Source organism: Mirounga leonina, unplaced genomic scaffold (assembly GCF_011800145.1).
Source record: "Mirounga leonina isolate KUSES-001 unplaced genomic scaffold, KU_Mleo_1.0 Mir_170, whole genome shotgun sequence".
NCBI classification, from domain to species: Eukaryota; Metazoa; Chordata; class Mammalia; order Carnivora; family Phocidae; genus Mirounga; species Mirounga leonina.
In genome coordinates this window covers 34,479,059-34,623,237 of record NW_023270433.1, presented here as the reverse complement: position 1 = coordinate 34,623,237, position 144,179 = coordinate 34,479,059, and the positions used below count along the sequence as shown (strand labels likewise).

At 40.3% G+C, this 144,179-nt stretch overlaps 1 protein-coding gene and 1 pseudogene across 1 annotated transcript; both read left to right on the top strand.

Annotated features, from left to right (window-relative positions):
• The first annotated feature begins 39,259 nt into the window (after positions 1–39,259).
• MELK (maternal embryonic leucine zipper kinase) lies at positions 39,260–126,393 on the top strand. The gene is made up of 18 exons (XM_035016299.1): positions 39,260–39,342; positions 46,689–46,784; positions 48,997–49,082; positions 51,533–51,649; positions 54,504–54,647; positions 56,519–56,587; positions 58,320–58,412; positions 65,102–65,200; positions 83,409–83,477; positions 84,926–85,024; positions 96,067–96,153; positions 103,174–103,305; positions 108,606–108,728; positions 110,905–111,136; positions 114,526–114,622; positions 115,637–115,805; positions 123,612–123,715; positions 125,865–126,393. The coding sequence occupies exons 2-18, from the start codon at positions 46,727–46,729 to the stop codon at positions 126,040–126,042; spliced, it is 1,956 nt and encodes a 651-aa protein (XP_034872190.1). The 5' UTR covers positions 39,260–39,342; positions 46,689–46,726; the 3' UTR covers positions 126,043–126,393.
• On the top strand, positions 55,470–56,191 carry LOC118018071 (annotated as a pseudogene).
• Positions 126,394–144,179: the final 17,786 nt, after the last annotated feature.

Sequence of the window (144,179 nt, the reverse complement as noted above, 5' to 3'; positions counted from 1 at the left end):
GATTCTCTCTCTCCTTCTCCCTCTGCCCCTCCCCCTCTCTAAAAAAAAGAAAAAAGAAAAGATACGGTGCCGTTGTGTCTGAGCAGTATGACTCTCCTCCCTTTTCTTGTACTGCATCTTAAAGACTCTCAGCAGGTACTCCATTCCCCATTCTCTCACATCAGAATAAAAATACAGAGAATTTGCAGAATTAGTACAGAATTATCATAATGAAAATGTCATGATTTTTTTGATAAACCATATTGTATAGTGGTTCAGGGCCTTAAGCTTAGAGCAGAATACACAGCTGATGCTCTGTAGAATGTACCCATCATCCCCATGAGCTTTGGCGCAAGGCTTCATGTGCCCAGAGGTAGAGACACTTGTTTTTAATTTACACAGGTGACATGTGGGATCGAAACTTGAGGGTTATAGAGACCTGGATTCTAGTTACTCCACTTTTCTAGCAGTGTGATTTGGGGCAAGTTAATTAACCCTCTGATCCCGAGTTTCCTCATTTCTAATATGAGAATAACTAACCTCCCTCCCAGGGAAGTGGTAAGGCTCAAGTAAAAAACACACAAAACAAACAGAAACATGTAAAACTCTGAGTACAGTACCACAACAAGCACTCAATGTATATATACATTTAAAAAAAAAAAACCAGCCCTAGTCTTTTTATTTTTCTTCCAGTCTTTTTTCAGATCTAAAAAGAGATCATTGACTAAATCTTCTCCTCAACATTCCAGTCTCTTCCCTTTCTATGGGAAACAATTCTGCTCAATCCCAATGTCTGGCTTCATGAAAACTTGCCCTGTGCTCTAACTAGATGACATTGCATAGTCACTTCCCTCCATGAGCTTGTTTCTCCATCTGTAAATGAAGGCAGGAGAGGAAGGAGTGTCTGCTTTCTATTTATAGCAATCTGTTACCACAAGTATATCTTAATTTTGTAATGCAAAGAAATAAAGGATTTATAAAATTTGGATTAGAATGCTATCTAAGGTCCCTCCCTACTCTGACATTATTTGAGCCTGAGAACCCAAACCTCCCTCCCTTGCCCTTCCTCCATTCTCACCCTTTCTTTGGCCTTAGAACACAGAACTCAGCAAGAGTGTACTCAGCAGGTGGAAGGATTTTAAGAAATAGCTTTCTCTCCTGGACCCCCAATAGGAACCAGTCCCAGAAATTGCTGTAGCTGGAAATGTAGGGAAGCCCAGAACAACTCTGGTTGCCTCACTCAGCTGGAACACAGCCTATCTTTTAAATTTGAGCACTTTTCTTTATGATTTCACTGTGTCATCCCCAGCCAGTACCCAATTTCCTTTAGGGAAATCCAGCAGCTGAGTTAGAGAACTATAGACCCAAAAGGATATAAACTGGGTAGTAAAGAAACTGAGTTTCTACAAAAGCTTTGCAACAAACCCTGTCCTTGCTCTGGTTTCCTTTTTTTTTTTTTTTTTCAAGAGCCAAGTAGCTTAAGCTTTTCTGATCAGATGACATTAATTTTATCTTTTCTTCTTTGGCCCATTTTAGTAGAGAGAGGCCACTAGGTAGTTATCCTACATATTTACATTTAAAAATTTTCAGAGAGGGGCTTCTGGGTGGCTCAGGTGGTTAAGCATCTTCCTTTGGCTCACGTTGTAATCTTGGGGTCCTGGGATCGAGTCCTGCATTAGGCTCCCTGCTTCAGCAGGGAGTCTGCTTCTCCCTCACCCTCCGTTCCTCTCCCCTGCTCATGCTCAGTCACTCTGTGTGTGTGTCAAATAAATAAATAAATAATCTTTTTTTTAAAAGTGCTTTAAAAATTTTTTTCAGGGCTCCTGGGTGGCTCAGTTGGTTAAGTGTCTGCCTTCAGCTCAAGTCATGATCTTAAGGTCCTGGGATCGAGCCCCACATCGGGCTCTCTGCTCAATGGAGAGCTTGCTTCTCCCTCTGCCTCTCCCTTTGCCCCTCCCCCTGCTTGTGCTCTCTCTCTGCATCAAATAAATAAATAAGATCTTTTAAAAAAGAGTAGTTGCTATTAGTTGTAGAAGTAAAATTATTATTATTATTATTTTTAAAGATTTTATTTATTTATTTGACAGAGAGATAGAGAGAGGGAACAAGTAGGCAGAGAGGAAGGCAGAGGGAGAGGGAGAAGCAGACTCCCCGCCGAGCAGGAAGCCTGACGCGGGGCTCGATCCCAGGACCCTGGGATCATGACCTGAGTTGAAGGCAGCTGCTTAACCGACTGAGCCACCCAGGCACCCCGAAGTAAAATTATTATTACTTAACTAAAATTTATCTTGCCACTTTGAGGGCAAAATTAGGTCAGTGGTGCATCTAGGAGAAATACAAATGGCACTCTACAAAAGCAGTAGAAATCTTTACTGAATGCCCTTGGAAACAAGTTGGGAATTATATCACAAAACATGCGATTATTTCATGAAAATTCTCATTACAAAGCTGTCTTCTCACAGCTCCACTCTTCAGGGGGATAGTTCATTTCATTTCCTCTATCTCTTCTTACCACCAACTTCTACCAATTTGCCTTCTCCCCTTTCCCTGCTTCTATTCTTTCTCCGGAAAAGCAGTCTGGCCTTCTCTCAGCTTCTGTTAAGCATTTGTTTCAAGGGTAAAGAGAGTGGGCAGAGTATTTGTAAATACTTACATTTAGTGTTGCCTTCTTTTGTCCTTATCTCAATTATTAATATTTACAGGGTAATTACTGAGAAACTGCAGAAATCCTTCGTTCCTTGTCACATACCCCAGAAAAGAGTTTATATAATTTATTTTTGAAGGATTTTATTTCTTTATTTGAGATAGACAGTGAGATCGAGAGAGAGAGAGAGAGAGAGAGCATGAGTGGGGGAGGGCGGGCAGAGGGAAAGGGAGAAGCAGGCTCTCCACTGAATAGTGAGCCCAATGTGGGGCTTGATCCCAGGACCCTGGATTCATGACCTGAGCCAAAGGCAGATGTTTAACTGACTGAATCACCCACCCAGGCACCCAAGTTTATACAGTTTAGACTGGGGTGGGTGGATGAGCCCTATGATAGAGGGCTGTATAAAGTACACTAGGAGTATGGAGATGGGGGCACAAATAGATGTATATCAGTGAAATACCAGACAATGCTCCACTCTCTCCCACTGCTCTGCTCCTTCAATGCATCAACCCCCAACACTCACAATGAGTTCAGAAAAAAGGAGTGGGAGTTTCAGGCGGGGAGGGATCATCCCTAGCTGGCTTCTGAAAAGAGGAGGAGCCTCAATGACGTTCAGCAGAATTCTGCAGTCCAGAAGCTTCTTCAGTCCTTCCCTTCCCTTTCATAAATCCCTGCTCAACCCCCTTCTCCAACCCCATCCCACCAAACATGCAGTTTGCTGGGATCTCTTTGCAAACAGACTGAAAGTGTTCTTAGCAGAAAAGCAACTACTCTTTTCACTTCCTTTCTTCTGCCTAGGAGTCTTTGGTGGGTACAGGCTTGGGCCAAGAGGAATACAAAACAATCTTTTGAGAAGTACATTAGAGAGTCTTGGAACAACTTTCTGGTTAGAAATTCAAGGATTACTTCCTTCCTGTGGACTTCAGGCAAGTTGCTTTCCTTCCCTGATTTTCAATTTTCTCTTCAACAAAATGAAGCTATTATACCAACTCTGAATGCTTCACAAGACTGTTGGAAAACATATGCTATAAAGCGAGGTACTCACAGGGCACCTGGGTGGCTCAGTCGGTTAAGCTTCTGCCTTCGGCTCAGGTCATGATCCTGGAGTCCCAGGATGGGGCCCCGCATCAGGGTCCCTGCTCAGCAGGAGGCCTGCTTCTCCCTCTCCCACTCCCCCTGCTTGTGTTCCCTCTCTCTCTCTCTCTTTCTCTCTCTCTGTGTTAAATAAATAAATAAAATCTTAAAAAAATAAATAAATAAAGTGAGGTACTCACAAGGGAGTTGTCTCCTTGCTCTAATCCTGCTTTGCCACCTGTGGTTACCAAAGTGACATCTCTTCTTTCTGTGATACTTGAAGATTCCTTCCCTGGGGCCCATTGTTTTGAGGGTTTGGCAGTCTTTCCTAGTATATGCAAAAGTAATCTCTCCCTTGCATGTTGCTATTGTGAGACCTAGGTCTAGTTTTCTCAGAAAGACCTGTAGATGAAGTCTGTGCCTTTTGACTTAAAGGACACTGGGAATATCTCCCTCCCTTCATTCATTCATTTGGTTAAAGGGCAATCATTGTTCTTCCAATACACTTTCATTGAGGCTTTAGTCTCCCTGTTGTGATGGGGACAGACTTAAATGAGCAAGTCCAAGTTTCAGGGTTCTAGGAGCTCAGAATCCATCAGGGAGACATCTGAGTAACCAGACAGTTTGCAAAGCATGGGCTATTGGTGACGAAGGGTCTCTCGTGAGCTTGCAGTTAAGATGTTGGCCTTAGACTGGTGGATCCATTTCCAAGGTGGACTCACACACCTAGCTGCTCAGGAGGCTTTAATTTCTTGCCATGTGGACCTCTCCGTAGTGCTGCTTGAGTGTCCTTACAACATGGCTGCTGGCTTCCTCCAGAACAAGTGATCCAAGAAAGAGCAAGGCAGAAGCCACTGTCTTTTATGATCTCGCCTTGGAAGTCACCCTACATCATTACTGTAATATTATAGGATATAATATGCATTCCTTCATTGTGGGAAGGAGTGAATACCAGGAGAGGAGAATCATTAGGTGCCAGGGGGAGCGGCAGGCAGAGGGAGAGGGAGAAGCAGGCTCCCTGCTGAGCCAGGAGTCTGATGTGGAACTTGATCCCAGGGCCCTGGGATCATGACTTGAGCTGAAGGCAGATGCTTAACTGATGGAGCCACCCAAGTACCCCTCCAACCTAGACTTTATTAATGATAAAAATGACATTTTTATCTCAATCAGCCAATTCCTCTGTCTACATATGAAATAGTTCTCAACTGAGCAGGGAAAAGGTGGGAGTCATTTATTGATCTCCTATTAGTGACGACATTTTGCTTGATTTTTGAAGACTGGATAGAAAGTCATCAGGTAAAGTTGTGGAAGAGGGCATTATAGGCAGAAAGAGTAGCATAATAGAAGTTATGCAAACATTAAGGAAAGAACCTGGTGCACCAGAGAAATGCGTAACTGCAGGATTTAAGGTGCATGTTGGAAAGTGGCAGGAAAAGAGGCTGTTAGGCCATAGCCTTGGGTCTAGATCCACATTAGACATACGTGTCTTGAAAGCAGGGGTCATGTCCATTATGTTCCCCACTGATTTCCTGGTGCTTAGAACAGTGCTTCCCTTAGGGAAAAAAAAATAAAGAACATTTCTCCTATGTTAAATGAATCTGAATGTTTCCCTGTGGGTGATGGGGGGTTTGGTTCTCTAGCCTTTCCTTTTCATCTATGAACTAGCCCATATATATTTTTAAAGTTAGCCAGAGCTGGTTTCTGTTGCTTGCAACCAAAGAACCCTGTCTGATTCAGTCTCCTCAATATCTCTGCCATGAAGTTTATCAAGGGCATCCAAGGTACTTTCAATAGTGGGCCACAAGTTCAGAAATCTCTGGCTGTGCAGCCATGGCCTTTAAACTAATAAACATGGAGAATAGAGAGGGTCCATGTGTGTACTAGATGGAAGTCAAGTGTGTGTATTTAAGTCAAGTGTGTGCAACATATGAATGAGCAGAAACATTAAACACAACCTTTAGGAAAAGACAACAGGCAAGTGCAAACAAAAAGAAAGCAGAATATACATTATTCATATTACAAAGTAAACTCGGGAAAGCAAACTCTATTTAGATATTTACCAAAGGGAGAGCACTATATAACAAAGTTCATAGGAATATGCCAAATCTCCACTTATAAGAAGATTAACAACCTCAAATTTCCTTATTATAGAAATAAGAATGAAAATACCTGAACTGAGCAGTCAAATTAAGAAACATGACAAAGAGAAGGGGGCAGACAGAATAAGAAGTGTTTGGCTGCTGGCAGGTCCATGGGTGTGGAGTAGGGAGAGGAAGAAGGACCTCTTGAATGCACAGATCATATGGTCAGAGAGGTTCAAGGACACCTAAAGAGGTGGGTGTCACAGAAGCAAGGGAAACAGGTTTCTGTTTCTTTTTTAAAGATTTTATTTATTTGTTTTGTTTGTTTGTCAGAGAGAGAGCACAAGCAGGGGGAGCGGCAGGCAGAGGGAGAGGGAGAAGCAGACTCTCCGCTGGGCAGGGAGCCTGATGCGGGGCTCGATCCCAGGACCCTGAGATCATGACCTGAGCCAAAGGCAGACACTTAACTGACTGAGCCACCCAGGCGTCCCACAAGGGAAACAGTTTTAATGAAGAAGTAATGAGTTGCAGATAAAAAGAATGATTAACGGTATCAAATGCAAAAGAGCGAGCCAATAAGAAAATTACTTAAATTACTATGGGATTTGCCAATTACTAGTACGAGGTCACTAGGGTTTCTTGTGTACTTCCCACAGAAAGAAAAGACTTTTGTGGAATTCAAAGAAAGGACCTTGAGGTAGTGGTCATATCTTACATTTGCCATTCAGCATCTCACTAGCTTTTTTATGATAAATGAGCTCCAATTTTTCTATGAAAGAGACATCCCTTCTTACTTCAGCCATGTGGTTTGGGTGAAGTGGCCGCATCTCCATGCCCAGGGGTTGATGTGGCCGACAATGGGCTGGATGACTTAACACCATTCACCCTCCCCCCTCTTCTCCCTTGCTTGCCTCACTTGTCTTCACTTTCCCAACCACCTGATGGCAAGCAGTGGCAATGTGATATAGGGCACAAAAGAGAAGTGGTATCTAGACAGACATGATAACTAGAACTGGAGCATCCATCTTTTGAAAAAAGTGAGACGATCAAGAGAATCACAGCTCCAACCAGCCCCGAATCATTGAAGCATGAGATGGACACCAGGAGCTATATGATTCCAGACATTTTGTGATGTGAGAAATATAGATCCCTGATGTAAATTCTGTCCTTGCAGCTGAAACAGTCTCTGTGGCAGAAGACCTGTGACTTCTGGTGATGCTGACTTTGCCCGTGGTTCCAGAGGTGGCCATGTGACTCAGGCCTAGTAGGGCAGTTCGTACAGTATATTTCCTTGATGTTGGCAGATTGCTCAGGGATGGACACAAGAGCAATGTCAGGACAATTAGAGCCCAAGAAACTCCCTTTCTAGGATGTTTGTGTGAACTGTCAGAGAAGCAGACTTCTCTTTTCCTGCAGTAATTGAGCAAGAGATGATGTGTAGGTGGAGCTGTGGCAACATCTTGCCACCACGAAGGGAGAATCTGTCCGAGACTCGAGCTAGCACAGAAGCAGCTGAGCCCGGAGATGAAGAAAAGAGAAACCGGGTGCTGGTGACAGAGCTTGAGATTTATTCAAGCCTTATTTGGAGTCACCCCTACCCCTGGAGTTTTCACATATGTGAGTCAATAAATCTCCTCTTAGTTTAAGCCAGTTAGTCTTCAGTTTGGTGTAACTTGAAACCGAAAGAGTCTGTAGCGGATTGTATTTTCCAGAGATGGCTACATCAATATATTTATCCCACTGCACATGCTCTTCTTGCAATATGACTGATACCCTTCCCAGACCCCGAAGTGGGGTGTGTGTTCCCATCCCTTGAGTCTGGCTGGGGCTTGTGACTGCCCTACCCAGTGGAGGATGGCACGGGGATGCTATGTGACTTCCGAAGCTAAGGCATAAAAAGGTACAGATTCCATCTCACTCCTCTCACTCAACACTTGCCTTTGTAACCCACCCACTGCCTTGTGAGGAAACCTAACCCACTTGGAGATGTCACGTGTAGCTATAACCCACAATCCCAGCTTAGGTGCCAGCCGAGAGCCAGAATCTCTCACTAGATGTGAGTGACTGAGCCTTCAGATGATTCCAGCCTCCAGTCTTCAGATCTTCCAGCTAAGATCTGAGACACTGCAGAGCAGAGACATTGCAGAGCCCTTCTGGTGGTGCCCTGTCTGATGTCCTGACCCACAAAGAACGTGAAAGATAATACATGATTATCATTGTTTTCATGCAGACTAAGTTTTAGTATAGTTTGTTCCACAGCAATAGATAAATGAATACAGGGTTCTTTTTTTTTTTTAAGATTTTATTTATTTATTTGAGAGAGAGAATGAGAGAGAGCACATGAGAGGGGTTAGGGTCAGAGGGAGAAGCAGACTCCCTGCCGAGCAGGGAGCCCAATGCGGGACTCGATCCAGGGACTCCAGGATCATGACCTGAGCCAAAGGCAGTCGCTTAACCAACTGAGCCACCCAGGCGCCCTGAATACAGGGCTCTAACCAATAGAATCAGTGTTCTATGTGACAGTGGTTTAAGAATAGTGGAATGAGAAATAAGATTGCAGAGAGTGTGAGGAGTGAATTGAAGATGAAGAACCAGGAGCTAGAAAGTCAGCTATTCTGGAAAATGTCCATGAAAGCATGTCCCTGGAATTAGGAAAGGATAAAACAAGTCTGAATCCAAAGCAAACAGCTGGCTTCATACTTCTGCTCATCATCAGAGGACTAAGATGATGAGTTTGATAGAATCCAGGACGAGGAACTTCTGCTAACAGGCTTTGTGCATTCCTCTGGATTCCACAAAGCATTAAAAAAGAATCACAGGTTTGGGTTTGGGGCACCTGGTGGCTTAGTCGGTTAAGTGTCTGACACTTCATTTCAGCTTAGGTGATGATCATGAGATCGAGCCCCACATTGCAGAGCCCACTTGATTTAAAAAAAAAAAGAATGAATCACACGTGGATCAGTGAAACCCTCAAAAAGAAGGCATTTGAGAAGAATTCCCTATTCAAAACCTCCAGTAGACTCCACTGCCTGCAACAGAGGTCAAGCTCTTCCCCCTGGCATTCAAGGGTTTCCTTGACATTTCTGTTGCCCAAACTCTCCTTCACATTCCCCACCCTCCAGCAGAACTACAGTGCTACCAAACATGACTACTCGATGTTCTCCAAAGTCTCCTTCACTTTGCCACCTCTGAACCTTTAGCCTAGAGGGGAGGAAGCGCTGGGCACTGGCTGTGGTCAGCATGCTCTTCAGAGCCTGTGTTCACTCTCACCTCAGCCAAAGTCAAGAAGCCTCCTGGAGAGAGGGATCAATCATGTGTGGTCACAGGTCCTCCATCCTTCTTCTCATAAGATTTTTAAATATCTTATTTATGGGAGTATGATTTATATAGAACAAAAGGCATAGATCTTAAGTGTATAGTTCTGAGTTTTGACAGTACTATTCACCTGATTCACCTAATTACCAATCCAACCAATCCAATGAAGTTTTAGAATATTTTTAGAATATTTCTATCACTCCAAAATGTTCTCTCATTCCCCTGCCCTTTTCTCATCAATCCTTGTGTACTTCCCCTCCCCATCCCCAGAAAACAACTACTCTGATTTCTATTACCATAGATTAGTTTTTCCTTTCTTTTTTCTAAGATTATTTATTTATTTAAGACTTATTTATTATTTTAGAGAGAGAACACAAGCACATGAGTGAGGGGAGGGGCCGAGGGAGAGAATCCTCAAGCAGGCTCCCCCTCATTCCACTATTCTTCTTAAACCTGGGAGGGGAGCGGTGGGTGTGGATCCCGCAACCCATGAGATCATGACCCGAGTCAAAACTAAGAGTCAGATGCTCAACCGACTGAGCCACCTAGGCACCCCAAGATTTTTTTTTTTTAAGATTTTTATTTATTTATTTGAGAGAGGGAGAATGAGAGACAGAGAGCATGAGAAGGAGGAAGGTCAGAGGGAGAAGCAGACTCCCTGCTGAGCAGGGAGCCCGATGCGGGACTCGATCCCGGGACTCCAGGATCATGACCTGAGCCGAAGGCAGTCGCTTAACCAACTGAGCCACCCAGGCGTCCCCCAAGATTTTTTAAGTAATCTCTACATCCACGTGGGGCTCAAACTCATAACCCTGAGATCAAGAGTTGCACACTACCAACTGAGTCAGCCGGGCGCCCCTAGTTTTGTCTCTCTTTGAGCCTCGTATAAATGGAATCACACCATGTGCATTCTGTGTCATACTTCTTTCACTCAACATAATGCTTCTGAGATTCATCTGTGTTTTTTTGTGCATGAATCATTCATTCCTTTTTCTTGCTGAGTAGCATTCCATTGTATGAACATAGCACAATTCATTTATTTATTTCCCTGTTGATGGATGGTGGAGTTATTTGCAGTTTTTAACTATGATGAATAAAGCTACTACAACATTCTTGAACATTTCTAGCGGACATTTGATTTTATTTCCTAGGAGTGGAACTGCTGGGTCATTGGACAAGGGAATATTTCACTTTGTAAGAAACTGCTAACCGTTTATTTAAGAAGTTGTGCCATTTCATGCTTCCACCAGCAGTGTATGAGAGTTCCAGTTGCTCTAGCCTTGCCAATATTTGGTATCGTTAGTCTTTTGGAGTTGTCAGTGGGTGTGAAATTGTATCTCATTATATGCTTTTAATATGCATTTCCCTGATGACTAAAGATGCCGAGAACCTTTCATGTCCTTATTCATATATTTTCTTTTGTGAAGTGTCTGTTCAAGCCTTTTGCTATTTTTTAAAAATCGATTTGTACCTGCAGCATTCTTTGTTGCCAATGTACAGATACATTAATGCAGAAGCCCACCTGGAATTCACCTGGCCCTGGCAGGTTCAAGGCAGGTGTCTATACTCAAAGCATCTGAATCTACTTAGGAATTAAGCTACACAGGATTATGCAAGTGTTGCAAATTGTGTCATTTGGCCCTGCATATTCCACGGTGAGCCTGGCCAAAGAGCAAAAGTTCTGAATATTATACTACAGTGGTGGTTCTCAATCATGGATACAAATTATAATCACCAAGGGAATTCTCATTCCCCAGAGATTCTGATTTAACTGGTAGAGGTGCAGTCTGGATATTGGAAGTTTTAAAAGCTTTCCAGATGATTCTAACATGCAGCCACAGTTGAGAATCACTTGTCTAAAAGGAAAGACATTCATTCATTACTGGGCATCTGCTACACTATTTTTGCTAAACCATCAAGCCGATTTACATGACATTTTAAGCCCCTTTTTCACATAGCTAAATTGTTTGGAGAAGCTGGTGATTTTAGTTTATTTATCAGTATCAAGTATCAAACTGCAGAATATGGACCATGATCAATTACTTTTCTTTACTGGCTTCGTGATTTTCTCAAGGCTTCGTCTCAACTATAATAATCATGTTTGAAATAAATGAGGATTTCACCTTCACAGTTCAAGACACATTCACCCAGCAGTTAAAATGAGATGTAAGAATCATCTTTATTTTTTGCCTTAAGCTGATGTGGAGACATCCCATGTATTTGTAACTAATTACCAAGTTCCATCCCCCAAAAAGCCATATTTCAAATTTGGAAAAGGTTATGCAGAAGTGATAATCTAGGGTAAGGGTCAGCAAATTCTGGCCCATAGGCCAAATCCTTCGCTAATTCCAGTCTACTGATTGTTTTGTAAACAATGTGAAAACTGTGAACATTTTTAAATGATTGAAAAAGTTAAAATCAGAATAAAAAGTATATGAAATTATAATGAAAAATTATATGAAAATCCAATTTCAGGTTCTATAAAGTTTTATTGGAACAATCATTTGTTGATTTGCATATTCATTTACATATCATTCCATTCATTTACATATTGTTTATAGCTGCTTTTGTACTCCAGTGTCAGAATTGAGTAGTTGCAACCGAAACTGTAAGACCACCAAAGCCTAAAACATCTACTATCTGGACTTTTACAGAAAAGATTAGCTGACCCCAGGACTAGAATAGTAGTACATAATAGAATTTATGATTTGTTTGGGCAATCTGAATGTAGGGGGTTGACCTCCTTCCTGGTTAGAGCTCCAGAGAGGGGATGTGTGGGAAGTCTACGTGGCAGGTTCTCCAAGCCTGGTCCTCAAACCTCTAGCATCAGCATCACCTCGGAGCTTGTTTGAAATGTACGTTCTCCAACCTTACCTCGACCCCCTGAATCCGAAGCTTTGGGAGTGGGGCCCAGCACTTGGTGTTTTAGCAATTCCTCCAGGTAGTGCTAAAGCACAGAGGGGTTGAGAAGTCAGGCAGGCAAGGCTTCAGACCACAGCTTGAAGTCCCTGTGACTCTGCCTGGCATTGGCGGTACTGAATGATCCCCATGCACCTAACGGGGGCACAGAAGTAGCTGGAAGAGAGCTGAGCTCAGAGTCACGTGATTGGCATCAAAGGAAGATGTGATAGCAAAGCTTGGAACAGTGCCTGAAGACCATCTGGGGAGAAGCATGTTTCAGTGATGCTAACACTTAGAAGCCACACAGATGAAAGAGGCAGGATCCCCAAATGAGTGAGATTGGTTTTTGCCATACTACAGAAATAACAGAAGTAAAGGTACAGGAAAAAATAAAGTTTAACTTCTTTTTTCCCCTCAAGCTTTATTGAGGCATAATTGACAAAAATTATATATATTCAAGGTGTACAATGGGATGATCTGATACATGTATACATTGTGAAATGATTACTACAATAAGCTAATGACTATATCCATCACCTCACATAGGTTCCTTATTTTATTATTATTATTTTATTTTATTTTTTTAGTGAGAACAGTTAAGATTTACTCTCAGAAAATTTCAAGTATACACTATAGTATTATTAACTGTAGTCGCCATGCTGCACATTAGATCCCCAGAATTTATTTATCTTACAATTTAAAGTCTGTACCCTTTGACCAACATCTCCCCATTTCCTGCCCTCCCCCCTCCCCGCCAGCCCCTGTCAACTAGCAGTATACTCTCTGCTTTGGTGAGTTGCACTTTTTAGATTCACATGGGAATGAGGTCATATAGTACTTGTTTTTCTGTGTCTGGCTTATTTCACTTAGCATAAAGTGTGCCAGGGTTATCCATGTTGTTGAAAATGGAAAGATTTCCTTTTTTATGGCTAAATAATATTCCATTATATATTTTATATAATTTATATATATATTATATAAAAGGAAGCATAGACTTCCTTTTATGCATGAGTAAAACCTCAGATTCTCCTCCACAAATCACCTTGTGGTCAGCAGTGGAGGAAGGGAAGATGAGACATTGCAACACTCTGTAGGGGACACATCTTATAGTCAAAAGTTAGCCAATTTAGGGGCATCTAGGAGGCTCAGTCAGTTAAGTGTCCAATTCTTGATCTCAGCTCAGATCTTGATCTCAGGGTTGTGAATTCAAGCCCCATGTTGAGCTCCATGCTGGGTGTAGAGCCTACTTAAAAAAAAAAAGCCAACTCAAGAAACACTATTTGAGGGGCACCTGGGTGGCTCAGTTGGTTAAATGTCTGCCTTTGGCTCGGGTCATGATCCCGGAGTCCTGGGATTGAGCCCCACATTGGGCTCCAGCCTGCTTCTCCGTCTCCCTCTTCTTCTCCCCCCGCTCATGCTCACTCTCTCAAATAAATGAATAAAATCTTTAAAAAAGAAAAAAAAAAGAATCTTACGCTCTCCTGATTTAACCACCAGGCACCTCCTGGGCTGGCCTTCTTAATAATATGAAACAGGAGGGAAGTAGGCCGATGTATCGATGAAACCAGACTGGCTGTAAGTTAGTAAGTGTTGTTACTTAGTGATGGTGTATGAACCCATACACTTCATTAGTATATTCTGTCCACTCTTGTATATGTTTCAATTTTTCCAATATAAAAAGTCTTGTTTTTTTTTCAAAAGACTTTTGAAAGAGTAATAACATTTATTTGAAAGAAGTCATGATTATTTGTCCAATAAAATACTTAGAATCCTCATAAAAGCATTTCGGTATTTTGTGGGTGAGTAAAATATTAAAGATATTTTTGATGACTGAGATTTTGCTTGCATGATATGTTGTAGTGTTTTATTATGGAGGGGCTGCTTTCCTTATTGTATTCTTCCTTTTTTTTTTTTTAGATTTTATTTATCTATTTATTTGACAGAGAGAAACATAGTGAGAGAGGGAACACGCTCAATGACTAAGCCACCCAGGCGCCCCTGTATTCTTCCTTCTTAGTATAGACATCCACATATTCATATCTATGCAGTCATTGGGCCATGAAAATGCCTTTCTAGGGATTCTAGCTGTTCATCATCACTGTATGATAGAGAAGGGGAGTGGGGGGGGGGGGCAGGAAGACCTTCTTGGTAGGCACCAGCAAACCACCATTGCAAGCCAAGTAAGGACTACAAGGAATCCTATAAGCAGGATTCGCGCTGTGGTCTTCCAGTTCACACAGTTAGTCCTGGCATTATCCATCCTGCATATCCACATAGTTCTCCAAGAATACTTCTCTGTGGGCATTTCTTAGTTATGGATGCCACTTCTCTTTCCAAGCTAAAGCCATCACAGAGCAGTGAAAACTTAGGGGTTCCCCTTCAGACTATTGTGGTCCTAAATGGTACCTGTGATTTGCAGGGGACTCAGGAGTATATTTAGTTTTTAGTGCTCTTGATGTGGCTGCAGCTTGTTTCCAGTCTCCAGGCAGGCTTGCAATGAGATGTGTTATGCCCATGGGTGGTCTGGTGCAAAGGACAGCCATGGGAGGGGTCAAAAGAATTTCATAAGCTGAATAAATGGGCTTGGCAGGTCTTTCTCCAGAATACCTTTTGTAGATCCAGTTTCTCCAGCTGGAATGGATGTGTTGATATGGAGTCCGATCTTGGCCTGGAGGCCTGCTGAGCCCCAGGGTCTTTTAAATTGCAGTTTGCATGTATATCATGGTCATTGGAAATGGCTCAGCTATTTAAGGCTGTCTTGTGGCAAAGTTTACTCAGTCCTTGCTTTGCAGCCTACTTGCCAGGGTTTTGGGGGTGGTACAGAATATGCTGTTGAAATTTGATGTTTAAGTTTTTATGTACATGTTGGAAAGTTAGTCCTGTAAAATAAGAATCTTGCTCTGAATTGCTGGGTCATGAGTTCTCAAACTAGACTACATACTGAGATTGCCTAGGGAACCCATGCCTGGGTCCCTCTCTCAGAGATTCTAGTTTAATTGGTCTGGGTTATGACCTGGCCATCAGGAATTTTAAAAGTTCCCCAAGTGATTTCTTTTTTGTTGTTGTTATTTTTTAAAAGATTTTATTTATTTATTTGATAGAGAGAGAGCATGAGCAGGGGGGAGCAGCAGAGAGAGAGGAAGCAGACTCCCTGCTGAGCAAGGAGCCTGATGTGGGGCTTGATCCCAGGACCCTGAGATCATGACCCCAGCCAAAGGCAGATGCTTAACTGACTGAGCCACCCAGGCGCCCCTCCCCAAGTGATTTCAAGGTAAAAAAAAAATTCATGAATCACTGATACCATTCTCATGAGTTAGTCATTTTAGTACTAAAGTTTCAAGATCTTGTAAATGAGATAAATTCAAGGGTTGAGATAATTTTCTTCTGAATAAAGTCAGATTTAAAAGCCAGAGCTGCATTGTTTTCCCAGAAGAAGGTCAGGAGAGCTCAGAGGGGGAAGTAGAAGTCAGCACGGCCTAACAGGCCCCATTATAAGAAGAAACTTCTTTTATAGACATATGAAAGACTAAAACCCAAACCGAATAAAATAAAAATAAACCACAAGTGTGTAGGCCACATATTATTTCCTAGAATTATGGTATAATGGTGGAGAGAGGATGGGTTTTGGAGTTAGAGGTCCAGGTTTAGAGTCTGGTTTTTCCACTTAAGAACTCTGGAATCTTAGACGAGTCATTTGGCCTCTTTGAACTTTGATTTACTCATCTGAAAACTGTAACAATGGTTACTCTGGTGGCTTTTTTTGCAAAGATTAAATATGTTGATATGTGCTATGCTTTTAATTATAATACAAGGCAATTATGATATAATTATGATCGATAAAAAATTAGAAATATCTGCCATCTGGGCAGCATCCAACTCCCCCCAACTGATATTTAATGAGCATCTTTGATATAATATTCCTATACATATCAATTTTATTTTCATAATTTCTTTGTTTTTATAATGGAAATTACAAATGTACACCAAAGCAGAAAGAATCATGTAATTTGGTGCTTCTCAAGCTGTAGTGTCTCTACGATTCACCTGGGGAGCTTGTTGAACTGCAGATTCTGACTCAGTAGATCTGCCGTGGGGCCTGAGACTCTGCATTTCTAAAAACGATTCCCTGTGACACTCAGGTCTGCTGACCACAAATACCATACATATGTGTTGCTATCACAAAGTACCTTAGACTGGGTGGCTTAAACAACAGTTGATTTCTCACGGTTCTGGAGGCTGGGAAGTCTGAGATCGGGGTCCAGAATGGTCAAGTTCTGGTGAGAGCCCTCGTACTGGCTTGCAGACTGTTGGTTTTTTTGTTTTGTTTTGTTTTTGTTTTTGCTGTATCCTAGTATGTCAGAGAGAGGAAGGTCTGGTGTCTCTTCTTTTGCTTGTAAGGGCACAAATCCCAACATGGGGGATTTAGCCTCATGAATTCCTCTAAACCTAATTCCCTCCCAAAGATTCCACCTCCTAATACTATGGCCTTAGGAGTTAGGGTTTCTTTTCTCTTCTCTTTTTTATTTTTTTTTAAAGATTTTATTTATTTATTTGAGACAGAGAGAATGAGATACAGAGAGCATGAGAGGGAGGAGGGTCAGAGGGAGAAGCAGACTCCCTGCCGAGCAGGGAGCCTGATGCGGGACTCGATCCCGGGACTCCAGGATCATGACCTGAGCCGAAGGCAGTCGCTTAACCAACTGAGCCACCCAGGCGCCCTCTCTTCTCTTTTTTAAAGATTTTATTTATTTATTTGACAGAGAGAGACACAGCGAGAGAGGGAACACAAACAGAGGGAGTGGGAGAGGGAGAAGCAGGCTTCCCACTGAGCAGGGAGCCAGACGTGGGGCTCGATCCCAGGACCCTGGGATCGTGACCTGAGCCGAAGGCAGACACTTAACAACTGAGCCACCCAGGCGCCCCAGGAGTTAGGGTTTCAATATAAGAATTTTAAGGAGGCACAAACATACAGTTCATAACACAAGGTACTTGTAAGCACTATTATTCAACTTCAATAGTAATTAATTCATAGCCAATTTTGTTTCTGCCTTCTCTTCATCCCCTCCCCACCCCAATTACTTTGAAGTAAATCTCAGGTTCCTATCATTCACTACACCTATATTTTAGTATGTATCTCTTTAAGAAGAGATACAATTGTACCTCAGAGATGTCGAGATTGGGTTCCATGTCACTGCAGTCCAGTGGATCTCACAATAAAATGAGTCAAATGAACTTTTTGGTTTCCCAGTGCATAAAAAAGTCATTTTTACACTACACTGTAGTCTATTAAGCGTGCAATAACATTATGACTAAAAACAATGTACATACCTTAATTAGAAAATATTGCTAAAAATTGCTAACCATCATCTGAGCTCAGTGAGACAAATACAATACTAATGAAAAAGATCAAAATACTGTGAGAATTATTAAAATGTGACACAGAGACACAAAGTGAGCATATGCTGTTGGAAAAATGATGCCAGTAGACATGTTCTGCCCAGGGTGGCTACAAACATCCAATTTGCAAAAAACCCAGTATCTGCAACGTGCAATAAAGCAAAGCACATTAAGACAAGGTATGCCTGTATCATTGAAAAATATAACCACAATATTAACACCACATCCCTAAAAAAAATTGACAGTGATTTGTGTGTGTGTGTGTGTGTGTGCAAAAAGGTGGTTTTTTTTTTTTAAGATTTTTTATTTATTTGAGAGAGAGAATGAGAGAGAGAGAGCATGAGAGGGGGGAGGGTCAGAGGGAGAAGCAGACGCCCTGCTGAGCAGGGAGCCCGATGCGGGACTCGATCCCAGAACTCCGGGATCATGACCCGAGCCGAAGGCAGACGCTTAACCGACTGAGCCACCCAGGCGCCCCAAAAAGGTGGTTTTATTAAAGCACAGGGACAGGGCCTGTGGGCATAAAAAGCTGCACGGGGTATCATGAGGAGTGGCCTATGATATACTTTCTTTTTATTATTATTATTATTAATATATAATGTATTATTTGTTTCAGGGGTACAGGTCTGTGATTCATCAGTCTTACACAATTCACAGAGCTCACCATAACACATATCCTCCCCAATGTCCATCACCAGCCACCCCATCCCTCCCACCCCACCTCCACTCTACCAACCCTCAGTTTGTTTCCTGAGATTAAGAGTCTCTTATGGTTTGTCTCCCTCTCTGGTTTCGTCTTTTTTCCCCTATGATCCGCTGCCTTGTTTCTCAAATTCCACACATCAGTGAGATCAGATGATAATTGTCTTTCTCTGATTGACTTATTTCGCTTAGCATAATACCCTCTAGTTCCATTCCCATTGTGGCAAATGGCAAGATTTCTTTTTTTTTTTTAAGATTTTATTTATTTATTTGACAGAGAGACAGCAAGAGAGGGAACACAAGCAGGGGTAGTGGGAGAGGGAGAAGCAAGCTTCCCGTGGAGCAGGGAGCCTGATGCGGGGCTCAATCCCAGGACCCTGTGATCATGACCTGAGCTGAAGGCAGACGCTTAACTGACTGAGCCACCCAGGCGCCCAAGATTTCATTTTTTGATGGCTGCATAATATTCCATTGTATATATATACCACATCTTCTTTATCCATTCATCTATTGATGGGCATCTTGGCTCTTTCCATAGTTTGGCTATTGTGGACATTGCTGCTATAAACATTGGGGTGCTTGTGTCCCTTCGGATCACTACATTTGTATCTTTGGGGTAAATACCCAGTAGTGCAATTGCTGGGTCATAGGGTAGCTCTATTTTCAACTTTTTGAGGAGCCTCCATACTGTCTTCCAGAGTGACTGCACCAGCTTGCATTCCCACCAACAGTGTAGGAAGGCTCCCCTTTCTCTGCATCCTTACCAACACCTGTTATTTCCTGATTTGTCAATTTTAGCCATTCTGACTGGTGTGAGGTGGTATCTTATTGTGGTTGTGATTTGTATTTCCCTGATGCTGAGTGATGTTGTTGAGCACTTTTTCATGTGTCTGTTGGCCATTTGGATGTCTTTGGAGGAATGTCTGTTTATGTCTTCTGCCCATTTCTTGATTGGATTTTTTGTTCTTTGGGTGTTGAGTTTGATGAGTTCTTTAGAGATTTTGGATAGTAGCCCTTTATCTGATACATCATTTGTAAATATCTTCTCCCATTCTGTCAGTTGTATTTTGTTTTTGTTGCTTGCTTCCTTTGTTGTGCAAAAGCTTTTTGTCTTGATGAAGTCCCAATAGTTCATTTTTGCCCTTGCTTCCCTTGTCTTTGGTGATGTGTCTAGGAAGAAGTGCTGCAGCTGAGGTTGAAGAAGTTGTTACCTGTGTTCTCCTCAAAGATTTTGATGGATTACTGTCTCACATTTAGTCTTTCATCCATTTGAGTCTATTTTTGTGTATGGTGTAAGGAAATGGACCAGTTTCATTCTTCTGCATGTGGCTGGCTGTCCAATTTTCCCAACACCATTTGTTGAAGAGACTGTCTTTTTTCCATTGGATATTCTTCCCAGCTTTGTCGAAGATTTGAGGGTCCATTTCTGGGCTCTCTATTCTGTTCCATTGATCTATGTGTCTGTTTTTGTGCCAGTACCATACTGTCTTAATGATAACAGCTTTGTAATAGAGCTTGAAGTCCGGAATTGTGATGCTGCCAGCTTTGCTTTTCTTTTTCAACATTCCTCTGGCTATGCGGGGTCTTTTCTGGTTCCATACAAATTTTAGGATTATTTGTTCCATTTCTTTGAAAAAAGTGGATGGTATTTTGATGGGGATTGCATTGAATGTGTAGATTGCTCTAGGTAGCATTGACATCTTCACAATATTTGTTCTTCCAATCCATGAGCATGGAACGTTTTTCCATTTCTTTGTGTCTTCCTCAATTTATTTCATGAGTATTCTATAGTTTTCTGGGCACAGATCTTTTGCCTCTTTGGTTAGATTTATTCCTAGGTATCTTATGGTTTTTGGTACAATTGTAAATGGGATCAACTCCTTAATTTCTCTTTCTTCTGTCTCATTGCTGGTGTATAGAAATGCAACTGATTTCTGTGCATTGATTTTATATCCTACCACTTTACTGAATTCTTGTATGAGTTCTAGCAATTTTGGGGTGGAGTCTTTTGGGTTTTCCACATAAAGTATCATATCATCTGGAAAGAATGAGAGTTTGACTTCTTCTTTCCCAGTTCGGGTGCCTTTTATTTCTTTTTGTTGTCTGATTGCTGAGGCTAGGACTTCTAGTACTATGTTGAATAGCAGTGGTGATAGTGGACATCCCTGCTGTGTTCCTAACCTTGGGGGAAAGTTCTCAGTTTTTCCCCATTGAGAATGATATTTGCTGTGGGTTTTTCATAGATGGTTTTTATGATATTGAGGTATGTACCCTCTATCCATACACTGTAAAAAGTTTTAATCAAGAAAGGATGCCGTGGGGCACTTGGGTGGCTCAGTTGGTTAAGTGTCTGCCTTCGGCTCAGGTCATGATCCTGGGGTCCTGGGATTGAGTCCCACATCGGGCTCCCTCTGCCTCTGCTTGCCACTCCTCCTGCTTGTGCTCTCTCTCTCTCCCACCCTCTGTCAAATAAATAAATAAATAAAATCTTAAAAAAAAAAAAGGATGCTGTACTTTGTCAAATGCTTTTTCTGCATCTATTGAGAGAATCATACGGTTCTTGTCCTTTCTTTTAATGTAGTGTATCACATTGATTTGTGGATGTTGAACCAAACTTGTAGCCCAGGAATAAATCCCACTTGTCGTGGTGAATAATCCTTTTAATGTACTGTTGGATCCTATTGGCCAGTATTTTGGTGAGAATTTTTACATCCATGTTCATCAGGGATATTGGTCTGTAATTCTCCTTTTTGATGGGGTCTTTGGTTTTGGGATCAAGGTAATGCTGGCCTCATAAAATGCGTTTGGAAGTTTTCCTTCCATTTCAATTTTCTGGAACAGTTTCAGAAGAATAGGTATCAATTCTTCTTAAATGTTTGGTAGAATACCCCTGGGAAGCCATCTGGCCCTGGGCTCTTGTTAGTTGGGAGATTTTTTATTACTGCTTTAATTTCCTTGCTGGCTATGGGTCTGTTCGGGTTTTCTATTTCTTCCTTTTTCAGTTTTGGTAGTTTATACATCTCTAGGAATGCATCCTTCCAGGTTGTCTAATTTGTTGGCATATAGTTGCTCATAATATGTTCTTATAATTGTTTGTATTTCTTCAGTGTTGATAGTGATCTCTCCTCTTTCATTCATGATTTTATTCATTTGGGTTATTTCTCTTTTCTTTTTGGGAAGTCTGGCCAGGGGCTTATCAATCTTATTAAATCTTTCAAAGAATCAGCTCCTAGTTTCATTGATCTGTTCTACTGTTCTTTTGGTTTCTATTTCATTAATTTCTGCTCTGATCTGTATTATTTCTCTTCTCCTGCTGGGTTTAGGCTTTATTTGCTCTTCTTTCTCCAGCTCCTTTAGGTGTAGGGTTAGGGTGTGTATTTGAGACCTTGCTTGTTTCTTGAGAAAGGCTTGTATTGCTACATACTTCCCTCTTAGGACCACCTTTGCTGCATCCCATAGGTTTTGAACAGTTGTGTTTTCATTTTCATTTGTTTCCATGAATTTTTAAAATTCTTCTTTAATTTTCTGGTTGACCCATTCATTCTTTAGTAGGATGCACTTTAGCATCCATGTATTTGAGTTCTTTCCAACTTTCCTCTTGTGACTGAGTTCTAGTTTCAAAGCATTGTGGTCTGAAAATATGCAGGGAATGATCCCAATCTTTTGGTACCAGTTGAGACCTGATTTGTGACCCAGGATGTGATCTATTCTGGAGAATGGTCCATGTGCACTAGAGAAGAACATGTATTCTGTTGCTTTGGGATGGAATGTTCTGAATATATCTGTGAAGTCCATCTGGTCCAGTGTGTCATTTAAATCCGTTATTTCCTTGTTGATCTTTTGCTTAGATGATCTGTCCATTTCAGTGAGGGGGGTGTTAAGGTCCCCAACTTTATTGTATTATTGTTGGCGTTTCTTTGATTTTGTTATTAATTGGCTTATATAATTAGCTGCTCCCATGTTAGGGGCATAGATATTTACAACTGTTAGATCTTCTTGTTGGATAGCCCCTTTAAGGATGATATAGTGTCCTTCCTCATCTCTTATTATAGTCTTTGGTTTAAAATCTAATTTGTCCTATTTAAGGATTGCCACCCCAGCTATCTTTTGATGTCCTTTAGCATGATAAATGATTTCCCACCCCCTCACTTCAAATCTGGAGGTGTCTTTGGGTCTAAAATGAGTCTCTTGCAGACAGTATATCAATGGGTCTTGCTTTTTTATCCAATCTGAAACCCTTTGTCTTTTGATTGGGGCATTTAGCTCATTTACATTCAGGGTAACTATTGAAAGATATGAATTTAGTGCCATTGTATTGCCTCTAAGGTGACTATTACTGTATATTGTCTCTGTTCCTTTCTGGTCTATGTTATTTTTTGGCTCTCTCTTTGCTTAGAGGACTCCTTTCAATATTTCTTGTAGGGCTGGTTTGGTGATCACAAATTCTTTTAGTTTCTGTTTGTTCTGGAAGCTTTTTATCTCTCCTTCTATTTTCAATGATAGCCTAGCTGGATAAAGTATTCTTGGCTGCATATTTCTCTCATTTAGTACCCCGAATGTATCATGCCAATCCTTTCTGGCCTGCCAGGTCTCTGTGGATTTGTCTGCGCTGCCAGTCTAATGTGTCTACCATTGTAGGTTACAGACCTCTTGTCCCGAGCTGCTTTCAGGATTTTCTCTTTTTCTCTGAGATTTGTAAGTTTTACTATTAGATGTTGGGGTGTTGACCTATTTTTATTGATTTTGAGGGGTGTTCTCTGTGCCTCCTGGATTTTGATGCCTGTTTCCTTCCCCAAAGTAGGGAAGTTCTCTGCTATAATTTGCTCCAATATACCTTCTGCCCCTCTTTCTCTTTCTTCTTCTTCTGGGATCCCAATTATTCTAATATTATTTCACTTTATGGTATCACTTATCTCTCGAATTCTCCCCTCGTGATCCAGTAGTTGTTTATCTCTTTTTCTCAGCTTCTTCATTTTTCATCATTTTGTCTTCTATATTACCAATTCTCTCTTCTGCCTCATTTATCCTAGCAGTTAGAGCCTCCATTTTTTATTGCACCTCATTAATAGCCTTTTTGATTTCGACTTGGTTAGATTTTAGTTCTTTTATTTCTCCAGAAAGTGATTCTCTAGTGTCTTCTATGCTTTTTTCAAGCCCAGCTAGTATCTTTATAATCGTCATTCTGAACTTTAGTTCTGACATCTTCGTAATGTCCGTATTGATTAGGTCCCTGGCAGTTGGTACTGCCTCTTGTTCTTTTTTTTTTTTTGAGTTTTCCTGTTTTGTCATTTTGTCCAGAGAAGAATAGATGAATGAGAGAACAAAATGCTAAAAGAGTAACAAAGACCCCGGGGAAATGTATACTAAATAAATCAGAAGAGACCCAAAACTGGAGGGAAAAGAAAAAAAAAAAAAGAGAATATGATCAGGCTGGTGACTAGAACACAGCCATATACAAAATACAGTGTATTTTGGTCTGTTAGCAGTAACTGCCTCCCAAAATTGTAAAGAAAGAAAAACTTATATATATACAAAAAAAATAAGGTTAAATACAATGAAGGGATGGAATACGACTGTGAAAATTAAAATTAAAAAAGATTTTTAAAAAGGAATCGATAAGAAGTTGGTTGAAAAAAGAAAGAAGAAAAATTAAAAGAAAAAAAGAGAGAGAGAGAGAATGTGATCAGGCAGGTGAGTAGAACCGAGCCATATGCTAGATTTAGGGTATGTTTTGGTCTGTTAGAAGAAACTGCATCCCAAATTTTTAAAGAAATAAAAACTTACATATTTTGTATATACATGTATATATATATATACACACACAAAACAAGGGTAAATACAATGAGGGGATAGAATATGAGTGTAGAAATGAAAATTTAAAAAGATTTTTAAAAAGGAACTGATAAGAAGTTGGTTGAAAAAGGAAAGAAGAAAAATTCAAAAAAAGGGAGAAAAAGAAAAAGAAAAAAAGAAAGAAAATTTTAAAAATTAAAGTTGAAAGACTAAAGAATCATGGGGGAAAAGCCATGAATTCTATGTGCTGTATTCCCCTAGTGCTGGCGTTCTGCCTTTCTCATTGATCAGTAAACTTGGTCTTGGCTGTTATTGCTGATCTTCTGGGGGAGGGGCCTGTTGCAGTGATTCTCAAGTGTCTTTGCCTGAGGCGAAATTGCCCCGCTCTTGCCGGGGGCCAGGCTATGTCATCTGCTCCAGTTTGCTCTAGCTCTCGGTAGCTTTTGTTCCCTGAAGGCTTTTTGCAGATGTGTAGAGGATGAGAGTGAAAATGGTGGCCTCCCAATCTCTGGCCCCAGAGGAGCTGAGAGTTTGGGGCCCCACTGCTCAGTGCGCCCTCAGAGAAAAGCAGTCAATCACTCCCGTCTCCCCAGTCTCTGGCCGCACTCCTTGCTCACCCGGCCTGTGACCAAGCGTTTCTATCTCTGACACACGACCCAGTTTAGAGTCTCCAAACCCAGCAGATCCCTGTGGTGCGCTCCCATGCCACTCCTCCCGGGGAGGAAGGGGAGTCTCCCCAGATCTGCCACTTGTTGGGTCCCTGCTGGAGGAGCAGTGGCCCGACTGTGCCGCGGATCATGGTTTATGGCAACCCCGAGCTGAGAGCCCGCGTCTCGGCTCCGCCTCTGCAGCTGGCTTCCCCACTCCGACACCTGGGAGCTCTGCCACACTCAGGCACCCCCGGTCTTTCTGTGACCCCGAGGGCCCTGAGACCACACTATCCGACGAGGGTTCCACCCCCCGCTTAGCCACTTGAGCGACGTCCCTCACCAGAGCTGACTTCTGAAAGTTCCGATTTCATGCTCCTCTGCTCTATCACTTGTCGGTAAGTGGCTGAGGGAGGCTTTCCACGCCCCCCCCCCCATCTATTTGTCCATATATCACCTCAGATTCACTTCTCCACACGTCCTACCTTGAAGTGGCTTTTCTGTTCATAGAGTTGCTGCTATTCTTTTCTTCAACCTCCTGTTGAGTTTGTAGGTGTTCAGAGTGGTTTGATAGCTATCTAGCTGAATTCCTGGGACCAGACAAAATTTAGGTCTCCTACTCCTCCGCCATCTTGGATCACCCTCTGACTGATTTTTAAATAGCATCCATATCCAGATAGCATTCACATTTCCCCTATTGTCCCATCAATGCTTTTTTATTGTGATATGTTAATTTGACTCTCCCACCGCCCCTGCTTGTGTTCCCTCTCTCACTCAATAATAAATAAATAATAAATAAATAAAATCTTTAAAAAAAATAAAAGATTTTATTTATTTGAGAGAGAGAGAGAGCACTAGAGAGAGAGAGCAAGCACGAGTGGGGGGCAGAGGGAGAGAGAGAAGCAGGCTCCCCACGAGCAGGGAGCCTGACGTGGGGCTCAATCCCAGAACCCTGGGATCATGACCTGAGCCGAAGGCAGACGCTTAACCACTGAGCCACCCAGGCGCCCCCCCCCCCCCCCGCTTTTTTTTTTTTTAAAGAAGCTGAGGTGTTTGTCTGGTAGAGATTTCCATACTCTCACTTGCCACCCACAACCTCATGAAGTTGTTTAATGTCTCTTCCTGTACTTTCTGCAAATTGGTAGTTGGATCCAGAACCTTAATCAGATTCAGGTTTGATTTTTTTGGCAAGGCTCCTTCATGGGTGGTGCTGTGCATTTCCTTAGGAGGTACAGAATGTCTGCTCCTTTCCACCCATAGTCTTTTTTTTTTTTTTTAAATGAAGTTGTCCCTCCAAACAATGGAATCCATGATTGGGTTATGCTGCCACCAGGTGGTAACAGCTCGCATAGCCACACGGTCAAGCAGTAAAACGAGAAACACTTTTCTGCACGGTGCCAGAAGGCTGGACTTGTACGGGGCCAGAAGGCTGGACTTGTTCTCCTCATTGAAAATTTATTAAATTACCACAGTTCTTAAACATGATACTTAAAAGCTACTTTTAAAATAAACGAATGCTGTGTCTTTATAGTGCTTTTATGGTAACTGATAATAGCTACAATTTATTGAGTCCAGGAACCTTATATCCGTGATCTCATTTAATTCTCACAATACCCGAGAATATGAAATCATTGTGTCCATGGTAAAACAGTGGTGAGGCTGAGATTTGACGTTCTCCTGACCATTTCTGTGCCTTGCTACCTTCCCTGTTTGTCTATTTTGGAGTTGCCTGTACTTGCTGCCCCCCCCCGCCCCCAGCTTACAGCTGTGCTGATTTTTGTTTGTTTGTCCTGCTCCCTTTCACGCCCCAAACCATTCTCCATCCATCTCTGTTCTGGGAAACTGGTTTCTGTGGCCGTCTGACCCAGTGCCTTCCAACAGCTTCCAACTGAGTTCAGCCCAACTTATTCTTTGTGTTTCCACCCTACTTTGCAGTGTTTCTGAATGGCTACTTCTCTCAGCAGCTACAACTTTGGCTCCAGGTGGCCCTCTTCAAAAGCTTCTCACCTAGCAACAGCTAATACAGTTTTCGCCTCTCACCCCTCAGGACGCCCCTCAGGCCTCAGGGTGTTAACAACTTCCCACCATTCTGTTCCCTGGGAGTCTCGACTTCCCTGTTAGTCCCCTTCCTCCACCTCCCCAAGTCAATAATACCTTCATTAAGACATCTCAAAAAAAAAAAAAAAAATCCCAGCTGAGGGGGTGCCTGGGTGGCTCAGTCGATTTAAGCCTCTGACTCTTATTCTCAGCTCAGGTCTTGATCTCAGGGTTGTGAGTTCAAGCTCTGCAGTGGGCTCCACACTGAGCATGAAGCCTACTTAAAAAAACAAAACCCAAAGAAATAGCAAAAATAAAGCCCAGCTGGGCTCAGGGTGCTGGCTGTCTCCTGGGGATTCCCTCATGCTCTTCATTCACTTCCTTGCCTCTCATTTTCTCCTCAGTCCACTTCAGTGAGGCAAGCACCTCAGCATTTCACGGAAAAGTTACCAGTTTCCACTTTTCCTAGCCAGTGGTTAACTCTCAGTTCTCATCTTAATCTACTAGCAGCTTTAAAGATAGAAAATTTTATTTGAATATAGTTGACACACAATGTTACGTTAGTTTTGGGGTACAACATACAGCATAGTGATTGGATAAGCTCATGTGTGATGCTGTGTTCCCCACAGGCATGGCTACCATCTCTCACCATAGGAGGCTATTACGACATCAGTGACTGTATTCCCTAAGCTGTGCCTTTCATCCTGTGACTTCTTCATCCCATAAATGGCAGCCCTTATTTCCCACTCCTCTTCCTCCTTTTTGCTCACCCCCCACCCCCTTCCCCTCTGGCAACCATCAGGTCGTTCTCTGTAGTTATACGTCTGATTGTGCAAGAGCTGCTTCTGACACGCTCCTTGAAGAACTTTCTTCCCAGGCTTCCCTTCAGACATGGTTGACTTTTGTACCTTCTCAGCCGCTCCTTCTCTTCCTGACCACATTTTGGTGGCATGTTCCAGCGTTGAATTCACAAACCTCTTCTCTGTCTCTACCCTCTTCCTATTTATCTCATCTAGTCCTGGAGCTCAAATGCCACCTCTGCACAGATGACTGCCCGGTCTACCTCTAGTCCCAACCTACCCCAGAGCTCCAGAACCACATATCTAATTGCCCTCCTATCACTGCAAAATAAATTCCTGATTCTAGACGTCCTCCCACCCCACCCCGTATACTACCTACCACTTAGCTGATGGCATCACCATTCACCCACGTGCCCAGCTCAAAACCGTAGAGTCATTCTTTTTTTTTAAGATTTTATTTATTTGACAGAGAGAGCACAAGCAGGGGGAGCAGCAGAGGGAGAAGGAGAAGCAGGCTCCCCGCCGAGCAGGGAGCCTGATGCGGGGCTCGATCCCAGGACGCTGGGATCATGACCTGAGCCGAAGGCAGACGCTTAATGACTGAGCCACCCAGGCGCCCCCTAGAGTCATTCTTGACTCCTCTCCTTAGTCCCCAAGATCCACTCCATCAGCAAGTCCTGTGGGGTCTGCCTTTGGAATATATCCAGGATTCTGACAGCTTTTCACCATTCATCACTGCCACCCACACCCAAGCCACTGTCATCTCCTGTGACAGCAATAGCTTTCTTGACAGGTCTTACTACTTAAACTCTTCTCCCTTCCAGTCAGTTCTCCACACAGCTGCCTTCTGGCCTTTTAAAAATGTAAATCAGGTCATGTCACCCCTCTGCTCATCGGTTGACCTTACCTCACACCCGGAATGAAATCTGAGGTGCTTCCATGGGCAGCAGGGCGCTCTGCCCTCTGTGACGTTGCCAGCGCCTCTCCCATGTGACCACCCGCCTTCCTCCTCCTGTTCTCTCTGCGCCGGCCATGCAGACCTTCTCTGAACACACCAAGAACCTGTATCTGCTGCTCCCTCTGTGTGGAATGTTTCTTTTTCTACCTTCACGTGCCTATTTTTCATCCTGCAGACCTCTGCTCTCCTGTCATCTCCTCAGAGGGACCTCCTCAGACCCTTCTCTGCAACAGCAACTCTCTCCACGTCACTTTCCATTCCCTGTCCCTGCGTAGCTTTCTTAACCAGCAAGTGTCACGTTCTGAAATGAAACCACTTATATGTTTGTTTGTTCTCTGTCTCTCTTCCTAGAAGATAAGCTTTGTGAAAGCAGGGACTTGAGGGAGCCCATTAAATGTTTGTTGGGTGGCATCACTTTTATCTCTGTCTCCACACACAGCAAGTGTTTGGTAGACGTCTGCTCAGTGGAGAGCCTTGGACTCCAGGCCCTGGTTCTAAAGGCTCCAGGGCTGGTACAGGTCCCTCTCAGCCTTGGGGGCTGAAGCTATGTGACCTCACTGCAATCCCCTGAGCACTCTACAATGCCCTTCTTAAAGACAGGGTGATACCTTTGGCCATGGGGTTGGAGATTTTAGAGAACTGCCAGGGAGCCTTCTTATGGTGGACATGCCCATTTCTTAGCTTAAATCCTCCTGTTTGTCCTTCAGTTCAGTTCTACACAGAGTCCTCTGCTGGCCCTGCCATGGGGAGGCAGAGCCAAGGAAGCTCTGCTATGAGGACCTCACAGCAAGGAGGGGTCTCCAGCAGCTGTCACAGGAGGCAAGGGGGCTGAGTGCACAACAGAGGCGGAGCAGCCAGGCCCAAAGCTGCCTGATCAGCAGTCCACCTGTTCCCAGTATTCTGACCTAAAACGTTCTGATCTCGGACCTGCTGGCTCTCCTTAACTCGGAAACTCCCCTCAGAGGGAACAGGTTGGGATTTCCATCCCCCAACCCAGCTTCAGGGATTCTGGGAATCCTGGCCAGCATGCATAGCTTCTGAACTGGGAATGAAAGCTGTTTCAAGATTTATTTGTACCCAAGGAGGGTGATCTGTGGGCTCGGTTACCGTAGATGACCCTCCAGATGACATCTTCTGATAGCCATGGCTCTCAGGCACACACAGTATGGCGCCTGGGTTGAAGCCGGGACACAATGCAAGGTAACTTTTCCCTTGGCAGGTGAATACTCATTCACTCACGTGTCATTAAAAATGTAGTGAGCTGTTGTGTGTGCTGGAATACAGTTTTTTGAGATTTTTAAAAAATTATCATATATTATTTGCTTCAGGGGTACAGGTCTGTGATTCATCGGTCTTACACAATTCACAGCACTCACCATAGCACATACCCTCCCCAATGTCTATCACCCAGCCACCCCATCCCTCCCACCCCCCACCACTTCAGCAACCCTCAGTTTGTTTCCTGATTTTTTGAGATGTTTAACAGTATTCCTTTCACCATGTGCTTTATCACCTTCCTCTCAATTTACTGCCCTACCCCTCCTCCATTCAAGGGGCTGCCTTTTTGGTCTTCTATGTCCCTAGGAAAGGGATGTGATAGAGATGAAAGAAAATCAAAGGAGTCTCTCTTGCTCTGGTGTCCAAAAATATATGCCCTTCCATAAATAGAGAAGACTCCAAGAATAGATAAAATCTCTCTGAGAGAGAATAGGGCTTCCCAAACCCCACCCTCAAACAAAGAAGAGGTTTCCCTGCAGCTGGGAGAAAGAAAAGACAAAGGGGAAGTAATGGGGATAGAGACCTTGGTGGTGTGTGGAGGGACAAGTCCTGCCTTCTTGACAGAGCCTCATGAGGCAAAGTTGAAGCTTGGGGATTCTTTTACTCCAGAGAAGGAGTCTGATTCCCACAGTCTCAGATGGCAGGAAAGGGAAGAGAGCTTCCAGGCCAGAAGGGTCTTGACTGTCAGGAATGAGAGAAATGGTGATGGTCACTGGCATGGGCTGATGACCAAGGAAGGGTCAGGTGCTCACCTCCATCATCTTAATGAGATGGAAGAGAAATTGTGGGGTGGACTCCAAAAGCCTGAGATTAAGTTTCTGCTCCTTTGGCAGAATGTGAATTCAAACTCAAAATCAAGCTAAGCTTGCACACACAGACACACAGATACACACACACACGCATCTTACATTTCAAAAAGAAAGTTTATTGAATTCCTATTGTGTGCCAGGCTGGGAGCAGGCTCCCAGACATGGTCTCTGGCCTCCAGTATTCCAGAGTCTCCCAGCAACATTTGAGCAGCTGGCTGTGAGCCTTGGGGTTCAGCGGACTACTGGAAGTGTGTGCGTAAGGCTGCATGATCACAGAGGCCAAGGGTGCGTTCTCCTGGGAACGAGAGCTCAGGCTTCACACACTCAGAAGACCCCGGTTTCGGGGTGCTCACCGCCATCACTAAACTCCCAGAAGACTACTAGGGAAAAGCCAGAGCTTGTGGATTCATTCACATGAGGACAACAAATCTTCGGGAACTGGCCACCCTCCGCTCCCAGAAGGCTGCTTAGAGGATGCAAGCTTCCAGTGAGGCAGGGTGCCTGGATGCTGCTGTGGCTCAGTCCCCTCCTGCTAGCTCTGAAAGGGCTCAGACTTGGAGAATTCTCCCTGCTGCCCTGCCCAGTCTCTCCCCTGGTGACAAATCATCCATCTATAGGGACTGAATACAGTGTCCACTTCTCTCTCTCTTTTTAAAAAATTTTTTTTAAGATTTTATTTATTTATTCATTAGAGACAGAGAGAGAGAGGCAGAGGGAGAAGCAGGCTCCCAAGGAGGAGGGAGCCCGATGCGGGACTCGATCCCAGGACCCTGAGATAATGACCTGAGCCGAAGGCAGACGCTTAACGACTGAGCCACCCAGGCGCCCTCTCTCTCTCTTTTTAAATCTCTACACCCAACATGGGGCTCCAACTCATGACCCTATGATCACAAGTGGCATACTCCACAGACTGAACCAGCCAGGCTCCCCTGCAGAGTCCATTTCTTAAAAGGTGACCTTTTTTTCTCTTTGCTCCATGTAGGTCCCTTTCCTTCCCCGCTTCTGTCACCTACAGTTTAGTTTCCTGGATTATTGTTTCTGCCCTCGCAGTAAAGACTTGCAGAAAACATCTTTATTTCCGAGCAACATGCACATTAGCTCCTTGGGTGGGCAAGATTCTTATATTTTTGTGCATTCGCACTAATTTCATCAGGGAAACACCTCCTGCCCATGTCCCCAGGCCCTTGGGAGAGGATTATGTAGTTCTGAAATCACAGCATATAGCTTATTTGTTTCATCCAGAAAATCATTTTGTAAATTTTTTTTATTTGAAGTAATTATGTCTGTTGCAAAAGATTTTTAAAATGCACATATTACTTTAAAAAGCAATTCAGCTTTGAAAAGGTAATAGACAAGTTTGGTATAAAATTCAAAAGGTACTGTCATATGACAAAACTAAGACAGTTTAGTAACAAGCTTGATGTTCTTTGTGCAAAGGAAAACAATCCATGGATTGGGGGGAGTACTGTGCCTCACCAGCAGCGAAGCACTCTTCCCGTGGGATTTGGGGTAAGAAGGAGTTTTATAGAGCATTAGAAGCAGCAATGCCCAAACAGGGCATGATTGGCTAGGAGGCTGGGGATTTCCTCATAGGGCTAACAGGACCCGTTTTCTCGGGTAAGGTAAGCTAGCTAAAGCTGAACTGGAGGACTGGGGTCGGTGTAGGAGATAGGTTTCCATGACAGGTGTTTCCTGTAAGTGCAGGCCAGTTTAGGCTTAGATTTGTGACGTGGACCTCACCCTGCTGTGGGTCCTGATGCACCAATGAAGTTTATCAGTACAAAGCCAAAGTGGTGAAAAAGAAGTTTTCTTTCCTCTTCTTTCCTCTAGCCAGTCAGTTCCCCCAGAGGTAATCTTGGCTACCAGTTTATTTTGTCTATGAATAAGTTGTAAATATTTCCCAGTTTGTGGCTGGCTTTTCAATTTATTTGCGTGGTTTTTTTTTTGTCATGTTGATGTTTTAACATTTTTATATAGTCTATTATTTTTAGATCTAAAAATTCATTTAAAAATGCATGCAATAACCCTCACACAAATGTTCATAACAGCTTTATTTGTAATAGCTCCAAACCAGAATCATCCCAGATGTCTTTCAGCATGTGAATGTATATATACACACACATATATGCACACACACACACACCATGGAATGCTATTCAGCAATAAAAAGGAATACACCATTGATACATGCAACACCTTGGATGAATCTGTTTTACAAAATGTTATCATTGGGGATATGGCATAATAAGAAATATATATTTGCTGTCTGCCTTCCCCCCTCCCCCTTTCCTGACACACAGCTCCTAAAACCCTTGGAATCTCTGAAGCAATAAGTGTATTTCTATATGTTAATGAGATGACTATTGGCTGGAGTCTCTTGGAAAGCCCCTAAGGATGGAGGGGTTGGTTTTTGCCAGAGGAACCAACATTGTGATTAGAGAATTGGAACTTTTAGCCCCATCCCCCAACCTCCAGGGAGGGCCAAGAGGCTGGAAGTTAATGATCAGTGGCTGGTGATTTAATCAATCATACCCACATAGTGAAGCCCCCATAGAAAGCCCTAAGCCAAGCATTCAGAGAGCTTCCAGGTCACTGAACACATCAAAGTGCTGGGAGGGTGACTCGCCTGGAGAGGGCATGGAAGCTCTGAGCCCCTTTCCACATACCTTGCCCTATGCATCTCTTCAGTTTGGTTGTTCCTGAGTTGTATCCGTTTAGAATAAACCAGTAATGTAGTAAGTAAACTGTTTTCCTGAGTTCTGTGTGCCACTCTAACAAATTATCAAACCCAAGGAGGGGGTCATGGGAACCCCTGATTTATAGCTGGTTGGTCTGAAGCGCAGGAGGCCCGGACTCCAGATGGGCATCTGAAGTGGGTGCAGTTTTGTGGACCGAACCCTTAGTGTGTCTAATGTGTTGTCTAATGCTAACTCTAGGTAGATAGTGTCAGAATTGAATTGAATTGTGAACATTAAGCTGGTGTCAGAGTGTTTAGTGTGAGTAGTAAAAAGAAGAGGGGAAAAAAGAGGTTTTTTCCTTATTTAGAGGGAAACTGAACAAAGCATATAAGGGATCTCTCTGCATTATCTCTTATTACTACTGCATGTGAATCTATAATTATCTCAATAAAAATTTCAATTAAAAATCCATGCAATATAGTAGCATAGAAAGTAAAAACTAAGAGTCTCCTCTCCATAACCTAATTCCATTTTCTAGAGGGAATTTTAACACTACAACATATTCTTCCAGACATTTTCCTATACTTATACATTATATCCTACAATATATCCTTCCAGACATTTTCCTATACTTACACATTTTTCTAAATAAAAATGGGGCTGTACTATTTATCTATATAAGTAGCTTATTTTTTCACCTAAAAAGCAGACATCCTTCCATGGCATTTAAGTTTGCCAGCTACAGCAATTAAAAATATAAGATGCCCAGTGAAATTTGAATTTTGGATAAATACTGGATAATTTTTTAGTATAAATATGTCCCTATGTTGATTTTTTTTACTTCGAAACCCTAATGGCAGTATATTTATCTACTTTTTTTGAAAAATTGGTTGCATAGTATTCTAATGCGTAATATTTAGCCTTTGCCTATTGATGAGGGTACTCTTTTTGATCAGAGTGTTCATTATCATTCTTATTAATTCATAAAGTCTCTTAAATTTGTATGTACCTTAAACTTCAATTGTTCAAACTTCTCTCATGTTCAGTTCAGCAAACATTAACAGAACTACAGCTGAAAAAGCCTGAGCTTCGGATCCCTGGCTCTGCTTCTTACCGGGTAACTAAACTTCTTGAGCTTCAGTTTCCTCATCTATAAAATGGGAATAGGAATATCTGCTCTGCAGGATTAGAAATAATGTATCTACAGCCCCTAATACAGTGTCTAGCAGAGAGTGGAAACTTAAGAGATAAACCATTGTTTATTTATAGTGATGTTAAGATTCTGTGGTAGGTGCTAAGGGTAAACAGAATTAAGAAATGTATTCCTGAGGCACCTGGGTGGCACACTCAAGTAAGCGTCTGACTCTTGGTTTCACCTTGGGCCCTGACCTCAGGGTCATGAGATTGAGCCCCATGATGAGCTCCCCACTTAGTGCAAGTCGGCTTGAGATTCTGTCTCCCTCTGCCCCTACCCCCCTCTAAAATAAGTAAATAAATCTTAAAAAATAAGAAATGTATTCCGGACATTTTTTGTTTACTTTTTATTTTGATACAATTTCAAAGTTATTGGAAAGTTGCAAGAATAGAACAGAACAAGGAACTCTCACATATCTTTTACTCAGATTCACTAATTCCACATTTTGCCCTATCATCGTCACTGTCATCATCATCATTCTCTCTCCCTCTCTCTGTTTTCCGCAGAACAAGGACACTCTCTTACATAACTACAGGTTCAATGATCAAAATTAGGAAATTTAACAAATTTCCAAGGTAGTTTTCAAATTCAAATTTCTGAAGGATTTTTTTAAAGATTTATTTATTGGGGCACCTGAGTGGCTCAGTCGTTAAGCGTCTGCCTTCGGCTCAGGTCATGGTTGAGTCCCGCATCCGGCTCCTTGCTCCGCGGGAAACCTGCTTCTCCCTCTCCCACTCCCTCTGCTTGTGTTCCCTCTTTCGCTGTGTCTGTCTCTGTCAAATAAATAAATAAAATCTTTAAAAAAGAATACAAAAATAAAGATTTATTTATTTATTTTGAGAGGGAGATTGAGAATCCCAAGCAGACTCTACGCTGGGTACAGAGTCCGACATGGGGCTTTATCTTAGGACCCATGAGATCATGACCTGAGCTGAAACAAGAGCCCGACGCTTAACTGACTGAGCTACCAGGCGCCTGTGAAGTATTTTTAATAGGATTTTTTTTTTTTTTTAGAGTTATCCCCTTTTCTAGCAGGACTATGGCCAAAAACTTAATTTTGTATGGCTCCCCAATTTCTCTTGGATTGTATATAGGAATCAAGACATGGCTTATAACCTGGGCTTAGTAAGGGAAGCAGCATTGCTGTGAATGGACTGAAGACTTTGCTTCCTGTCTCCACTGATGACTTAGCCACATACAGTGCTGACATCCGAGCATCCATTCTACCACCAGAGAAGCACAGTTCTTACCCTGCCTTGCCGAGCCCAGATACTCCTATGCTGGCAGGGTGGGTCTTTCTCTGAAAGATACATCTGCTCATCCCCCTCTCCTCGTCAGCACCCCACCCAATTCTAGCCGGGCACACAAGGCCTGAGGAGGTGGGTCTCCACTTACCTGCTCTTCCTTTCTTGCCACACCCCCTGTCTCCTTGTGGCTCAACCCAACATGCCTTGCTCTGAAGAGACTTATATTTTCTTGCCTCTGGGCTTCTGCACATGTACCTTGCCCTGTCTGCAGAATGCTTTTCTTTTCTTTTTTTTCCCCCCCAAGGCCCAACTCCAATATGAAATACTTCAATCCCCTGGTCAGAAATGATTGCTCTCCTCTTTGAGCTCTAATCAGCATGGTTGTGTGCACTTGTATTTAGTACTTTTGTTTGGCCCTTTATTAGAGTTGGTTGTTTATGAATCTGAGTCTGGCTCTTCTGTCTGTGAGCTTCCTTGGGCCGAAGCCATATCTCTTTTTCTCCTTTCTCTGGCATTGCCCTGAACAGGGTCTGGGATAGGGTAGGCACTGGTGACTGATGGAAGAATGAATAGCACACATTACCCTACGTGAGAGGGTCAGGCATTTGGTTATAGAGATGATACATATAAGTGCATATTAACTGCTCAAAAAGTCATAGTGGGTCTTATTATTGCTGCTAATGGTATAATTTTTGGTAGACATGTTATATCCCAAATGGCCAGACCCACCCAGTTAGTGACTCATGAAACAGGGAGCAGCACAAACATAATCCAATCTCCTTATTATCCATATGAAGAAATAGGCCTGCAGAGGATCAGGCTCTTCTCCTTCTTCTCCTTCTCCTTCTCCTTCTCCTTCTTCTTCTTCTTTTCTTCTTCTTCTTCTTCTCCTTTCTTGTAACTGAGAAGTTTTTATTTTTATTTATTATTATTATTTTTTGGTTTGGATCCGGCACTTCTTTCAGGCCTCACAACTCAGAGCCCTGCCTCCTTGCACTGGACTGTTTTGCCTTGTGGCATAATTACTATCCTAAATTCAAACTCTTTTAAATATGTATACTCAAAATAATTTTGAAAAAGTAGACATCTAAATTTTCACATAATCCTGAATGGTCAAAGAATATAATTTTTGGATTATTGTAAATATTTCTTTAAAAAGTGGATTATTGTATACATCTTAGAATAAAGCTGTAACATCACTCCTTTAAAGTTATCCAAAGGACTGGAAATACTGGGTGATTTGATATCCACCATCAGCCATTAAAAAAAAAAATACATAAACAGGGGCACCTGGGTGGCTCAGTAGGTTAAGTGTCTGCCTTTGGCTTGGGTCATGGTTCCAGGGTCCTGGGATCGAGTCCTGCATTGGGCTTCTTGCTCAGCTGGGAGCCTGCTTCTCCCTCTGCCTGCCCTTCCCTCTGCTTATGCTCTCTCTCTGATGAATAAATAAATAAAATCTTATTTTTTAATTTTTTATTAAAGATTTTATTTATTTATTTGAGACAGAGAGAATGAGAGAGACAGAGAGCACATGAGAGGGGGGAGGGTCAGAGGGAGAAGCAGGCTCCCCGCCGAGCAGGGAGCCTGATGCGGGACTCGATCCCGGGACTCCAGGATCATGACCTGAGCTGAAGGCAGTCGCTTAACCAACTGAGCCACCCAGGCGCCCTAAATAAATAAAATCTTAAAAAAAAATACACAAACAAAAATACACAGCTTCTTTTTTTAACACTTGCTCATTTCTCCTCTTTTTTTCTCCTGATTCATATTTCCATTCCACAGAATGTTATCTTAATGTAATTTTTTCTGCTTGAAAATCTTTTATCTATAACCCTATTGTACTTCATTGCAGTAAAAAAAAGTGTATATATATATTATATATAACTATACTGCTTCATGGGTAGGTAGAGCAGAGCAGAGAATTTTTAGGGCAGCAAAACTACTCTGTATGGACTATAATAGTGGATACATGTCATTATACATTTGTCTAAACCCATAAAATGTACACACCAAGAGGGAACCCTGATGTGAACTATGGTCTTTGAGTGATAATATGTCAATGTAGGTTCATCAGTTGTAACATATGTACCACTTTGGTGATTGGGTGAGGCATATTGATAATGGGGGTGGCTATGCATGTGTGGGGGCAGAATTTTTAGGGGATATCTCTGTACCTTACCATTAAATTTGCTGTGAACCTAAAACTGCTCTACAAAAAGTAATGTCTCTTTTATTTTATTTTTTGAGGGAGAGAGAGCCTGTGAGCTGGTGGGGGAGGGGCAGAGGGAGAGAGAGAAGCCCAAGGTGGAGCCTGACTGGGGGCTCCATCTCATAACCCTGAGATCATGAGCTGAGCAGAAATCAAGAGTCCGCTGCTTAACTTGATGTAGGAAAGATGACATTAGGGTTCGAAGCCAACGGCCAAGAAAGAATTCTTTAGACGTCTTTGGTGCAAAAAGGTGGTTTTATTAAAGCCTGGGGACAGGACCCATGGGCAGGAAGAGCTGCACTGAGGTCATGAAGAGTAGCCCATTATATACTCTCAAGTTGGGAGGGGGTTAGGGATAGCATAAGTCTCTAAGGAATTTTGAAAGCAAGGTTTCCAGGACCTTGAGGGGGCTAGCTATTGTCATTTATGGCTGTCTAATAAAACCTTAGTCATGAGACCCTTCAGATGTATATCGGTGGGCCATATGCTTGGGGGTTGATTACCAACACATGTCTTGGGGGGTTTAGAGATAAAGGAAGTTTCCAAAGGAAGTTTTATACATTAAAGGAGATTTACAAGATGGTGGGGGGGGGGGGAGCGGTCAGACTAGGATTGCCTTTTGCCCTTAGCAAAATATTAACATTGAGGCAGTTGAGTCCCTAAAGGAATGTCACTCTGCCTGTTTCAATGACTTGTCAATGGGCTGTAGGTAGTAAGGAAATTTAATAATTTCTCTTCTGCCTTTGTTTCCCACATTGAACTGACTGAGACACCCAGGTGCCCCAAAAAGTAATGTCTATTTTAAAAATACATATGCAAATTTATACTTAATGTTTTCTTTCCTGTGGCCATAATTTTTTATTTTTTCTTCCAGATAGAGTTACCGTTACAATTGTAATTCATACAGAGATGAAAATCACATAATGATCAGACAGTGAACTGTATTAGAAAGACTTCCACTGTGAGGCCGGGTTGATGTTTATGGTACCTTGAGTTACCTAATGGACAATTAATTTGGCCCCTGGGGGTTTTATTCCAGGTGGCAGCACATTTTAGTAAGATTTGGCGAGAGGAGAGGTATACTTGTATTTGATGGGTGAGAGAAGGGCCACTGGGCAAGGAGAGGACAAAATGAGAACCGTGAAGATTAGCAACTGCTCTGCAGATCAATTTTAGGAAGCGGGGCGTAAGAAGGCTGAATTATGTGGAAACTTTGTACGTCCACGCCCCCTGGAGAACCTTCACATGCCCTCGGGTGAAGGCATACCCAGACAGAAGACTAAGGCCTTACGTCACCGGCCCTGGCAGCCGCAGGACCACTCTGCGGCCCCCTTCCCTGTCCAGCCCTTCCTGCAGCGGGTCCGAACGCAGCCGCGCGCCCCCGCCTCACCCAGACCGGCGCCGCGCGCGCCCCCGCAGCGCCCCGCCCCTTCCGGCCCGGGAGGTTTGATTTCCTTGGCGGGCGGAAGCGGCCGGAACCCGACGATTCCAAAGCTTCCTCGGGGCTCTGGACACTCGCTGCTTCGCTCGGGACGGCTGGCCGGCTCCAGTGTGCTTCTACCCGGCCCCGCCTCGCCCGGCCCTCCGCCCCTCAGGTTAGTGTCTCCCCCCGTAGCACCGGGGTCCGGGCTGTGCGCCGCGCGGGGCACCGGCGGCGTGAGCCCAGCTTGCTCCTGGCTCGCAGGAGACTGGAGAATTTACCCGGAGCCCCACCTTGTGAGCCCACTTCTCGGATGACATAGTCAGGCTTTCCGACCTCCGGTTTTCTCCTCTGTAAGTGAGGATAATGATCGTACCTACCTCAGGGTTATTGTGAGGGGCAGGCAAAGCGTTTGCCACTAAGTAGGCTGCGAGAGGTGTGAATTCCCATTGCACGTTATGTGTTAACCACTCCCTTTTCAGAGTCCAAATCCTTCCTCTTCCTTCACCTTCCTAAAGTAGTGGCTTAAGAGGCTCACACTAAAAGGGATATACCCAGCCTGCCAAAGCAGTGGAAGAAGCAGCACCACCAAGAAACTGGTGGGAAAAGGAGAAACTCCCAAAGGAGAGCATCCCAAGAAAGCGATCAGACTTGTAGCAGCTAGCCTGAGTAATTGTTCTTGAGCCTCACCTTTGGTATTTCTCTTTGGTAGTGGAATGGGGGAAAGTGGCGGCGGGTTTCAGAGGTACCTGGAGTTTTGCTTAGAAGCCAGTGTTCCTTAACTTTTTTGTTCATAATATGGTTTCTGTTTACTATGTTGTTTGGGAGAAATCGGAAACTCCTCTACTGCACCATCATGGGCTTCTTTCACCAGCGGATCTGACTTTCTTATGTATCTACTGTGGACCAACCAGATGGGCAGATGAGTCTCTTAACGCCTTTAGGAATGAATGCCTCTTCGTTGGTTCTCCCAGCATCCTCTGCAAAGGAGCAGGAGAGGCTGTTAATTAAATGTATCAATTACAAGGCCACCTTATAAGCTATTCTGTATTCTACTTATTTGAAATATCCTGGACGTCAGTATCTTAACCAAGCTCATAGGTGAGGTAAATGTATTACCCAGCAGGTAATAGCATAGCCCAGCTAGTACCATTAGTAAGAAATTGCCCCCAATTTGTTGCTCTTCTATAAAATTTAATGATAAATCTTCCATTAGGCACTTCCTTGTTGCCTCAGAAATTCAAGATCCCAAATGTACATGCCCACAATTCTGTTTAGTCACACTGAAAAGGACATTCAGGTATCTGATTGGGGTCTAGTTTTCTTGTTCATTATCCACAGTTGAGAGGCTGCCTTCCACATTGATCATATACCTCCTTTAAGCAGCTACAAAGTTGGGTTACTCCAGTCCCATCCTTCCTATACTCTATATTTCTAAACTCTAGAGGATAAACAGGGCACTTAAGAATATTTAGACCAGTTCTACAAAATTTAAAAACCAAGTAAACTCTGCTGCCATTATAGCAGTTTGCAATGCAAACACCAGTTTCCTTCTACAGTAGCAAAAATGACGTTCCCTGGATTCAGTAGGTATAATTGAGGCCCACATTTGTATTACCCATCCAAAAACATGGTATAATTTGAGGGGGCAGGTGGTAGATAAAGAAAAAGGAAGAAAGAGAAAGAGAAGGTGCTTGGTTTTGTCTTACATTGGCACAAGTTGACCTCTGCTAGTTGACTTGAGGCCATGACCTGGAAGTTCAAAACTCATTTGGGAGAAATCTATCAAGTTAATTGTGAATTCTTATATCTCTCATCTGGGGAAGTGAATTCCAATGTCATACAAATGGTTGTCTCCTTTTGAGTATGGCAAAGCCCAGCCCTTTGTATGGAATTTAGGCACGTGCAGTTGGCAGTTAGGAGTCTTATATTTTGTGAGGCTTTTGTCCATTTCCATCTCATGGTTCTTAAGCTTTGAAATGTCTTTTTGTGTTTCCTTTTTAGCCCCTGTGTTCTGAATACCCCAATACTGCCTTAGTTGGGCTTTGAACAGATTTATAGCCTGACATTCCCCCATTTCTAATCTCCTACTCTTTCTCTTCCTCATCAGGATCCCAAAGATTTCTTTTTCTTTTTTTCCTTTCTTTTAGAGAGAGAGTGTATGGGAGTAGTGGGGAGGAGCAGAGGGGAGAGAGAGAATCCTAAGCAGGCTCCACGCCCAGCACGGAGCCAGATGTGGGGCTAGATCCCATGGCCCTGAAATCATGACCTGATCTGAAACCAAGAGTTGGCTGCTTAACTGAGTCACCCAAGTGCCCCCCACCTTTTTAAAAAGAGATTTTACTTTTAAGTAATCTCTACACCCAGTGTGGGGCTCAAACTCAAAACCACGAGATCAAGGATTGCATGCCCCACCGACTGAGCCAGCTAGGCGCCTTAGAATCCCAAAGATTTCTTGTGTTGACTTGTACTTTTATTGCTGTTGTTGTCTGTTTTGAAATTTCTTAGTCATATGAGCCCTGTCTTTTTGGGGTGTGGTTCCACTTCATTCCCACCTTTGCCCCACTGACAAATACTCTTTAAAAGATTTCTGAATTAGTACTGCTGTTAAGGATATTTTTAATCCTATGCCTCAGGCATCACCTCTGTGATGTCTCCTTCCCTGGAGTAACTTTTGCCACACAGCGGAAGCAGAATATTTTATATCCCAGCTTTCCGTGACCTGACTTTGCTTCTTCCATTGCCTTACCCCATTCATGCAGGTTCAGCTAGATTAAAAGTTTAACCTAATTAAATTGGTCCAAGGCCATCTCTTCCTAGGAAATAGCTACTGTTTATTGGATCACAATGTCTTTTGTCCATGATCTTTTATCTTTCTTGCTATAATACCTTTGGGGTTGAGATTAAAACGTTTAGTTTTTTTTTTTTAAGGCTGATATTTTCCTTGAGTTTTAATTTTCCTTCCAAAGCTTCTGTTCTAGTGTTCTGTTCACCGACCAAATTTTTATTTATTTATTTATTTATTTATTTATTATTTATTTATTTATTTTTTAAAGGTTTTTTTAAAAAATTTATTTGACAGAGAGAAAGACAGCGAGAGAGGGAACACAAGCAGGGGGAGTGGGAGAGGGAGAAGCAGGCTTCCCGCAGAGCGGGGAGCCTGATGCGGGGCTCGATCCCAGGACTGTGGGATCATGACCTGAGCCGAAGGCAGACGCTTAACGACTGAGCCACCCAGGCGCCCCATCACCGACCAAATTTTTGAAGGCTTTTTACTTGCTGACAGTAATTTATCTTTTATCTCTAAGTAAAATGATTCATTGAATCAGAGTGCTTTAGGCATTTTAAAAGGAGATTTAAAAGGATATTTGAAAAAATATCTTGCAGCTCTTGGGCTTTTGATTATTTCATTGTTTTTTCTCTACCTCAATTTAAGAAGGTGTCCCATCCTCACTGTAGTAAGGATCTCCCCTTTTACCCTGTTTTTATTTGTTTGTTTGTTTTTTAAATAAACTCACCACACTCCTGAGGTAGAACTCGCATTCTAGATCTTCCAAAGTCATGACCATTTTTAAGGCTTAGTAACATGCTGGCCACTCAGCTTTGGATGAGAGAGGATGAGGAACAGAGAACATGAAGGTAGTGAACATAGTGCTGGCCACTCATCAATCCCAAGCCTTTGGCGGGCTTGCTAGAGCTCTGCCTGTTGGTGAAGGAAGACTATCTGGCCCTCGAAATGAGCATTAACACCAGATTTCCACTACTGAGAGACAGCAATCAAGATGGATAAGCTTTGCCCTTTCCAGGTGGAACTTAACTTCCCAAGTCCGAGTTGGATATGCATGTACTCACTTAATTTTTTGAGATGTTAGAGAGAATGGGGTCTGAGGATCCAGAACCCTGCTGCAGGTGACCAAGGAAGATTTGTGCACAGGGGTCAGGCCAGGCAAAGGAGGATTTCGTTACTAGGTGGGTATTGGCCTCAAACCCCTTTGTGAACTCTAGAGTCCTGGGGTGCTGTGCTGGATTATATGGGAGATTCTTTGTGTCTGACTCAGTGACCACTTCCCTGGGCTTCCTGATTCCTGCTTGGCTTTCTAAGGGGTGTTGGGACATCTCTTCCCACGGTTGAAATCCGTAGCCCTGTCCTTCCACACCAGCCTCTGAGCAGGAGAGCCCCTTAGAGAAGCCATTTCTGTATAGGTTCAGAGGTCTTTCACCCCATGTCTACCCATAAAGAAATCTCCACTTTGCAGTACTGAGACTCATGTCCTAGGACTTGACCTATATATGAACACTTTTAGAAAATTTTAGAAATCTACTTCCTAGAAACTTTCTTTTACTCATTTTACTTTTTTCTTCCTTTTTGGCTTCCATGAAACTATATTCTTCTAATTCTTACTTTTCTTTTTCCTTTCTGCCTTTTCCCACTCTTAGCTATGGGCCTGGTATGGGTAAGATCTTAGCAGTCTACATTTTAAAGATTTGTCTTTCACTTTTAAGTCTTTACACTAACTGTAATTGATTTTGTGTGTGGTATGAGAGATCCAGTATTCTTTTTTTCCATGTGGCTAACCAGTTGTCCCGGCTCCAAATCTGCATTTCCATTTGTTGGTACCCCTAAAAGCAGTTTCAGTTCAGTACATGTAGATCTTTTTTTCTATTTTTTTTTTTAACCCCTGGGATCTTTGCACTTAAATTCCTTCTTTTTAGAATACTTTTTCTCTCCTTTTTGGGCTCCCAACTCCTGTTGAGGCCTACTGACCAAAGACCACTAAACACATCTGGAGTAAAAACATTAGGAAGCTTACCTGATTTTTGTGTTTTTTTTTTTTTTTTTCATAGATTTATTGATATATATTAGCTTACCTGATTTTTGAAAACACAAACTAAACAAAACAAAAACATTAGGTTTTCTTAGCTTGCTGCAGCAAGAGAAGCCATACTCCCTAGGAACCGAAAAGGGGCTTATAGGATTTGAACTGTGCTGGTGATTTTAAGAAAGGATTAGAGAAGCAAGGACCAGTTTTAGAATGGATATTGTCAAAGAGCTGTGGCATTTCAGCAGGTGGGTATCTTAAGGAAGCAGGAGGTGGGAGGACAGCATTGGTCAGAAAACACCAGTCAGTCTAAGAAAGGATCATTATCATTTTGATTTTTATTACTATTTTTTAAAGATTTTATTTATTTATTTATTTATTTAAAGATTTTATTTATTTATTCATTAGAGACAGAGAGAGAGAGGCAGAAGGAGAAGCAGGCTCCCAAGGAGCAGGGAGCCCAATGCGGGACTCGATCCCAGGACCCTGAGATCATGATCTGAGCCGAAGGCAGACGCTTAACCATCTGAGCCACCCAGGCGCTCTTATTTATTTATTTGACAGAGAGAGAGAGGGACAGCAAGAGAGGGAACACAAGAGGGGGAGTGGGAGAGGGGCTCATGACCTGAGTTGAAGGCAGATGCTTAACCACCTGAGCCACCCAGGCGCCCCAGGATCATTATCATTTTAACAGTCCCTTCAATTTGATTACCTGAGGGCTGATTTTCTTTTTCTCACTTTTCATCCTTTGAATTGGCTCTTGGCTTAAATACTTCTCAGCAACCCATTCTGACCACTATTGCCTATTTCTTTCTCAGTATTTATGACAACTTTTATTTTTTATTTTTATTTTTATTTTTTTTAAAGATTTTATTTATTTATTTGAGAGAGAGAATGAGAGAGAGAGAGGGCATGAGAGGGGGGAGGGTCAGAGGGAGAAACAGACTCCTCGCTGAGCAAGGAGCCCGATGCGGGACTCGATCCCGGGACTCCAGGATCATGACCTGAGCCGAAGGCAGTCGCTTAACCAACTGAGCCACCCAGGCGCCCCTTATGACAACTTTTAATTATTTCTTATCTATTTGCTTTTTGTCTTCTCTGCTGGAATGCAAGATTCATGAGGGCAGGGACCACATCTCTTTTCTTCTCCATTACAGAGTTAGTGTAAAACACAGGTCTGATACAGCATAGGTGCTCAGTAAGCACATCTGTAGGGTAAATGAAAAAAAGAAAATTCAGGGTTGACAGTCTGATTGCACTAGCCCTTCTGCCTGATACACTGCTAATCTCTAGTTAAAGTCAACTAACAGCATATCCTCCACAAATGACACAAAGTGGTATGAGTGTGACCTTAGGTATTCATGTACACAATAGGGCCCTACTCATCTCCATGATTTTTTTGTAATTCTACTTAATTTTAAAACAGAAAAAATCAAATAATAACTACCTAAGACTTTTTTTTTACAGCTAATTTATATATACTTTTTTTTTTTTTAATTTTATTTATTTGTTTGACAGAGAGAGAGATAGCGAGAGAGGGAACACAAGCAGGGGGAGTGGGAGAGGGAGAAGCAGGCTTCCCACCGAGCAAGGAGCCCGATGGGGGACTCGATCCCAGGACCCCGAGATCATGACCTGAACCAAAACCAACAGTCAGATGCTTAACCGACTGAGCCACCCGGGCACCCCTCTTATGATTTTCTTAATAACATTTTCTTTTCTCTAATTTGCCTTATTGTAAGAATTTAGTATATAATACATATGACATACAGCATATGTGTTAATTGACTGTTTATGCTATTGATAAGGCTTCCTGTCAACAGTAGGCTATTAGTAGTTAAGTTTTGGGGGAGTCAAAAGTTATATGTGGATTTTTGACTGTGCAAGGAAGTCCTTGCCCTTAACCCCTGTATTGTTCGAGGACCAACTGTATATGTAACATATGTAAATTGTGGAGCATAGTAATAACATATGTGTCTATCTCATTATATGTTTCTTAAAATTGTTTATCATTGGAATCTTAATTTGCACTTCCCCGATGACTAATAAAACTGAACGTTTTTTCATGTTTTTATTGGTCATTTGTGTTTTTTTATGATATGCCTTTTTATTTTATTTGCTTTTTTCTTTTGGGTTGTCTTTTTCTATATTGTATATAGTATATTCTGGATAAAAATCCATTGTTTATAAGTGTTAACAAATATTTTCTCACATTTATGGCTTTCTTTTTTTAAAGGATATCTTTAGATATGCAAAAGTTCTGAATTTTAGGGGCGCCTGGGTGGCTCAGTCGTTAAGCGTCTGCCTTTGGCTCAGGTCATGATCCCGGGGTTCTGGGATCGAGCCCCACATCGGGCTCCCTGCTCAGTGGGAAGTCTGCTTCTCCCTCTCCCACTCCCCCGCTTGTGTTCCCTCTCTCACTGTGTCTCTCTCTGTCAAATAAATAAAATCTTAAAAAAATTTTTTTTTTTAAAGTTTATCTTTCATATATAAGTCTTTCCTTGATCTGAATTTGATTTTTATATATGGTATGAGATAGAAGCCAGTTGTTGTGTTTTTTTTTTTTCTTAACCATATAGCTAATCAGTTTTTCTGGTATCATTTATATGCCTATGATGTATTTATATGTGCACTTACAAGAGTGGAGGAGATAATCTCATAGTAGTTCCTTTTTTGATCATGTACTATTTCTATCTTGCAGGTTCTTTTTGTAATATTGTATAAACCTCCAGGAGGACTATGAAAGATTATGATGAACTTCTCAAATACTATGAATTATATGAAACTATTGGGACAGGTAATTGTTATTTTTTTCCCTGGAGGCAGAGGACAGATCAACTCTTTGAGAATTTAGTGCATTTGGGCAGTCATGGGCTTTTCAGTTTAATTTTAAAATTCTTAAATCTACTTTAGAAAGAAAAAGTAGAGCAAGAGAGAGGAGAGTAGTAGGAGAGACCTTGTGGGTCCTTTTATTTAGAATAAAGGTCACTGGAGAGTTTTGAGCCAAGGAGTGATCTATCTGACCTTTGTTTTTTTTTTTCTTCTTCTTTTTTTTTTAAGATTTTATTTATTTATTTGAGAGAGAGAGAGAGAGCGCGCGCGCGCGCATGTGTGCACCAGTGGGGGAAGGGAGGGAGAGGAGAAGCAGGCTCCCTGCTAAGCAGGATCATGAGCCGAGCTGAAGGCAGATGCTTTTTTTTTTTTTTTTTAATATTTTATTACTTATTTTGACAGAGAGAGACAGCAAGAGAGGGAATACAAGCAGGGGGAGTGGGAGAGGGAGAAGCAGGCTTCCCGCTGAGCAGAGAGCCCGATGTGGGGCTCGATCCTAGGACCCTGGGACCATGACCTGAGCCGAAGGCAGACGCTTAACGCTTAAAACGACTGAGCCACCCAGGCACCCCTGAAGGCAGATGCTTAATAGACTGAGCCACCCAGGTGCCCCCTGACCTTTGTTTTTAAGGGTCACTCTGGCTGCTTGGCTGTGAAAAGTTTGGGCTGGGAAAGGCAGGGGCAGAAGCAGAGAGGTGTTAGTTTATTGCAATAATTCAGGTGAGTGTTGCTGGAGATGATGGGGACTTGAATGAGGGTGATAGCAGTGACGGTAGTGAAAGGGTGGGATTCTTTACACTGTGTGTGTGTGTGTGTATGGGTATTTTAATTTATTGGGGTGCAACACAATAAAATATACAAAATATACTAGTCTTGGTGGAGTTTTATGTACACATCCACCTACATGTTCCCTGTTCAGATTAAGACAGAAAGTTTCCAGTCAGTACCTGCCTCTTTTCCCCCAAGGTAACACTAATGTGTTTTGAAGACCGAGCCAATGGGATTTGTTGATGGGTTGGATACGGAGTGTGTGACAAAAGAGAAGGGCTAAGGATGGCTCCCGGGTTTTTGGAAAATGTTGAGTTACCATTAACTGAGATGGGGAAGACCATAAGAGGGACCACCAGGAGCTTCTTTTTAGAAATGTTACGTTGGCAATTTCTCTCTCTCTCTTTTTTTTTTTTTTAAGATTTTATTTATTTATTTGACAGAGAGAGCACAAACGGGGAGTTGGCAGGCGGAGGCAGAGGGAGAAGCAGGCTCCTCTTTGAGCAGGGAGCCTGATGTGGGACTTGATCCCAGGACCCTGGGATCATGACCTGAACTGAAGGCAGTCGCTTAGCCAAATGAGTCACCCAGTGGCCTTTTTTTTTTTAAAGATTTTATTTATTTATTTGAGAGAGAAAGTGCACAAGCAGCGGGAGAGGGGTTGAGGGAGAGGGAGAAGCAGGCTCCCTGCTAAGCAGGGAGCCTGATGCGGGGCTCCATGCCAGGACCCTGGGATCATGACCTGAGCTGAAGGCAGATGCTTAACCGACTGAGCCACCCAGGTGCCCCAAGTTGGCAATTTCTTTTAGATACTGATGTACAGACATTTATCCAGCTTTTGATCCAGTTTTGAAACATAATATCCTGCTTTTGATCCAGTTTTAAAACTGAGCGGATGTTTCCTGTTGTCTTTTTTTCTCAGCAACTTTATATTGTGTTCTATTAGTGTTAATTATAAAACGAATTTAATTGCAATGTTAATTGTAAAGCAAATTTCTAAGCAGCAAATTCTGTTTTCCTATTTTCTTCAACCCAAAGTTAAAGATGCTATCATGGTAAAAAACAATCTTCAGTAGGCATTGGATGAGGAGAGGTTAGGGTCATGGCTAACACTTTGGAAGCAACAGGAAGAAAGGGCCACAAATTTCCAGGAAAATCTGGATTGATAGAGCCTTTTAAAAGCATATGGAGGGGTGCCTGGCTGGCTCAGTTGGAGTGTGCAACTCTTGATCTTGGGGTTGTGAGTTTGAGCCCCTCATTGGTTATAGAGGTTACTTAAAAATAAAATGTTAAAAGACAGAAAATAAAAGCATGTGGAAAGGTATTTGTGCCTGAGTCCTCTGGTTGCTCTGATGATGATTTTAGGTTACTCTTGCTTATCTCTTTATAATACGTTTTCCTATACTTAGGTGGCTTTGCAAAGGTCAAACTTGCCTGCCATATCCTCACCGGAGAAATGGTAGCTATAAAAATCATGGATAAAAATGCACTAGGGGTAAGTGTAAGATTATTTAAAAGATATTTATAGATCAGTTTTGTAAATTAAAACCTGAATTTGCTCAAATGTTACTACTTTTATGAGAATCATCTTTCTGTAGCTTTTCTTTTTTTGTCTTTTTTAAAAATTGCCAGTTATGTATAAAGTAATCTGGGGGAAGGGCAATTTAATTTTCGGTAGGATCCATTTTCCTGCAGTTGTTTCATAGTCATACATGTGTTTCTGGATATTAATATCTCCCCATGACACCCGTACTAAACGTTGATCTCTTTTTACTATTGATAGGTCTTGTCCTAGAATTTTATTCAAGGTGACCTTAGAAGTTATCTCATGAAATCCTTTTTGTAATCAGCCTTTTTCTCTTCTACATGGATGCTTCCAGGATTGAGCTGCTCATTACCTCCAAAAGCAGCCCGTTCAATCAGTATGTGGTCTGGGTTTTAATGTACCTAAAGTACCTAAAGTTTTTTGTTTTTGTATTAAGGGAAGACGTGTCTCTTTTGATGGTCTTTTTGGGCCTGTTATACCCTTTCTAGTGTTTCAAGTCACCTGAGTGGTCTTTTGTTTCTAATTCTTTTACCATCCCTCATATGGTTTGATATCTTTGTTTTTCTTTGTTCTGGTCTCCTTCTGTTGGGAATTCACTAGTCTCGTAGTATGGATCTGTGGCCGTTTCTTTTTTTGACATGAATTAGAAAACATTAAAAAATCTTTTTTTTCTCTAACCAAAAATCTCTGAGTGTTAAAATGTTTTTTCTTGTGGATTAAGTTAGCATTATAATTATTAGTATTGTACAACTGAGTAAAACAGCACAAACATTTTATAAATGTTGATAATTATCAAACATAAAAAATAACAATTTACTGAAAATACATTTTAAAATTAGTCACATTGAACTTCTTTTGGTCTCCCTTGTTGAAATGAGACAGAATTTAACATTAATTATTACCTTATTTATTTTTATTTATTTTTCTTATTTTTTATTTTTAAGGATATAAGTGCTGATTAACATACGTAAGTAAGTCAGAGGGAACGTGAGGAATTTTATTATAGCAGTGTCACTCAATTCTTTGAACTCCTTCCAAGATAAATGCCAGAATCACACAGCGACCTAATCAGAACCTATTTTTAATAATCTATCAACCAACAATTCAGGTTCTCCTTCAGTATTTTTGTTTTTCATTGTTCAATATTGTATAAATAAATTGGATAATAAAAAGGCATTAAAAACCATTTTTCCTGAGCATTTAAAGCAGATTACAAATCTGATTAATTCCCTTAAGCAATTTAAACTTCAATTATAACTTTAGTGTGCCTTATTCATGTGAACACTACAAATGCTTTAATAGCAAACAGAATGTGAACGGTTTGTTACAAAATGTGTTACCACACTGATACTCAAAACTTATTCTAAAGCATCAATATAATGATGTTAATTCATTATTCCTAAACTTGTTTTGTATTTTTTGTTGTTCTTATGCTTATTTTAATTGCTTCCTAGGACTTTAATAATGTTTTTATTACTCCCAGGGTTTTAGTCATCAGACTCCCACTCCTCCCAAAAAAGAAAAAAAGATTGTCATTTTGAAATAGTCAGAGTTACAATTGATCCTGGTCAAGACCTGACATCTGTGGGATGCCTGAGTGGCTCAGTCGTTAAGCATCTGCCTTCAGCTCAGGTCATGATCCCAGGGTCCTGGGATCGAGCCCTGCATCGGGCTCCCTGCTCAGCGGGAAGCCTGCTTCTCCCTCTCCCACTCCCCCTGCTTGTGTTCCCTCTCTTGCTGTCTCTCTCTCTGTCAAATAAATAAATAAAATCTTTAAAAAAAAAAAAAGACCTGACATCTGTATGGTCCTACAAAATTGGATGTTAAGCCACTGATCATTAGAATGAGCCTCTTTTTATAATAAAGTTTTACTTGTTATTTCATGGATATCTAGATTTCTGTCTTTAATATGGACTTGGAAATTTTTTCAGCTTGGCTCTTCCTCCTTTGCAACTAACTTTTTGTTTTGAAAATTTTTAAGCCCATAGAAAAGGTGGAAGATTGAGACAGTGAAGACCTGCGTGTCTTTCACCTACATCACCAGTTTTTAGCTCAGCATGCTTCTTAAGGGATGCTGCTAAGACCGAAAATGGTAGTGCAGGCATGTCTCTGTTATTTTCCTTGTTTGGAATGCTAACCTTCTAAGGGAGTCTGAGACTCTTGATTTTTCTGGCCGTTGTACTATTGACCCATATCAAACTAGTCTTTCATAAAACCCTCAAGGTTTTTGGGTGTGTGTGTGTATGTGTACATACAAATAATTTTTGTTATATTTTTCTATGCTTTGAACAGTTTGAGGCTGTTGGTTGTTTTTGCTACTCAGTATTAAAGCTGTTGATATTAATGCTTGGTGTACTTCCCAAATAGGTTTATTGCTCATGTAATGTGTTTTGTCACAGAGTGATTTGCCCCGGGTCAAAACAGAGATTGAGGCCTTGAAGAACCTGAGACATCAGCATATATGTCAACTCTACCATGTGCTAGAGACAGCCAACAAAATATTCATGGTTCTTGAGGTTAGTAGTATGGTCTAGAGATCTAAAGGTATTTGATCACTGTCTTAGTCTGTTTGGGCTGCTATAACAGATATCACAGACTGGGTAGTTTTTTTCTCACAGTTCTGGAGCCTGGGAATTCCAAGATCAGGGTGCTGGCATGATCACGTGATGGCCCTCTCCCTGATTCATAGCTCGTGCCTTCTTGCTGTGTCTTTACCAGTAGAGGGGCCAAGGGATCTCTCTGGAATCTCATAAGAGAATTAATTCCACTCATGAGGGCTCCACCCTCATGTCCTAATCACTTTCCAAAGGCTCTACCTCCTAGAACCATCATCTTTTGGGGGTTAGGATTTTGACATATCAATTTTGGAGGGAAATCAAATATTCACACCGTTTCCATTCACTTTATCAATAGTTAAGGGAAAACTATGTTTCACCTAAAAGATTAAAATAAATGTTAAGCAGCTTACCTGTTTGAGTTCTGTCTATAACTATTTAATTTTTTTAAAGATTTTAAAAATTTATGAGAGAGAGTGAGCGAGAGAGAGCACAAGCAGAGTGAAGGGCAGAGGGAGAAGCAGACTCCCTGCTGAGTAGGGAGCCCAACATGGGACTCTATCCCAGGACCCTGGGATCATGACCTGAGCCGAAGGCAGACGCTTAACCAACTGAGCCACCCAGGCACCGTCTGTAACAATTTAGATTAAGTAGACATATATAATAAGTTGGAGATTCATTGTAAATGCCCACTTTCCAATATACTCCTAACGGAGTTAGGATTAATGAACAGAATATGTTAGAATTTGTTCCTAGAGGGAAGGATCCATTTCAGTTTTATATGGCATATTAGTCTAGGCTGCCATAGCAAACCACCACAAAGTTGGTGGTCTAAAATGACAGAAATTTGGGCGCCTGGGTGGCTCAGCTGGTTAAGCGGCTGCCTTCGGCTCAGGTCATGATCCCAGGGTCCTGGGATTGAGCCCCTCATCAGGCTCCCTGCTCAGCAGGGAGCCTGCTTCTCCCTCTCCCTCTGCCTGTCTCTCTGCCTACTTGTTCTCTCTCTCTCTCTGTCAGATAAATAAATAAAATCTTTAAAAAAAATAAAAATAAAATGACAGAAATTTATTGTCTCACAGTTCTAGAAGCTAGGAGTCTGAAATCAAGGTGTGGGAAAGGTTGGTTTCTTCTGGAGAATCTGTTCTGTGCTTCTTACCTAGTTTCTGATGGTTACTGACAATCTCTGGCATTTCTTACCTTGTACCACTCCAATCTCTGCCTTTGTCTCTAAATCGCATTTTCTTATCTGTGTGTCTGTGTCTTTGTCCAAAGTTCCCTCTTCATGTAACAACACAGTCATTGGATTAGGGTTCACCCTGACCCAGTATGACTTCGTTTGGACTTGATTACATCTACAAAGACCTAAATAAGGTCATCTTCATTGGTACCAGATGTTAGGACTTGCACATATCTTTTTGGGGGACATAGTTCAACTCACAACCTATAGGTAGTTTTTAACACACATGTTATATGAATCAGAATCTTTGAAGTTTCAACTGCCCCTTTGGGGCCTGAAATGTAAAGTCTTTAGAACTTCCATCATTTATCTCATTTCATTTTCTTTAGTCTCAGCCAAATAATTTATAACTACATATCATTTTCATAGATTAGCTGCATTTCAAAAGCACATGTTAAAATTCGTAATGTTGGGGCACCTGGGTGGCTCGGTTGGTTAAGCAGCCGACTCTTGATTTCCGCTCAGGTCATGATCTTGGGGTCCTGGGATTGAGCCCTGCGTCAGGCTCTGTGTTCAGCAGGGAGTCTGCTTGAGGATTCTCTCTCTCTCCCTCTGCCCCTCCCTCTGCTTGCATGCTCTCTCTCTCTCAAAAAATAAAAAAATAAATAAATTAAAAAGATGAGAATGGGGGGCGCCTGGTGGCTCAGTTGGTTAAGCGACTGCCTTCGGCTCAGGTCGTGATCCTGAAGTCCCAGGATCGAGTCCCACATCGGGCTCCCTGCTCAGCGGGGGGTCTGCTTCTCCCTCTGACCCTCTTCCCTCTCGTGCTCTCTGTCTCTCATTCTCTCTCTCTCAAATAAATAAATAAAATCTTAAAAAAAAAAAAGATGAGAATGGGTTTTAGTACTTTGCTATAGAAATATAAAACCCTGAATGGATTTAAAAATCACAGTGTTGGAGTGCCTGGGTGGCTCAGTCAGTTGAGTATCTGATTCTTCTCTCTCTTTTTTTTTTTTAAAGATTTTTATTTATTTATTTTTATTTATTTATTCATGAGAGACAGAGAGAGAGAGGCAGAGGGAGAAACAGGCTCCTCGCTGAGCAGGGAGCCCGATGCGGGACTCAATCCTAGGACCCTGGGATCATGACCTGAGCCGAAGGCAGACACTTAACCATCTGAGCCACCCAGGCGCCCCTTGAGTATCTGATTCTTGATTTCAGATCAAGTCACCATCTCAGGGTCTCTGGATGGAGCCCTGTGTTGGGCCTCACACCCAGTGGGGAGTCTGCTAGAGATTCTCTCTCTCTCTGTCTCCCCTCCCCCGCTCTTGCGCTCTCACTCACTCACTCTCAAATGAATAAATCTTTCAAAAAAAAAAAATCACAGTGTTAGTTGGTTCTACTTCTACTTACTGGTCATAAAACTGCTTGAGACCAATAGCTATTGATCTCTTTCCTCGAGTAATTGTTGATTTGTTTGATCCTGAGAGGATATTTTTGAATATGCCTCACTTGTTTTCCTTGCCTTTAAGTTGAATTAATAGTATCTCTGAGTTAAGTATAATTTTTTGTTTTAATTCCCCTAAAGTGATTTTTCTAGGTAGTAATAATATCTGTGTGTCTCTGTTGTTACTGAAGTATTGCCCCGGAGGAGAGCTGTTTGACTACATAATTTCCCAGGATCGCCTGTCCGAGGAGGAGACCCGAGTGGTCTTCCGTCAGATAGTTTCTGCAGTTGCTTACGTGCACAGCCAGGGCTATGCTCACAGGGACCTCAAACCAGTAAGTGCCTGTTATACATGCTCTCCTGAGAGTTCAACACCATTTACCAGTAATTACTAGTTTTCCAAATGTTCTTCCTTTTATAATCTATCTTGGCTTTTTTTTTCTTCCACTCATAATGGATCACTTTTTTTTTCCTTTTTTTTGTTTTGACTGCTGGTAGGCTTTTTTGGATGTACTTGATTATTGGCATTCTAGATATTTGTCAGTTGTGGACAACATTATGAATGTCTTTGTAATCAGCTGGGGAATATAAACCTCAGGATTTTATCTCTCGGAAAGAAGAGTTTTGAGTATTTTCTTTGAGAATATTGTCATTGAATATTTTCCCTTCAGTACTCTTTTCCTATTCTCATTTTCCTTTAATTTTAATTCCATTATGCCTCAGAAGAGAACAGTCCAGTGGAATGAACAGACTCTAATTTTCGGGAACAGAATAAAAATGTGAATACTCTTAAGTCTGCAGGCTCTGACTAATATGGATGTTGGTGAACGTGGATTTTATGTTACTTGATATTAGGGTCAGGGACCTAGAATTGGTTGGCAAAAGTGGCAATGTTACTATCCTTTTCCCTCTGTTTATACCCAACCTTTGATTTGAGTTCATTCTTTTGGTTTGGCACACGTTATGTTTGCTTGCAGTTGAACCTGAGAGGACCAAGGAGAAAATGGTTTATGCTAAAGTGTCTTGAGGGGAAGCAGGACAGTTATCAACATTCCTCTTCTTTCCCCCTCTATACTTCTTGTCATTTCATTCTTTTTAAATGATTTTCATTCTGCTGTTCCCCAGCTGTGTAATATAAACAATCTTAAATCTTATTTATTGGTTTTGCTGCTGCCTGGTACATCACACAGAACCTTCAGCGGCAGGGTCTGCAGGCAGAAATGTAACTGTGACAGAGGGTTTTGGAAGAGTGGAAAATGCTTATCATATGAAAGCAGAGGCCTGCATTACATTTACTGAATTTGGAAAAATGCAAAGTATTTGTAACTTTTTTTTTTTTTTAAAGATTTTATTTATTTATTTGAGACACAGAGAATGAGAGAGTGAGAGCACATGAGAGGGAAGAGGGTCAGACGGAGAAGCAGACCCCCCGCTGAGCAGGGAGCCCGATGTGGGACTCGATCCTGGGACTCCAGGATCATGACCTGAGCCAAAGGCAGTCGCTTAACCAGCTGAGCCACCCAGGCGCCCAGTATTTGTAACTTCCTTGTTGAAGAGCTAGATAGCTCTGCGGTCATCAGCCCATTCCAGTTCTGTTATGCTCCAGGTTCTGTTGAGAATCTCAGATAGCAAGCCTGTCTGGTTGTGAACGTGTGGTGTAAAGCTCAAAAAGTCCGTAACCTTGTTGGCCAAACTCTAGGAAAATCTTTATTCGTCAAAGAAGAAACAGAATGGGAAGGCTAAATAGATGATACCGTACTCGTCCAGATTCTCAGGTTCATTAACTGCATAATAAAAAACCACAAGTGCAAAATATGCTGCTTCAAAAGTGTTTGTAACTCTTGAAGTAAAGGGGAAAGAGAAGAAAAAAAACCTCTGAAATTCCAACCAAAATATATTGTGTTTCATCTTTTTATTTTTATACTTTTTATAATGTTTGTTTTTGTCCCGAATATATATAGTATATAGTATATAAAGTGTTTCTCCCCCAAAAATCTGTCAATCCTTGAATAAGGTCCCCCAGAATACCTAAATTTCCTTTCTATTTTTAAAAGCTTACTATAGGAAATACTGTGGAAATAAATGTCTTATATGTGAAAAAAAATCTTATTTAAATATTTAGAAATTGTTTTTAGAAATGGCTAGAGATAGGATGTGATATAAGGAAGTCAATACACAGTTAATGAAAATATCTTTGTTTTCCCAGGAAAATTTGTTGTTTGATGAATATCATAAAGTAAAGCTGATTGACTTTGGTCTCTGTGCGAAACCCAAGGTAATTACAGAAATCAAAATGCATTTATTTCCTTTGTAAATGCACCTCTTAGTATGTTATCTTGCAATGACTTCCACTTAGCCTTTATTGAGCCTGGTGGCATCCATTAAGAATGTTAAATTTCCTCCCTTTCAGAAGTTCTCTAATACGTAGCCAGGATTGAGAACCACTGCTCTAGGTGCAGGGTTGGTCCCGCTGGAGATCCATGGGTGTGCTGTGAGAGAATTTGCAGTGCCGAGGTGACATGAGGTCATTACAACATGAATTCTGAATTGATCATGTGTTTGCAGTTTGAGTATGTTGCCAGTAGATGATGCTTTTGTTCATTTAAATAGGAGTTTTGCGAATTTAGTGCAAATCTTTCTTTGTTATCCAAACTAACAGTTACATTTTGAGAGACAATCCGCTTTCTTTATAAAAGAAGAAGAAAGAAGTGCATATGCACTTTTAAATTTATACTGTTAAATATTTCCTTAATTTGCACTCCACAGTTAAGCACTGGTGTTCTCCAGTATACCTTCTCTTCGAGGTGACTTTGAACTTTCCAGCTGTGCTGTCTGCAGAGCTCCTGTGTGGCTGCCTGTTGGAGGCTTCCTCCTGAGTTCTCTAATGATGGCACTCACAGTCTCTGAAATGAGCTGTCTACACTCATTAAGAATGTTGAAATTGCAGACCTGTCTCAGCCCTTTGCAGTCCCATGATTATTCAGAATTAGCTAAATGCAAAAGGAAGCAGATTTTGCCCCTTCAGCTGAATGTTTGATTCTTTCTGATTTTCCTCTCCTTCCCTTGGCTCTTCAGAGATTGTCAGTGGAGCCTTGTGTCTGGGAGCCAAATGCTGTAAGGCATTTTTTTGATCGGCAGCCATATAAAGATAAAACATACTTCAAGCAGATAAACTGGTTTAAGTCGTGTTCTCCACAGAAGGCAGTGGAGAAGGTTTGTGACAGACTCCATTAGCTTTTATTTATGGCTGCCACAGATTCGACCCACACAGACACCATCTAAAAAAAGCAGGGTTGGCTGGGAGAGGATTGCCTCCACTTTCTGCCGAGGAGTTCACTTCTGGGCATGTGTTTGCAGTTGTAAATGAAATTTTGCAACTTCCCAAGTCGTTTGCAAGTTGTAAGACTCCACAAGTGTTGGGTAGTTGTATCATTTTCATTATATCTCGATATTTCTGTGGGAGAGCAGAGGATGTTGAGCAAATTCCTCATTTTCACAGGTCTGGAAGCCCAGGCTGTGATTTGCGTTATAACTGGGTCTAGAAAACAGACTTCTACGACACTATTCTATGCAGCAGATTCCTCTCTCCCCTCTCAGTGAAGAGAAGCTTCTGTATTTGTAAAGATTTGGTATTTGAGATAGGGTCCAGGAAAAAAATAGTCGTTTTCTTTGAGTACTTGGGGGGTGAGAAGACCTGGGTGCTTGGATGTCTGCTAAGCTGATTAGTATGTGAATGGACGTCTAGGAAAGTATGAACCTGACTTGACTGAGCTAAGGAGAAAAGGATTTTGTTCATGCCAGGTTGCAGTTGTATTGGAAATCCAGAGAAGAGGGAACTACATGTGTGTGCGTGCATATAGGCAGAGTTTTGGGTTGGCTGCAGAGTCTCTTATTCTTTGGGGTTAATTCTTCATCTAGCTTCTCTTTGTGCTGAAAGAATGTTTATCAAGGTTTTAATTTCTTAAGTGCTGTAACTAATGAGTCTTTCATTTTTTTCTTATTGGCAGGGTAACAAGGATTACCATCTGCAGACATGCTGTGGGAGTCTTGCTTATGCAGCACCTGAATTAATACAAGGCAAATCCTATTTGGGGTCAGAGGTAATCATTCATTGATTAATTCAGTATATAATCAATATACATTTATTGGTACCTATAGTAAGTCAGGCATTGTGCATTGGGGATATTACAATAAGGTAAGAAATAATCGTGTTCATCAAAGGGTTCACTTTATTCAGAGAGTAAGATGTAAAGTAACACATGAAATGAATACCTTGCAATAAATATAATAATACATAGTATACTTTGAAGAAAGGATACATTTCTGGTGTCCTTTTTGTGGTTGCTTTTGTGTTAAACAGTACCATAGTTTAGGGCGCCTGGGTGGCTCAGATGGTTAAGTGTCTGCCTTCCGCTCAGGTCATGATCCCAGGGTCCTGGGATCAAGTCCCGCATCGGGCTCCCTGCTCAGCGGCTCCCTCTGCCTCTCTCTCTCTCTGTCTCTTATGAATAAATAAAATCTTTAAAAAAAAACAGTACCATAGTTTAGACTGGTAGGTCCAGCCAGGTAGAGCACGAGGCCAGGGTTGTAGGCTCAGTTTTCAGAGATGCTGGCTAGCTCTGAGAAAACTTGTACTTTGTTCAGAACCAACTATCTGAGGCCGGCAGTCCGGTGTAGGAGGCCCAGGCTCAAAGGCTTGGGAATTGCCTCTTTTACTTACCATTTGCTACTACAAGCTAGTCAGTCCTTTCCAGTCTCTGGAGTACTAATTTTGCTGATATTAATATCATAAGGCAAACAAGATTTAGTTATCAAAAGCTTGGGAAATGCTGGATTGAACAGTTTTCTTCAGTTCAGGACATCTCCAAATCTTTTTTTTTTTTTTAAGTTTTTATTTATTTATTTGAGAGAGAGAGAGCAGAGAAGACAAGGCGGTGGGGGCGGCGCTGGGTGGAGGGAGAGGGAGAAGGGATGCGGGCCCCAATCCCAGGACCCTGGGATCATGACCTGAGCTGAAGGCAGACGCTTAATGAACTGAGCCACCCAGGGGCCCCTGGACATCTCCAAATCTTTAATACGTTCTTGTACAAAGTTGTCCTTTGGGGAACATCACAGAGAGCAGCTGGTCATGATTTGCCTTGCCTACAGAGTCCTCTTTTTATGTGGAGCATCTTTTGGAGCTAGTGTTATGTCAGAGAAACTTTGACATATGTCCATTTACTTAATTTATAACAAGAGAAGATGGGAACTGACTTGTTTTGGTGACTTTTTATTTGGATATAATCTCAAACTTAGAGAGTAGTTGCAAATATGGAATGAGGAACTTCTGTATACGTTTAGTCATATTCACAGTTTACATTTTTCCCTATTTGCTTGATCATTCTCTATGTTTGTATATATGCATACTCTTTTTTTGAACCAATTGGAAGTGTTAAAGCTCATACCCCTTTATCATTAAGCACTATATATATTTCCTAAAAGCGAGGACCTTCTCTTTTATAACTACACTTTAGTTCTCAAAATCAGGGAATTTAACATCAATGCAATTTATTTAATCCGTAATTCATATTCCCATGCTGCTAATTGTACCACTGATTCCTTAGCTGTATTTTCCCTCCAGTCCAGGATTCAGTTCAGGATCATGTCTTGCATTTAGTTGTTGTGTTTCTTTGATCTTCTTTAATCTAGAAGAGTTCTTTAGCCTTTCTCCATCTTCTTTGACCTTGATGTTTTTGAGGAAGCCCGTTATTTTGTAGAAAGTCCCTCATTTTGAATTTGTGTATTATTAGATTCAGGTTATGCATTTTTGGTAGATATACCCCAAAGGGGATGTTGTGGCCTTCTTAGTGAGTTGTAGGAAAAGGAACAAACTTTTACTGAGCATTTAACATAGTTCTGAATCATGCTAGGTCCTTTTCTTTTTCAGTTGTGGTAAAAATACATATAACATAAAATTTACCATCTTAACTTTTTTTTTTAAACTATCTTAACCATTTTTTTTTTTTAAAGATTTTATTTATTTATGAGAGAGATAATGAGAGAGAGAGAGCATATGAGAGGGGGGAGGGTCAGAGGGAGAAGCAGACTCCCTGCCAAGCAGGGAGCCTGATGCAGGACTCGATCCGGAGACTCCAGGATCATGACCTGAGCCGTAGGCAGTCACTTAACCAACTGAGCCACCCAGGCGCCCCTATCTTAACCATTTTTAAGTGTACAGTTCAATAGTGTTAGGCACGTTCGTATTGTTGTGCAAACAATCTCCAGAGCTCTTTTCATTTTGCAAAATGAAACTCTACATCCATTAAATAATTCCTCTCTATTCCTCCCTCCTCTCATCACTGGCAACTACCCTTTTACTTCCTATGTGAATTTGACTACTCTAGGTACCTTATATAGTGGGGGCATAAAATATTTGTCTTTTTGTGACTGACTTATTTCACTTAGCATAATGTCTTCAAAGCTTATCCATGTTGTAGCATGTGTCAGAATTGTTTTTCTTTTTAGGGGCGCCTGGGTGACTCAGTTGGTTAAGCATCTGCCTTCAGTTGGTTAAGCATCTGCCTCATCTCCAGATAGATAGATCCGGAGTTCCAGGATCAAACTGTACAGCAGGGAGTCTGCTTCTCCCTTTCCCTCTGCCTCTTCCCTGCTCCTGCTCTTTCATTCGCTCACTCTCTTTCTCAAATAAGTAAATAAATAAAAATCTTTTATAAAAAGATTTTTTTTCCTTTCTAAGGCTGAATAATATACCATTGTGTATATATACCCCATTTTGTTTATTCATTCATCCATGGATGGACACTGGGATTGCTTCCACCTTTTGGTTATTGTGAATAATGCTCAGAGGAACAAATATTTCTTTGGGTCCTTGCTTTCAATATTTTTAGATATATACCCAGAAGTGGAATTGCTGGATTATCTGGTAATTCTATTTTTTTATTTTTTTTAAGATTTTATTTATTTATTTGAGAGAGAGAGCGCGTGCACAAACGGGGGGAGGGGCAGAGGGAGTGGAACAAGCAGACTCGCCTCTGAGCAGGGAGCCCATCATGGGGCTCAATCCCAGGACCCTGAGGTCATGACCTGAGCTGAAGTCAGATACTTAACCAACTAAGCCACCCAGGTGCCCTGGTAATTCTATTTTTAATTTTTTGAGGAACTGCCATACTGTTTAACATAGTGGCAGCAACATTTTACATTCCTACAACAGTCTACAGGGTTCCTTATGCTAGATACTTTTTATAATTTTCATTTATATCCACAAAAATTCTGGGGTACCTGGGTGGCACTGTCGGTTGAACTTCCTACTCTTGGTTTTGGGTTAGGTCATGATCTCTTGGTAGAAGGGTCCAGCCCTGTCTGGGCTCTGCACTCAGCACAGAATCTGCTTCAGATTTTTTTTCCCTCTCCCTTTCCTGCTCTGCTCCTCCCTGCTCACGTTCAGGACACATGTTCTCTCTCTCTCTCAGATAGATAGATAGATAGATAGATAGGTAGATAAAATCTCTTAAGTCCACAAAAATCCTTTGGAATGAGTACTGTTACTCATTTCATTGAGATAAAGAAGTTGAAGAAATAGGGGCGCCAGGGTGGCTCAGTAGTTTAAGCATCCGCCTTATGCTCAGGTCTTGATCCCAGCGTCGTGGGATCGAGCCCCCACTGGGCTCCCTGCTCAGCGGGGAGTCTTCTTCTCCCTCTCCCACTCCCCCTGCTTGTGTTCCCTCTCTTGCTCTCTCTCTCTGTCAAAATAAATAAATAAAATCTTTAAAAAAAAAAAAGTTGAAGAAATTGAGGATCAGAAATTAAGTGCCTTCTCAGGGTCACACAGCTGGTAACTACACGTCAAGATTTGAACTGAGTGAGGCTTTACTGCGTACCCCTACTCACTCTCTTTTTTAGTATATAATAACTTTTAAAAAATATTTTATTTATTTGAGAGAGAGAGCGAGCACGAGTCAGGGGCAGAGGGAGAGGGAGAAGCCGACTCCCCGCTGAGCAGGGAGCCCAATGGGGGGCTTGATCCCAGGACCCTGGCATCATGACCTGAGTGTAAGGCGGATGCTTAACCGACTGAGCCACCCAGTGCCCCCATAATAATTTTTTAATAGACTTTTTTTTACATTTTAAAAAAGTTTTTAATTTTAATTCCAGTATAGTTAACATATGGTGTTATATTAATTCCAGGTGTACAGTATTATGATTCAGCAGTTCTATACATTACTTAGTGCTCATCATAAGTGTACTGTTTAACCCCCTTCACCTATTTCACCCATCCCTCCACTCACCATATACCTGTATTTTTTCCACTGTTCCAGCCAGTCTCCCAGGAGGAGTGGTAATCATATGCCTAATGCTCACAAGATTCTTAGGGGACTGGTGATGAGGCCTTGCTGGTTTGAATGCCTATGAGATTTTCCTATAGGATTTTCAGGTTTTTTCTTGTCTACTTTATTTTATTTTATTTTAGAGAGAGAGAGAGAGAGAGAAAGCAGATTGGGGGGAGGGGCAGAGGAAGAGGGAGAGAGAAAACCTTAAGCAGGCTCCACACCCTGTGCAGAGACCAAAGTGGGGCTCATTCTCTCATTCCTGAGACCATGACCTGAGATGAAATCAAGAGTCGGACGATTAACTGACTGAGCCACCCAGGCACCCCTCTTGTTTTAGTTTGACTTTCTATCCTTCTTCTTTTTTTTTTTTTAAAGATTTTTTATTTATTTATTTGACAGAGAGAGAGATAACGAGAGCAGGAACATAAGCAGGGGGAGTGGGAGAGGGAGAAGCAGGCTTCCTGCCGAGCAGGGAGCCCGATGTGGGACTCGATCCCAGGACCCTGGGATCATGACCTGAGCCGAAGGCAGACGCTTAACGACTGAGCCACCCAGGCGCCCTGACTTTCTATCCTTCTAAGACAGTGTCCCAAGGAATTGTCTGAGGCACTTGTTAAAAGAGGTAGAGCTCAGTCCTGTATGCGTAACAGATTTGGTTCTGTTTCCCAAGGTGGGGCTTGAAAAAGAAAAAGAATCTTCATTCTAAAATAAGTACTTTAGGTAATTCTGTTGTTCATGGTCCAGATCATGCTTTAAGGAATGTCCCATGCATAGTAAATATCTAATTCCTTCAGGAATTTCTCACAGGAAATGGTTTCAAACCCCTCCTCCCTCTGATTTTTTTTTATTTGGCAATTAGTAGCTTATGGATTTACTTGCATTTGCTTTGGTTTATGATTTTACTTGATTAATTTATTCTCATATCCAGTTCACATCAGTGAGGGGAAGGTGTTTGGATGAGTTGACTGAGGAATACTTTTTCTGCTTTTTTCTCTCTAGTAGGCTTTGGTAGATTTCTATGGGGATGTTACTTTTATTTTCCTTATCTTTTTATTTAACCTCAGACATAATCTCTGTTGACCTCTTCTTATGGCATTTGATGAAGCCATGCTAGCCCACTCGTTCCTGTGCAGCCTCTTTGCTTTGAATTTAACACCCCGGTCAGGAGTGCTATGCTATCAAGGCTTAATTTATAGATTAATTATTTGACATCTCTGAGGCATAAATGGTTAATTTCTGACCTCCTGCAACTTGGAAGAAAAAAATCAGGTGTTTGCCTGAAAGTGGATTATTTACTTGGGACATCTTAATAATTTGATATGATTTGGTAGACAGGACTGAGTTAGATTTGGGTTACTTAGTACAAGCACTACCTAGATGTGATACTGCTTGAGTTATTTTAACTGTTTCTCTCCTCTGCCTAACCCCTCCTGCCTTTTAAAAAAAAATACTACCCCTTTTACCTCCTAAAATTTTCCTAAGGCTCAAACGAGGGTGGGAGCTGTGACTTGTCCTTAGCCAAGTGGTGTCATTATTATTATTATTATTATTTTTTTTTAAAGATCTTATTTATTTGACAGAGAGAGACACAGAGAGAGAGGGAACACAAGCAGGGGGAGTGGGAGAGGGAGAAGCAGACTTCCCACTGAGCAGGGAGCCGATGTGGGGCTTGATCCCAGGACCCCGGGATCATGACCTGAGCCAAAGGCAGACGCTTAATGACTGAGCCACCCAGGCACCCAGTGGTGTCATTATTGACTAAGGCCAAATACCGCTTGAATAAGTAGCTAGTGCTTAGGGCTCACGGGACACATGGATATCTTACATAAAGGTTAAACCCCTTTCTGGGATTTTGAGACTTGCAGGGGTGTTTGTGCTGGCAGGCTAACTTCTAGCCTCTGTATTTGAGAAGTCAATCGTTGAACTTTATTAAGGTTTCTTTACATAGAGAGGACTTTACAGCACAGTTTAGTCACATTTGCAGATTATCAAGAGTAAATTTTAAGGCTTGTTTTGACATCCTCATGCATGTTGATATAATCCTCACATGTAATAAACCCTCAGTAGCACTACAGAATTGTCTTTCAGAATCAAACCTGGCTTTATCTCCTTCCTTATCATGTCCAATCCAGCCTAGCCAACTGGGAATTATTTTCTCTTAAGTGTTAGAATCCAGCATTGGAAGAGAGTGCACTGAACTGAAAGTCAGTATTCTGAAAGTCAGAATACTGTGAAAGTCAATTAAAGTGAAAGTCAGCCACTGAAAGTGGCCTGCCACTGACTGGGTGACTTTGAACAAGCCTTCCTTTCTGGGCTTTAGGTTCGCTGTCTGTGGAATGAGGATGCTGAATTGGATGGTCTCTGTGCTCTTTTTCAGCTGTGAAGATTCTGTGATTCTGTTAAGTGTACTGCCATTCTATGTTCTAAATTTTTTTTTTTAATTATTTTTTCTTCCCTCTCAGGCAGATGTTTGGAGTATGGGCATACTCTTATATGTACTTATGTGTGGCTTTCTACCATTTGATGATGATAATGTCATGGCTTTGTACAAGAAGATTATGGTGAGTATAACAACGCATAGAATTTCAGTGTAAAATTTCTATACTGCATACTATTTGCTTCTATCCATAAAAGTACAAAAACAAGCAAAAGTAATGTGTGCTTTTAGAAGTCAAGATAGTGGTTATGCTTTGGAGGAGGGAATGATTGGAAGAGGGGTGTGGGGTGGTTCTGTTCTATTTCTTGATCTGGGTGCTAGTTATACTTGTATATTCAGTTTTTGAAAACTTGTCCAGGTGTACCCTCATAATATGTATACTGTTCTGTGTGTATATTATACTGCTTCAGTAAATAGCTCAGCGAGACAATAACAAATGGGGAACTAAACATGTGAGATGATTTTTTGGCTAAGAGTTTTTATTTTGTATCCTGAAATGATGCCTTAGTAATTTACTGGGTTAAATCACATTCTCCTATTGAATTCTGGTAAAATAAGAGAAACTGTTTCTTTTTGAAGGTAACATTTGGCTTTAAGGTTTAATAAAACTACAGTTAAGAGTACTGTTAGCTTTGTTAAAATCCTATCTATCAGAGACAGGAAGCAGATTTGTGGTTGTGGGGGTTGGGGATGGAGTGGCAGTGGGGGAGTGACTGCTAATGGATATAGGGTTTATTTTTGGGGTGCTGAGAGCATTGTGGAATTATATAGTGGTAATGATTGCACAACTTTGTGAATATACTAAAAACTACTGAACCGTACACTTTAAAAGGATGAATTTTAGGGGCGCCTGGGTGGCTCAGTCGTTAAGCGTCTGCCTTCGGCTCAGGTCATGATCCCAGGGTCCTGGGATCGGGCCCCGCATCGGGCTCTCTGCTCAGCGAGAGGCCTGCTTCTCCCTCCTCCACTCCCCCTGCTTGTGTTCCCTCTCTCGCTGTGTCTCTCTCTGTCAAATAAATAAATAAAATCTTTAAAAATAAAATAAAATAAAAGGGTGAATTTTAAGTTATGTGAATTATATTCAATTAAAAAAATCCTCAAAATCACATATAGCAAGGAAAACGTAAAATTCTTTTTAAAGATTCCATGTTCAAAGCAAGTGAACACAAGAAGATATGTAAAGAGTAAGGAAGAGCACCGCTTTGTGTCCCTAGCAAACCAGTCAGACCAGCAGAGCAGCTTCTGGTCAGCTCCATGTAGTTTGAATTCAGTTCTCTTGAACAAATATTTCTAAAGGTCGTCTTTGTATGAGATACTGGAAGGCATGAACAAGGATCTGTGAAACTTCATCATTGTCCACCAGGGCCTGATTTCTTGTTGGAGACAGATACAGGGCTTTCAAAAAAGGGTTGAGGTGCTTCAGAAAGGGATGTGGGAGAGAGCATGCTGTTAGTGTGAGCAAAGACAGAAGATGGGGGAAGATGGAAAAAGCGTGGGGGAAAATGGTCAGACGTTTTCTGTGGCTGGACCACTGGGTCTCTAGCACCCTTTTGGGAGGGAGACTACCTAAATCAACTGTCATTCTTGGGACGTGGTACACCGAGTTGAAAGTGGTAATCCCAGTTGGCTGATTTTTTGCTCTATAGATTAAGTTTAAGGGCACTGAGTTCAATCTTCAATTTTTAAATTTATTTGACTTAATACTCATTTCCTATATCCCACCTTGGAAAAACCTTTATAATCCATGCCCAAATGACAAAGAGTAGTTTTGGGAAGAGATGGAATGGTAGTAGTTCCAACTCTTTGAAGGCTAAGGAGCTCTGATTCTGCAGTCAAATGGAAGTCGGTTCACAGTAGCTGTTCATACTGCTTTGGGGAACTGTGTGGGCCCGTGCTTCTCCTTAGGAAGCAGAGATAGATGGGACGGTGGGCTGGCAGCCGGCTTCCTGGGACTGGCTGCGCAGGTAGCCAACAGCCTGTATTTCCTCCTCTCCCTTCTCAGGAAGCTTTCCCTAAGCTTTGCAGGGTAGCAGTGTTTGCTTTCGCTCTGCTTGCTCACTGGGACCGCAGTTTCTGACTACATAGAGCTGCACCCTACTCTGTCGTACAGGACAGAGTAGCGTTAGGATCGCTTTATAGCTTCAGCTTTGCTTAAAACTCAAGTGCAGTGGGATGGAGGCTGGTCTTGGGCAGCTCAGCAACACTTTTCTAGCTATGCTTTTTAAAAAAAGAATTAGTTTGGGCTTTTCAATAATTCACTCTTTTTGCTACTCTTTTCTGTAAAGTAAGAGCTATGTTTCTCGTTCTGAGAGTAATTTTAGTATTGTAAGCTACTAGTATATTTTACCCCACTCTTTTTTTTGGAATTCCATGCCAGAGAAATAAACTGACAGACAAATTTCTCCTAAGATGAACTAGAATTAGATCTGTTAGGTGGTATAGCACGGAATCTTATACCATTTACAATTCTAGAAAGACAATGTGGGGACACGTAGAAATTCGCTGTTGGAAAGGATCTTACAAATCATGTTTTCTCACCTCTGCTTCTTGTTTCATATTTAAATCTTGACTAAAACATCTGCCTTGGCTATGTCCATGTAATTTCTCTGCATATTAGCGTCATTTGGGGTGCTTTAAAATATATTGGGTACAGCCCTCAGAGCAATTAAATCAGAATCTCATTGGTATTTTTAAAATCCCAGGATCTCTGTTTTCTGTCTGTGGACAGAATATGGCAAATTACTGAGCCTTTCTGAGTCTTAGTTTCTTCCTCTGTAAAATGGATGGAATGATAGTTTTTACAATATAGGGTTGTTAGGATTAAGTGAATTAAGCCTTGCACAGCATTTAGAGTAGTGCTCAATAAATGTTTGCTATTATTATTCACACACATGTCTAAATTTGGTTTGCCAGTATTTTGTCCAGGACTTAAAATTTGTTCAGAGATTAATATGTACTTTCTTTTCTTAAACTGTTTTGTTTGTTTGTTTTTGGCTTCAGGATTTTACTAGCCACATAAAGTTAATTGAAGGGTATTCTTCCTTTTGCTGTTTTGTTAAACTGAACTCCTGATCATCCCAAATGAGTTTCAGGAGTTCAGTTTTGGACACAAAGAATGTGCCCATTTTGTCCAATTTCTCAAAGTTATTAGTATAAGATTATTTACCAGTGTCAAAGTATAATATCAGATTTTTATGTATTTTTTTAGATTATATGTATATAAGGAATTTTATATTGTATCTCTTTATGCTATTCCCTTTCCAATTTTTTCACACATATATGAGTGGAAATTTCCTGAAATTATGGCTATGCTAGGGTCAAAATGACTGTCAGTATAATTGGAGCTAGGATTGACATTCTTTTGTGAACACGGAGACTTCTGAGATACTTGACTTCTTGATGATGAGTATATGGGAATCTTAGTAAGACATTATGCTGTAAAAGATCACTATAATAATTGTATCCAGGAAAAGTTTTGAATATTCACCTTGGCCATGCAAAGGCTCAGTAAAGATGTCTGACTTTGAAGAGTCTAACTTCCATATACCCCGTGGATATCCACCTGGTAAAACAAAATGAGGTACTGTATGCATTTTCCAACTATAAACTTTGATTTTAGAATAATTATATCTCAGGGGCGCCTGGGTGGCTCAGATGGTTAAGCGTCTGCCTTCGGCTCAGGTCATGATCCCAGGGTCCTGGGATCGAGCCCCACATCGGGCTCCTGGCTCAGCGAGGAGCCTGCTTCTCCCTCTGCCTCTGCCTCTCTCCCTGCTCATGCTTTCTCTCTCTCTCTCTCTCTGTATCTCTGTGTCTCAAATGAATAAATAAAATCTTAAAAAAAAAAAGAATAATTATATCTCTTTCTTATAGTGATGATTAGACAGGCTGTAATCTTTGATTTGCAATGTTAAAATGTAATCCACATGTAGGAAGACTACTTGGCAGGAGGACGTGCGTTCATCTCTCCCAAGTAATACCGAGGCAGTAGGGACAAGTTAAACAGAAGGGGTGGGTGGACCAGGGGTTGAGGACGGGATATATTGTTGTCTTATCCTATTGGAAATAGTAGTTGATCGGTCAGGAAATTGTTCCTACCAACTCTGACTCATGAGTTAGTAGCATGATGCACAGTTCTTACAGATGTGTGAATAGCTAGGAATCTGTGCTGAGGTTAAAACTTCAGTCAGTCTTCTTGGCCAAGTGATATAGAGGTTGGCAGACTGTGGCCTATCAGCCAAATCTGGCCTACCACCTGTTGTTTAAATAAAATTTTATTGGAACATAGCCATACCTGTTTGTTTATGTGTCGTCTGCGGCTGCTTTTGCACAACAGTTGGTGGAGTTAAGTAGTTGTGACAGAGATTGTATGGCCCACAAAACCAAAAATACTTACTATCTGTTCCTTTTCAGAAAAAGTTTGCTAACTCCTGGCTTAGTGTTCGTGATCTGTAGTAGAATGATCCTCCCCAGAGCCTGCCTTCTCCCTTTCTAGAATATTGGTCTAAAATACCCAGGCTTGTAGTTCATCAAGAAACTGACATTCAGTTAATTGTTTTTATAATGAAAAACAGAGAATGTATGGTAAAAAGCTAAAACATTACTAAGGAGTATATAAAAAAAAGAAAACCCCCAAACAAAAAAACTTCCTGCTCACCTAACCCTCTGTTTTCTTCCAAAGAAACTATTTAGAAATTTCTTTTATACATTTGTAGGAATTACCTATACTTATACAAACCTTTATGTATCTGTATGTATCCTTTGGGACTGTATAATCCACACAGTGAATGGACTTCGCCCCCTTCTCCTTTCCTCCTTTTTATTTTATTTATTTTTAAATATTTTATTTATTATTTATTTTAGAGAGCGAGCGAGCATGGGCGGGCAGAGGGAGAGGGAGAATCTCAAGCAGACTCTGCACTGAGCACGGAGCCTGATGCAGGGCTCGATCTCACAATCCTGAGATCATGACTTGAGCTGAAACCAAGAGTCTGACGCCTAGATGACTGAGCCACCCAGGCGCACCCCCCTCCTCCTTTTTAAATTAATTAATTAATTAATTAATTAATTTTTAAAGCTTTTATTTATTTATTTGAGAGAGAGAGAGAACGACAGAGATAGCGAGAGAGAGAGAGCAGGATCCAGGAGGAGAGGTAGAAACATGCTCCCACTGAGCAGGGAGCCTGATGTGGGACTCGATCCCAGGACCCTGGGATCATGACCTGAGCCGAAGGCAGACACTTAACCGGCTGAGCCACCCAGGCGCCCCTCCTTTTTAAATTTAATGCTTTACTTTGACTATTGTTTCATATCGGTACATAGCAACATGTATAGATTTTCATTGTTTTTTTAAATGGCTGCATAGTATTTATTGTGAAATTTCTTGTATTCCAAGTTTGTGAACATCATTTTTAAAAATTAATTTTTAATTACACAATTACATAAGTAGTGCATAAAAATATTCTCTGTATAAAGAATTAAAACACTACAGGTAACTGGAGTTCTCTTGACCTCTCACATAGGTAATTACTATTATCACTTTGGTTCTTTTGGAACTTTTATTTGTATTTGTAGTATTTTGTATTTTTTCTTAACATAAATGGTATCATACTAATATAATTCTGTATCTGTCTTTCTTACTCAACAGTATGTGCCATTGTACATATAACATTAGCTCATTTTTACAAATAGTTTATATAGCCATTTTCTTATTGAATATTTTAGGTTATCTTCTGATTTTTTCACTAATATTTAAGTGATGCTCAGTGAGCATCCCTGTGCATATCTTCTTGGACATATGTACCAAGTAGTAGAATTGCTGGATCCTAGGGTGTAACATTTGAAAAATGAACAGATATTGTCAAATTGTGCTCCAGCATTTTTTTCCACATTATACTCCCAGCAGCAGTGTATGAGAATGGCTGTTTCACCACACTGTCTTTTACATTGTTATTTACAAAAATTTTGGATCTTGGTCAATTGAATGGGTAAAAATGGCATCTGAAAATGGGATCTGAGGGGCACCTGGGTGGCTCAGTTGGTTAAGCGACTGCCTTCGGCTCAGGTCATGATCCCAGGGTCCTGCGCATCGGGCTCCCTGCTCAGCCAGAAGCCTGCTTCTCTCTCTCCCACTCCCCCTACTTGTGTTCCCTCTCTCGCTGTGTGTGTCTCTCTCTTTCTCTCTGTCAATTAAATAAATAAATAAAATCTTAAAAAAAAAAATGAAAATGGGATCTGATTTTTTAAAAATTTATGGCATCTGATGTGTTCTTCATGTGTCTTTAATAATTTGAGTTTGAACTTACTTTAAATGTGTGTGTATGTATATATATATGCCTATATATATATAAAGTTTATTTCTTCTTCTGCATACTGCCTGTTCATGGCATTTGCTCATTAAAAAAAAATCTTTTTCTTTTTTTCTTTTTTAAAGATTTTATTTATTTATTTGACACAGAGACAGCGAGAGAGAGAGAGAACACAAGCAGGGGGAGTGGGAGAGGGAGAAGCAGGCTTCCCGCCGAGCAGGGAGCCCGATGCAGGGGTCGATCCCAGGACCCTGGGATCATGGCCTGAGCTGAAGGCAGACGCTTAACGACTGAGCCACCCAGGCGCCCCCCCAAAAATCTTTTTCTTATTAAATTATAAGAATGCTTCTACAATAAGGAATAATAATAATTACTATCATTTATTGAGTATTTACTATGTGCCAAGTGTTGCTCTATGCATTCTACATGGATTAGCTCAATTTAATCCACACAATAGTCCGTTGAGGTAGGTGCTGTAATCATACCCTTTTTAAAGATGAGGAAAATGAAGCAGAGAGAGGGAAAATAATTTGCCTGAAGTTATTCAACAATTATTGACTCAATTGGGATTTGAACTCAGGGTGTCTGCATCCAGAGGCTGCATTCCTAACCACCATGTCATAGAGCATCCCAAGGAAATTAACGTTTTGTCCTGTGTGTTAAAATCTGTATATTTCAGGGTTGTTTTTTTTTTTTTAAGATTTTATTTATCTGTTTGTCAGAAAGACAGAGAGAGAGAGAGCACAAGCAGTGGGGAGGGGTAGAAGGAGAGGCAGGACCCTGGGATCATGACCTGAGCTAAAGGAAGCCGCTTAACTGCCTGAGATACCCAGGTATCCCTATATTTTTCAGTTTTTTTCCTTCATGCTTTTTTCTAGTATTGTTAACTTTTTTTTTAAGATTTTATTGTTAAGTAATCTACACCCAACATGGGGCTCGAACTCACGACGCTGAGTGTGAGGAGTTGTACATTCCACCAACTGAGCCAGCCAGGCACCCCAATACTTTTAAATTTTTTAAATACTAATTTTTTGATCTACTAGAAATTAATATTGGTGTAAGAAGTAATAGAGACCCAGCTTTTTTCTTTTTCAGTATAATTTTTATTTTTATTTATTTATTTTTAAAGATTTTTTAAATTTTTATTTATTTGACAGAGCACAAGCAGGGGGAGCTGCAGGCAGAGGGAGAGGGAGAAGCAGACCTCTTGCTGAGCAAGGAGCCCGTTGTGGGGCTCAATCCCAGGACCCTGGGATCATGACATGAGCCAAAGGCAGTTGCTTAACCAACTGAGGCACCCAGGCACCCCAGTACAATTTTTATTTTAAAATAGTTTTAGATTTACAGGAAAGTTGCAAAGATAGTACAGTATTCCCATATATCCCTCACCCAGTTTTTCCTATTATTAACATCTCACATTACTATGGTAGTTTGTTACAACTAAAGAACCGTCATTGGTACATTAATATTAACTAAATTCTGTACTTTATTCCTGTTTCATTAGTTTTTCTCTAATGTCCTTTTCTATTCTAGGATTCTCTCAGGATACCATATTATATTTAGTTGTCATATCTTCTTAGCTCTCTCTGATCTGTGATAATTTCTAGGGATCTTTTATTTTTAAATAAATAATTGCTTATTTATTCTAAAATAAGTAATTGATTGTCCCAGGACTGCTTATTCAATAATCCTTCATTTTCCCATTGATTTGAAAGGATGGTTTTATTATATATTAAATTTCTACATTTACATATTTCTTTTTCTGGGCTTTTTATTTTATTGTACTTATCCTTTTGTCTCTTCTTGTCTGATACATAATTGTTTTAGTTGCTGTATCTTTTATTTACTTATTCATGAGAGACAGAGATTTTATTTATTTATTCATGAGAGACAGAGAGAGAGAGGCAGAGGGAGAAGCAGGCTCCCAAGGAGCAGGGAGCCCAATGCGGAACTCGATCCCAGGACCCTGAGATCCTGACCTGAGCCGAAGGCAGACGCTTAACCATCTGAGCCACCCAGGCGCCCTTAGTTGCTGTATCTTTATTATTACCATTTATTTTATGTCTGGTAGAATTAGTCTTTTCTTATTATTCTGTTTTTCCTCTAGAATTTTTCTGGCTATTCTGTTACGACTTTTTTCCCTGGTGTACTGTTTAAATGGAATGTTTGGAAAGCTAATGGGTCCATAATTTGATGGAATAAAGTCTATTACATTTTAAAAAGGGATGATTTGGTAACATATCTGTGGTATTAATAATGGAAAATGAATGAGCCAGGATTGCTGACCTGGCCTTGGGTGTTCTTTCAGTTGTATGAAATTCTAGACCTTTCAGAGGGTCTTTATTTTCATAGCCTAGAAACACACTTGTTTACTGCTTGTCCATGTTATTTCTTTTTTTTTTTTTTAAGATTTTATTTATTTATTTGACAGAGAGAGACACAGCGAGAGAAGGAATACAAGCAGGGGGAGTTAGAATGGGAGAAGCAGGTTTCCCGCTGAGCAGGGAGCCCGATGCGGGGCTTGATCCCAGGACCCTGGGATCATGACCTGAGCCGAAGGCAGACGCTTAACGACTGAGCCACCCAGGCACCCCCATGTTTTTATTTCTTAATTCTTTGTGTGTTTGTGAGTGTTATTAGTGCTTTCTTTTTCTTTTGAAAAACACTAGTATTAAATTATAGTACATCTTTGTAATAGAATGTTCTACAGCTATACAAATAAACGAGGAAGCTCTTTAAATACTGATATGAATGATACCCAAGATAGATTGTTGGGGGAAAAAGCAAGGTTAGAACAGTATGTGTAGCATTCTGTTATTTTTGTAAAAATGAAAGAAAGGGAGGCATATTTGTATTACTTACTCACACATAGAAAGGGACACAAGTAGTAGTTGCTGTTCCTTTTGGGGAGAGAAATTGGGAGAGAGGAATGGAAGGGAACACTTTTCATTCTATGCTCTTTTAAATTTTGAATCATGTAAAGTTTTTACTTCTTGCCTAATTGTTCTAGCTAGGACTTCCAGTACTATGTTGAATGGAAGTGGTGAGAATGGCCATTCTTGTCTTGTTCCTGATCTTGCAGGAAAAGCTTTCAGTCTTTCCCCATTGAGTGTGGCGTTAGCTATGGATTTTTCATTTACGGGTTTTATTATATTGAGGTAGTTTCCTCTTATTTCTAGTTTATTGAGTGTTTTTATCGTGAAAGGGTTTTGATTTCTGTCAAATGCCTTTTCTGCATCAGCTGACATGGTCATGTGTTTTTTCCTCCTTCATTCTGTTAATGTGGTATATCACATGTATTCATTTGTGTATGTTGAACTTTTCTTGCATTCAGGAACAAATCTGACTTGGTGATGGTGTATAATTCTTTTAGTAGGCCGTTGAATTTGGTTTGCTAGTATTAAGTTTTTAAAAAGTGGAATGATGAAGTTCTTTGTGAGTTTTAAACCCCTAAAACTGCTGTGGGGAGTGGGGGGATGACTTCTCCAGTGAAGTCTGAGTCTGTTGGTAACAGTGGAGTTGTATGTATGTATGTATGTATGCTGAAGTCTCTTCTGTCTAGAGCGTCTGCATCAATCTTTTTGTTGTTGATTTTTTTTTTTTTTAGGTTTTTTAGGTTATCTTTATACCCATCGTGGAGCTCGAACTCATAACCCTGAGATCAAGAGTCACACGCTTCACTGACTGAGCCAGCCAGGCGCCCCTTGTTGATTTTTTGTGCTTTTTTTCCCCCTACTCCTCTTTTTTTTTTTTTCCTTCCAAGGAGATAGAGCATTCTGAAATGTGTATGCTTTGTATTTTCATGACCCTTTCATGTGGAGTCTCAGAAAAAATAAAATGTTTGCTGGCACAGATATTCTTATTCTGTTGTTACAAAAGTAGTACTTAACATTCATGAGCTTCTCTTGTCAGATTCTAAGTGGCGTAGTTACTATTATGGTACCCCTCTTATAGATGAGGAATCTAAGGGGCAGACACCTTAAATAACTTACTCAGAGTCTTTTGGCTAGTAAGTGGCAGAGAGATTTGAACTCAGCTTGTCAAGCTCAGAACTAGTTCTCATAACCATCCTGAAATACTGTTTCTCAACTTTGTAGTTACTAGTCTCAAGAGAATCATAGACTCCTCAGTGGGAAAGTGACCCCTACCCCAAACTTCTTTTTGTGTCCATTCACTTGGGAATATTATCAGACACCCCAACTTGTCAAATTTACCAAGACTACAAGTTAATTCTCCTAATTCATATTATTGTGCATCAGCTTTTTTACTCACTTTAGGTGTCACTCCTGGCAGAGCAACTTAGGTGGGTCCTCATTTTCTTCAGTAGTGTTAGGGCCTTGCAGTCATCAGTCATTTCAAGGTCCATTCCAGCTCTGAGTAGCTGTAAGTTGTCTGACTTCTCTTTGTTCACATTTGGGTTCCTTTGTTTGTTTCAGCCTAGCATTTCTGTTGAAATTTTGAATCTTGATTCTGCTCCCATGAAATATCAGCTGTCTCTCCCAGCATTGTGCCACTTTGCATGTTTCTTAAATATCTCTAATCCAAGTTGTCAATTAAAAAACTGAATAGAATAGGTGTTTTGAGAATTGGGTTTTGGTCTCTATCAGGTACACTTAACCAAGGTTTTGTGGTCTTATCCACAAAGATAAACTGAGTGACTGTTAATGCCTTACGGAAATTGAACTACATTAGATCCTTGGTGTTCCTCATTTACTGGCTTAACTTTAAGCTTTGCTTTTTCTTTCTTTTTTTTTTTTTTAACCTGTCTGGACCTAGGTTTCCATACTGCCTATTTGCCTTCACTTGCTGTTACTTCAAGTTCATATTCATATGGCAGCCATGGAATCAATGCCCTTGATTATTAATATATTATTTCTCCAATACAAGGTGAATGTACCAACATACAATCTTCAGTGTTCTCTACATTTATTTGTTTGTATCCTTTGTGGGGGTATTTCGATATTTTTGGTAAATCAGATATTTATGCAGTGGAATGAATATGGTAGAAAATATCTAATTCTTGTTCAGTAGAGATTTAACCTTCCTAATTAATATTATTTACTAATACTGTAGATTCTTTGTTTCTCCTACTCTGAATTTCATTTTTTAGTTTTTCATGTATTTGCAAGTTGAAAATTGATTCAAATTAGGACTTTTATGCATTATTGTGGAATTTAATTTCACACATTATAGATTTTGAAATTTATTGTAATCTTGGCTCAGAACTATTGTTCCGAGGCGCAGTGTAATACAGTCTGCTGGTTGAATCTAATTAAGGTGTCGTATCACTTGCATGCAGTATGTATCTTTGCCTAGAATGTTCTAAAATTCCTCACTTGGGAATAACACTTCCTTCAGTTCTTCTTGGTCTGATTGAAAAACCCAGCAATATTTGACACACAGTGTGTAACTCTTGTTTAAGAGGCAGACTGTGTTTATCTTTTGCATTTGCTGACTATTTTAACCAAAATGCTCAATCACAGTTTCTAGCATGATTACCAACAGATTGGGTATTAATCTTATTAATGTCACCTATATTCATTTACCATCACTGCATTCAAAGACAAGCATGACTGTACTCCGGTTCTGGGTACACAAATACTAAGGAAGTATAAATAATTTTAGTAAATGAAAGTTGAATAGCTTGCAAGTAAAATTGTTTTCTAACAAGTGTAATTTATAATTTTAAAGAAAATTGGCACATTATCTTTTTATGAGATTATATTTTACAATTATTGAGTTGACTATATACTGTAATTATCTGTTGGAGAGATCGCCTGCCTTTCTTAGCTTTCAAGCTCTCTAGAACTCCCAGGATTGTCTTGCTTAGCCCACAGGGGTTTTTTTCCCCCCTCCTGCTTGGTTTCTCTATTATCCATTTCTCGCTCTCATTTGCAAGGTAATCGTCCCTTAAATAAACAAGAATTCTCTAAAGACTGAGCAGAAACCAGGGTTAAGTTGCACAGCCCTGGTTGACAGAGGGCCTTTTATGGAGATGCTCTTCCCCAACAGAATTGCTTGTTTCAAGGTCTTTTCCATTAGATCTTTGGGTATACTTCCAATATTGAAATAAGGAGCCTTTCTCCCCATTTACCTCTAGGCTTTCTTAGACTTTCCAGCACAGTACAACAGAAAAAGTACCGTATATCTCTTCTAGTCCCATGTCCACCTCTTTTTTGCTCTGTAGCAATGTTTTTCAACTTTGGCACTATGACATTTTGGACTAGATAATTCTATGTTATGGGAGCTGTCCTATGCATTGTAGGATGTTTAGCAGCATCCCTGCCCTGTTACACTAGATGCCAGTAGTAGCTCCCAAGTCACGACAATAAAAAATGTCTCCAGTTGCCAAGAGAGTAGATCTTAAAAGTTTTCATCACAAGAAAAACACTAAGCGAACAAAACTTGTAAATATGTGTAGTGATGGATACGCACTAAACTTACTGTGGTAATCATTTCATAATATATACATATAATAAATCCTTTGTTGCACACATAAAAAGGTCTCCAGACACTGCTAGATGTGTACTGGGAAACAAAATCACTCCCAGCTGAGAACTACTGCCTTATAATATTGAACAAGTGCTTGATTTCCCTGGCTGAGACTTAGTTTCCTCATCTCTGTAATGTGGTTAATAATCCTTGCTTACGGCACAGGATAAAATATTTGTGCAAGTGTTTTGTGTATTTTAAAGTAGTATGTACAAGTAAGAGGTTGGGTTAAGCCTGGCAGTAGAACTCAGCTCTGAATTCTATTACTGTCAGTATCTCAGTGCAGAGAGTGAAGCTGAGGATGTCGGGCCTTGGTGATGGGTCACAGGCCTCCTGACTTACTGTAGATGGTACTCTACAGGGCTGTTCTGTCCAAACAGGGAAAGTGGGTGGGTACACTTTAGGATGTAATGGGAGCAGGGCTTGACTAGATGGTATATTCCTTACCAGGCAGTCCTGAGGCAGCTGCAATGGGGGCATAGCTCCATTGGGAGGACATGTGGCATTCCTCAGAATGACTCTAGCATTTCTTACAGTACTGAGCATTTAGCATTCTGGCATGCATGGTTTTGGCTAACATACCCATCTCTGGTCTGTTACTATTTTGGGCATCCCTCTCTCCCACCTGTTTCTTTCAGATTCAACAAACATTTGTTGTCTCTTATGTGCAGGGCATTGTATTGAGTGCTTTCACGTACTCTCTTTTATTCCTTTTAGAATTCTCTCGGTGGAATTACTTGTTTTACAGATAGCAACGATAGTAATAGTAATAGTAGCATTAGTCATAGAGGCAGCAGTAATAGAACTAACATGTGGAGTTCTTACTTTGTGCCTGGCACTGTGCTCAGTGCTTTATATGTATTAAATCACTGAATCCTAGCATAGTAGGTACTATTATTTTGCTTCTTTGTACAGATGAGGAAACTGAGGCACAGTGTGATTCAATAGCTCATCCACATGACTAGGAAGTGGTAGATTCTGGATTTGAATCTAGGAAATTTGTCTCCAGAGACTGCTGTCTTAGGAAACAGGTCCAGAGTCATTAAATAACTTGTACAAGTTCATGGAGCTACTAAGAAGCAGGCTGGGATTCACACGTAATGTTGACTCCAGTCCATCACTCTTTCCAGTGTGCAAGGACCATGCTTCTCATTGACCCATTCTTGCCTCTTTCTGGCTAGGATAGCTTCGGTGGTGCTAACTTAATGGGGGAACTTAGGCTAGCCCGGTAGGGGGATCTATTAGAAGATACATCATGAATTCAAGATGGGATGATAAAAGGGGTGATAAAATGAGGCAAAGAGGAACGTCTGGTGGAGCTTTTCTTATTCAGTACTTTGTTCTGATTATTTCTTTTTACATCTGGTTTCTGTAGAATACTGCTTCTTTTAGTTAAGAGTACTTTTGTCTTGGGTGGTACTTTCTGAATTTGAAGGCATAACATTTCTTTTATTTTGATAGATCTGGTGATGGGCCTATTATCTGTGTTGCAGCAGACCAGAAAGGGCTAGAACCTAGAACCAGACTTATCCTTGGGGTGGGCAGGTGCTGGTGGGAGAGAAGTATGTGAGGAGTTAAACCCTTATAGATGGTGTATTAGTTTCCTAGGGTTGTTGTAACAAAGTGTACTATAAGGCAGTGCCTTAAAACAACAAAAATTCATTCTCTCACATTTCTGGAGGCTAAAAGTCCAAGTCAGGTGTCGGTCGGGCCATGTTCTCTCTGAAGGCTCTAGGGGAGAATCCTTCTTTGCCTCTTTCTAGTTTCTGGTGTTTGCTGGCAATCCTTGGAAAGCGTTGAATTGTAGTTGCATCACTCCAGTCTCTGCCTCTGTCTTCACATGGCTTACTTCCCTGTGTTTGTGTCCCTGTGTCCCAATTTCCCTCCTTTTAAAGGACACCAGTCATATTGAATTTAGGGCCCACCCCTACTCAGTATGACCTCATCTTAACTTGATTGCATCTGCAAAAGACTCTATTTCCAAATAAGAATGCATTCACACGTTCTGGGTGGACATGCATTTGGGACTGCACCCAGTGCAGATGGTGTCCAAAGAGTAAGCAGCAAAAGGCTCCACTATCAGCATGAGGGGAGACTCCCAGAGTTCGTGGGGATTCTGACCAGTGAATGAAACATGACAGAGGACACTGTAGGTACAGGTTGTGATTGCAGATTCAGGTAGGTCATAACCATTTGATCAGTGTAAGCAGGTAGGAGAGTCCTTACCCCAGGCCGGTCTCTGCTTTCTCTGGGACTCTGGCAAAAGCAAGCCAAATTGTTTGAGAGAGCAGGCAAATGGTCAGGTTGCTAAGAAAGAGAAGAAGTTAAAAGACCCAGGATTTGAATGATGAGAGGCCTTGATCTCAGGAGTAAGGAGAAGCTCAGATAGGAGGGTGGGGCCAACTAGGTCAGGACCAGTCAAACAGCAACTGTGACTTACTGCTCAGGCCCAGAGAGTTGGTTGAAGCATCTAAAAATGCCCCCTTTCTAGGGATAGGCCTGCACAGAGCAAGGAGAAGTGAATTAAAGGCTTTCTCACTGTAATTCAGTTTCCAGCACTGGCTAGTATTAAGGTGCACTGGCAAGGTGTAAATAAGAGCGGGCTCTCTGGATGATATTGAGTGCTCTGGATAAAGGAGATTGAAAAATTTAATAACATTAAATGTTATTTGTAAGTGAAAGAAAGCTGTTGCCCTTTCTGGGAAACACTGTGTAGGCCAGCCTCTCTGCTCTCATCAGAGAGGCTGAGTCAGAGATTGAGTTGTTTTGACATTGACACCTTTTCTTTTTAAATTTATTGCTTGATAACGCTTCTTTGGAACTCTGCTTATTTCTTTAACATAATCAAAATCCAAACTGCCATGTAGTCCTAGGACTCTGAGCAACCCATATGTGTTTGTTTCTCTCCTCGCCTTGGAACTGGGCTGATTTCTGTGAGAATGATGTCCTAGACAGTTTATAAGAACAGAGAACCCCAATGCTTGGGCTAGTCGATGGCTTCTCCATCTACCTGTCTCCACCCTTCTAGCCTTCTTTAACTGCTGTAGGTTTTATGCATGCATGCATGTGTCCATGTGTGCTTATCCTTGTCTCCCTGGACCTATACTCTATTTCTGACTCAGGAGCCTTATTCAGTGCCCTTTGTCTTCCATCATTAGTTTTGGGGACCCTCTGGAATTTGCCAGCAGACTATGTTCCTTCGTTCCCACAGTTATCACAAAGAATTCTGTGATGAATGTTACTGTTCATATATTTTTATATGCCAAATTATTTGCTTAGGATAAATTGCTGAAGTGAAATTGCTGGATCAAAGATACGTGATTTTGAATGTTTTTTATGTGTATTTCTAAATTATTCTCCAGGAAAGCTTATATTCTCTAGTTGTATATATAAGCACTCTTGTCCCTGAACTCTTATTAACACTGGATAATGTTTTTAAGTTTGTCAGTTTGATAGACAACAGATGGTATCGTATTTTTGTTTAAATTAATTACTTTTTTATTACTAGATTAGTTGGACGTACTTTCATGTTTATGGCCATTTAAAAGTTCTTGTTTTGGAAATTATCCATGAATATTCTTTGTTCATTTTCTTTTGGTGTGTTTGCTTTTCATCCCATTCCTTTATTTACTACATAAATATTAATTGAATACCTTTTTGCTAGGGCCAGACACTGTTCTTGGAAAACAGTACTGACAAAATCCCTGTGATTAAGGAGCTTATGTTCTATTGTAGTAAGGCAGAAAATAAATAAGTAAATATGTAATATGATGAGTGGGGATAAGGTATGAAAGGGAGGTAAAGAATGATTGTGGGGGATGCTATGTTATAAAAGCAGTCATGGGAGTCCTCACTGATACCACTAGTGTATAGTGGAGACCTGAAGATTAAGGCCAAAGCTCTGCTGGTGTTTGGGGAAAGCATTATAAGGCAGAAGAAACAAACAGTGCAAAGGCCCTGAGGTTGGACTGTGTTTGACATGTGACTGTAGTTTGGTGAATGAGGGGAAGAGTTAGGAGGTGAGTCTGAGAGGTAGCAAGGAGTTGGATGGTTGTGGGGATATGGAACATGCATGCAGGGCCTTGGAACCAGAATAAGGTATTTGGACATTATTCTGAGTGATCTGGGGAAGCATTGGAGAGTTTTGAGTGGTGAAGTGGCATGACCTGAACCGATGTTTTAAGAGAACATGGGTGGTGGTGAGTGGAGACTAGCCTGGGGGTCGGGGAGGGTCAGTAGTGGAATCTGGAACATCAGGTAGGAGTCTCTTGCAATATGCCAGATGGGAGATGCTAGTGGCATGGTGGAAATAGTGACAAGTGGTTTTGGATAGATTTTTAACATAGAACCAATAGATTTTGCTGATGGATCAGGTGTGAGGTTCTGAGAGAGAGGAATTAAAGATGACTCTGTTTTCTGGCCATTAGTAGAGATGGGGGAAAATGTGGGCAGCACAGGTTGGCTGGTTGTGAAATTTTAGTGATTTATAAGAGCTTTTTATGTGATGAAGTTTATTAATATTTAGTCATTTAGGTGGAAAAATTTTCTTTCCTCTGTTTTTAGTTAACTTTGTTAGTGCTGTTTGCTATATAGAAATGTCAACTAGTCTTTATAGTTTTTGGGTTTGCTGTCATGTTTAGAAAAATTCTAAAAATAATCACCTCTTCTTTACTTAAGTACTCTATGGTTTTGTATTTCCATTCCCTCTTTAATCTGGATGAAATTAATTTTGGTATAAACTGAATTAAAGTTCAATCTTAATTGATTGAACTTTCAATAATTAACCTGTTATCCTAGCACCATTAAACAATTTGTTCTTTGTTAAGAGAAAATGGTTGTATCATTTCCTCTGAATTGTGAAAGAGGGGTATGTGGCAGGTTGCGTAAAAAGATATGCTATTACGTATTAGTGTTTAGCAAGCCTCTGGTTTTGTCTTTGGTTGATGACTCGGTAACTATAATTTCTGAGTATCCTAGATTGTAAACATTTGTCTCCTGAACCTCTTCCATTCCCAAAACATGTACTTGACTTAGAAAATGGCCTGCATCAGTTTCCCTCAGTGATTGTGAATTCTGTCCTATGGATGATATGTAACCTGTTTTTAACCACAGCCTATGTCCTGCCACCAAATGTGTTTTCTGCTACTTCATTTTGTCAACTGATAATTGTTCTGAGATAATAAACTAAAATTTGCTTTAGCAATATGAAAATTGACTACAGTGGGTACTGGCTGTCATTTATTCACATTACAGATCCCAAAGCCCTCCACACTTATGTATTCCAGTCATATTCTCTGTGCTCTAGTCCTTCTCTGATATGTGGATAATGTAGAGGTGACGATATGTAATTTGTTGGATTTTCTTCTTTAGGGCAAAAAATATGTTTCTTATGTTGTTAATAATGTTTACCAAATCTTATATTTGGGTTAAGTCTTCAAGCTTGGAAGTAAACCTCCAGCATTTTGTCATCTTAGAAATTGATGCCAAGGCTGATTGAACCTAAATCTCTTAAATGTTTCTTGTTTTTTGTAGAGAGGGAAATATGAGGTTCCTAAGTGGCTCTCTTCCAGTAGCATTCTGCTTCTTCAACAAATGCTACAGGTAAACTTTGTTATTTATTTTTTAAATAATAGAAGTCTACTGCAGTTGTTTGATCCAACCCTAAGATGACTGTGGTCCTGCTTCATTTGGAGGACAGTGCTGTTTTTCTATTACCTTAACAAAATTCCATTCATTATATCTACCACCCTTCTCTAGATGCTGTCTTAATTGTGTTGCAAATGCATTGTCTTCCATACCTCCACCATATGTCTTTGCTGATGTGGTTTTCCTTCCTTTTTTTTGAGCATCGTGTGTTTTCTCTGACCAGCTCTTGCTCTACACTCTTCCCCTTTCTTGCTCCCACTCTTGCATGTTAAGTGTAGAGTAGACAGGGAGTACATGCTTGAATGAGCTGATGGATAATCGAGTGGACCCCATGACCTCATGCAATGGTTCTCAAACTGTAGCATGTATCAGGATTGCCACATGGGCTTGTTAAAACACAGATTGCTGGGTGCCACCCCGAGAGTTCCCGATTCAATAGATCTGGGGCAGGACTAGGGGATTTCCCTTTCTAGCAAGCTTCCGGATGTTGCTGATGCTGCTGGTCTTGGTACCACACTTTGAGAACCACGGATTTAGGGGAATGGCCTCTGAGGGCTAAAGGTAGGAGTGCTGAAATCTAGGTATCTACCCTGCCAATCGGTAGGCATGCCACCTAACCTGGTTCTGATTTGTCAAATGGGGATTCTGAACCTGGCCTCACTGCTATGTAGTGTTATGAGGATAAAATGAGATAAATAGGAAACACTTTGAAAATATGAGTACCTTATTAGTGCAATATTTTTTTTCATTATTATGTATTCGGAGTATCTTCCAGTTTTCCCATCTGTTAACCCATCTCCAATTTTTATTCAGAATTTACCTCAGGCTCACCCACCTTGATTAAGTAGGGCCAGACCACCAAATCTCCATAATGAGATTGAAAACACCTCATCCTTTCTTCTAAACTCCAAAAAACTTAATTTTTGTTGATTAATTTTCCTCTCCTCACATTTGAAAATTATAAATGGAAAAGAAAGGTGTGCTTTTCAACTTGTTCTATGTGATTGTAAGCTCATCGGAGGTAGAGATTGCATATTCACTATGAAGGCCCTGCATTGTGGCTGCTTGAATATTAAATTGGTGAATATTTCCTGTGAATAGGTTTTCCAGCAAAGACTATTACATCATACAATAGATTGACTGAACTTCATGAATAATGTTCATACCAATGAAGTTCATGTTTGTTAAACATTTATCTTCTAAGCGCGTGTTGGTTCCTGTAGTTTTCTTACCTTTATTGCCTTCTTTAAAGAATTTATTCCAAGGCTATTTTAAGGTCTTTGACAGCATTATTGTGATGAAGTTTACATCTGTTCTGATGAATTTTGAGTTCTCAGGAGGAAAGGAGTTCTGTGTTCCCTATTTGAAAGGTTAATCTCTAGCTACTTCTCAACGGCCACTAGGTGGACCCAAAGAAACGGATTTCTGTGAAAAATCTATTGAGCCATCCCTGGATCATGCACGATTACAACTGTCCTGTTGAGTGGCAAAGCAAGAAATCTGTAAGTAAAATGAAGTCCAGGAGAATTTTTCACAAAAACTTTGTTTGATCTTTGTGTGGATTCAGGACCTACAGTGATGGTTTAAATATAAAAGAAAATGTATTTTGTAGACTTACCAGATTGGGGTTTGTGAGGCTTGTAACCTAATTAATTATACATTTGCCTGTTAATCTCTAGGACAGTGGCTCTTAATTTGGGCTGCACATGAGAATCATTGAGACCTTAAAAAAAAAAAAAGCCTGTGCTGATCCCAGAACAATTAGTGGTTAATTTTAAAAGCTTCCAGGTATTTCTTACATGTAGTCAGGATTGTGAACAGTGCTCTGGAAATCACAGGCAAGTCACTTAACTTTGCCAAATCTATTTGTTCGTCTGTAAAAAGTAGATTAACAGTTCTGTCTACTTCCCAGAGGAGTTATGAAGTTATAACGGTTCTCAAACTTTTAAGTCTGAGGACTCCTTTACACTCTTAATATTTATTTATTGATTCATTTAAAAGTAACAGTAGTAAACCTATTACATTTTATCTCAAGTTAATTTTTTCCTGAAAAATAACTTTAAAAATAAATTTAATGAGAGGAGTAGCATCTTTTCAAATTCCTTTAAAGTCTAGCTTGATAGAAGACACTAGGATCTCATGTGCTTCTGTATTCTTTCTGTTTTGATATGTTGTTTGATTAAAGTATATGAAGAAAAAGCAGCCTCACACAGATATGTACTAGGAAAATGGATTAACACCTTAAGAGCTTTTTAAGATAATTAGGGATATTCTATGATAGTCTATTAATACTTGACAAATAGTGGTTTCTTAAGGGTTAGTTGCTTGTGGAATCAATGAAGTTATTGTACTCTATTACATTAAAATCCATTGGTCTTTCCATTGGATCTCTTCCCCACGTAACATTATGAATTGGTCATTTGGAAAATATTGTTTCGCTGAGTTATTCAGATGTTCCAAAAGTTAACACCTTTCATTATACATTAGAAAAAAACCCTCACATTCGTTAAAGTCACTATTGATCTCATTAGAAGAGTCTTTAAGAATTGGAAAACTGTAAAAAAAAAAAAAAGAATTGGAAAGCTGTTAAACTAATGGTGGCAGGTACAAATTTTCCAAAATCCTAATTTTCTTTTTAAAAATTTATTTCTTTAGGTGGGGAGGGGCAGAGGGAGAGGGAGAGAGAGTCTTAAGCAGACTCCACGCTGAGCACAGAGCCTAACGCAGGGCTCGATCTCATGACCCCGAGATCACGACCTGAGCTGAAACCAGGAGTCGGACACTTTAACTGACTGAGTCACCCAGGTGCCTCCCAAAATCATAATTTTTGGTTGAAAGTCCAAATTATATCATTAGCAACAAATACTGTCAGTTGTTTTCCTTTAAGTGACAAGTTCCTTTTGTTCATTTTTGAGAAAATGCTAAATACCCAGTGTAAATATATTTTGTCTTTCAATTGAAAATGGCATTCCAGGAAGAAAACAGGTGATTCAACTTATAACTCAGTCGCACAGGTGCTTCTCCTCTAAATGGCCACCATATTTTGGTGTGCAGAAGTGCTTTCTGCATGCTTCCCACTTTGTCACACAGAATATCAAAAACACGTGTCCTGGGGCACCTGGGTGTCTCAGTCATTAAGCGTCTGCCTTCGGCTCAGGTCATGATCCCAGGGTCCTGGGATCGAGTCCCACATCGGGCTCCCTGCTCAGCCAGGAGCCTGCTTCTCCCTCTCCCATTCCCCCTGCTTGTGTTCCTGCTCTCGCTATCTCTCTCTCTGTCAAATAAATAAATAAAATCTTAAAAAAAAAATGTGTCCTGAGTGGCCAAGGCTTAATAAAATTAGTACTTTTTACTACATCAATGATATTCTTAATTGAAACTAGCTTAAAAAAGTTTTCTTTGAACTGTAAGTGCATGACCAAGAATATGGTATCCTAATATAGTTTTGTGTCACTGCTTTGATTCATACTAAGGCACCAGCAGTGTTACTCATCATTGCATTTGCACCATCACCACAAATGTTAACATTGTGAAAAATGAAAAACAGTATTATTATAAAAATAGGTTTGATCTTGGAGATCCTCAGGGCTCTGTGGACTATACCGTGAGAATTGATCTAATATATATGTATGAAAAAACTGTAAACAGTCCTATATGAGTTTAAGCAGTTCTTTAAATAATTATTCTTGCATTAATGTTTAAATTTCTCTTTTTTTTAACAAATGGCAACTTGAACTTAGCAAAAGTGTGAATGTTACTAAAGGATATGTATATTTTGGTATTAGTTAACTATTACTGTGTAAAATGAAATCTCAGAATTTAGTGACTTAAAACAATAATAACTTATAATTCAGTGGACCAGCAATTTGGGCTGCCTCAACTGGGCAGTTCTTGTGCAGGCCTTATCTGGAGTCGTCATGTGACTGCAGTCATGTGGTGACTTTATCATAGCGGGATGTAGCTGTTTGGACCATCTGTCTGTTGGGCTACATTGCCGCAGGCTAGTCTGGGCTTCTTGAAATCCCGCCTGGATTCCAAAAGAGGCAAGAAAGTGGGCAAATTCTAATCCTTCATTTTTCAAGCATTTTTCAAGTCTCTGCTCGCATCATGTTTGCTAATAGCCCATTCACCAAAGCAAACCACATGGCAGAGCCTGGAACCACTGTGAAAGGTGTGTCCTTCTAAGTCAGTACAATTCATATCCCTAAAATATAGATAAGGAAATCAAGAAATGAAAAATAACAATTAAAAAAATAAATTTTGAAGAGTGGCATCACTTTACATCTTTGCAGATTACTTTTAAATCTGGCTTAATAGAAGACACTTAGATACTTACCTGTTTTTGCATTCAATCTGTTTTGCTTTGTTGTTCTGATCAAAGCATATGAAGAAAATGTAGCCTCACATAGATATGTGGTTAGAAAAGTAATTTAATACTTTAAAGGAGAAGTATTTTAATGCCCTTTTCAGATAATTGAGCACGTTCTCTGATAATCCACTAAAATTTCTGCAGTGGAAGGGGGTATGTGCATGGGTCAACAGAATAGCTTGGAGGTTTTTCAGACATGCCACAATGCGGACTTAGTAGAGCTGTGAGGTATTTGCTTTCTGGAATAATCACACTAATAAATACAAATAAATACTCTTCCCAATAGCCAACTAGTCTTGGAAAAACAGAGTAAGCTTGTTTTTAGCTCCTTCTCATTAGTCTGCCCACTGTTATGAAATCCCTTCTGATTCTCCTTTGACTGCCAGCTCCTAAAATTTCTTTTCCATATTCCCTTTGGTCCTCCATGACATCTTTAGTATCTATCGAGCAAATGCAGTTAGAGCAGCAACTTAATTTTTTTTTTTTAAGTTTTTATTTAAATCCCAGTTAACATAGTGTAATATTAGTTTCAGGTGTACAATATAGATTCAGCACTTCTATACATCACCTGGTGCTCATCAAAACAAATGTACTCCTTAATCCCCATCACCTGTTTCATCCACCCTCCTGCCAACCTTCCTTCTGCTAGCCAGCAGTTTGTTCTCATCAGTTCTGCTAACCATCAGTTTGTTTTCTAAGAGTCTGTTTCTTGGTTTGCTTCTCTTTCTCCCCTTTGCTTGTTTGTTTTGTTTCTTAAATTCCACATATGAGTGAAATCATATGGTATTTGTTTTTCTCTGACTGACATTTCATTTAGCATAATACTCTCTAGCTCCATTCATGTTCAAATGGCAAGATTTCATTCTTTTTTATGGCTGAGTAATATTTCAGTGTGTGTGTGTGTGTATACACACACACACATATATATACACACATACACCACATCTTCATCCATCCATCGATGGACACTTGGGCTGTTTCTATAATTTGGCTATTGTAGATAATGCTGCTATAAACATCGGGTGCATGTATTCCCCCCTTTTAAAAAATTTTTAAGATTTTATTTATTCATTTGACAGAGGGAGAGACAGTGAAAGAGGGAACACAAGCAGGGGGAGTGGGAGAGTGAGAAGCAGGCTCCCCGCTGAGCAGGGAGCCCGATGCGGGGCTCGATCACAGGAACCTGGGACCATGACCTGAGCCAAAGGCAGACACTTAATGACTGAGCCACCAAGGCGCCCCTATTCCCCCCCCTTTTAAAAGATATTTTATTTTTAAGTAATCTCCACACACAATGTGATCTCACAACCCTGAGATCAAGAGTTGTATGCTTCACTGACTGAGCCAGCCAGCCCCATTTTTGAATTAGTATTTTTGTATTCTTTGGCTAAATAGTGTGATTCTGGATCATAAGGTAGTTCTATTTTTAAGATTTATTTATTTATCTGAGAGAGAGAGAGAACACGTGAGCAGGGGGAGGGGGAGAGGGAACGAATTTCAAGCAGACTCCCTGCTGATTGTGGAACCTGGTGCAGGGCTCAATCTCAGGACCCTGAGATCATGACCTGAGCCAAAACCAAGAGTCAGATGCTTAATCGGCTGAGGCACCCAGGTGCCCCTTATTTTTAATTTTTTGAGAAACCTCCATATTGTTTTCCAGAGTGGCTGCACTAGTTTGCATTCCCACCAACATTGCAAGAGCATTCATTTGCCTTTTTCTACATCCTCACCAACACCTGTTGTTTATGTTGTTGATTTTAGCCACACTGAAAGGTGTGAGGTGATAGGCCATTGTTGTAGTTTTGACTTACATTTCCGATGATGAGTGATGTTGAGCATCTTTTCATGTGTCTGTTGGCCATCTGTATGTCTTCTTTGGAAAAATGTCTATACATGTCTTCTGCCGATTTTTAATTGGATTATTCATCTTTTGGGTGTTGAGTAGGATAAGTTCTTTATATATTTTGGATACTAACCCTTTATCAGATATATCATTTGCAAATAAATATATTCTCCCATTCCATAGGTTGCCTTTTAGTTTTGTTGATTGTCTCCTTCACTGTGCAGAAGCTTTTGATTTTGATGTAGTTCCAATGATTTACTATTTTGTTTCCCTTGCCTCAGGAGACATACCTAGAAAGAAGTTGCTATGTCAAAAAAGTTACTGCCTGTGTTCTTTTCTAGGATTTTATGGTTTCAGGTCTCACATTTAGGTCTTTAATCCATTATTGAATTTATTTTTGTTTATGCTATAAGAAAATGGTCCAGTTTTATTCTTTTGTATATTGCTGTCCAGATTTCCCAACACCATTTGTTGAAGAGACATTCTTTTTCCCATTGGATATTCTTTCCAGCTTTCTTGAAGATTAATTGACTATATAATTGTGGATTCAATTCTGGGTTTTCTATTCTGTTCTATTGATCTATGTATCTATTTCTGTGCCAGTACAATACTGTTTCGATTACTACAGCTTTGTAATATAACTTGAAGTCCAGAATCATGACTAAGACTTCTAGTATTATGTTGAATAAAAGTGATGAGAGTCAACATCCCTGTCTTGTTCCTGACCATAGAGGAAAAGCTCTCAGTTTTTCCCCATTTAGGATGATGTTAGCTGTGGGTTTTTCATATATGGCCTTTATTATGTTGAGGTATATTCCCTCAAAACTTACTTTGTTGAGGGTTTTTATCGTGAATGGATGTTGTACTTTGTCAAATGCTTTTTCTGCATCTATTGAAATGATCATATGGTTCTTATCCTTTCTCTTAGTGATGTGATGTAACATGTTGATTGATTTACGAATATTGAACCAGCCTTGCAACCCAGGAATAAATCCTCCTTGATTGTGGTTAATGATTTTTTTAATGTATTGTTGGATTTGATTTGCTAGAATTTATTGAGAACTTTTGCATCTATGTTCATCAGGGATGTTGGCCTGTAGTTCTTTTTTTTAGTGGTGCCTTTATCTGGTTTTGGTATCAGGGTAATGCTGACCTCATAGAATGAATTCGGAAGTTTTCCTTCCTTCTCTTATTTTTTGGAATAATTTGAGAAGAACAGGTATTAACTCTTCTTCTTTTATTTATTTATTTATTTATTTATTTATTTATTTGACAGAGAGATAGAGAGCACAAGTAGAGTGGCAGGCAGAGGTAGAGGGAGAAGCAGGATCCCTGCTGAGCGGGGAGCCCGATGTGGGGCTCGATCCCAGGACCCTGGAATCATGACCTGAGCCAAAAGCAGACGCTTAACCGAGTGAGCCACCCAGGCGCCGCCGCCCCCCCCCTTTTTTTAAGTATGCTCCACACCCGGCATGGAGCCCAGCATTCAAGATGTCAGCCTCTTGAACTCACAACCCTGAGATTAAGACCTGAGCTGAGATGAAGAGTCATATGCTTAACCGACTGAGCCACCCAGGCGCCCCTAACTCTTAAAATGTTTGGTAGAATTCACCTTTGAAGCCATTTCATCTAGTCCTGGACTTTAGTTTGTTGGAAGTTTTTTGATTACTGATTCAATTTCTTTGCAGGTTATTGGTCTGTTCAAGTTTTCTATTTCTTCCTGCTTCAGTTTAGGTAGTTTATATGTTTCTAGGAATTTATCCATTCCTTCTAGCTTGTCCAGTTTGTTGGCATATAGTTTTTCATAAATAATCTCTTATATTTCTGTGTTGTTGGTTATTTCTCCTTTGTCATTTGTGATTTTGTTTATTTGGGTCCTTTCTCTTTTCTTTTTGATAAATCTGGCTAGAGGTTTATCCGTTTTATTAATTGTTGTCAAAGATCCAGCTCCTGGTTTCATTGATCTATTGTGTGTTGTTTTTTTTTTTTAGTTTCTGTATCATTTATTTCTGTTCTTACCTTTATTTCCTTCCTTCTGATGCCTCTAGGCTTCCCCTGTTGTTCTTTCTCTAGCTGCTTTAGCTGTAAGGTTAGGTTGTTGAGCAGCAGCTTCATTCTAGCAACTATCAGTACTGAGCCTCAGAACATTGAGGGTGCAGGTATGTGAGCAGTGCAGTAGCAGGGCCAGGCAAGTGGGTATGTGTCCCTTGAGGGGGGGGAGTGGGTGGTGCAGATGCCTGTGTTCAACCATTGGGGGTCATCATTTCTCCATGTGTGGGAGGGCTTTGCATGTCTTCTCAGCCATGATCCTAATAGGATAGGATACACTACTGCTTGTGGGAGAACAGATGCCAACATGAAGAAAGTCTCTGATTTTACCAACACAAAAATTATTTTAAATTTGGGTGCAGTATAAAGTAAAATATATGGTTTTGAGTGTTCAAAAAGTATATAATTTTCCTTATATCTTAGTATAATAATTGCTAGTATTTACTGAATACTTACTATCATTGAATAGTGTGCTATTACAGTAAGAACTCTATATTATACTAGAGTATAATATAGAGCACTTAGGATATTCCTTTAAGAGTCAGGGGCTATTCTTTTTTTTTTTAAGGATTTTATTCATTTATTAGAGAGAGATCACAAGCAGGGGGGAGGGGTAAAGGGAGAAGCAAACTCCCTGTTGAGCAGGGAGCCCGATGCAGGACTACATCCCAGGACCCTGGGATCATGACCAGAGCCGAAGGCGGATGCTCACCCGACTGAGCCACCCAGGCACCTGAGAGTCAGGTGCTATTCTATGGGCTTTGTGTTTTTAATTCTTTTCACTCATTTAATCTTCATACCAACCCTCTGAAGTAGATACTGTTATTGTCTCCATTTTGCAGATGAAGCAACTGGGACACAGGTTGTAAAGTAACTTCCTCAAGATCAAACAACTAATAAGTGTAGAACCAGGATTTGAACCTAGACATAAGGGCTCCAGAATGTGATGGATCTGACAGGTCAAATCAGTCAAATCTAGGGCCTGCATCCTATGTAGCTGTGGCCTTTGGGATGAGGGTTGCTTGTCTTGTCTCTAGTAAGAGGTGACATTGTGGTTCGGTGAACAAACTCTGGGCTAGTAATGAAAAATGCCAGTCTTGGGCACATTGCAGGAACTTTTCCAAGTCTTCATTTTCTTACCTCCAATATGAGTATTCTGCTGTCAGCCTCTTATGTATGTTTGGGTTATGTTTGCCATTTATAAAGTGCCTTTATGTGTTATATCGTTCATCTGTCTTGCCTGCCTTACAGTACTGCTTCGGGGATCAAATGAGTAATATACAGGAGAACTATAAGCAATGATTGTTGCTTTTCAAAGTATTTGCTTTTCTCCCCTCAGTTTTCTGTTTCTTCAAGAGTGAATTATAAAAAATAATTCAGATTTAGTTGGATATTTAATGTATAGGTGCTATTCTATAACTCTATGCATGATCTCCTTCTATCATTTTCACACATAGCTCTAGTACCCAAGTATTGTATCAAATAGAAGTTATATTCAGTTCTATTTTCTGCCCTACTGAACAGGAAATGTAGTAGGCACGGATAATCCAAAATAATTGGTTAGCTTTTGGTATTCATTTTTGTACTTAATTTAACTCGAGTATGTGTGGCTGAGAATTCAGAGTACAGATCTTCCTTGACTTAAGGGGTTACATCCCAATAAACCCATCGTAAATTGAAAATATTGTAAGTCGAAAATGCATTTAATGCATCTAACCTGCTGAACGGCATAGCTTAGCCTCGCCTCCCTTAAACATGCTTGGAGCACTTACATTAGGTACAGTTGGGCAAACTCATCCAACACAAAACCTATTTTATAGTAAAGTGTTGAGTATCTCATGTAACTTATTGATTACTGAAAGTGAAAAACGGAATGATCGTATGGGTACAGAATGGTTCTAAGTGTGTTGGCTCTTTAGTCTCATGATCACGTGGCTGACAGGGAGCGGCAGCTTGTTGCTCTGCCCAGCATCACAAAAGAGTATTATACTGTATATCATTAGCCAGGAAAAAGATCAAAATTCAAAATTTGTAGTATGGTTTTTACTGAATGTGTATCGCTTTTGCAGCATGGTAAAGTTGAAAAATTTTAAGTTGAGCCGTTGTAAGTCTGGGACCATCTATACTTAAAGTATTGAGTCTCTTTGGAAAACCCAGCTTGAGATAAGCCATATGGTTCAGACTTTGGTGTCTTGTCCACCCCACTCTTTATTCTCTCCAGTTCAGGAGTCCAGCAAAGAAGCTAGCACCTTCTTCCTACGCTTCCCTCCTTTCCCACACACACCTTGTGGTAAAGGCACAAAGCAGGAGGCTAGGGGGAGAGAGAAAGGGTTTTTTTGTTTGTTTTTAGGAGAGTAACTTTTTTTTTTGAGATGGAGAGAGAGAGTAAGAGAGAGCAGATCAGGGGGAAGGGCAGAGGGAGAGGGAGAGTGAGAATCTTAAGTAGGCTCTACAAGTGTGAAGCCTGACACGGGGCTCAATCTCAGGACCCTGAGATCATGACCTGAGCCGAAATCAGGAGTCGGACACTTAACTGACTGAGCCACCCAAGCAGCCCTGTTTTTAGGAGAGTAACATTAAGATTATGGAGGGAACCCCAGAAATCTTCTCACTTGAGCAGTAGTCACTCAATTGGTGTCAAAGAAGTTGCCCAACTAGTGGTAAAGTGTCTGAGCTTCTAAGGCTGGGACTTTCCTGAAGGGGGAATTTACAATAGGGGGAACTGCTAAGGTCAAAGCAACACAGTGAAAACTTATCTTAGCATTTTGGACTTTTATATAGTACCATTAGTGTAAGTCTCTGTGGTCTCCACATTCTCCATAACCCATGAGGTTGTGCTTACACCAGCCAGTGATGCAGGTCGTTGTTTCTAGTGTTCCTCTGTGTTCATGATGGCAGCATGACTTTCTCTTGAATCCATTACTATAAGTGGTGTCCAGAACAAGGGAAGATTCATGATATCGCTCTGTTTTGTGGCGGGCAAACCTCTCCTGGTATATTATGTTTGGTTCTGAACACATCACGCTGAGGGCCAGTGACAACCTAAAGTGTGCGATCTAAAGAAAGGGTCAGAATGGTAAGGGGCAGTAATCATTGAAATGGTGGTTAAAGGAACTGGAAAAGAGAAAACTTGGAGAGGACAGGTTGTCTATAATAGGGATATTCAAATTTCTGAAAAGCTCTTATCCCAAAGAGGAAGTAAAATTATGATTGTTAGTAAAAATAGTAAACCATTTTTTGAGGGTCTACTCTGTTTAGATGTTGTACTAGGCTCTCCACATATGTTACATGTATTGCAAGGCAGGCTCTATTTCTATTTTACAGATGATGGAACTGAGGCTCCGAGAGGTATAATAACCTACTCAAGGTCATATAGTTATTTAGTGATTTCACAACTCAAACCATGGTCTCCCTAATTCCAAAGCCTAGATTGTACTGACACTGAATGGAGATCATAGGCAGACAGACCTTAGGGGGCAGGTGGGAGAAGCTAGCCATCCCAGTTGTTCTGTTCCTGGGAAAGGAGGACTTAGGGCAGAAAGTGAAAGACCACTGATTGGGGTTGTTGTGAAGAGAATTCATACATGGCAAAGATGAGTTTAAAATTACATTCCTTATGAATCTCTTCCACTGAAGTCTTCTGAGCTCCTGTTCCAGGTCCAGGCTAGGCCCCTTCGGCCTTTTGGTTCTCACTGATTCGGATTTGGTTCTCAGAACCTATTTTTGGCCCCTCATGCATGGGTCCGAATACTTGGATGATTTCTCTCCTGAAGCAAAATAAATCTTGTATAGAGACTATCTCACTTTTTAAAACTGCTTTGTCAGTACCCTCAGCATCGTGAGGACTCCTTGGATTGGTGCTAAACCCTAATGTAGCTTGAGGTGCGCTGCATTACAAGTCTGAGCCACTCTTTTGCCAGCCTGTTGTAGAGCCACTGATGTTAGTGCCTAGTGACTGTTCCTTGATGAAGATGCCATGCAGATCCCACTGTAGGCAATGGGAAGGAGGACAGAGTGCCTTGGCTACATAATTTTAACAATCAGGTGGTGATGGGATGTGAAGGGCTAGGCAAGAGCTCCTCTTCGTGAACTGCTTATTGTCACCTGCTGACATCTTTAAAACTTACGGAGAATGTTTATTCTCACTTAAGAATTTGATGAACTCATGTTGTTTTTACACATTGGTATTGATTTTACAAAGTAATTATGCTAACTTTAAGATTGGAAAACAATGAATATATTTGTAATTTTTTGTTAATAAAGTTTATAATATTTTTTTGTAGCTTATTCACCTCGATGAAGATTGTGTAACAGAACTTTCTGTACATCATAGAAATAACAGGCAAACAATGGAGGATTTAATTTCATCGGTAAGAAATACAATGTGAATTTGAGACTAATATCTCTTGTTTTATTTTTCTTTATGGATACAATAAATGTACTGGTAAAGTACATTAAAAATAGTATAGCATTTGTCAGACCTAGGATTTTATCATGGGTGTAAATATTATAATTATGTATGATTTTCACTCAATTTTTTTCTCATGTCTGCTGGATATCCTCTTAAAAATGACATTGATTAAAGAAAATTATAGTGGGGAAAAAATGAAGAAACAGAAGAAACTAGTCCACAGAGAATTGATAGAGTTCTGATTTTACTCCTTGAAATTCTCTAACATAGAACTATGATTCTGTTTGTAGGAATAGGTAAACACAAAGCACTTTTCTTCTTACCTAAAAGCAATCCTGTGGCATCACATCACCCGTAAGCTTATGAAACAAATACAGATATCATTATCATGATTTCTGTGTTGGATCATTTTAGCTCTTTCAGATGCTTAATCTCTAGATTTTTTTGTAGGGATGGAGGCACTCACAGCTGACCCTGAGTATAATCTAACCTGATAGGGATTACGCCTAACTTTGCTCCTGATTCAGTACTGTGTCTTTCATCATCTATGATTTGTGTTTTTTTCTCTTTTCTAATTTGCAAGGTAAAGGCCTTAAGCAAAATTTTTTTACTAAACAAAGCTTTGCTAAGCCACAATTCTTTTCAGTGAGGAGGTATTAAGGATTTTTTTGAATGACATAATAACCAAGGTTCTAGAATGTGTCTGGAAAACAGAATGATAATTTAGTTTTTCATGGATAATGCCTTTATTTTATTTTATTTTTTTAAAGATTTTATTTATTTGAGAGAGAGAGAGAGAGCATGAGTGGGGGGGGGAGGGGCAGAGGGAGAAAGAGAAGTAGACTCCCCACTGAGCAAGGAGCCCAATGCAGGGCTCCATCCCAGGACCCTGAGATCATAACCCAAGCCAAACGCAGATGCTTAACTGACTAAGCCACCCAGATGCCCCGGATAATGCCTTTAAAGAAATGGCAAGAATTGGGAATTGTTGCAAGGTCTTTTATAATGAAAATCTGAAGTTTCCATTGAAGTAACTTAAAAAAAAAAAGAATGACTTTTTCTTTAGGACGATCTTTAATAGACGACTATATTTCAGATACATAAGATTTCTTTTAAAATTTTTACAAGTTTTCAAACACCTACAAAAGTAGAATAGTTTAGGGCGCCTCGGTGGCTCAGTTAGTTAAGCAACTGCCTTCGGCTCAGGTCATAAATAAAATCTTAAAAAAAAAAAGAAAGAAAGAATTATCCAGGCCAGAGATGAGTAGTGTTGAGGTTGAGAAATCTTGGTTTAGGAAGTCCCAGAGAATTCACGTTGGTCCTAGGTACTCTCCAGTTTATTTATTATTTTTAAATTAAATTAATTAATTAAGATTTTATTTATTTTTTGACAGAGACAGCGAGAGGGGGAACACAAGCAGAGGGAGAGGGGAAGGGAGAAGCAGGCTTCCCGCAGAGCAGGGAGCCCGATGCGGGGCTCAATCCCAGGACCCTGGGATCATGACCTGAGCCGAAGGCAGACGCTTAACGACTGAGCCACCCAGGCGCCCCTATTATTTTTTTTTAAATTAATATATAATCTATTATTTGTAAATTAGTTTGTTATGGTAAAACAGCTAGCGTGATTTCTTTTTTTTATTAACATAATGTATTATTTGTAAATTACTTTGTTTATGGTAAAATAGCTAGTGTGATTTCTTTTTTTTAATTAACACATAATGTATTATTTGTAAATTACTTTGTTTATGATAAAATAGCTAGTGTGATTTTTATTAACATATAATGTATTATTTGTAAATTACTTGGTACTTTCCAGTTTAAATAGCCTCAGGGGACCCAGATTTGAGGTCATCTATGGTCTGTCACTTTTTCTGGCACTTTGGGAGCTTTGCCTTTATTTTGGGGGCTGGTTAGACTGGACAGGGAGAAATCAGTTTAGTGAGATCTATGCTGGTATGGTGCTGCTGATCTTTGTGCAGAGAGAGAAGCAATATTATTCTCAAATGTTTGACTCCTAGAACTCCCACTTTTATATCATATACATGACCACTCTTTTTTTTTTTTTTTTAAGATCTTATTTATTTATCTGAGACAGACAAAGAGAGCTAGAACAAGTGGGGTTAGGGGCAGAGGGAGAGGGAGAAGCAGACTCCCACTGAGTGTGGAGGCTGACTCAGAGCCAGACCCAGGGCTAGATCCCAGGACCCTGAGATCATGACCTGAGCCAAAGTCAGACACTTAACCGACTGAGCCACCCACGCGACCCTAAACATGAACTCTCTAAACTGCTTTCTATATGCAGAAGTTAGAGTTTCATATGTGTTATGATTTCAAGATATCTCACCGTAGCCCTCTTGAGACTCCCAGTAGTGGTGCTAGAGCTTCCTTCCACCTGATTGCTTTCCTTACTTTCCTCCTATTTTTCCAGCTGTGAGTGGCTGTGAATTGTGGGAGCAGCCAGTCCTCTGGTAGGAGGACTTCACTGAGGGTTACATGTGCATATGAGAACCTATTCGGATCAGTCCCCTCCTCCACCCCTGCAGTACAAATCCCCCTGTATTCTGGTGGCAGAAGTTTAAAGATTGAGGGCCTCACGTGCTCGCTTCGGCAGCACATATACTAAAGATTGAGGGCCTCACAACCAAGGTCAGGGGAAGGATAGTGAGCCATTCCTCAATTTCTTAAACGCTCTGTACCAGTAACTGCCTGCCCTCAGCCCAGGTGCCTGGGCAGTTCTTTAACATGTAGCCTGCGTGAGCAATAACTGGGGATTAAATTTTTTTTAGAAATGGAGTCTTCTTTATGATAGGTAAACCTATTGCTTTACTTTCAGACATTTGACTTTCAAAACAGGGAGCTGCTTAAAAGATGAGGGGGCGCCTGGGTGGCTTAGTCGGTTGAGCGACTGCCTTCGGCTCAGGTCATGATCCCAGGGTCCTGGGATCGAGTCCCACGTCGGGCTCCCTGCTCTGCGGGGAGCCTGCTTCTCCCTCTCCCACTCCCCCTGCTTGTGTTCCCTCTCTCTCTGTGTCTCTCTCTGTCAAATAAATAAATAAAATCTTTAAAAAAAAAAAAAAAAGATGAGGGAGACATGGGTTGTGTTAGACTTGGGATTGACGTCACCTGAAAGCGTAACTAATGTGCCGATTCATCTGTTATTGAACACACAACTCCCCCATGTATCTAATTGTAATAAGTAGTGTGAAGTGGCTATGGCAAAAAAGTTATTAAAAGGATGTCTTTTTGTTTAGGGATGAAGAGGGCTTAGAGTTTATAAAACTCCTATGCAGGTTTAGAGGACTCCATCTAAAACTGTCCAGGTATTGCTTACATTGCCTGGATTGTGCCATACTGTTGTTGATAAACAAGTGGCAACTTGTTTCAGAGCCATTGTTTGTAATCAATTTATGGCATCTCTTTCAAAAAGGTAGGACTGTCATAATGGAGAGTGATTGTGACTGCTTAGTTTTTACCCAGTTCCCAAGTACCTTCTTTTTTTTTTATTTTTTTTAATTTTTTATTCTTATGTTAATCCCCATACATTACATCATTAGTTTTAGATGTAGTGTTCCATGATTCATTGTTTGTGCATAACACCCAGTGCTCCATGCAGAATGTGCCCTCCTCAATACCCACCACCAGGCTAACCCATCCTCCCACCCCCCTCCCCTCTAGAACCCTGTTTGTTTTTCAGAGTCCATCCCCAAGTACCTTCTTTATGAAACTTTTTCTGCCCTTCCTTCCAACCCATCCTGTCTGGATTAAAGGCAACATTCTGTAATAATTTATCACAGTATTTTATACTTCTTCCACTAGATTGATAGGTCCATTATATAGATTTCAAAGCATACATGATGATTGTGGCCATCTAAAATATTAACAGATAAAATTTATTAATAAAAACAGTTTTTATTTACACGTTTTTGGTTGTAGGCCTCTTTGGATTATGTGCCTTGTGAGGAGATACATGCATTAAATATTATTGAATATTATTAAAATTTAACACTCTTGTAGGATAGAGAGTCACCTAGTCTTATGAGTCCATTATTTAGAAACTTGCAGTTATACATAGTGGATTGAACAGGTATGTTTACATCCAACCCTTCCCTAAAACCTCACTAAAATAATAAAGGGATAAAAAGATAAAAAAATTCACAAGGATGTTGAGGATATAAGAGGAGACAAAAGTAATGTCAATAAGATTTGAGGAATTATAAAATAGGTAAGTGGCATCTGACATAGCACTTCAGAGAAAGCTGAAAGCTAAATGCCTGCAATAGGAAAAGAAAATAAGCAAATTGATTAGAGCCCTAGGCTCCAGAAAGGCTTAGGAATCAGAGGTACTAGGAGCCTCTGAAGTTAGGGAAGTAAGTAGGGTGGAAAACAGGAAGATTGGTTGAAAGTCTGTACTAGAAGCAGTTGGACCCCAGGTTCCTTTCTCTACCTTGTGCTGTATGATAGCCACCTCTTCCTTACCCCAGCAGGAGATGGGAGACACTGAACAAGGGGAACTCGTGTACCGTACGCAGCTCTGGTAGGGGTGATGAGCCATTCTGAAATGGATGAATGGCCACATGCAGTCTTCATATTAAGTAGTGAACCACTATCTCTAACCACATTCCCTATTCAACTCTGAGAATGCTGGAACTAGGATTTTATCCTGTTTGCAGTGGGGGTGGGGAAAATATTGGAAGATTCAATTCTAGGGAAAAGCCAAGAGAAAGGACCTACTATACCAATGGTTGGGAGTTTAGCTTCCTGTCTGTTCACCATAGAGAGAAGCCCCCAAGGTGATGAGCAGTCTCAAATTATACACAGAGCCTTTAATTAACTGTGCTTTATAATTCCCCATCTTTAGGGACAGGCAGCCAAAGCTTATCAGACATTTGAGGAAAGCCTCTAACATGAAAATCAGAGATCAAAACAAATGGTGGGGGTGGTGAGGTGGGGGAGAAGGAAGAAAAGTAAAGATACTGAGGAATAAAAGATAATGCAGGGAGTGGAAGAAAATGGCTAGAAGTGATAATTAATATTCCCAGAGATAAGAGAAGCTATTTCTTTTTTGAAATAGGAATAAGATGACTAAAAAGGAACATTTCAAGAGATAGCTCTTGAAAATTTAAGATATGACCACAGAAATAAAGAGGTTAGTAGAAATGATTGAAAGTACAATTAAAAGAAAATCTCTCAAAAGTCGAATCTAAGGACAAAGAGATGCACAAATAGAAGAGAATGGGTAAGAAAGGTCCAACATACAAATAATAGTAGTTGCAGGAAGATAAAGCAGAAGAAAGAAGGGAAGAAATCATCAAAGAAATAATACAAGAAGAAATATTCCAGAACTGATGGTTTCTAAGTTAGTAGAACTGAGTTTTTAAGAATGAAGGGGCTTAGCCAGGGTTTGGAAATAAGGATGAAAATAGATCTACACAAGGTGAAATTTCAGAAAACCGGGGGAGAGAGAATATCCAAAAAGTTTCCAGGGACAAAAAAAAAGCCCCCAAAAGATCATAAAGGTTTGGAGTCAGAAAGACTCTGGATTTTTCAGTAGCCATACTAGAAGTGAGAAGACCATGGAACAATTTTTTCAAAACTGTGAAAATTATTGTCATCCTAGAATTCTGTACTCGGCCCAACCAGAATCAAGTGTGAGGTGGGAATGCAGTCATTTATCAGACATGCAGGATCTCACAAAATTTACCTCCCATTCATCCACCCTCAGGAAGTTATTGGAGGATATATTCCACCCAAACAAGAAAGTAACCAAGAAAGAGGAATATTTAGGATCTGGGAAACTGGGGATACATTGTAGAATAGAGGTGAAGAGAATCCCTAGACCAGCAGTTGAATTGTAGGTTGAGAAAGAAGCCAGTCCAGAGTGGAGCATGGAATGCAGACATCAGGTGGAATGTCTCCAAAAGGGCAATGGAGGAGGGAACAGATTAGCTGGTGTGTGTGGACATGCTGAGGGGAGGTGAAGAATGCTGGGGAGTGTGGAGTTGAATTAGTAAGACGAGCAACTGCCGCTTTTTTATTTTTAACTTCAGGAAAAACCAAGATACAAAAGAAGGAAATGCAAGGGTAGTACCCCGCGTGGTTTAGCTGCAGTTCCATACTGGTTGTTAAGATATTAGAATATTTATGGGGCGCCTGGGTGGCTCAGTTGGTTAAACTACTGCCTTCGGCTCAGGTCATGATCCTGGAGTCCTGGGATCGAGTCCCGTGTTGGCTCCCTGCTCAGCAGGGAGTCTGCTTCTCCCTCTGACCCTCCCCCCTCTCATGCTCTCTCTATCTCATTCTCTCTCTCAAATAAATAAAATCTTAAAAAAAAGATATTAAAATATTTATCTACTCATTAGTAAAGAACTCCTACTCTGAGTGCCCTCCCTGTTGTCCATTACCTCCCTTAGGTCCCCTGGGCACCTTCCTCCAGTCTCCCCTGGTGATTAAAAGTCGAATAATTTTCATGGTAGGGATGCCCCAGGACCCTACTCACCTCTCAGCCTCTGTTCTAATTGCATAGAATCAGGGTACAAATGAAATATTTTGAATATTACCCCTATTCAGTTGTGAATACTAATTTACATAATCATAATAGTGTAAATATTGATTTAACTAAAAATTGTGATAAAAGTATAGTAGGAGGATGCAAGGAGGAAGAATGTATGGGGCAGGAAGGAGTTGTAGTAGAGCTAAATCCTTATTTTCCATACTAGGAAATTCATAGACAATATCTGAAGCTGAAAAAAAAATTTAAAGCTGTATAAGCAACGGAGAAACAAAGAAGAAATAGCTAAAAGTATTTAAAAGTGGTTCCCTCTGAGGAGTAGAAACTATGTGTGTGAGAGAAAGAGAGAGAGAGTTGGTATAGGGGATTGCTTTTTTTTTTTTCCTGAATGGAAAAAAATTAATGTAAAATAAAACGTTATTTCTAAAAACAACTTTAGTCTTCTAAACAACTTGATTTTCTTTTTTCCAGTGGCAGTATGATCACCTCACCGCTACCTATCTTCTGCTTCTAGCCAAGAAGGCTCGGGGAAAACCAGTTCGTTTAAGACTTACTTCTTTTTCCTGTGGACTAGCCAATACCACCCCATTCACAAACATCAAGGTAAATGTTAGAATGGTTTTTGTTTTGTTTTTTTTAAGATTTTATTTACTTATTTGATAGAGACAGAGCACAAGCAGGGGGAGCTGCAGGCAGAGGGAGAGAAATGTTAGGACTTTTTGTGTGAACACCTACTGCTCTTTTTTTTTTTTTTTTAAAGAGGGGGTGCAGAGGGAGAGGGAGAATCTTTTTTTAAATTTATTTATTGTATATGTAGAGAGAGAGTGAGAGAGAGCTCATGGGGGGAGGGGCAGAGGGAGAGAATCCCTAAGCAGACTCCCCGATGAGCATGGAGCCCAACACAGGGATCCATCTCACAACCCTTAAGATCATGACCTGAGCTGAAACCAAGAGTCATACGCTAAATGGACTGAGCCACGCAGGCGCCCCAAACACCTACGGCTCTTGCCTTGTGCCTGCTGCATTCATGGGTGGATACACCACTGGTATCAAGGAGCCAGAGGCAAGACATTTTATGATTTAAATATTTTGGGGGGGGGAATAAAATTTAAATAAATAAAAATATATTTTTGGTGAGGAAAATGGGAAATTCGGAACTTGAACTCTAAAAATTTGAATGTAAACATAGCATTGAAATAATCCTCTCCTCCCCTCTGTTTTTCACAAAAGTAATTTGATTGTTGCAGAAAAATTTTAAGCCACAGATAAGCCAAAGGAAAATAGAACTTATCTATGAACCTACTGCTTATAGGTTTTTTTTTTTTACTGTGTCTTTCCAGTCTTTTTTATAGTATGCTTATTTATATAATTTATGTATATTCAAGTACTTTTAAAAGATACCGTATTATTGGGTTGTAGATAAAAATTTTAAATATTGTTGGGACTAAGATTTCTGAAAGAGGATATATTCTACTTCATATGACATGAAATATTTTATTTTTTAAAATATTTTATTTATTTATTTGACACAGAGAGAGAGAGAGTACAAGCGGGGGGAGCAACAAGCAGAGGGAGAGGGAGAAGCAGGCTTCCCTCAGAGCAGGGAGCCCGATGCAGGGCTCGATCCCAAGACCTGGGATCATGACCTGAGTCGGAGGCAGACGTTTAACCGACTGAGCCACCCAGGCGCCCCAACATGAAATATTTTAATGAATATTTTGATACTCATTTATGTTGATTGTTTAGGTTTGTTTTGAGCTTATGTAACTCAAATTCCTTGTATGAGTTTGTTGTGACCATATAATTTTTTTCTATTTTTATCTTCTTTGTCTCATTTTTCTTTGTCATGAGCATTTAGAATGGTAGAGAAGCTTTACATTTAGGGAAGCACCATGTCATTCCTAAGAGTTCACATTAGTCTCTGTCTTCTGTCTGATTCTTTGTTATCAAAATTCTGCCTTCTGAATCCTTTGCTGGCTGGGTGTGGAACTTTGTAATACAATAAGCCTTCCCTTTGATTAATTTAGGTTGCTATTTAAGTTATTCTAGCACTAGGAAATTGTATTTTTATTATTCTCAGAGAGAGGTAGTTAGCTCTCTTTACAGAATCCAGTATAGCCCAAATGACTATGTAGGTGAAGTGATTTTATTTCTTTAGGTTTCAAACCTCTGTTAAAAAAAGCCATCTTGGGGCACCTGGGTGGCTCAGTTGGTTAAGCAGCTGCCTTCAGCGTGGGTCATGATCCCAGGGTCCTGGGATCGAGCCCTGCATCGGGCTCCCTGCTTGGCGGGAAGCCTGCTTCTACCTCTCCCACTCCCCCTGCTTGTGTTCCTTCTCTAGCTCCCTCTCTCTCTCTGTCAGTTAAATAAATAAATAGGGCGCCTGGGTGGCTCAGATGGTTAAGCGTCTGCCTTCGGCTCAGGTCATGGTCTCAGGGTCCTGGGATCGAGTCCCGCATCGGGCTCCCTGCTCCTTGGGAGCCTGCTTCTCCCTCTGCCTCTCTCTCTCTCTCTCTGTCTCTCATGAATAAATAAATAAAATCTTAAAAAAAAAAATAAATAAAAGATAAAATCTTAAAAAAAAAAAGCCATCTTTTTCATGATCTTGTATTGAATCTCCCTCTGACCCCCCTGAATTCCTTTACTGCTTCATTTAGATCTCTTTTTGGCACTTGTCAGTCATGTGCTGCAGATATAGGGGATTTTATGTTCTTCCCAGACCGTGCCAGTCCCTTCTTCCCTCCCTAGTTGATCTCTTAATCAAACTAAGCACTAAAAGTATCAGTAGCTGTTATGGAAAGGAATCTCGAAGTGAGATAATGTCATTCCTGAGTTGGTTTTCTAGCCTGTTCTTGGAGAGTTTTATTGGATTGGTGAATACTCCATACCCAGACAGATCTATTACCCATGGACTTCATGAATTGTCCTGTCACTCATCCTGCCCACATTGCCAGACCCTTTAAACTGAAGTGAATACCTTTAGGTCCAGGAGGACACAAAATCATGAACTCTTTTTCTGATCAAGGTAGTTTCAGAAAGGAATTAGATAAGTCTGTATTTATAATAAACTTTAATCTTAAATTATATATAAATTATGCACATTAAATTATAATAAACTTTATTAATAAACTTTGGCTAAATTTTTACATTTATGATACCTTAGTTAACAGGCCTGAGACATTTTCCTAAGCCATTGAATTTTCTTACATCTGGATTGGCCTGATCTCAATTTATCTGCTTATAACATTTATGAAGTATTCAAATGGAAAAGATCTGGGAAGATACTCACTCTTCTCTCTCTCTCTCTTTTTTTTTTTTTTTAAGATTTTATTTAGGGCGCCTGGGTGGCTCAGTCGTTAAGCGTCTGCCTTCGGCTCAGGTCATGATCCCAGGGTCCTGGGATCGAGTCCCACATCGGGCTCCCTGCTCAGCAGGAAGCCTGCTTCTCCCTCTCCCACTCTCCCTGCTTGTGTTCCTGTTCTCGCTGTCTCTCTCTGTCATATAAAATAAATAAAATCTTTAAAAAAAAAAAAGATTTTATTTATAAGAGAGAGTGAGAGTGAGAGAGAGAGAAAGCACAAGCAGGGTGAGGGACAGAGGGAGAGAGAGAAGCAGACCCCCGCTGAGTGGGGAGCCCAGTGCGGGGCTCGATCCCAGGACCCTGGGATCATGACCTGAGCTGAAGGCAGATGCTTAACCCACTGAGCCACCCAGGCACCCCTTACTCTTCTTTTCAACTAATGAGCTTTGACCCTGATCATGTAATTATTTGGGTATTTATGTTATTTAATCAATTTTTATGATAGGTAGACATTTTAATGACAAAAAGTAGAGCAGAAATAAAATTTGGGATTGTTTTCTGATTTTATGCAAATCATTGAAGCTTGAAACAGGGTTCCTTTGTACTCTTCTCCCCCTTGATAGATTCATCTCTTATCTCTGGGGTGTTGTTTATGAGAAGGTAGGTAATCCTGAACTATTAATCAATAGATGGCGTTTTCAGTGAAACAATAATATAGTCTGATCCAAGAATCATAAAAGACTACATCATCAGGTGCCTGGGTTGCTCAGTCATTAAGCGTCTGCCTTCAGCTCAGGTCATGATCCCAGGGCCCTGGGATCAAGCCCTGCATCGGGCTTCCTGCTCTGTGGGAAGCCTGCTTCACCCTCTCCCACTCCCCCTGCTTGTGTTCCCTCTCTCACTGTCTCTCTGTCAAATAAATAAATAAAATCTTAAAAAAACAAGAAGACTACATCATCAACATATCATTAGCATTTTCAGGCCCATGCTTGCTCTATAACAGTTAAGTTGAGGCAAGACATACATAAAGATAGCACTACCCTGGAATAATAGATGATTGGTGCCAACAAGGGACTAGAGGTGTGTTTTAGTGGCTTTAGGAAGGGAGTGATCACCATAGGTGACCCAAACTGGATCTATAGTCAAGTCTAGAAAAAAATGGAAAAGAAGGAACACAGTATTCAGGGCAGGATAAATGAATTAGCAAAATCTCAGGCACCTGAATGTGCTTGATATATTCTGTTGGCAGTTGTTAGACTTTGGTTAAGATGGAGAGGTCAAGTAGGGAAAAAGTGAGAGGAAGAGAAGGAGGAAGTGAGCTGGGGGTAGGCGAGATCTAGATTGTAGAGAACCTTGAAATGTCATGTCAGAAGGGTTAGACTTTATGCTATAGATATGGGAGCCATTGATTTTTGAACAAGATAGGATAAGTCACTTGCATGACTGTAATTTTGGAAAATTTATCCAAATTTGTTCAGTTAGGGATGTGTGTGCTGTTACTCCCTTCTGCAGTGCCCATGACAGCCATCATTCATACAACACTGTTCTTTCCCTCACTGAACCTAGACTTAGCTTTAGTATTTTTCTCCACCTAGCACTGCATGTAGGTAGTTCTGGTTCATGATAACTGGAGAACTCTGTCATTTCTGGCTGAGAGGGTAGAAACATTGGTGGCACAGACCATACCATCTGTTTGGATAGTTCAGGTCTGAGAAGATGTGTTCATGAATTAGAGCAACGGCAGTGGGACTGGAAAGTAAATGATGAGAGATGAAGAATTCAAGTAAAATTGTCTGGCCAGCTAAACTCGATGTTGAGGGGAAGGGAAGGAAGGAGAAATAAAAAAAAATCCAATTATACTCCATAGACTTAGGATTTAGGGTGTGTCTAGTATACCCTTAGTTTGTAGAGGGGGAAGAATGAGGGAAGATAACTAACTCTAGTGGTATTGTTAGCACAGGACCCCAAATATCCTGTCCCCAGGAGATGTTTCATAAAGCTAGTTTATTTTTAGGAGAAATTGCTGCATACTCTGTATGTACTTACAACGAAGAAACCTATATTTCAAAGTCATTTCCCTTCTGTTTTCTACTTTGTCAGAGCTTTTTTTTTTTTTAAAGATTTTTTTTATTTGAAGGGGGGAGGGGCAGAGGAAAAGGGAGAGAGAGAATCCCAAAGCAGACTCCCGCTGAGCGAGGAGCCCAATGCAGGTCTTGATTCCAGAATCCTGAGATCAGGACCTGAGCCAAAATCAAGAGTCAGACGCTTAACCGACTGAGCCACCCAGGTACCCCATCAGAGCTTTTTATTTGTTATTTGTCTGGTGGTACAGTGATTATCTGATAATAATAAGCTAAATAGTATGGCATATAATGTAAAAATGTTCCAAGACATGTTATTTGAGAGTCAAGAGATTCTCCTATGTAGTAATTTGTATTAGCATTTTTTTGACTTCCTATTTTCTGTCCTGGATGGTGAGCTCCTTCAATACACTATCTCTGCTTTGTTTCTGCTTCCAGGGCCTTGCCCTGTGCCTCAAACATACTCTTTTAAAAATTGAATCATGATGGTGTTGTCTCTAAGTTTTTCTGTTTTTCAATAGTCACAGAATCTGAGTCTAGAAGATATGACGACAAGTGATGAAAACTATGTGGCTGGGTTGATAGACTATGACTGGTGTGGAGACAGTTCATCAACAGGTGTGGCCACTCCTGAAACACCACAGGTTGGTTATTTGTATTACTGTTTTGTTTTTTTTTTAAAGATTTTATTTTTATTTATTTGACAGAGGGAGACACAGCGAGAGAGGGAACACAAGCAGCGGGAGTGGGAGAGGGGGAAACAGGCTTCCTGCGGAGCAGGGAGCCCGATGTGGGGCTCGATCCCAGGACCCTGGGATCATGACCTGAGCCGAAGGCAGATGCTTACCGACTGAGCCACTCAGGCGCCCCTATTTGTATTACTATTTAAAGCAGTGTATGTTGTCTTAGTTATAAAAACATCTAGACTCTAATGTGAGTATGTGTAGTAGCTCCATGTAATATGCAGTATTGTGTATGTGCTTGCAAATCTAATGAATTCCTAATTCCATTGAAAACATTAATGAGAGATTGTTGGAATATGAATGAAAGAGAAGCCAGTTATTTCCAAGTTGAAGAAAGCCAAGATTCCATTTTGGAGTACTTTACTCCTCCTCGTTTCGCTTTTCTTGTCCTTTTTTTCTTCCCCTCTTCCCCTTCCCTCCCTTCCCCTCCCCTCTCCCATTCCAAAAATGAGGTACAGCTTACATGTAGTTAATTATTCACCATTTTAGTGTACAATTCTGTGTGTATACATACAGTCATGTAACCACCATCAAAATCAAGAACATTTCTGTTGCCCCTCCCAAATTCCCTCATGCTTCTTTGCAGGCAACTCCATATTCCCCCCAACTCAGAGAAACAACTGATCTGTCTTCTTCTCCTTTTGATAATCTTTTGTTCTTTACATAAGCCCAGTTTACTATTTTTTTAACACATTGCTGGGCTTAGTTTGCTAAAATTTGTTTAGAATTTTTGCTTCTATGTTCTTAGATGAAATTGGCCTGTAACTTTTTTCTTCTGAAAATTTTAATTTTATTATTACAGAAGTAATACATGGATACATTCATCCTGCAAAACATTCAAACAATATAGAACAATGTAGAATAATGAGTGAAAGGCTTTCTTCTCCTTTTCTTGCATTCCATCCCATTTTGTATTAATCTTATCTGATTTTGGTATTGTGATTATATTAGTCTTCTAAAATGAATTGGGTTGTGTTCCTTTTTTATTCCCTGGAATGGTTTTTTAAGAGCTAGGGATTATATTTTCCTTGAATGCAGGTAGGACCATGCAGGTAGTATGAATTTTGTTACCAAACCTATATGAAATTATAAATTATTAAAGGAGACTTTTGCTTCTCTAGAGCCAAGGCCAGGACAGACACATTTTTGTGCCAAACTCCTTTCCAAGGCAGATTTATATTTAATTCACCCTTTCATTTTTAGTTAAAGCCCCTTCTGGCTTTTCTTGAGAGCTTTGGTTCTAGGTCTAGGGCTTCCATGGCTGTTGAAACCCACGCTGTCAGTTTTCCGAGATAGTAGGTAGATGCCCTTAGAGCAGTGGACAGTTTCAGCCTTCATTACATCTCTGGATACATGCTCCTCTTTTTAGTTTGGACTCTGAGGATTTTCCTTACTTTTTGGCAAGCTCAACCATAAATTCAAAAGGATTAATAAATATTTTGTATCCAACATTTCTTTCTTTCTTTTTTTTTTAAAGATTTTATTTATTTATTTGACAGAGAGACAGTGAGTGAGGGAACACAAGCAGGGGGAGTGGGAGAGGGAGAAGCAGGCTTCTCGTCAAGCAGGGAGCCCGATGTGGGGCTCGATCCCAAGACCCTGGGATCATGACCTGAGCCGAAGGCAGATGGTTAACGACTGAGCCACCCAGGCGCCCCAGTATCCAACATTTCTTTTAGAGTATTTTAACATGGTTTTTCTGCTCTAATCATTGACTAAGCTTTTATTTTTTGGTACATGTTGAGACAAACCATGGCAATCTAGGCATGGGAAACAATTCTTAGGATTTATTTGTGGCCATTCTCAGTATTGCCTGAGATCTGGGTATGTTTAACATTTAACCTGAAACATGTTGAAATGATCTGTCAATAGAACAGCCTAAAGTGATCTACATGTACTACAGAGAACTGAATATTCCATTTTCAAATTTCCTGATATTGCCAATAATATCCTTTTGAGAGTATTTCATTTTAATAAAAATGGTATAAGGTAATTTGCAAATGATTAAAGCATGTTGTAGAGAAATTGACTTTTCTTCTTCGTCAGTGTGCTTTATCCAGGAACTTTTTTTTTCCAGTTTGTCAAGCATTGGACAGAATCAAATGGTCTGGAATCTAAATCATTAACTCCAGTATTATGCAGAGCATCTGCCAATAAATTAAAGAACAAAGAGAATGTATATACGCCTAAGTCTGCTGTAAAGGATGATGACTGCTTTGTATTTCCTGAGCCAAAGACTCCAGTTAATAAGAACCAGTATAAGAGAGAAATAGTCTCTACACCAAATCATTACACTACACCCTCAAAAGGTATTTGCTATGTGGACTAATCATTGGTAAAATACTTTAAATTCCATTCTTCTTACCATCTAAATAAACATAACAGGTCAGAAATGACTAGCATTGCTCTCAGAAATTTCTGCTTTTTTATCGTGTGTTATTTGCATTGGTTGAAATGAAAGCATATTAGTCAATTTCCAATTTTTCTTAAGTGATATTTTTTCTCTTTTTCACATATATAGAGTTGAATTATAGCATCATAGAATATCAAAGCCAAAAGGCAAATTAGAGCTCATTTCATCCACCTGCCTTTTTCACAGCCCAAAAACCTGAGACTCAGACAAGTGATTTGCCCAAGGTCATATATCCAGGTTTAGACTTTGCTTTCTCCTTTCCCCCCACTTATCATGGTTAAAGCTAAAGGGTCTGCTGAGCCCTTCTTACTCATGTAGATATCCAGTTCTGGTATCTGATCCTGCTCTTGTCCATATCCCAGCAGACAGGTGAGACCTGTGATGTCCTTCTAGATATCTAGATCTATGTCTGGATATTACAACTTTCTCATTGCCCTTGGTTTCCTCGTCAGCTCAGTCAGCACCAATTATGTAAGCTGTTTCCTTTATGACACCTCAGTGTTTTCTTGCTGGCCTCATTTGAGCACATTCTATTTTGTTAACGTGCCTCTTAAAACACAGTGCTTAGGACTGAACCCAGTTTTCTAGTACTGGGTCTCATCCGGATAAGACAGTAAGTGTTGTGAGAGTAGAAATTCTATCTGCCATGCTCATTGCAACATTGTATAGTATGTAGTAGGGGCCATGTTTATTGTCTGGTATATAGTAGGTGCCCAATGCATTGTGTATGGTAGGGTCATATCTATTGAATGCAAGAATGAATAAATTAGAGCTTGAGGGGTTTTATTTACCATGATATAGTCTATGTCACTTTTTAAAATGACCCCTAAACATTTTTGGCCTTTTTTCCAGCAATTGTGATATATTCTTTTTTTTTTTGAGAGAGAGTGTGAGCCCACGTGTGAGTGGGGAGAGGCATAGGGAGGAGAGAGGATCTCAAACAGGCTCCATGCTTAGCCTGAGATCATGACCTGGGCTGAAATCAAGAGTCAGAGGCTTAACTTTCTGAGCCACCTAGGAACCCGACCTCCTCTTGTTTTATGTTAAGAGCCTCATGAACCGAAATTCTGAAACATTGCCATGTGAACTGCTGCTAAATCACATCCTGCCATTGTGCTTCCAGTTTACTAGTGGGCCTGATAGCCAGTTTCAGAGCTCTATTTCTTTCTTTTTTTTTAAAGATTTTATTTATTTATTTGACAGAGACAGTAAGAGAGGGAACACAAGCAGGGGTAGTGGGAGAGGGAGAAGCAGGCTCCCCACAGAGCGGGGAGCCCGATGCGGGCTCGATCCCAGGACCCTGGGATCATGACCGAGCCGAAGGCAGACGCTTAACGACTGAGCCACCCAGGCGCCCCTCAGAGCTCTATTTCTTATACAGATAGTATGAAAAGCTTTGTCAGAATATTTACTGGAAGTTCTATTATTATGTTAATGGCATTCTCTCGTTCATCAACTCAAACAATACTTTCCCCAGAATTGTGAGGCTAGTTTTGTGTGATAAGCATTTGTGGCTGCCTGGGGTTGTTATGAGTAAGATAAGTCTGGATATAGTGGCACCTTAGTAGTAGCTGTTATTGCAGTTTTTCTTAATGGGGTTGTTTCTCTTCTGTTATTTGTTAATATAGCTACAACATCCTATGTGAGTCAGGGAGTTGGGTAGGGAGGTAAGTGGACTTTGGCTCATTGAGGGCTTTTTTTTTTTTTTTTAAGACTTTGATGCTTATATCCCTTCTGTTACTGTGTGTGTGTGTTTTAACTTTAAAATTTTTTTAAGGATTTATTCATTTATTTTTTAGAGAGTGTGAGTGTGCATGTGTGTGTGTGTGTGCGCGCGCGCGCACGCGCGTGTTGGGGGAAGGGGCAGAGGGAGAGAGAATCCTCAATAGACTCCTTGCCGAGCACTGAGCCTGACATGGGGCTCAATCCCAGGACCCTGAGATCATGACCTGAGCCGAAATCAAGTCGGCTGCCCAGCTGACTGAGCCACCCAGGTGCCCCTGTGTTTTTTAACTTTTTATGTAATTCTGAAGGTTTTGACATATGGATAGTTTGGAATTTATAGTGTTAAAGTGTCATCAGTTTGCGTATCTTGTCCCTGTGAGAAAGATTGTATTGGTCAAAAGGAATTATTGGCTATTGAGAGAGAGTGAGAGCATGAGCAGGGGGAGGGACAGAGGGAGAAGCAGACTTCCCGTTGAGCAGGGAGCGGGGTGTGGGGCTTGATCCCAGGACCCTGGGATCCTGACCATAGCCCAAGGCAAACACTTAACCGACTGAGCCACCTAGGCGCCCCTGGTTATTTTTCTTTAAACATAAGAGCCACCTATGGAAGCTAGTGGCTGAAGCCTCAATTGATAGCTTCCATTAGTGCTTTGCATTTGACTTTGACTCTGAGTCATTTTTTATATTAGCAGTAATCACTTTACTGAATCTTGTACAATCCAGTTAGTGACAATTTGTCGAAGAGTATAACTGTGTATAGTAGTAGATACTCTTTGTGTACAAAGATGAAAACTATTTTCAGAGATACCCATGAGTGATCTTATTTTCTTATTCTTATAGAACCAATGAAAACAGTGCTGAATAGTCATAAACAAAACAACACCTCTAATGTCTTTTTAAAAACTTGATATCTTATACTTATTATAAAGTGTTATTACTTCTAAAGGGCATGTAACTTTTAGATCATGAACAAAAAGTTAACTAATCAGTGGTAGCCAGATTTGTTATTGCGAATTTGTCCGGACTGGATACAAACACCCTAGTAGAATCAAACACAAAATTCTAGAATAGGGAATATAAAAATAACCAAAGCTCACAGCTGTTTAATAACTTTTGTCAAGACTTCACAGGGACTGTTCTCTTTGCCTAACAGGAGTTGACTAGGACTAGGAATTGAATTAACACCTCTCAATACTGTTTCACTTAAAAGCATAAATTGGATCCTTGTATAAATACAGATCGACTTATTTATAGAAAGGAGAATCAGTAGTCATAAAATCTGTATTTATATGATCTTTAAATCTGTCATATAATATTAAGCATGGCCTCAGTTTTTCAGTGAAGGAAAAAGAAGAGCTACACATGCAAAGCAAAATGATTTTGTTTTTATTATAAATCACATGGAAACATTTCTTTACATAATTAGAGCCTTAACAGCACTGGCCAAGTGATTACAGTATTTCTGAGTCAATGAATAAGTGATGTATGCGTTATTGATAGAAGTTTTGAAACCGTAATATGTCACCTGCATGTGGTTTGTGTTTCTTGTTTTTCTAATAGCCAGAAACCAATGCCTGAAAGAAACCCCAATTAAAATGCCAACAAATTCAGCAGGAACAGAGAAGTTAATGATAGGTGTCATTAGCCCTGAGAGGCGGTAAGTGTTCTGTTTTTTAGATTCTTTGATCTTCAGTATATGTAACCAGATTTCCTTTTTTCATGTATGATAAACCCCATTAAGGTATAAAGCCATTGTATAAATTATGTTGGAGACTGTAGAAATGTCTAGCTGAATGACGATGGTCTGTGTCCATTCCTGGAGCTGTTGCTGCTGCCTTCCTCATGGGGTAGAATTCTGAAACTCCTCAGGAGTAGGACTGGCACCTTACCATATGGCAGGCTGGGAAGACAGTGGCCCTGGCCCCAGCCACATAGTACCCTTTCTGAGGCCCATCTCTTCCTATGCTTCTGCCAGTAGAATATAGATATCCACTAACAGATAGCAGTTACTCAAATAGTAAAGATACCAACGGGTGCTTCAGAGAAAACTCATTCCTCTTGTGTGGACAGTTCTGCAGCATTGGTGACCCTTCCTTGTCTTTTATAGCTATTTTTTTTAAAGCAGTATCCATTTTGAGGACAGCTGGGGAAATTAGGCCATGAACTAGATATTAGACAGTACTATGGCATTATTATTAATTTTCTTGATGTCATGTTGGTATTTTGGTTATGTAGAAAAGGTCCTTATTCATTGGTTATGTATGCTGAAGTGTTTCAGAGTGTAGTCTCATGATATCTTCAGTCAGGTTACTTTCAGATGGTTCAGCAAAGATGCACATATATTTAATGTATTTACTTATCTATATACACAGAGAAAGCAAATGTGGCAAGATATTAACAACTATTGAATCTAAGAGGATATATGGTTGTTCGCTGTACTATTCACTCAACTTTTCTGTATATTGACTTTAAAAAAAAAGCGAGGGGAAAAATAATTTTGCCAAGTGGCAGTTGGCCGAGGGGAGGAGTGATGACTATGTTCCAGTGGGAGATGGCTTTTGTACTCCCTGGGGAGTGAGGTGGTCCAGCCTTGGCATGCTCAAGTGGCCTTTGAGGGCCCCAACTGGCAGGAGGCCCAGCTTTACTCATGGATTTTTTTTTTTTTTTTAAGATGTCGCTCAGTGGAACTGGATCTCAACCAAGCACATGTAGAGGATACTCCAAAGAGAAAAGGAACCAAAGTGTTTGGGAGCCTTGAAAGGGGATTGGATAAGGTTATCACTGTGCTTACTAGGAGCAAAAAGAAGGGCTCTGCCAAAGATGGGCCAAGAAGACTAAAGGTAAGTGGACTGGAATTCTTTAATATGGATTTCTGAAGCTGACTGCTAACTGGGCTTTTTTTTTTTTTCTAAGAGAAGTACTGAATGAATGAATTGATTATTTTTTATTTTATGCATTTTGATGCAGTGGGCTTTGAGAGTGCAGAGGTAAATTACATATACTTGCTCCTTTCAAGGAGCAAATAACTATAATTAAAATACTCAGAGAGATTAATCACAGAGGCAACATGGAGGTGGGGAAGCATGGGTATAGATGGGGAACTGAGAGCTGCCTTGAGGATGGATACTTGAGCTTAATTGTCATATCTCTGATTGTAGGAGAGTCCCTGACACATGGATACCTTTGTAGGCCCTCAAAAAATATTTCAATGCATGAGAAGTGAATTTGAACTTTGAATGTGGTATATGTGAAGAAAATAGTGAGCAGCAGACTGGGAAGGTAGGCCAAGAGGTCCTCACAGGCCTAAGAGATTTGGACCTTATTTGATAGTCCTGTTACGCTTTAAAAGGCTTAATGTGTCAGTGATGTGGACAATATGGTAAATATTGGTAAAGGAAAGGAAAAAGAAGTTATTAGTGGATATAAAATACTTCTTACTCTTTCGGATTCTCTCAGCATTCCTTCAGACATCTAATGAATGACATGTTTGTTTGGGGGAAGTAAGAGGTAAAAGTATGAATAAGACACAGCCCATGTCATTGAGGATCTCGTAGAGTGGCAGTGAAGACAGGCAGGGATGTTGCTCTGTGCTGTGAGAAAAACATGTCCCAAGAGGTGTGGGGCGCGAAGGAGGGCAGAGAAGATGGCAATGTTCCCTGTGGTTTGGGGAGTGGGTCTATGTTTAGTTTTTGCACTGAGAATCTCATTGAGAGCAAATCTAGGCAGGTTTAGGGAAGGAAAATGATGAGCTGTTGGGCAGAAGTGTGTTTCAGGGGAGAATGTTCGTTTATGTCCTGGTTAAAGTGGAAGAAGATAGGACTTCTCCATTAATATTTGTTGCCTTGTTGAACTTGTATAATGCACTGAGAAGTTTTGCATTGTCCTTTTGTTCTAAGATTTCTCTAGATGGAGACAGTTATGAAATATTTCAAACCCTGACATTGGGATTAAGAAAACCATAGTGTCATTTCTCTGAAAAACATTAGGTAAAATTAAGGAAACATGTCCAATCATATACATTATTGAGAGGCTAAGCAGTATCAAATACTGATGGATAATATGCCAAAAGTGTTCACCTGTGTAAATTGTTATGGAACCCGAATGCATTTTCCAGTAGGAACTGCTGTGTTGGTTGGCTTTCCATGTATTCCCTAATACTTCCAGGATATAGGTTGGAAATGAAAAGACCTGGGTTCTAGCCTCAGCTTCGTACTGTGTAGCTTGGATAAGTCATTTTATCCTTGACTGCCTCAATTTCCTCATTTGTAAAAATGAGATAATTTCTACCCTGGCAACTTCACAGAGCTGGGATGTGTAAACAAAGCTGTCTCTATGAGACGAACATGAAATGCTCTATTATGAACGGTGCTCCAGTGTTGAGTAGCATTGTTTCTATCCATGTTGAGCATTTTAACCCCAATGGAGCAGAACCACAGTCCTAATTAGTACACACCTAACACTGGAAACTTGACTGACTTCGGATCTTTGACTCTTTATGATGCTTTAAGTTTTTGCAGAACTGCAGAGCTTGCTTTAGGAAATTAGTTTCATTTTTTTCTTCCAACCTCTTGTATTAAAAAATTATAAACTTACAGAAAATTTAAAAGGATGGTACCTGGTACAAAGAACACTTTAGGTTGTTAAGAGAGCAAATCATATGTAGTTAAGCCCTCTTTGTAGGAAGCAATCTGTAAAAATCTGAAATTTAAATAGATTAGGATTAATTCTTTATTTTACAAAAGGAATCACTAAAATTGTGATTTAGAAGTGTTCTGCTTATTATCTTGACAAAGCCAATTTAGTTTGGTGAAATAGCCCTGGATGGGAATCCAGCAGACAGAGGGTCCTATAACTTGAAGCTGGGTTCCTAAATTCCAGTCATTTAACTCACCTTCATATTGGCATATCATCTGCACTGTTATTTATCTGGCATTTTCTTTATATTGACTCTTTAAAAAAAGACAAAAAAACAGATTTGGTGTGCCTGGGTGGCTCAGTTGGTTAAGCCTTCGGCTCAGGTCATGATCCCAGGGTCTTGGGATCGAGCCCCGCATCGGGCTCCCTGCTCCGCCGGGAGCCTGCCTCTCCCTCTCCCACTCCACCTGCTTGTGTTCCCTCTCTCACTGTGTCTCTCTCTGTCAAATAAATAAATAAATAAATAAATAAATAAATAATAAACAAACAAACAGACTATCTATCTATCTATCTATCTATCATCTATCTATCTATCTATCTATCTATCTATCTATCTATCTATCTATCTTAAAGAAAAAAAAGCAGAGGGAGAGGCAGGCTCCCCGTGGAGCAGGGAGCCCGATGCGGGGCTCGATCCCAAGACCCTGGGATCATGACCCGAGCCGAAGGCAGACGCTTAACGACTGAGCCACCCAGGCACCCCAAGATCGCTAACTTTTTAAAAACTTGAGTTTATTTTTATTTTTTAAATTTTATTTTTTTAAAGTTTTTATTTTTGACAGAGAGTGTGTACAAGTAGGGGGAGTGGCGGCAGAGGGAGAGGGAGAAGCAGGCTTCCCGCTGAGCAGGGAGCCCGACGCGGGGCTCGATCCCAGGACCCTGGGATCACGACCTGAGCCAAAGGCAGACGCTTAACCATCTGAGCCACCCAGGGGCCCCGAGTTTATTTTAATTTTTTTATTATTTATTTAAAGATTTATTTATTGTAGAGAGAGAACATGTGTGTGCGAATTGAGGGGGGCACAGAGAGAGAGAAAGGAGAGAGAATTTTCAAGCAGACGCCCTGCTGAGTGGGGAGTCAGACGTGGGGCTCGATCTCACAACCTTGAGATCGTGACCTGAGCTGAAATCAAGAGTCGGACGCTCAACCGACTGAGTCACCCAGGCGCCCCTTGAATTTATTTTTAAAGAAACTGTATATTATTAGTTTTTGCTAATTATGTTTTTCCAAATCAGATTGGAACAAATACATAAATACTAAAATAAAAATACAGTTGACCCTTTGATCAACATGGGTTTGAACTGTGTGGGTCACTTATATGTATATTTTTTTCAACAAATATATAGGAAAATTTGGGGGGATTTGTGACAATTTGGAAAAATCAAAAACCACATAGCCTAGAAATATCAAACAAATTAAGAAAAAGATATGTCATGAATGCAAAAGATATATGTAGATATTAGTCTATCTTATCATTTACTGCCATAAGATATAAACAAATATATTATAAAAAGTTAAAATTTATCAAAACTTATGGACACAAACATACTGTACATGGCACCATTCACAGTTGAGAGAAATGTGAACAAACTTAAAGGTGCAGTATTAAATCATAATTGCATTAAAATCACCTGTAATACATCTTGTACTACTATAATAATTTCATAGCTACCTTCTGTTGCTCTTGTGGTGAGCTTGTGTTTTGAGTATCTGCTTAAAATGCTGTGTGATGTGGGGCACCTGGGTGGCTCGGTGGGTTAAATGTCCATCTCTTGATTTCGGCTTAGGTCGTAATCTTAGGGTCCTGGGATTGACCCCTGCCTTGGGCTCCCTGCTCAGGATGGAGTCTGATTGTCCCTCTCCCTCTGCCCCTCCCCCTGCCGGTGCTCTCTGTCTCACATAAATAAAAAAAATCTTTAAAAAAATAAAGTTAAATAAAATTCCATGAAAAACACTGTGTGATGCTAATCATTTCCATGTGAGCAGTTCGTCTCTTCAGTAAATTGCGTATCATAGTAAAAGATGATCTCTGGCGGTTCTTGCATATTTTTTCATCATTTTATTTTATTTATTTATTTTTTAAAGTTTTTTAAAGATTTATTTATTTATTTATTTATTTGAGAGAGAGAGAATGAGAGACAGAGAGCATGAGAGGGAGGAGGGTCAGAGGGAGAAGCAGACTCCCTGCCGAGCAGGGAGCCTGATGCGGGACTTGATCCCGGGACTCCAGGATCATGACCTGAGCCGAAGGCAGTTGCTTAACCAACTGAGCCACCCAGGCGCCCTTTTTTCATCATTTTAGTGTAATGCCATAAACCTTGAATAACGCTAGGGGACCCACATGAAATGCTGCTAGTGATGCTGGAAGTGCCCCCAAGAAGCACAGAAAAGTCATGACATTACAAGGAAAAGTTGAATTGCTTGATATATACCATAGATTGAGGTCTGTAGCTACCATTTCAAGATAAATAAATCCAGTAAAAGGACTATTGTTTAAGAAAAAAGGGAAATTCGTGAAGCCCTTGCTGCAGTTATGCGAACAGGCACAAAAATCTTGCACTTTTTGCAAAATGCTTTTTTTTTTTAATCGCATATTGAAAATGCAGCTTTTATGTGGGTGCAGGATTGAAAGGCAGATAGAAAGGCATACCTATAAACTTTAATATGATTTGAGAAAAGATGAAGTCTTTATGACAACCTAAAGCAAAACAAAGGTGAAGTATCTGAAGTTGGAGAATTTAATGCCAGCAAAGGATGGTTTGATAATTTTAGAAAGAGGTTTGGTTTAAAAAAATGTCAAGATCACAGGAGAAGCAACTTCTGCCCACCAAGAGGCAGTAGATACTGGTTCCCAGATGCCATTAAGAAAGTCATTGAGGAAAAAGGATATCTTCCTGAACAGGTTTTTAATGCAGACAAAAATACCCTATTCTGGGGGCGCCTGGGTGGCTCAGTTGGTTAAGCGACTGCCTTCAGCTCAGGTCATGATCCTGGAGTCCCTGGATCGAGTCCCGCATCGGGCTCCCTGCTCGGCAGGGAGTCTGCTTCTCCCTCTGACCCTCCCCCCTCTCATGTGCTCTCTCTCATTCTCTCTCTCAAATAAATAAATAAAATCTTAAAAAAAAAAAGAACCCTATTCTGGGGAGAAAAAAATGCCACGAAAGACATTTATTAGTAAGGAAGAAAAATGAGCACCAGAATTTAAGGCAGGGAGGGATATGCTAGCTCTATTGTTTCATGCAATGCAGTCAGGATTATGATTAGGACTGCCCTTGTTTATATAGCTGCTAACTCCCAAGTCTTGAAGGGAAAAGATGCCCACCAAGTTGCCAGTACAAGAAGGTCTGGACGAGAATCCCTTTTCTGGATTGATTCCATCAGTGCTTTGTCCCTGAAGTCAGGAAGTACCTTGCCAGGAAAGGAGTACCTTATGAAGTTCTTTTGATATTGGACAATGCTGCTGAGTCACCCAGAACCCCATGAGTTCAACACTGAAGGTGTCCAAGTGGTCTGCTTGTCCCCAAACACAATGTCTCTAATTCAGCCTCAAGAAAAGGGGGTCATAAGGACCTTTAAGGCTCATTACACCCAGTACTCTCTGGAAAGGATTGTCAGTGTTATGGAAGAGAATGTCATGAAAGTCTGGAAGGATTTCATCATTGAAGATGCCATTGTTGTAACAGAAGAAGTCATGAAAGCCATGAAGCCCGAAACAATACATTTCTGCTGAAAAAAACGGTCTACATGTTGTGCATGACTTCACAGGATTTACGACAGAGCCAGGCAAGGAAATCATGAAAGAGTTTGTGGATATGGCAAAAAAAGATATGTGTGGGGAGGGTTTCAAGATATGAGCCTTGGAGAAATTCAAGAGCTGATAGACACTACACCAGAAGAATGAGCAGAAGATGAATTGATGGAGGTAAGTGCTTCTGAACCAGTGGCAGATAATGAGGAAGAAGATGTAGAAGAAGCAGCGCCAGAAAACACATTGACATTAGGCAATCTGGCCGAAGGGTTTCCATTATTCAGGACTACTTTGGATTTCTTCTATGACATGGACCCTTTTATGATATGAACACTGAGACTAAAGCGAATAGTAGAAGGAGGATTGGCACTGTACAGAAACATTTTTAGCGAAATGAAAAAGCATAAAGTCAGACAGAAACTACGATGTATTTCCAAAAGTTCCACCAAGTGTGTCTGCCCCTCCTGCCTCTCTTTCTACCTCTTCTACCTCTGCCACCCCTGAGACAACAAGACCAACCGTTCTTCCTCCTCCTCCTCCTTCTCAGCCTACTCAACATGAAGATGAGGATGAAGGCCTTTATGATGATCCATTTTCACTTAACGAACAGTAAACAATCATCATGCCGTATAGTTAATAAACTTACATATTGTGTATGTGTGTGTCTTTGTGTGAACATCTAATAGCTGTACAAGGATCATGAGACATTTTTTGTCATCATCATTACCTAAGTATTCATCATGTAGAACATTGTGTGCAGGACTCACAGAAGTGGATTGTCTATCTTTACTTAGACATAAGGTGAGTGATACTTAATATAAAATTAATAATGTATTTGTTTTCTTACTGTTGTATAACTTTGCTTTCAAAGAATTATGTTACTGTTCAGTATGCTTCTGTTGTAATTGGAGAAACTGCTTATCAGCCTATCATCACCAGCAGGTAGTTTAAAAAAATATCTAACAAGTTTCTAATGCTGTATTATGAATATGACTTTATTACTGTATCCCATAAAATTTGTAAGACCATTTATTCATTAGTGTATAGGCTAAGCTACTGTGAAGCAATCATATTGATTACACTAGGCCACCATGAAGCAATCCTATTGCTGCTGCTTTGTTATCAATGCATGAACCACTATACCTGTAAATAAATACAACTTTGTTTTTCACATCTTTTCATTTTTGATATCCAGTGTTAGTAGTACATATAATATCTATAGTGTTTTGTGTCATATAAGACTATTGATGTAGGTACTAACAGATGATAGAAGATTCATCTTGTAAACATACAGTGTAAACTTACAATATTGATAAATGTAGTACAGTACTGTAAATATATTTTCTCTTATTATTTTCTTAATAACATTTTCTTTTCTCTAGCTTACTTTATTGTAAGGGTATAGTATATAATGCATATAGGGGCGCCTGGGTGGCTCAGTCGGTTAAGTGTCCAACTCTTGATTTCGACTCAGGTCATGAACCTCAGGGGTCGTGAGATTTAGTCCCGCGTCAGGCTAAGCCTGCCTGGGATTCTCTCCTCGCTCTCCCTCTGCCCCTTCTCCCCCCCAAGTCCATGTTCACACACTCTTATCTCTCTCTAAAAAACAAAACCAAATAAAATAACAAAAAAATACATGTAACATACAGAATATGTGTTAATTGACTTATGATATCTGTAAGGCTTTCGGTCAGCAATAGGCTATTAAGTTTTGGGGGAGTCCAAAGTTATATGTGGAGTTTTGACATTGTAGGGGGTCAGTGCCCCTAACCCTTGTGTTGTTCAAGGGTCAACTATATGTACAAACCACATTTCCTAGGGCATTTGTTTCATTTCCCACAGTTTACATTTTAGGACTATTACTATCTCTAGCATAGCATGGGAAGGGAGAAACGAGCAAAGCTCATACAGATATAATAATTAATATTTATGTATTTCTTTAAAAAGATTGGTAGGAGAGGAGGATGGAAGGTTAAAAAGGATGATATGGATGGAGTTACTAGTGAATATTATTTCTCCAAGCTCTTCAGTGCCATCTTATTTCAGCTTACCAAGAGTTGTTGGAAATTGTTTCTGTATTTTTCTGGAAATGTTTCCCTTTGAAGTGGTACTATAATGAGTTTGTGAATCTCTCAATTAGGTAGAATGGTCTTTGTGTTGATGTAAAGATTTACTTCTTACCCCTTCTTTTTCTTTTTTAAGCTTCACTATAATGTGACTACAACCAAATTAGTGAATCCAGATCAACTCTTGAATGAAATAATGTCTGTTCTTCCAAAGAAGCACGTTGACTTTGTACAAAAGGGGTAAGAAGCACGCTTAGAGGCTGTTGCATTTATTGCTTGATGTCTTTTGAACTTTGAGAAGACATGTATTGATTCTTCACTTCTCTTTTTAAAAAATATTTCTCCCACCTCATTTTCATCAAAAAAGCTTTTATGCTAGTGTCATTGTTCATAATTTAGTCTCGTTGGTGTTATGTGAGCTAGCGCCATATTGTCACCACTTTCAAAGTTAGACTTTTCAAAATAGGAAAAATCCGAACTTCTTCCAGTTTTCTTTTCAGTCCTCTATTTTCCTCTGATGTTTTCAATAATATTTATAAACTGCAATCTAAATTTATGAGATACCTCAAACCAATTAGGGATTTATGTAGAACCCTTTCCTTTATGACTTGCTATTGGACAGGACTGGGTTTTCAGCACTTTATCAAATTATTTCACCTGAACTCTCTCCCACTGTTGAGTGAGCTGCCAGCAAAGCCTCCGTGGCTGTGATCTCATGGTCTGAATGGCCAGACCTCTTCTCATTACCTAAGATGTTCATATTTCTAAGCATTTCCAGTTATGTCTCTTTAAAATTTCATTATTAAGGCAGATAAAAAGAGCCACTAATAGATATAACAAAATATTTAACTAGAATATTCAATGTAGAGTAAGATTTTAAGAAACAATCTTTTGCAAAAGTAATTTTATTTTTCATTATCTGTAAATGTTGGTAAGCATTCCTTACCGGAACCCTGGCTTTCTTCTTTAGGCGTCATCAGAACACATATAACTCATTCTGGCTCATTCTTCATGCTTGGGCTTTAGTGATGCTTCCAGAACCTCTAGCCAAATCAGAAAGCTTTCAATAATCTTTCCTTCAGCATATAATCTCTCTTTCCGATCACCAACTAGCTGCTAGCCAATAATTTATTCTTCTAACTTCCTGATCAGCTGCAAAGTCTCTGCCTTGATCCCTTTTTTTCCCTTTTTAACTTTTCTGTTTGTTTTTAACTACTTTGTGAAAAAGCAGAGCAATAAAAGCTAAGTTTTTTAGTGGTGTGATCTTACTAATCTCGGATATATTCCCTTATGATCTTTTTCCAAGCCAGAAGAATTGGTTTTTCTCTTCCATAGACTGAATTGCTCTATGCTTCATCTTCCCATCAGGAACCTTAACTATAGGGCACTCCTTTTGGTACTCCTATTTCTGATAATGATTGCTCATTTTTAAGAGATCAAGACCCCAAACACAGATCTAAATTAGTAAGAAAAAGGATGATGTTTTGTGAAACCTCATAACAGATACAAGTAATTTGTCTACACTTCTGTGGAACACTGCCTAGTCATAAATATTTAGGGAACTAAAATTTAAAATTGATCTATTATTTTTTATTTATTGGAGATTAGTAAGACAAACTAAAATATCATGCAAACTAATTAAAAAATTGATTTACATGAATTCAATTTATCTAACTTTGCAGGTACATACCTATTTCTTAAGATGTGTTTAAGGCTTCATTTGGACTGGGCCCTTCCATCATCAGAGTTGTTATGTTGCAGTTCTAGTTATATTTACCATGTGTTTCAACCATGGGAATATACCATCTCCATGGGTTTTCTGTTATAATTCTGCCATAAAGTGTAACCATGCTTCCAGATATTAGTAATAAATTCTTACTACTATTAGAAAAATCTCAAAAACATATGCCGTTCTGACAGGTTGGTAGCTTCAGCTTTATTTATATGAAAGACAGAATTTTCCGATGAGGTGCCCACAAAAATATATTCTTAATCTTCCCTGCACTTTCCTTTGTTGTGAACATTGTGGAAATGGCCTAATGTTCAAAGATTACACTGTTGAAAGAGATGCACAAAGAAGGCCAGAAGATTTCTTGAGCATGAATGGCATGGGTAGCTATTAAATGAAGGGCTTTTCTTTGGACAAGGGAAAATTCTGATAGAGTCTTTCATCTTTATTCTTTCTTGAGATCCTAGTTCAGCTTCTGGGAAAACACCAGTCATGCTCCATGACTAAGGTATAGCTAAATCATTTGGAAACTGTAAGCAGTAATAGATTGCTTAATGTGACATAATGGTTCATTCTCTCCACTGGCCTCCTGGAGGCTTGGAAATCTCTTATACAGGATATTCATGATGCTCCTACTAACTGGTATCTTGTTTTTCACAGCTATACACTGAAGTGTCAAACACAGTCAGATTTTGGTAAAGTGACAATGCAGTTTGAACTAGAAGTGTGCCAGCTTCAGAAACCCGATGTGGTGGGTATCAGGAGGCAGCGGCTGAAGGGTGATGCCTGGGTTTACAAGAGATTAGTGGAAGACATCCTGTCTAGCTGCAAGGTATAATTGTTGGATGGCTCCCCCCCGCCGCCAGTGGGTGAATATGGGTGTGATACAGCCTATATGGAGACTGGTGTGCTTGGCTTGATTTTTAAAGTTCTTTGGAACTACAGACTTGTTTCTAAAGAGCTGTCTTAAAGACCAGTATCTTTTTGTTTTTAAACAAAAGATGTTTTGCAGATGAATCTCAGGTGTGCCCATCTGTCATTATCTATTACTGTCTTTTTTAATCATGTGGTTTTGTATGTTAATAACTGTTGACTTTCCTAGATTCACTTCCATATGTGAAAGTAAGCTCTTAACTATGTCTCCTTTTAAATGTGTAATTTCTTTCTGAAATAAAATCATTTGTGAATATAGCAGGCTTCTCCTCTTCTTTGTATTTGATTTTGATCCAAATAAAACCTCAAATGGCTTCCTGACTATTAAGTAGAGACTATTTGGAGATGTTTTATCTGTTATCAAATATGCCTTGGGCAGAAAAACAGATAAGAATTCATTTGCATAATTTTTTCCCCCGTCTCTGATTTAAGTAGGATTTATTGAGATCGTTAACTAAGTCACAGCTGTGGTTACCAGAGTTAAACAACACATTTAATATGTTGAATAAAAGACTATTGACTTCAGTAAGTGTGTTCGGTCAACAATAAGTATCTGAACTATGAACCCCCATGAAATGTTACTTTATGGTAATTTTCCTTAAGTCTTGATGTTGGCCCCAAATTTGTATTTTTATTTCATTTTATTGGTCTCTAAAGACTAGCCCTCAAGTTTTATTTGTATGGATTTTACCAATTAAACTAGTTGGAGAAAAATAGCACTACTTCTAGTCAGTAGTGAGGGAGTATTTTGTCACTCATTTATTCAGTAAACATTTATTAAGTGCTTACAAACATTAGGTTCAGGGGCTGAAGATGATACTGTCTAGTAAACTCAGGGAGCTCAGGATCTATTAGGGGCAGATGCATAAACTAGTATTTATAGCATAGAGGGGATGACCAACTTTGTCTGGAGGAGTAAGGGATAATTTGTTCTTAAAGGATATATAGGTGTTCATCAGAAAGAGAAGAGGGAATATGATATTCTTGGCAGCAAGAAGAGTATGTGCAAAGGCGTGGAATTATGAAATGTCATACCTTGTTTAGGGTGGAGGCAGAAGGTGGTGCAAGGGGGAAATAGCTGGAGTTGAGGGCTGAACATTTAGCTGGAAATAAGTGATGGAAGAACTTGAAGGAACTCAAATGCTCCACTAAACTGTTTTGGCAAAGGGAAGCTCTCAAAGGGTTTTAAATTTTTTTAGAACAGCTTAGTGAAATATAATTCACATACTATAAAATTTACCTCTTTAAAGTATATAATTCAGTGGGTTTTATTCACATTTGTGCAACTCTCACCACAATCTAATTTTAGAACATTTTCATCACCTCAAAGAGAAACCCTGCATCTATTAGTGGTGCTCCCTGTTTGCCCACCTCACAGTTCCTGGTTCCCACTAATCTACTTTCTGTCTCTGGATCTGAGTATTCCGGACATTTCATGTACAGGGATTCATACAATATTGTGGCCTGTTGGGTCTGGCTTCTTTCACTTAACATAATGTTTTCAAGATTCATTATGTTGTAACATGTGTCAGCACTTCATTCCATGTTACAGCTGAATAATATTCCATTGTATGGATATATCACATTTTATTTACCCATTTATCAGTTGATAGATATTTGGGTTGTTTACACTTCTTGGTTATTATGAATAATGTTGCTATTAACATTTCCATACAATTTTTTGTGGACATGTTTTCAGTTCTCTTATGTTTATATGTATCTTGGAGTGGAATTGCTGAGTCATTTAACATTTTGAGGAACTGACAAACTGCTTACCATTTTATGATCCCACCAGTGATTTATGAGGGTTCTAATATTTCTACATTCTCTATAACATTTGTTATTGTCTGTCTTTTTTATTTTAGCTCTATGAAGTGTTATCTCACTATGGTTTTGATTTGCTTTTCCCTAACGACTAATGATGTTGAGCATCTTTTCATGTGCTTATTGGTCATACATCTTTTTGGAGAAATATCTATTCAGACCCTTTGCCCATATTGAATCTGGTTGTTTGTCTTTTTATTGTTGAGTTGCAAGAATTCTATAGTCCTAGCTGTAAGTCCCTTACCAAATATATGATTTGCAAATATTTTCTCTCTTTCTGTAGGTAGTCTTTTTACTTTCTTGATGGTGTCTTTGAAAAACAAAGTTTTGGGGCGCCTGGGTGGCTCAGTCGTTGGGCGTCTGCCTTCGGCTCAGGTCATGATCCCAGAGTCCTGGGATTGAGCCCCACATCGGGCTCCCTGCTCAGTGGGGAGCCTGCTTCTCCCTCTCCCACTCCCCCTGCTTGTGTTCCCTCTCTCGCTGTGTCTCTCTCTGTCAAATAAATAAAATCTTAAAAAAAAAAAAGAAAAAGTTTTAATTTTCTAAAGTCCAATCCGGCTATTTTTATAAAACATAAGAGAAGAATCACTCTTGTATTCCTGTGTCAGATGGGTCTGGAACAAAAACTTTTGACCATGAACCACAGTAAGAAGTCTGTTTTACTTTGGGATGCATCACACATAAATATAAAACACTGCTTAGCCTTACTATAAATGTGATACTATTTTCTATTTTCTTTTGTAAACATCTAGTCTGACAATTGCAGTCTTTACATTGGAGTTTTTAGTATACTTACTTTAAAAATTTTTTAAATTTAAATCTCTTTTTTGGGGATTAATTCAGCCTAGAAATGTTATTATTGGCTCTACTACCCATCAGACTGGATCAAGTAAAAATAGGTACCCTGACTGCTATTTAAACTAAATCTTGCTTTTCTTTTTTCTTTCTTCCCTTTTTTTTTTTTTTTTAAGATTTTATTTATTTATTTGACAGAGACACAGCGAGAGAGGGAACACAAGCAGGGGGAGTGGGAGAGGGAGAAGCCGACTTCCCACTGAGCAGGGAACCTGACGTGGGGCTCGATCCCAGGACTCTGGGATCGAGGACCCGAGCTAAAGGCAGACGCTTAACGACTGAGCTACCCAGGTGCCCCTAAATTTTGCTTTCCTTTAAGGACAAATAAATGTTAATGGTTGCTATAGCATCTAAAATCTATCACTTAGCTCTAATTTTATAGAGCCATTTGGAAAATTAAAGGGGTATAGTTGGGAGTTGTAAATGAGGCTGGGGTAGTTCCTAAGAGGCAAATATGGTTTAGATTGTTGACACTAAACTAAATCTGCATAGTTTTAAGTTGGCTTCCCTTTCCATTGTGCAGCCACACATGGACTTCTTTGGAGGGTGTATGTGAATTTTATGTCCAGAGGATGGCAGTGTGAAGAAGTGATGAAGGAACTTGTGAAGAATGGTTGAAGGAATTGAAAGTTTGGAACCTGGAGAACACTTAAGGTGTTAACCCTCAAATACCTAAAGGTCTATCATGAGGGGAAAATAGGAGACTTGTTTTGGTGATAGTAGCAGGCAAAGAAAGTCCAGTGAGAAGTTGGAGGTAGAGGTCATATCTTATTCATCTTTGTGTTCCTAGCATTTAGTAGTGCCTAGAATACAGCAGGGACTCAGTATATACTTATAAAGTTGAACCATATTGAAGTTAAGCTCACAATAAAGAGCTTTCAGAAAAACTCCAAGCTACCTGACAAGAGAGGGTGCCCAGGAATATAGTGGCTTCCCTGTCATTGGAGGTGTTCAGACATGTTGGACAGCCATTCATAGGAAAGGTCATAGAAGGGATTTAAGTACTGAACTGAAACCAATAGTCCTAAAGCTCCTATCTGTCCAGTAACAGTGTGGAAGATAATCAATTGTTTGGATATTGGGAGTAGAGTGACCGCAGAAGCTTTAGCTTCTGCATTTTAGGTAATTTTGTATATTTTGCAAATTGGGGATGATAGAATGGTGAGTGAGTTGAAGGAGCAATAAAAGGTTGTGTTTCTTGGCTGTGATAGAGAGAAATAAAGTAATGATCATAGTAACTACCTAGGATTGAACACCCACTGTGTGCCAGACACTGCACTGGATGATTTATATCAGGCATCATCAAACTACGGCCTGTGGACCACCCTGTAGCCCTGTAGTCTTTTTTGATAGTTTTATTGGAACACAGCTGTGCTCATATTATCTATGACTGCTTTTGTGTTAGAGTGGCAGAGTTGAGTAAATTTGACAGAGACTGTATGACCTGCAAAGCATAAAGTATTTACTATTATAAAGTATTTACAGAAAAAGTTTGCTGACCCCAGATTTAAATAAATGTTTTCAAATCATATACATATTAACTCAGTCTTTGCACTAATTCTGCAAGGTTGGTGGTACCCCTTTTTACAGAGGAGAAAGCTGAGTATCAGAGAGGCAAAGCAATAACTCTCTCAAGGTTATAAAGCTTGTAAGTGTATTGGCTTTGAATCAGGGATGACAGGCTCCAAAGTGCATGTTCTTTCCTATACTAGAAATAGGTGTAATACCTCTCTCCTGAAATTGTGCCATATAGAAAAGCATGATTATATATTATACGCATCAAAAGATTGCTTTTTTTAAAGCAGCAATCTTACACAAACTGGTTAAGATGTAGGAAAACTTCACTAGTCCAGACCTTATCACAGTTGAGTTTGTTGTGTGATTCCTAATGAAAATAAGAAATTCAAAGTGTCTTCCTCTGCGTAAGAAGAATATAGTCTACCAAGGAAATAGGAATTGAAAGACTGTCAGCTTCTTGGTTCCACAGTGATTTTGTACATTTTAAAGAGCTTATTTTTATGACTATGATTATTATGTAATATAGGCTTATAGAATTATATATTTAAAAGCCTTTCTGTAGGCTCTGGGTTAGGGTCCATTTCCTTGCTTTTTCTAATTTCTGGAGGCTGCCCACATTTCTCAGCTCATAGCCCTCTTCCTCCCATCTTCACACAAAGGCAAGTTGAGTCCTTTTCACATCATATTACTCTTTCTAAAGTCACATTTCCCTCTGACTCTGAACTCTTCTCCCTCCCTCTTCCACTTTTAAAGACTGTAATGATTACATTGGGCCCACTCACGTCATGCAGGAGTATTTCCCTGTCTTAGGGTTAGCTGTTGGGCAACTTTAATTCCATCTGTAAGCTTAATTCTCCTTTGACATGTAACAAATCATATTCATAGATTCCAGGAATTAGAATGTGATGTCTGTGGTGTGGGGGCATTCTGCCTATCACAATGATCAACTGATTTTTGACAGATACCAGGACAATTCAGTGGGGGAAAGAATAGTCTTTTCAACAAATGGTGTTCAGGGGCGCCTGGCCAGCTCAGTCGGTAGAGCATGCGATTCTTGATCTTAGAGTTCTGAGTTTGAGCCCCACATTGGGTATGGAGATTGCTTAAAAATAAAATCTTAAAAAAACGAAAACAAATGATGTTCAGATAATTGGATATCCATAAGCAAAAAATGAAGTTGGACCCCTCCCTCACACCATATAAAAAATTAACTTAAAATGGATCAGAACCTAAATGTAAAAGCTAAAATGATAAAATTCATTTTAAAAAAGTGTGGGAGTAAATGCAATCTTGGATTAGGTAATGGTTACTTAGACATGACATGAAAAGCACAAGCAACAAGTGGAAAAATAGATATACTGGACTTCACCAAAATTAAATACTTCTGTGCTTCAGAGGATACCATCACAAAAAAATGGAAAGACAACCTACAGAATGGGAGGATATTTGCTAAATATATCTGATAAATGACTTGTAACCAAAATATAAAAAGAATTCTTAAAACTCAACCAGAAGAAAACAACACAATTTAAAAAATTGGCAAAAGATCTGAACACATTCTTCACCAAAGAAGATACACTGATGGCAAATAAATGTATGACAAGATGCTCAACATCATTTGTCATTAAAGAATTTGAAATTAAAACAAGATACTACTACATACCTATTAGAATGGCTAAAATCCAAGAAACTGACAATACCAAATGCTGACAAGGATGTGGAGCAACAGGAACTCTCATTCATTGCTGGTAGAAATGCAAAATAGCGTATCCACTTTGGATGACAGTTTGATAGTTTCTTACAAAGCTAAACATAATCTCACCATATAATTCAGTAATTGTGTTCCTAGGTCTTTGCCCAGTGGATTTGAAAACTTAGGTCCACACAAAAACTTACGTGTGAATGTTTATTCATAATTGCCAAAGATTGGAAGCAACAAAAATATTCTTCAATACATGAATGGTTAAACTGTGGTACATCCATACAGTTGAATATTTTTCAACAGTAAAAAGAAATGAGCCATCAAGCCTTGAGAAGACCTAGAGGAACACTAACTGCATATTACTAAGTGAAAGAAGCCAGTCTGAAGAGACTACCCACTGTATGGTTATAATTAATATGGCATTCTGGAAGGGGCAAAACTAAAGAGACATGGAAAAAAATCAGTGGTTGCCAGTGGGATGGGAAGGAGTGTTGAATAAATGGCCCATGGGAATTTTTAGGGTGGTAAAACTATTCTCTATGATACAGTAATGGTGGGTACATAATATTATGCATTTGTGAAAGCCTATAGAACTTGACAGCACAAAGCATAAACTCTAGTTGTCTGAATCTGTTTAGGCTGCGATAGCAAAGTACCACAGACTGGGTGGCTTAAAGTTCTGGAGGCTGAGAACTCCCCAAGATCGAGGGACTGGCAGATGCCTGCTTCCTGGTTCAGACAGCTGTCTTCCCACTGTGATTTAACATGGTGGAAGAAGTGAGGGAGCTCTCCGGTCTCTCTTGTAAGGGCACGAATCCCATTCATGAGGGCTCCATCCCTCCACCTGATCACCTCCCAAAGCCCCACCTCCAAATACCATCACATTGGAGATTAGGTTTCAGCATATGAATTGGGGATAGGGGGCAGACACAAACATTCAATCTGCAGTATTATTGTATGTGAATTAAATCATTTAAGAAGTTGGAATTTCTCAAGGAGGAATGTATACTGTGACAAGAGACTCTAGCTATTAAAAAATGTATGAAATAACCTTACTGAAGGGGGAGGGGGAAAAGTTGCTGACCTGAGTAACTTTGGAAATGAAGAGAGTGTGTAAGACTCAAAACAAAAGGAACCACACATAAGCATTGTACTCTAGGTAATAAAATTGTTTCCCTTGAGAGGACAAGTTAACAATTCCAGTGATTGTATACTGGAATTGAAGTAAATGGATGGTAGATGGTAGAAGCTAGATCTCTAACTGTTGGAGTGGGAATTTACAGATAAGCAGGAGAAGGAGGCTAGAATGATCCATGTCCATGTGGTGATGGATTAGGGAAGGAGACATCAGTAAGAACTCATTTACTTTTTTCTTTTAAGAGAGGGAGAGTGGGGGAGGGGCAGAGGGAGAAATAATCTTAAGCAGACTCCACGCCCAGCGAGGAACCCAACACTGGGCTCAATCTCACAGCCCTGAGATCATAACCTGAGCTGAAATCAAGAATTAGACCCTTTAACAGACAGAGCCACCCAGGCTTCCCAGAGCTCATTTACCTTAATATAAATACAGATGGTTACATATAGAAATGTTTATAGATATGTATATATATACAACTTAGTATCAGCACATGTATTTCTTTTTTATTGTCAGCTGAGAAGGTCTGAAAGATACCCTGGTAGCAATAAGCGGACGCAGTGCCCAGATCTTGTTTCTAATACCATTACCATTCTCCAATAAAAGGAACCAGGACTCCTTGGAGAAATAGCTGGTTCTATCTAGGACTGGGACAGGAAATATGCAAGATGAGTCTGAAGCATAGTGCCAGGAAGTAAGGAAGTGCTAACAACAGCCACACTCACAATGATGGGAATATGTCGTCGAGTGGAGAGAACTTGGAGTTGTTGGCAGATTTTTTAAAATCTAAGTTGTTTGAAATAGTAGTTATTGTAAAAGCTTCGTTGTGTCTGAGCAGAGAGACTTTGGGCACTTGCTTGGCTTTTGAAAGCTTCAGGTTCTCAGCTGTTAAACAGAAAAAACAGTGCCCTCTTCAGGGGGAAGTTGTAAGAATTGTCAGAATATGTGTGCACTCATGATACTGGGTCTGTCCAAAGTCAGCCCAGAAGATGAGCTTCATGGTATCCTTCTAACTGGGCTCTATGTCGAGTGGTCTTGTCAAGACACAAATCTTATATGTATGCCCAGTCCTTCCGCTACTAAACCTAATGCCCCCAAATGATTAGCCAGTTGACACAAGGCCATTTGTTGAATATGTGTTCATTCTTGACTGACTTTTAACTTCATTTAGTTCAGTTACTCAGTCAACACTTGTTGAATTAGAACTTCATGTTGGTGCTAAGTGAGATATGGGAAAGAATACATGTATTTTCCTGCCATCAGGGTGCTTAGGGTCTCAATGAGAAATCTGTTGGGCAGCAACAAGATGCATTGAAGTTCACACATGGGGTTTGGCGGGGGGTCACTTTTCCACGTGATCCTCTAAGCCAACTTTCCAAGAGGCAACTGTTTCTCATAGCATATGAGAAAAAGGGTCTAGGGTATGACCTCTTATTCCTACTTTAATGCACTGTGAAGACTTAGCTAAGTCCAGCTGTAGCTTTTTGTATCACTATCAGAAAGACTGTGCACTTGAGCAGGAAGAGTGCTGGATTCTGGGACTCAGGCCTTTGGACTCCCAAGCTGATTCTGTTTATGACCTTGGGTAAGTTACTGGCCATCTCTGGGTTTGTTTCTATAAACATAACACACACATGCAAACATATACAAACCTCTTTTAGGGTCTCTCCTAGCTGATACGACAAATGATGTTGAGGTTTGATGTATAATTAGGAGTGATGGTTTCAAGTTTTGGCTAAGATAAGTAGCTCCAACAGAGTAGCTACAAACACCTCACCATGTGACATAAGTATATACCTAAAATACAACACTCCTTACAAAGGACACTGGCCTGGACAACACTTCCTCTATATTTAGGTGTTCATTCTGCTGATCTGCTGATCTGCTTGGTGTTCTGAATTCCCAGTCTGGTTTATACACTCTGAGAAGCCTCAGGCATTCACTTGATGGAGAGAAATAACTTGCACAGAAAAATATTTAGAATTACCAAGCAGAGTTACAGAGCGGGAAGATTTAATTCCAAGGGAGACTTGGAATTAAAGTTTGGTGGTTAATGGGAAATTTCTTGCATTTGTCTTAAAAGACCTAAACCATCCAGAAGGCCAGGGTGTAGTCAGAGGTGAGAGTGATACACTTTGATATTTTCGTGTCAGAGGTGCAAAGAAAAGACCTTTGAGGAAGGGGATATCTCTCAGGATTTAATATTTTTATTTTTATATTTTAATGTATTTTTAATGTTAAATTTGATTCTGTTTTGGGCTAGATATTAGAATGAGGAAATATTGATTTATACAATTTCAGAGCTGAAAAGGGCCCTTGAGATAAAAGACTACTGCCCCTCTCTCCACCCCACCCTGTCCCTGCCATGTCCTTAGCTGAGAGGAGGATCTTTTTTTAGAGAGAGAGATGGAAAGAAATCACAGGGGACAAGTCCAGGGTGACAAGATCCACCATCCATCATGGCTCCTGACCACGAACAGTTGGAGCCTTTCTCTTTACTCTGTGGTTTTTTTTTTTTTAATTAACCTTTTTTCATTTTTCCTACTTTAGAATTTCACATTATAGTCCTTTGTTCATTCTCCTCTTTTCTCTCGATAATGAAAATGGATATAATATGAACTTAAACTCACTTGCCCTGGGTCATTGCCAGTGCTTAATAAAAGTGTATTAGTATTTGTAGTAATGATAATAACCCACAGATAATGATGTCGCTAAAGACCAAAGGGTCCCCTTGCAGAGAAGCCCCCCCTTCCAGTCTCCTAGCTTTGCTGGATTTAACGGAGACCTTGACTGCTTCAGATAGTCATTGTCCCTTTTAAATTATCAAGGTTTCATGGAGACAAGCATTCTTCACTTAAGGGTTTTCCGGACTGTCTGATGTGCTGGGCTCTGGATAACCTTGTTCCTATGTCATCATATGTCATGCTGCCTCTCAGAAATTGTTCCCTGATGTTTGCAAAAATGAACTACTTAAAGGAAAACCAGAAGAAATTCCCTTTGTTCACTTACACACACACACACACCTTCACTATTGGAAATGGTTACACCTGGATAAGTGAGTCAGGATCATGAGGAGATTTGAAGCTGTGTGATGTGAGGAATGGCAGGAGGAGATGAGACTGAGGAGGAGATGTGACAGGCATGTTCACAAATCTGAAGGTACATGGAAGACGGATTTGAACTTTTCTGGGTAGTCCTATCGGGTATAAAGAAGACCAAATTTATGGGTATAATAAGCTGGATTTGGTTTGATATGAGGTAGGCCTTCTTAGCTGTCTAAGAAGGAAACATGCTTGCCCAGGAAGTGGCCAATCCCCTATCCCTGGAGTGCTTCAGCAGCAGCAGGGGAGTCCCCCAACTGGGACTGTTGAGGAGGGATTGTAAAGATTAGATGATGTCTGAAATGAATCACTTGAGGCTCCTTTCTAACCTCAAGGGGCAATAATTCTATAAGGTTCTTGATATGAGAATCCTTGATCCCATTTCTACATTGTAGAGTGGGAGTCCCCGGGGGTTTCTTGATAGAAAGCTCAAGTCTAGGATCTGGCTTTAGGAAGGGGAAAATGGCCTTTTCCAATGGCCCAGCATCTCCAGCTGGCCCCAGGGTTATATGAGTGGCTCTAAGCCCCAGGCAAACTTCAGCCATTGTCAACTACACATCTGAGGAATAGGTGAAGGAGCTGGAGACAGGAGAGGAAACAATTAGTCATCAAAGTTAAGAGAGGAGGCCTTTGAAAGAGGCATAGACAGCAGTCCTGGAGGCTGTTGAGAGGTCAAGGAGGCTAAGGAATGAGAGGGGGAATTGGATCTTTCAAGTAGGAACGCAAGAGTATGCTGGGGCAGAAGCTTGACCTCAGGAACACAAGAGAATTGCTGAGAAGTAGAGGCAAAAAGGTCAGATTCCATGCTTGTGGATTTAGCTGCAAGAGTGATGGGATGGAGGCTAGACAGGTAAGACCTATGAAGATGAAGGTCGAAGGCAGATGGGGATGGGAATAAAGAGGAGGAGAAATAGCTGATGTTGGAGGAAGAAAGGATGTTGGGTAGGGGAGAGGGAGAGCGGGAGAGAGAGAGCGAGAGAAATAACTTGCACAGAAAAATATTGAGCAGCATCTCTGTTTCTCAGATCTACAAATAGACTCCATGCAGATGGGACTAGGTTTAAAGAGAAGGTGAGGGTGCCTGGGTGGCTTAGTTGGTTGAGCGACTGCCTTCAGCTCAGGTCATGATCTTGGAGTCCCGGAATCGAGTCCCACATCGGGGGGGTCCCTGCTCAGCAGGGAGTCTGCTTCTTCCTCTGACCCTCCCCCCTCTCATGTGCTCTCTCTCTCTCTCTCTCTCATTCTCTCTCTCAAATAAATAAAATCTTAAAAAAAAAAAACCTTAAAAAAAAAAAAGAGAGAAGGTGAGAAATCTTTTGGTTTACTAGGGATATTGAAGTGTGGCTGTAGAGGGAACTGCCCAGAGGTCAAGTCTCTAAGGGTACCATTATCATGCTTGTAGCTGAACTCGATGATTGTGTTAGCTCTTCCTGGCCCCTGACACTGTTATCCATTTCCTCCATTTGGAACTCTCTCTGCTTTTGATTTTATTCCCTTCTGGTTTTCCAACCATGCCTCAGCTTCTTCCTCTGTCTGCCCCTTAGATGTTAATTCCAGGCTTCTGACTCTGGCCTACTTCTCTTCCTGCTCTTCACATTTCTCTAGATGTTCTCATCTATCCTGTGGCTCATGATGGCTCCCAAATCTGCATCTCTGACCCAGACCTCTCCTCAGCTCTAAGTCCTTCTACTCAGTCCACTTTCACTGTACAGCTCCATTTGGATGTCCCATAGGCACCCAAAAGGCAACATATCTAGACCCAAACTTACACCCCCTCGGACTGTTTTTTCCCCACTGTTCCCATCTTTAGGTTGACCATACATCCCTGGTTGCTGAAATAGTCTCAGTTTAAGCCTGTTGTCCCAACATAATTATTAATAATCTCCCTTTTCCTCTCAGAAATGTTCTGGTTTGAATGATACCTTATAAGGTCACTTTATCCATTTTGGACAGTAGCATGACCAGTCACTTAAATGCCCATGCCAGAAATTTCATATTTATCCTACACTTAGGATAAATTTGCTTAACTCCCACATTCTGTATTGTTTGTCTCATTCCAGAGGACTGAGCCCCTGGGCAGCAGGGACAGAGTCTTATCCGCTGTGATATTCTAGTGCCAAGCACAGAACCTGGTCTATAGAAGATGCTCAATAAATGTCAAGTAAAGGACATGAAGATGGAGTTAAGGGATGGAATTAGAAGCCATAGAATATTAGAGCTGGAAAGGGTGGGCCCTTAGGCCTATCCTCTCGTTTTATAGATAAGGAAATTGAGGCCCAGTATGGTGCATGGACTTGACCAAAGTCATGACCAGTTAGTGGCAGGTCAGTACTGGACCCCAGATCTGCCAAAACCTATCAAAGGCTCTTTTCTAGGTGTTTTAAATCTTCTTCATTAAGTAGAGGGACAACTCAGCCGTCTGCCTTCATTAGATCCTTAGTGTGTGTGTGTGTGTGTGTGTGTGTGTGTGTGTGTGTCCCCTGAGGGTTTGGGGATGTGGTATGGAGGGGAAGAATCGATATTCTTGCTTCCAACAGTGTTCAAAGAAGCCGAGGAGACCCGTCAAGGCTTATTTGAGAGGCATTATACCACTTTTCTCTTGGAGATATTTTCACCTTCTTTTTTTTTTTTTTTTTAAGATTTTATTTATTTATTTGAGACAGAGAGAATGAGAGAGACAGAGAGCACATGAGAGGGGATAGGGTCAGAGGACGAAGCAGACTCCCTGCCGAGCAGGGAGCCCGATGCGGGACTCGATCCAGGGACTCCAGGATCATGACCTGAGCTGAAGGCAGTCGCTTAACCAACTGAGCCACCCAGGCGCCCGATATTTTCACCTTCTTAACATTGCCAGACCAGGTTAAAATAAAATCTGATCTGACAATAACTCAGGTGGTGTCTTTTGTTATTGTTTTTAAATCAAGATGAGAATCAGATGCTGTGAAACACAGCCTCAGCAAGCGGGTCATGGAAGGCTAGCATATCGTTTACTGCTCGATCTGACATCTTGTTGCTGGACATGAGGATTCTGAAAAAGAGGCCACCTGCCTTCAGTGGAGTCTTTCCTCCTTTTAGTTCACCTCCAATTCTTCTCTTAGCCTGGTCTTGGCGAAGAAATCATTTGATTTTGAAAAAAGGATCCCTTTTTCTGCTCTTTATGTTCCTTATTTGTAAAATAAGTAGGCTAGAGACTCTCATCGCTGTGTCTAGCCCTGAGTCCCATCATGTTAAGGGTCCTCTGCCCATTGCTTGGAACAGACTTGGACATTCATATCTACCATAGGTATTTCTAATATAGATACATTTACGCTATCAAAATCCAGGTATCTGCTTTGTTCTTGGCCAGACTGAATCTCTCTTATACATGATACTTAAATTCATCATTCCTTAAATGTCCAGTCCTCTTTCTTTTTAAAACACTCTAATATGCTTATTATTTCAACCATTTATATTTAACATTAAAGTTTAATCATGAAGTTGTTAACCATAGAAAATTATTAAATAAGTGAGTTTGGAATGAGCATGGAACAGCTGAAAAAAAAATGAGTGAGTATTTCAGAATGAGCACTTTGGAAAAGAAATTTATGCATAGAAAACAATGGAGAATTACAATTAAGAGCTCTGGGGATCTCAAACTGATTTGTCCAGCTATTACATAGTCATTTCAATTTAAATTAAAATTGTAACTATTTTCTAGTCTACTAAAAATATGAGGTGTCACATTAAGAGTTTTAATGGTGCGTTCTCTGGGGAATGCAAAAATGCAAGATTGTAGCACATAAATAACTATATAGAGAAAAGTGAATAAATTCTCTGCCAAAAATGAATATGATAAAAACAGAAATGACAGTGGGTTATTTTATTCCCTCTAGTGAAGCGCAGCTCACACATTAGAGCAAAGAAACAGTTCATAGGGTGTCTAATTCTGTATCACTTTGTCAGAGCTGATGAAAAGAACAACACAAAAAATTTTAACTGGTTGATGAACTCAGGCATAAATGAGGCCATATATTTTGTTCCCAATGTAAAAAAAAATTTAGCCATAGGAAGTAGGTTGATATTAATATTTGATAGCCCTGGTTCATAGAAAATTGGATTAGTCAAGGTTTTAACCACTGTAGAACATGTTTAAGGCAATCAAAAACTTCTGGAGGGGAAAAAAGATTAAAGTCAAAAGCAGGAGATGTAGCTACCTGGAGTAGGCTAAATCCTGATGTGTGTGTGTGTGTGTGTGTGGTCGTGTATGCTAGAATGGCTGGACAGAGTGGTTGGTAGAACACCGAAGATTTGGGATTTTATTGTAATACATGTGAATTATAGATAAAAGAAGTGGTATCTGGACATCTGGATAATGGAGAGAGTTAACTGACGTAAGAACCAGGTGCAAGAGAGTTACTATAAGTTTGGTTGAGCTTCCAGGTAGCCAGGAGAAAAAGGAAATTGGTAGGTTTCATACATCTTGTTGTCATATCAATGTCTTCCTGTTCCTAAGTTCTTGGAGGAATTTGTTGTTTGGAGCAGTAGTTCTCAAACTTGAGTACACTTAAGAATTATCTGGCCTCTGGAGATTCTGTTTAACTTGTCTAGGATGGGATGTGTGCATCAGTATTTTTTTTAAAAGCTCCTCAGGTGGGTTTGATGCACAGCCAGGCTTGTGGGTTAGTGGTGTAGAACCTTACAGAGAATAAATGACTAATCGCTGTTCAGCAGAAGATACAGAAACTCTTTATACAACCAATTATCATATTGATTCTTAATATAAGAGGAGTATTGATTTGTAGTTCAGTGAAGGCATTTCTAAAACAATTCAAATCCAGTTTTCCTGCCACATAAAATTACAGGCATCTGTACTTTGAGTAATCCATTCCTGAAAAACCAGACATTTTGCATACACATGCTAGCTGGGAGCCAATTTTTATTATTTTATTTTATTTATTTATTTTTTAAAGATTTTATTTATTTTTTGACAGAGAAAGACAGCGAGAGAGGGAACACAAGCAGGGGGAGCAGGAGAGGGAGAAGCAGGCTTCCTGTTAAGCAGGGAGCCCGATGTGGGGCTCAATCCCAGGACCCTGGGGTCATGACCTGAGCCGAAGGCAGACGCTTAAGGACTGAGCCACCCAGGCACCCCCAATTTTTATTATTTTAAATAGGAAAAAATTACAATGTATTAAATGCAACCCAAATCCCTCAACTAAATTTTACTGAGACAGTCAAATTCCTTTATAAACTTAAGTTACAAATAACCACATTAGGATGTAAAAAGGCTTACAACATTCCTTCCTGTCATTAAATGATACATAGGTTTTTAACGGTCATTTGTGCGCAGTGACAAAGCTTCTTTTAGGACTAGCCCCATCTGAGACACACTTCCTTTTTATTGTTTCCTGATGCGCTGTTCAAATTTTGTTCGATTCTGATGGTCTACCATTTATAGTTGGAAGAAACTTGAGGCTTTTCTCAAACACAATGTCACAGTTTTTGTGATATATTTTTTAATGAATGAAAAATTTTTCCTTTGTGAATATTGGCTTAAATATTATATTGAAAGATATGTATATTCTATGATATTTGGTCATTCCTATTCTGAGGGGCATTCTAGCAGGGAAATGCTAAACAGGGAGATATTCTACTTAAAAATGCATTTAGGAGGTGCCTGGTTGGCTCAGTTGGTTAAGCGACTGCCTTTGGCTCAAGTCATGATCCTGGAGCCCCAGGATCGAGTCCCGCATCGGGCTCCCTGCTCAGCGGGGAGTCTGCTTCTCCCTCTGACCCTCCCACCTCTCATGCTCTCTCTCTCTCTCTCATTCTCCCTCTCTCAAAAAAATAAATAAAATCTTTAAAAAAATGAAAATGTATTTAGGGTCACCTGGGTGGCTCAGTCGCTTAAGTATCCAACTCTTGGTTTTGGCTCAGGTCATGATCGAGCCCTGCGTCTGGCTCTGCACTCAGTGCGGAGTCTGCTTCAGATTCTTTCTCTTCTCTCTGCCCCTCCCTGCTTGCTCTCGCTCTCTCAAATAAAATCTTAAAAAAAGAATAAAAATAAAAATGCATTTAAAAAGTCCAAGGTGGATAACCAGGCTTGAGAATTGAATTAGTAAGGATATTTTTTGGCTGCAAGTAACACAATACCCTCCCTCATTAAAGTGGGTATTCGTGGCAAGAAGTCCAGAGGTGGATGGTCACAGAGTTGGTCCAGCAGCGTAATGTTGTAATCAAGGGCTATAGCTATTACCACCTGCTTGATGCTTTACTCAACTCATGGTGTTGGTGTTGTCTCCCTTCATGGTCACAAGATGACTACAGCAGCCCAGATACCATGCCTTCTGTCAACAGAGTCCGGAAGTAGGAAGGGATGGCAGTGAGAGAACTCCTCTTATTCAGTCTCTCTTTATATCAGGAGCAAAGTCCTTTTCACAAGCCTTCAAGCAGAATTCTAACATCTCATTAACAGAAATGGGCTATATGGCCATCCATAGCTATAAAGGAGGCTGGAAGAATGGTTATCTTGCATCTACAACCTCCATCATGCAGGGAATCTGATGGGGGAGAAGAAAGGCTGGTGGGAAGGTCAATAGAGTCTAGATTCTCTCATTAATGAGCTGTGTGTCCTTGGGCAGGTCTCTTGCCCTCCATAAATTGATAGGGTTTCTGACAGAGCACTTCTGCTTGCATTTTAAGATGTTACTTACAAAGGTTTGTCTTGATTGGAAAAGAGAATGTCTATGGAGATTGCCAGAGCACCTTGGCATATAAAAATTGCTAACAAGTTCTACAGCAAAGAGAACAGTTTACCTATCCAACCCAGTGTTCCCAAGATGTATTTGACCATAGAACCTTTTATATAAACCAGGAACTTGTGCATCCAGTATTCTGTGGAACTCTCCAGGAAACACTGCCCTGTTAGATTGAAGTTTCTTAAAGATAGGGTCTTCATCTTTAAATTTCTCAGAGTACTCAGCAGAGTTTCCAGATACACACTGCTCATCCTTCATCAAGGCTTTAACTTCACTTCCTCAGGGAAGACATCTCATCCATCCAAACTAGGATAGAAGATACACATGTATATTTCCTGACCTATTTTGGCATGTATCCTGTATAAATATATCCTATTTTCCTCCTGTAATGTATAGATACCTCAATTGCAAAAACTTGTAATTTGTTATCATGAGTATATATGATCTGTCTTGCCAATGGACTTGTATTTACGTACAAAGTGGTTTTGAGGATCAAATGAGTCAGGAGGCGTAAATGTGCTTTAAAAACTGAAATAGAAGGAATCTTTTCAATAAACCCAAAATATGCAGTTGGATATGGGGGGAGGTAAAAGCCTACAAAGAAGCCAAACCACAGGCATTACCATGAAATCTGATGGCCATCATTCTGCAGCCATCATCATCCCCTCCAACACCCAGACCTCTCCTGCCTTCCCTGCAAAGAGCACTCAGTCCCATGCTGCCACAGCACCTGGCTCATCTGCACTCTGCAGGTGTGTTCAAAGTCATTTCGCTCCTTGTTCCTTATCTGCCCTACCTGGAGACACTCAGACTGTGTGAAGGACATTATCAGGGCCGCTGTAGGGTGACTCTGGTGACTGAATAATGCATGAAACCAGCAGTGGCCAAGGAGGAGCCTCCCCAAGTGGGTGGTGGGTTGAGGACAGCTTCTGGTCTCCATCTGTGGGGACTCGACTTTCCTATCGTGGGGTCTTTCAGATTGATGGCTCAGTCCATATGGATGAAGTTCCTTTAGTAGGTTTCTTGAAATGTTTATTAGCTGGAAACAGGTATGGACTGACAAATTAGACAACAGTGCTTAATGGTTTACAAAGGGTGCCCATGTCCTTCCCATTCATTTCACTGGGGCCTCACAAATTGCTCTGGGAGGTAGAGGGGTCAAGGGTTGTT

Bases quoted from the DNA above. Each gene is read 5' to 3' on its own strand.
- MELK (XM_035016299.1), top strand. From the start codon at position 46,727: ATGAAAGATTATGATGAACTTCTCAAATACTATGAATTATATGAAACT. The intron at 83,478-84,925 runs GTAAACTTTGTT...AACGGCCACTAG, and splicing joins TTCTTCAACAAATGCTACAG to GTGGACCCAAAGAAACGGAT. The intron at 85,025-96,066 runs GTAAGTAAAATG...ATTTTTTTGTAG, and splicing joins AGTGGCAAAGCAAGAAATCT to CTTATTCACCTCGATGAAGA.